Raw genomic sequence first — 144179 nt, 5'->3', positions numbered from 1 at the left:
GTGTATCAGGGTCCCTGAGGACAGGTGTCAATCCATATGTGCCAAGTGACCATATGTAGGGGGAACAGTCCCTATTCTGCTCTGTGTCAGTGTGTATCAGGGTCTCTGAAGACAGGTGTCAATCCATATCTGCCAAGTGACCCTATGTAGGGGGAACAGTCCCTATTCTGCTCTGTGTCAGTGTGTATCAGGGTCCCTGAGGCCAGGTGTCAATCCATATCTGCCTTCTGACCATATGTTGGGGGAACAGTCCCTATTCTGCTCTGTGTCAGTGTGTATTAGGGTCTCTGAGGACAGGTGTCAATCCATATCTGCCAAGTGAACATATGTAGGAGGAACAGTCCCTATTCTGCTCTGTGTCAGTGTGTATCAGGGATCCTTGGGATAGGTGTCAATCCATATCTGCCAAGTGACCCTATGTAGGAGGAACAGTCCCTATTCTGCTCTGTGTCAGTGTGTATCAGGTTTCCTGTGGACAGGTGTCAATCCATATCTGCCAAGTGACCCTATGTAGGAGGAACAGTCCCTATTCTGCGCTGTGTCAGTGTGTATCAGGGTCCCTGAGGACAGGTGTCAATCCATATCTGCCAAGTGACCATATGTAGGGGGAACAGTACCTATTCTGCTCTGTGTCAGTGTGTATCAGGGTCCCTGAGGACAGGTGTCAATCCATATCTGCCAAGTTACCATATGTAGGGGGAACAGTACCTATTCTGCTCTGTGTCAGTGTGTATCAGGGTCTCTGAGGACAGGTGTCAATCCATATCTGCCAAGTGACCATATGTAGGGGGAACAGTCCCATTTGTGCTCTGTGTCAGTGTGTATCAGGGTCCCTGAGGACAGGTGTCAATCTATATCTGCCAAGTGACCCTATGTAGGGGGAACAGTTTCTATTCTGCTCTGTGTCAGTGTGTATCAGGGTCTCTGAGGACAGGTGTCAATCCATATCTGCCAAGTGACCCTATGTAGGGGGAACAGTCTCTATTCTGCTCTGTGTCAGTGTGTATCAGGGTCCCTGAGGACAGGTGTCAATCCATATCTGCCAAGTGACCGTATGCAGGGGGAACAGAAAGGAGTAGTGGAGATAAAAAGAAATAAATATCTTAGGGATGTAAGAGACTATAAAAATAAACAAGTAAGAACCTTTTCCAGAAACCAAGGACAACCTAGAGATAGATATCGTAGGGAGATAGAGACATATCAAAATCCAAGAGAAGGAACACATCCATCTACTCAGCACGAGTCTACTCAGCAGGGTCCCTGAGGACAGGTGTCAATCCATATCTGCCAAGTGACCCTATGTAGGGGGAACAGTCTCTATTCTGCTCTGTGTCAGTGTGTATCAGGGTCCCTGAGGACAGGTGTCAATCCATACCTGCCAAGTGACCCTATGTAGGGGGAACAGTCTCTATTCTGCTCTTTGTCAGTGTGTATCAGGGGCTTTGAGGACAGGTGTCAATCCATATCTACCAAGTGACCCAATGTAGGGGGAACAGTCTCTATTCTGCTCTGTGTCAGTGTGTATCAGGGTCCCTGAGGACAGGTGTCAATCCATATGTGCCAAGTGACCACATGTAGGGGGAACAGTCCCTATTCTGCGCTGTGTCAGTGTGTATCAGGGTCTCTGAAGACAGGTGTCAATCCATATCTGCCAAGTGACCCTATGTAGGGGGAACAGTCTCTATTCTGCTCTGTGTCAGTGTGTATCAGGGTCCCTGAGGACAGGTGTCAATCCATACCTGCCAAGTGACCCTATGTAGGGGGAACAGTCTCTTTGTCAGTGTGTATCAGGGGCTTTGAGGACAGGTGTCAATCCATATCTACCAAGTGACCCAATGTAGGGGGAACAGTCTCTATTCTGCTCTGTGTCAGTGTGTATCAGGGATCCTTAGGATAGGTGTCAATCCATATCTGCAAAGTGACCCTATGTAGGGGGAACAGTCTCTATTCTGCTCTGTGTCAGTGTGTATCAGGGGCTTTGAGGACAGGTGTCAATCCATATCTGCCAAGTGACCCTATGTAGGGGCAAAAGTCTCTATTCTGCTCTGTGTCAGTGTGTATCATGGTCTCTGAGGACGGGGAACAGTCTCTATTCTGCTCTGTGTCAGTGTGTATCAGGGGCTTTGAGGACAGGTGTCAATCCATACCTGCCAAGTGACCCTATGTAGGGGGAACAGTCCCTATTCTGCTCTGTGTGAGGAGGAGGAACGGGAAATGAGTAGCTCGGCATCCAACCTTGTGCAAATGGGGTCTTTCATGCTGTCGTGTCTGTTGAGGGACCCTCGTATAAAAAGGCTGAAGGAGAACGACCTGTGCTGGGTGTCCACGCTACTAGACCCCCGGTATAAGCAGACAATGGCGGAAATGTTACTGAATTACAAGTCGGAAAGGATGCAGCATTTGCAAAATAAATTAAAAAGTATGCTTTACACAGCGTATAAGAGTGATGTCACAGCACAAGAGGAATCTAAGAGGGGAAGAGGTGAAAGTTATCCTCCTCCTCCCACGACCACGCCATATCTGCCAAGTGACCCTATGTAGGGGTAACAGTCTCTATTCTGCTCTGTGTCAGTGTGCATCATGGTCTCTGAGGATGGGGAACAGTCTCTATTCTGCTCTGTGTCAGTGTGTATCAGGGGCTTTGAGGACAGGTGTCAATCCATACCTGCCAAGTGACCCTATGTAGGGGGGACAGTCTCTATTCTGCTCTGTGTCAGTGTGCATCATGGTCTCTGAGGACGGGGAATAGTCTCTATTCTGCTCTTTGTCAGTGTGTATCAGGGGCTTTGAGGACAGGTGTCAATCCAAATCTACCAAGTGACCCTATATAGGGGGAACAGTCTCTATTCTGCTCTTTGTCCGTGTGTATCAGGGGCTTTGAGGACAGGTGTCAATTCATACCTGCAAATTGACCCTATGTAGGGGTAACAGTCTCTATTCTGCTCTTTGCCAGTGTGTATCAGAAGCTTTGAGGACAGGTGTCAATCCATACCTGCCAAGTGACCCTATGTAGGTGGATCAGTCCCTATTCTGCGCTGTGTCAGTGTGTATCAGGGATCCTTAGGATAGGTGTCAATCCATATCTGCCAAGTGACCCTATGTAGGAGGAACAGTCCCTATTCTGCTCTGTGTCAGTGTGTATCAGGGTCCCTGAGGAGAGGTGTCAATCCATATCTGCCAAGTGACCATATGTAGGGGGAACAGTCCCTATTCTGCTCTGTGTCAGTGTGTATCAGAGTCCCTGAGGACAGGTGTCAATCCATATCTGCCAAGTGACCCTATGTAGGAGGAACAGTCCCTATTCTGCTCTGTGTCAGTGTGTATCAGGGTCCCTGAGGACAGGTGTCAATCCATATGTGCCAAGTGACCACATGTAGGGGGAACAGTCCCTATTCTGCTCTGTGTCAGTGTGTATCAGGGTCTCTGAAGACAGGTGTCAATCCATATCTGCCAAGTGACCCTATGTAGGGGGAACAGTCCCTATTCTGCTCTGTGTCAGTGTGTATCAGGGTCCCTGAGGACAGGTGTCAATCCATATCTGCCAAGTGACCCTATGTAGGGGAACAGTCCCTATTCTGCTCTGTGTCGGTGTGTATCAGGGTCCCTGAGGACAGGTGTCAATCCATATCTGCCAAGTGACCCTATGTAGGGGGAACAGTCCCTATTCTGCTCTGTGTCAGTGTGTATCAGGGATCCTTAGGAAAGGTGTCAATCCATATCTGTCAAGTGACCCTATGTAGGAGGAACAGTCCCTATTCTGCTCTTTGTCAGTGTGTATCAGGTTTCCTGTGGACAGGTGTCAATCCATATGGATCCGTAGGATAGGTGTCAAACCATATCTGCCAAGTGACCCTATGTAGGAGGAACAGTCCCTATTCTGCTCTGTGTCAGTGTGTATCAGAGTCCCTGAGGACAGGTGTCAATCCATATCTGCCAAGTGACCCTATGTAGAGGGAACAGTCCCTATTCTGCTCTGTGTCAGTGTGTATCAGGGATCCTTAGGATAGGTGTCAATCCATATCTGCCAAGTGACCCTATGTAGGAGGAACAGACCCTATTCTGCTCTGTGTCAGTGTGTATCAGGGTCCCTGAGGACAGGTGTCAATCCATATGTGCCAAGTGACCATATGTAGGGGGAACAGTCCCTATTCTGCTCTGTGTCAGTGTGTATCAGGGTCTCTGAAGACAGGTGTCAATCCATATCTGCCAACTGACCATATGTAGGGGGAACAGTCCCTATTCTGCTCTGTGTCAGTGTGTATTAGGGTCTCTGAGGACAGGTGTCAATCCATATCTGCCAAGTGAACATATGTAGGAGGAACAGTCCCTATTCTGCTCTGTGTCAGTGTGTATCAGGGATCCTTGGGATAGGTGTCAATCCATATCTGCCAAGTGACCCTATGTAGGAGGAACAGTCCCTATTCTGCTCTGTGTCAGTGTGTATCAGGTTTCCTGTGGACAGGTGTCAATCCATATGGATCCGTAGGATAGGTGTCAAACCATATCTGCCAAGTGACCCTATGTAGGAGGAACAGTCCCTATTCTGCTCTGTGTCAGTGTGTATCAGAGTCCCTGAGGACAGGTGTCAATCCATATCTGCCAAGTGACCCTATGTAGAGGGAACAGTCCCTATTCTGCTCTGTGTCAGTGTGTATCAGGGATCCTTAGGATAGGTGTCAATCCATATCTGCCAAGTGACCCTATGTAGGAGGAACAGACCCTATTCTGCTCTGTGTCAGTGTGTATCAGGGTCCCTGAGGACAGGTGTCAATCCATATGTGCCAAGTGACCATATGTAGGGGGAACAGTCCCTATTCTGCTCTGTGTCAGTGTGTATCAGGGTCTCTGAAGACAGGTGTCAATCCATATCTGCCAACTGACCATATGTAGGGGGAACAGTCCCTATTCTGCTCTGTGTCAGTGTGTATTAGGGTCTCTGAGGACAGGTGTCAATCCATATCTGCCAAGTGAACATATGTAGGAGGAACAGTCCCTATTCTGCTCTGTGTCAGTGTGTATCAGGGATCCTTGGGATAGGTGTCAATCCATATCTGCCAAGTGACCCTATGTAGGAGGAACAGTCCCTATTCTGCTCTGTGTCAGTGTGTATCAGGTTTCCTGTGGACAGGTGTCAATCCATATCTGCCAAGTGACCCTATGTAGGAGGAACAGTCCCTATTCTGCGCTGTGTCAGTGTGTATCAGGGTCCCTGAGGACAGGTGTCAATCCATATCTGCCAAGTGACCATATGTAGGGGGAACAGTACCTATTCTGCTCTGTGTCAGTGTGTATCAGGGTCCCTGAGGACAGGTGTCAATCCATATCTGCCAAGTGACCATATGTAGGGGGAACAGTACCTATTCTGCTCTGTGTCAGTGTGTATCAGGGTCTCTGAGGACAGGTGTCAATCCATATCTGCCAAGTGACCATATGTAGGGGGAACAGTCCCATTTGTGCTCTGTGTCAGTGTGTATCAGGGTCCCTGAGGACAGGTGTCAATCCATATCTGCCAAGTGACCCTATGTAGGGGGAACAGTCCCTATTCTGCTCTGTGTCAGTGTGTATCAGGGATCCTTGGGATAGGTGTCAATCCATATCTGCCAAGTGACCCTATGTAGGAGGAACAGTCCCTATTCTGCTCTGTGTCAGTGTGTATCAGGTTTCCTGTGGACAGGTGTCAATCCATATCTGCCAAGTGACCCTATGTAGGAGGAACAGTCCCTATTCTGCGCTGTGTCAGTGTGTATCAGGGTCCCTGAGGACAGGTGTCAATCCATATCTGCCAAGTGACCATATGTAGGGGGAACAGTACCTATTCTGCTCTGTGTCAGTGTGTATCAGGGTCCCTGAGGACAGGTGTCAATCCATATCTGCCAAGTGACCATATGTAGGGGGAACAGTACCTATTCTGCTCTGTGTCAGTGTGTATCAGGGTCTCTGAGGACAGGTGTCAATCCATATCTGCCAAGTGACCGTATGTAGGGGGAACAGTCCCATTTGTGCTCTGTGTCAGTGTGTATCAGGGTCCCTGAGGACAGGTGTCAATCCATATCTGCCAAGTGACCCTATGTAGGGGGAACAGTCCCTATTCTGCTCTGTGTCAGTGTGTATCAGGGTCTCTGAGGACAGGTGTCAATCCATATCTGCCAAGTGACCCTATGTAGGGGGAACAGTCTCTATTCTGCTCTGTGTCAGTGTGTATCAGGGTCCCTGAGGACAGGTGTCAATCCATATCTGCCAAGTGACCGTATGTAGGGGGAACAGTCCCTATTCTGCTCTGTGTCAGAGTGTATCAGGGTCCATGAGGACAGGTTTCAATCCACATCTGCCAAGTGACCCTATGTAGGGGGAACAGTCCCTATTCTGCTCTGTGTCAGTGTGTATCAGGATCCTTAGGATAGGTGTCAATCCATATCTGCCAAGTGACCCTATGTAGGGGGAACAGTCCCTATTCTGCTCTGTGTCAGTGTGTATCAGGGATCCTTAGGATAGGTGTCAATCCATATCTGCCAAGTGACCCTATGTAGGAGGAACAGTCCCTATTCTGCTCTGTGTCAGTGTGTTTCAGGGTCCCTGAGGACAGGTGTCAATCCATATCTGCCAAGTGACCATATGTAGGGGGAACAGTCTCTATTCTGCTTTGTGTCAGTGTGTATCAGGGGCTTTGAGGACAGGTGTCAATCCATACCTGCCAAGTGACCCTATGTAGGGGGAACAGTCTCTATTCTGCTCTTTGTCAGTGTGTATCAGGGGTTTTGATGACAGGTGTCAATCCATATCTGCCAAGTGACCCAATGTAGGGGGAACAGTCCCTATTCTGCTCTGTGTCAGTGTGTATCAGGGATCCTTGGGATAGGTGTCAATCCACTTCTGCCAAGTGACCTAATGTAGGTGGAACAGTCCCTATTCTGCTCTGTGTCAGTGTGTTTCAGATTTCCTGTGGACAGGGGTCAATCCATATCTGCCAAGTGACCCTATGTAGGAGGAACAGTCCCTATTCTGCTCTGTGTCAGTGTGTATCAGGGTCCCTGAGGACAGGTGTCAATCCATATCTGCCAAGTGACCCTATGTAGGGGGATCAGTCCCTATTCTGCGCTGTGTCAGTGTGTATCAGGGATCCTTAGGATAGGTGTCAATCCATATCTGCCAAGTGACCCTATGTAGGAGGAACAGTCCCTATTCTGCTCTGTGTCAGTGTGTATCAGGGTCCCTGAGGAGAGGTGTCAATCCATATCTGCCAAGTGACCATATGTAGGGGGAACAGTCCCTATTCTGCTCTGTGTCAGTGTGTATCAGAGTCCCTGAGGACAGGTGTCAATCCATATCTGCCAAGTGACCCTATGTAGGGGGAACAGTCCCTATTCTGCTCTGTGTCAGTGTGTATCAGGGATCCTTAGGATAGGTGTCTATCCATATGTGCCAAGTGACCATATGTAGGGGGAACAGTCCCTATTCTGCTCTGTGTCAGTGTGTATCAGAGTCCCTGAGGACAGGTGTCAATCCATATCTGCCAAGTGACCCTATGTAGGGGGATCAGTCCCTATTCTGTGCTGTGTCAGTGTGTATCAGGGTCCCTGAGGACAGGTGTCAATCCATATGTGCCAAGTGACCATATGTAGGGGGAACAGTCCCTATTCTGCTCTGTGTCAGTGTGTATCAGGGTCTCTGAAGACAGGTGTCAATCCATATCTGCCAAGTGACCCTATGTAGGGGGAACAGTCCCTATTCTGCTCTGTGTCAGTGTGTATCAGGGTCCCTGAGGACAGGTGTCAATCCATATCTGCCAAGTGACCCTATGTAGGGGAACAGTCCCTATTCTGCTCTGTGTCAGTGTGTATCAGGGTCCCTGAGGACAGGTGTCAATCCATATGTGCCAAGTGACCATATGTAGGGGGAACAGTCCCTATTCTGCTCTGTGTCAGTGTGTATCAGGGTCTCTGAAGACAGGTGTCAATCCATATCTGCCAAGTGACCCTATGTAGGGGGAACAGTCCCTATTCTGCTCTGTGTCAGTGTGTATCAGGGTCCCTGAGGACAGGTGTCAATCCATATCTGCCAAGTGACCCTATGTAGGGGGAACAGTCCCTATTCTGCTCTGTGTCAGTGTGTATCAGGGATCCATAGGAAAGGTGTCAATCCATATCTGTCAAGTGACCCTATGTAGGAGGAACAGTCCCTATTCTGCTCTTTGTCAGTGTGTATCAGGTTTCCTGTGGACAGGTGTCAATCCATATGGATCCTTAGGATATGTGTCAAACCATATCTGCCAAGTGACCCTATGTAGGAGGAACAGTCCCTATTCTGCTCTGTGTCAGTGTGTATCAGAGTCCCTGAGGACAGGTGTCAATCCATATCTGCCAAGTAACCCTATGTAGGGGGAACAGTCCCTATTCTGCTCTGTGTCAGTGTGTATCAGGGATCCTTAGGATAGGTGTCAATCCATATCTGCCAAGTGACCCTATGTAGGAGGAACAGACCCTATTCTGCTCTGTGTCAGTGTGTATCAGGGTCCCTGAGGACAGGTGTCAATCCATATGTGCCAAGTGACCATATGTAGGGGGAACAGTCCCTATTCTGCTCTGTGTCAGTGTGTATCAGGGTCTCTGAAGACAGGTGTCAATCCATATCTGCCAAGTGACCCTATGTAGGGGGAACAGTCCCTATTCTGCTCTGTGTCAGTGTGTATCAGGGTCCCTGAGGACAGGTGTCAATCCATATCTGCCAACTGACCATATGTAGGGGGAACAGTCCCTATTCTGCTCTGTGTCAGTGTGTATTAGGGTCTCTGAGGACAGGTGTCAATCCATATCTGCCAAGTGAACATATGTAGGAGGAACAGTCCCTATTCTGCTCTGTGTCAGTGTGTATCAGGGATCCTTGGGATAGGTGTCAATCCATATCTGCCAAGTGACCCTATGTAGGAGGAACAGTCCCTATTCTGCTCTGTGTCAGTGTGTATCAGGTTTCCTGTGGACAGGTGTCAATCCATATCTGCCAAGTGACCCTATGTAGGAGGAACAGTCCCTATTCTGCGCTGTGTCAGTGTGTATCAGGGTCCCTGAGGACAGGTGTCAATCCATATCTGCCAAGTGACCATATGTAGGGGGAACAGTACCTATTCTGCTCTGTGTCAGTGTGTATCAGGGTCCCTGAGGACAGGTGTCAATCCATATCTGCCAAGTGACCATATGTAGGGGGAACAGTACCTATTCTGCTCTGTGTCAGTGTGTATCAGGGTCTCTGAGGACAGGTGTCAATCCATATCTGCCAAGTGACCATATGTAGGGGGAACAGTCCCATTTGTGCTCTGTGTCAGTGTGTATCAGGGTCCCTGAGGACAGGTGTCAATCTATATCTGCCAAGTGACCCTATGTAGGGGGAACAGTTTCTATTCTGCTCTGTGTCAGTGTGTATCAGGGTCTCTGAGGACAGGTGTCAATCCATATCTGCCAAGTGACCCTATGTAGGGGGAACAGTCTCTATTCTGCTCTGTGTCAGTGTGTATCAGGTTCCCTGAGGACAGGTGTCAATCCATATCTGCCAAGTGACCGTATGTAGGGGGAACAGAAAGGAGTAGTGGAGATAAAAATAAATAAATATCTTAGGGATGTAAGAGATTATAAAAATAAACAAGTAAGAACCTTTTCCAGAAACCAAGGACAACCTAGAGATAGATATCGTAGGGAGATAGAGACATATCAAAATCCAAGAGAAGGAACACATCCATCTACTCAGCACGAGTCTACTCAGCAGGGTCCCTGAGGACAGGTGTCAATCCATATCTGCCAAGTGACCCTATGTAGGGGGAACAGTCTCTATTCTGCTCTGTGTCAGTGTGTATCAGGGTCCCTGAGGACAGGTGTCAATCCATACCTGCCAAGTGACCCTATGTAGGGGGAACAGTCTCTATTCTGCTCTTTGTCAGTGTGTATCAGGGGCTTTGAGGACAGGTGTCAATCCATATCTACCAAGTGACCCAATGTAGGGGGAACAGTCTCTATTCTGCTCTGTGTCAGTGTGTATCAGGGATCCTTAGGATAGGTGTCAATCCATATCTGCAAAGTGACCCTATGTAGGGGGAACAGTCTCTATTCTGCTCTGTGTCAGTGTGTATCAGGGGCTTTGAGGACAGGTGTCAATCCATATCTGCCAAGTGACCCTATGTAGGGGCAAAAGTCTCTATTCTGCTCTGTGTCAGTGTGTATCATGGTCTCTGAGGACGGGGAACAGTCTCTATTCTGCTCTGTGTCAGTGTGTATCAGGGGCTTTGAGGACAGGTGTCAATCCATACCTGCCAAGTGACCCTATGTAGGGGGAACAGTCCCTATTCTGCTCTGTGTGAGGAGGAGGAACGGGAAATGAGTAGCTCGGCATCCAACCTTGTGCAAATGGGGTCTTTCATGCTGTCGTGTCTGTTGAGGGACCCTCGTATAAAAAGGCTGAAGGAGAACGACCTGTGCTGGGTGTCCACGCTACTAGACCCCCGGTATAAGCAGACAATGGCGGAAATGTTACTGAATTACAAGTCGGAAAGGATGCAGCATTTGCAAAATAAATTAAAAAGTATGCTTTACACAGCGTATAAGAGTGATGTCACAGCACAAGAGGAATCTAAGAGGGGAAGAGGTGAAAGTTATCCTCCTCCTCCCACGACCACGCCATATCTGCCAAGTGACCCTATGTAGGGGTAACAGTCTCTATTCTGCTCTGTGTCAGTGTGCATCATGGTCTCTGAGGATGGGGAACAGTCTCTATTCTGCTCTGTGTCAGTGTGTATCAGGGGCTTTGAGGACAGGTGTCAATCCATACCTGCCAAGTGACCCTATGTAGGGGGGACAGTCTCTATTCTGCTCTGTGTCAGTGTGCATCATGGTCTCTGAGGACGGGGAATAGTCTCTATTCTGCTCTGTGTCAGTGTGTATCAGGGGCTTTGAGGACAGGTGTCAATCCATATCTACCAAGTGACCCTATATAGGGGGAACAGTCTCTATTCTGCTCTTTGTCCGTGTGTATCAGGGGCTTTGAGGACAGGTGTCAATTCATACCTAAAAATTGACCCTATGTAGGGGTAACAGTCTCTATTCTGCTCTTTGCCAGTGTGTATCAGGGGCTTTGAGGACAGGTGTCAATCCATACCTGCCAAGTGACCCTATGTAGGGGGAAACGTCTCTACTCTGCTCTGTGTCAGTGTGTATCATGGTCTCTGAGGACGGGGAACAGTATCTATTCTGCTCTGTGTCAGTGTGTGTGGCGAAACCAACCTCGCCACTGGGCCCTGGAGAAGCCTGTTTGCTAGCCTCCTACCTACTGACTATGGCCCCTGGGTTATTTGGGGCATATTGTACTGTATATTGCTGCTACTGGCCCTTTTAACAGCATCTATGGACATATTGGGACTTTTGGGACTACTGTCCCTTTAAGACTGAGAAGCATATTCGAGTGTACTGCCTGTAATATTATATATGTATTTATAGATGTGTTAAGTGTATCCTGGGTGATTTATATGCAACATTCATCTGATTGTTCGGTAGAATCACTCCATTCAGTATATTGAGTGAAACTACCGAACAACCAGACCACCCAGGAATGAGTGTGCCTCCAATTACCGTTTGCAACAATGTTGCAAACAGGTAATTGGCAATCAGTGCAGTGTGGTCTTTGTCCTCTGGGTGGCCGCCATTCGGGAAACAAACACGTGGCGGCGGCCATCTTAAACTACCGAACAGCGGTGTTTTGCCATCGAGTGTCTGGAACTAAAATCGGACACTTGACTAGGCAAACACCGCTGAGACCTCCATACTTCCAGAAATTCGTATGGAAACTACCGAATGACCCGCCGTTCGGTAGAAAGAGCCCCATAAACAAGGGAATTCATTCAAACCCTCTCCAGGCTCTATAACACAGGCAATTCGCCTGTTTTCATTCCCTTGTTTGTGACCGACCGCAGGGCCAAAATGCATGGAACTGTTTTCGGATACTTTACCCATGCGGTCGGTCAAATCTTTGGAACCCCATATCTCACGAACCATTCATCCGAATTACTTGAATTTTGGATATGTTGTCCCCCTGAATAAGGACTATCCAGCGATGCTGGATTTAAAGGTGTACCCCCGGGTTTTGGGGTACATCCAGAACTTGGCTGAAAAAGTGTACCGGATAATTGGGTTTAATGTTATCTGAGGGGAGGGGATGTGTGGGCTGAACCATGTATGTGATTGGTTATTTTATGCCTCCCCCTGGGTGTGGCCTGTAGGTGGATTAGTGTAATAAAAGCCAGGCTGGATGAGCCAGTCCAGAGTTCCTGTTTTACCCTCAAAGTGATGTGTCGTCTCATTATTGGGGGGAAGGATTTATTGCATGCTGTTCCAGTTGACTGCTAGGAGTACAAGCCTATTCGTATGGTTCCTATTCAATGGTCTACAGCATTCATATGCTTGGGAGAATTTAAAAGGTTTCTCGGATTCGGTGATTGTGGTGTCTGCCAGAGTGCTTGGAGTCCTCAGGAAGCACTAGGAGCATCCTTTAACGGAGGTATCCGGTCGGGGTACCAGGTGATCCGTTACAGTGTGTATCAGGGGCTTTGAGGACAGGTGTCAATCCATCCCTGCCAAGTGACCCTACGTAAGGGGAACAGTCCCTATTCTGTTCTGTGTCAGTGTGTATCAGGGTCTCTGAGGACAGGTGTCAATCCATATCTGCCAAGTGACCCTATGTAGGGGGAACAGTCCCTATTCTGCTCTGTGTCAGTGTGTATCAGGGTCCCTGAGGACAGGTGTCAATCCATATCTGCCAAGTGACCCTATGTAGGGGAACAGTCCCTATTCTGCTCTGTGTCGGTGTGTATCAGGGTCCCTGAGGACAGGTGTCAATCCATATCTGCCAAGTGACCCTATGTAGGGGGAACAGTCCCTATTCTGCTCTGTGTCAGTGTGTATCAGGGATCCTTAGGAAAGGTGTCAATCCATATCTGTCAAGTGACCCTATGTAGGAGGAACAGTCCCTATTCTGCTCTTTGTCAGTGTGTATCAGGTTTCCTGTGGACAGGTGTCAATCCATATGGATCCGTAGGATAGGTGTCAAACCATATCTGCCAAGTGACCCTATGTAGGAGGAACAGTCCCTATTCTGCTCTGTGTCAGTGTGTATCAGAGTCCCTGAGGACAGGTGTCAATCCATATCTGCCAAGTGACCCTATGTAGAGGGAACAGTCCCTATTCTGCTCTGTGTCAGTGTGTATCAGGGATCCTTAGGATAGGTGTCAATCCATATCTGCCAAGTGACCCTATGTAGGAGGAACAGACCCTATTCTGCTCTGTGTCAGTGTGTATCAGGGTCCCTGAGGACAGGTGTCAATCCATATGTGCCAAGTGACCATATGTAGGGGGAACAGTCCCTATTCTGCTCTGTGTCAGTGTGTATCAGGGTCTCTGAAGACAGGTGTCAATCCATATCTGCCAACTGACCATATGTAGGGGGAACAGTCCCTATTCTGCTCTGTGTCAGTGTGTATTAGGGTCTCTGAGGACAGGTGTCAATCCATATCTGCCAAGTGAACATATGTAGGAGGAACAGTCCCTATTCTGCTCTGTGTCAGTGTGTATCAGGGATCCTTGGGATAGGTGTCAATCCATATCTGCCAAGTGACCCTATGTAGGAGGAACAGTCCCTATTCTGCTCTGTGTCAGTGTGTATCAGGTTTCCTGTGGACAGGTGTCAATCCATATCTGCCAAGTGACCCTATGTAGGAGGAACAGTCCCTATTCTGCACTGTGTCAGTGTGTATCAGGGTCCCTGAGGACAGGTGTCAATCCATATCTGCCAAGTGACCATATGTAGGGGGAACAGTACCTATTCTGCTCTGTGTCAGTGTGTATCAGGGTCCCTGAGGACAGGTGTCAATCCATATCTGCCAAGTGACCATATGTAGGGGGAACAGTACCTATTCTGCTCTGTGTCAGTGTGTATCAGGGTCTCTGAGGACAGGTGTCAATCCATATCTGCCAAGTGACCATATGTAGGGGGAACAGTCCCATTTGTGCTCTGTGTCAGTGTGTATCAGGGTCCCTGAGGACAGGTGTCAATCCATATCTGCCAAGTGACCCTATGTAGGGGGAACAGTCCCTATTCTGCTCTGTGTCAGTGTGTATCAGGGATCCTTGGGATAGGTGTCAATCCATATCTGCCAAGTGACCCTATGTAGGAGGAACAGTCCCTATTCTGCTCTGTGTCAGTGTGTATCAGGTTTCCTGTGGACAGGTGTCAATCCATATCTGCCAAGTGACCCTATGTAGGAGGAACAGTCCCTATTCTGCGCTGTGTCAGTGTGTATCAGGGTCCCTGAGGACAGGTGTCAATCCATATCTGCCAAGTGACCATATGTAGGGGGAACAGTACCTATTCTGCTCTGTGTCAGTGTGTATCAGGGTCCCTGAGGACAGGTGTCAATCCATATCTGCCAAGTGACCATATGTAGGGGGAACAGTACCTATTCTGCTCTGTGTCAGTGTGTATCAGGGTCTCTGAGGACAGGTGTCAATCCATATCTGCCAAGTGACCGTATGTAGGGGGAACAGTCCCATTTGTGCTCTGTGTCAGTGTGTATCAGGGTCCCTGAGGACAGGTGTCAATCCATATCTGCCAAGTGACCCTATGTAGGGGGAACAGTCCCTATTCTGCTCTGTGTCAGTGTGTATCAGGGTCTCTGAGGACAGGTGTCAATCCATATCTGCCAAGTGACCCTATGTAGGGGGAACAGTCTCTATTCTGCTCTGTGTCAGTGTGTATCAGGGTCCCTGAGGACAGGTGTCAATCCATATCTGCCAAGTGACCGTATGTAGGGGGAACAGTCCCTATTCTGCTCTGTGTCAGAGTGTATCAGGGTCCATGAGGACAGGTTTCAATCCACATCTGCCAAGTGACCCTATGTAGGGGGAACAGTCCCTATTCTGCTCTGTGTCAGTGTGTATCAGGATCCTTAGGATAGGTGTCAATCCATATCTGCCAAGTGACCCTATGTAGGGGGAACAGTCCCTATTCTGCTCTGTGTCAGTGTGTATCAGGGATCCTTAGGATAGGTGTCAATCCATATCTGCCAAGTGACCCTATGTAGGAGGAACAGTCCCTATTCTGCTCTGTGTCAGTGTGTTTCAGGGTCCCTGAGGACAGGTGTCAATCCATATCTGCCAAGTGACCATATGTAGGGGGAACAGTCTCTATTCTGCTTTGTGTCAGTGTGTATCAGGGGCTTTGAGGACAGGTGTCAATCCATACCTGCCAAGTGACCCTATGTAGGGGGAACAGTCTCTATTCTGCTCTTTGTCAGTGTGTATCAGGGGTTTTGATGACAGGTGTCAATCCATATCTGCCAAGTGACCCAATGTAGGGGGAACAGTCCCTATTCTGCTCTGTGTCAGTGTGTATCAGGGATCCTTGGGATAGGTGTCAATCCACTTCTGCCAAGTGACCTAATGTAGGTGGAACAGTCCCTATTCTGCTCTGTGTCAGTGTGTTTCAGATTTCCTGTGGACAGGGGTCAATCCATATCTGCCAAGTGACCCTATGTAGGAGGAACAGTCCCTATTCTGCTCTGTGTCAGTGTGTATCAGGGTCCCTGAGGACAGGTGTCAATCCATATCTGCCAAGTGACCCTATGTAGGGGGATCAGTCCCTATTCTGCGCTGTGTCAGTGTGTATCAGGGATCCTTAGGATAGGTGTCAATCCATATCTGCCAAGTGACCCTATGTAGGAGGAACAGTCCCTATTCTGCTCTGTGTCAGTGTGTATCAGGGTCCCTGAGGAGAGGTGTCAATCCATATCTGCCAAGTGACCATATGTAGGGGGAACAGTCCCTATTCTGCTCCGTGTCAGTGTGTATCAGAGTCCCTGAGGACAGGTGTCAATCCATATCTGCCAAGTGACCCTATGTAGGGGGAACAGTCCCTATTCTGCTCTGTGTCAGTGTGTATCAGGGATCCTTAGGATAGGTGTCTATCCATATGTGCCAAGTGACCATATGTAGGGGGAACAGTCCCTATTCTGCTCTGTGTCAGTGTGTATCAGAGTCCCTGAGGACAGGTGTCAATCCATATCTGCCAAGTGACCCTATGTAGGGGGATCAGTCCCTATTCTGTGCTGTGTCAGTGTGTATCAGGGTCCCTGAGGACAGGTGTCAATCCATATGTGCCAAGTGACCATATGTAGGGGGAACAGTCCCTATTCTGCTCTGTGTCAGTGTGTATCAGGGTCTCTGAAGACAGGTGTCAATCCATATCTGCCAAGTGACCCTATGTAGGGGGAACAGTCCCTATTCTGCTCTGTGTCAGTGTGTATCAGGGTCCCTGAGGACAGGTGTCAATCCATATCTGCCAAGTGACCCTATGTAGGGGAACAGTCCCTATTCTGCTCTGTGTCAGTGTGTATCAGGGTCCCTGAGGACAGGTGTCAATCCATATGTGCCAAGTGACCATATGTAGGGGGAACAGTCCCTATTCTGCTCTGTGTCAGTGTGTATCAGGGTCTCTGAAGACAGGTGTCAATCCATATCTGCCAAGTGACCCTATGTAGGGGGAACAGTCCCTATTCTGCTCTGTGTCAGTGTGTATCAGGGTCCCTGAGGACAGGTGTCAATCCATATCTGCCAAGTGACCCTATGTAGGGGGAACAGTCCCTATTCTGCTCTGTGTCAGTGTGTATCAGGGATCCATAGGAAAGGTGTCAATCCATATCTGTCAAGTGACCCTATGTAGGAGGAACAGTCCCTATTCTGCTCTTTGTCAGTGTGTATCAGGTTTCCTGTGGACAGGTGTCAATCCATATGGATCCTTAGGATATGTGTCAAACCATATCTGCCAAGTGACCCTATGTAGGAGGAACAGTCCCTATTCTGCTCTGTGTCAGTGTGTATCAGAGTCCCTGAGGACAGGTGTCAATCCATATCTGCCAAGTAACCCTATGTAGGGGGAACAGTCCCTATTCTGCTCTGTGTCAGTGTGTATCAGGGATCCTTAGGATAGGTGTCAATCCATATCTGCCAAGTGACCCTATGTAGGAGGAACAGACCCTATTCTGCTCTGTGTCAGTGTGTATCAGGGTCCCTGAGGACAGGTGTCAATCCATATGTGCCAAGTGACCATATGTAGGGGGAACAGTCCCTATTCTGCTCTGTGTCAGTGTGTATCAGGGTCTCTGAAGACAGGTGTCAATCCATATCTGCCAAGTGACCCTATGTAGGGGGAACAGTCCCTATTCTGCTCTGTGTCAGTGTGTATCAGGGTCCCTGAGGACAGGTGTCAATCCATATCTGCCAACTGACCATATGTAGGGGGAACAGTCCCTATTCTGCTCTGTGTCAGTGTGTATTAGGGTCTCTGAGGACAGGTGTCAATCCATATCTGCCAAGTGAACATATGTAGGAGGAACAGTCCCTATTCTGCTCTGTGTCAGTGTGTATCAGGGATCCTTGGGATAGGTGTCAATCCATATCTGCCAAGTGACCCTATGTAGGAGGAACAGTCCCTATTCTGCTCTGTGTCAGTGTGTATCAGGTTTCCTGTGGACAGGTGTCAATCCATATCTGCCAAGTGACCCTATGTAGGAGGAACAGTCCCTATTCTGCGCTGTGTCAGTGTGTATCAGGGTCCCTGAGGACAGGTGTCAATCCATATCTGCCAAGTGACCATATGTAGGGGGAACAGTACCTATTCTGCTCTGTGTCAGTGTGTATCAGGGTCCCTGAGGACAGGTGTCAATCCATATCTGCCAAGTGACCATATGTAGGGGGAACAGTACCTATTCTGCTCTGTGTCAGTGTGTATCAGGGTCTCTGAGGACAGGTGTCAATCCATATCTGCCAAGTGACCATATGTAGGGGGAACAGTCCCATTTGTGCTCTGTGTCAGTGTGTATCAGGGTCCCTGAGGACAGGTGTCAATCTATATCTGCCAAGTGACCCTATGTAGGGGGAACAGTTTCTATTCTGCTCTGTGTCAGTGTGTATCAGGGTCTCTGAGGACAGGTGTCAATCCATATCTGCCAAGTGACCCTATGTAGGGGGAACAGTCTCTATTCTGCTCTGTGTCAGTGTGTATCAGGGTCCCTGAGGACAGGTGTCAATCCATATCTGCCAAGTGACCGTATGTAGGGGGAACAGAAAGGAGTAGTGGAGATAAAAATAAATAAATATCTTAGGGATGTAAGAGATTATAAAAATAAACAAGTAAGAACCTTTTCCAGAAACCAAGGACAACCTAGAGATAGATATCGTAGGGAGATAGAGACATATCAAAATCCAAGAGAAGGAACACATCCATCTACTCAGCACGAGTCTACTCAGCAGGGTCCCTGAGGACAGGTGTCAATCCATATCTGCCAAGTGACCCTATGTAGGGGGAACAGTCTCTATTCTGCTCTGTGTCAGTGTGTATCAGGGTCCCTGAGGACAGGTGTCAATCCATACCTGCCAAGTGACCCTATGTAGGGGGAACAGTCTCTATTCTGCTCTTTGTCAGTGTGTATCAGGGGCTTTGAGGACAGGTGTCAATCCATATCTACCAAGTGACCCAATGTAGGGGGAACAGTCTCTATTCTGCTCTGTGTCAGTGTGTATCAGGGATCCTTAGGATAGGTGTCAATCCATATCTGCAAAGTGACCCTATGTAGGGGGAACAGTCTCTATTCTGCTCTGTGTCAGTGTGTATCAGGGGCTTTGAGGACAGGTGTCAATCCATATCTGCCAAGTGACCCTATGTAGGGGCAAAAGTCTCTATTCTGCTCTGTGTCAGTGTGTATCATGGTCTCTGAGGACGGGGAACAGTCTCTATTCTGCTCTGTGTCAGTGTGTATCAGGGGCTTTGAGGACAGGTGTCAATCCATACCTGCCAAGTGACCCTATGTAGGGGGAACAGTCCCTATTCTGCTCTGTGTGAGGAGGAGGAACGGGAAATGAGTAGCTCGGCATCCAACCTTGTGCAAATGGGGTCTTTCATGCTGTCGTGTCTGTTGAGGGACCCTCGTATAAAAAGGCTGAAGGAGAACGACCTGTGCTGGGTGTCCACGCTACTAGACCCCCGGTATAAGCAGACAATGGCGGAAATGTTACTGAATTACAAGTCGGAAAGGATGCAGCATTTGCAAAATAAATTAAAAAGTATGCTTTACACAGCGTATAAGAGTGATGTCACAGCACAAGAGGAATCTAAGAGGGGAAGAGGTGAAAGTTATCCTCCTCCTCCCACGACCACGCCATATCTGCCAAGTGACCCTATGTAGGGGTAACAGTCTCTATTCTGCTCTGTGTCAGTGTGCATCATGGTCTCTGAGGATGGGGAACAGTCTCTATTCTGCTCTGTGTCAGTGTGTATCAGGGGCTTTGAGGACAGGTGTCAATCCATACCTGCCAAGTGACCCTATGTAGGGGGGACAGTCTCTATTCTGCTCTGTGTCAGTGTGCATCATGGTCTCTGAGGACGGGGAATAGTCTCTATTCTGCTCTGTGTCAGTGTGTATCAGGGGCTTTGAGGACAGGTGTCAATCCATATCTACCAAGTGACCCTATATAGGGGGAACAGTCTCTATTCTGCTCTTTGTCCGTGTGTATCAGGGGCTTTGAGGACAGGTGTCAATTCATACCTAAAAATTGACCCTATGTAGGGGTAACAGTCTCTATTCTGCTCTTTGCCAGTGTGTATCAGGGGCTTTGAGGACAGGTGTCAATCCATACCTGCCAAGTGACCCTATGTAGGGGGAAACGTCTCTACTCTGCTCTGTGTCAGTGTGTATCATGGTCTCTGAGGACGGGGAACAGTATCTATTCTGCTCTGTGTCAGTGTGTGTGGCGAAACCAACCTCGCCACTGGGCCCTGGAGAAGCCTGTTTGCTAGCCTCCTACCTACTGACTATGGCCCCTGGGTTATTTGGGGCATATTGTACTGTATATTGCTGCTACTGGCCCTTTTAACAGCATCTATGGACATATTGGGACTTTTGGGACTACTGTCCCTTTAAGACTGAGAAGCATATTCGAGTGTACTGCCTGTAATATTATATATGTATTTATAGATGTGTTAAGTGTATCCTGGGTGATTTATATGCAACATTCATCTGATTGTTCGGTAGAATCACTCCATTCAGTATATTGAGTGAAACTACCGAACAACCAGACCACCCAGGAATGAGTGTGCCTCCAATTACCGTTTGCAACAATGTTGCAAACAGGTAATTGGCAATCAGTGCAGTGTGGTCTTTGTCCTCTGGGTGGCCGCCATTCGGGAAACAAACACGTGGCGGCGGCCATCTTAAACTACCGAACAGCGGTGTTTTGCCATCGAGTGTCTGGAACTAAAATCGGACACTTGACTAGGCAAACACCGCTGAGACCTCCATACTTCCAGAAATTCGTATGGAAACTACCGAATGACCCGCCGTTCGGTAGAAAGAGCCCCATAAACAAGGGAATTCATTCAAACCCTCTCCAGGCTCTATAACACAGGCAATTCGCCTGTTTTCATTCCCTTGTTTGTGACCGACCGCAGGGCCAAAATGCATGGAACTGTTTTCGGATACTTTACCCATGCGGTCGGTCAAATCTTTGGAACCCCATATCTCACGAACCATTCATCCGAATTACTTGAATTTTGGATATGTTGTCCCCCTGAATAAGGACTATCCAGCGATGCTGGATTTAAAGGTGTACCCCCGGGTTTTGGGGTACATCCAGAACTTGGCTGAAAAAGTGTACCGGATAATTGGGTTTAATGTTATCTGAGGGGAGGGGATGTGTGGGCTGAACCATGTATGTGATTGGTTATTTTATGCCTCCCCCTGGGTGTGGCCTGTAGGTGGATTAGTGTAATAAAAGCCAGGCTGGATGAGCCAGTCCAGAGTTCCTGTTTTACCCTCAAAGTGATGTGTCGTCTCATTATTGGGGGGAAGGATTTATTGCATGCTGTTCCAGTTGACTGCTAGGAGTACAAGCCTATTCGTATGGTTCCTATTCAATGGTCTACAGCATTCATATGCTTGGGAGAATTTAAAAGGTTTCTCGGATTCGGTGATTGTGGTGTCTGCCAGAGTGCTTGGAGTCCTCAGGAAGCACTAGGAGCATCCTTTAACGGAGGTATCCGGTCGGGGTACCAGGTGATCCGTTACAGTGTGTATCAGGGGCTTTGAGGACAGGTGTCAATCCATCCCTGCCAAGTGACCCTACGTAAGGGGAACAGTCCCTATTCTGTTCTGTGTCAGTGTGTATCAGGGTCTCTGAGGACAGGTGTCAATCCATATCTGCCAAGTGACCCTATGTAGGGGGAACAGTCCCTATTCTGCTCTGTGTCAGTGTGTATCAGGGTCCCTGAGGACAGGTGTCAATCCATATCTGCCAAGTGACCCTATGTAGGGGAACAGTCCCTATTCTGCTCTGTGTCGGTGTGTATCAGGGTCCCTGAGGACAGGTGTCAATCCATATCTGCCAAGTGACCCTATGTAGGGGGAACAGTCCCTATTCTGCTCTGTGTCAGTGTGTATCAGGGATCCTTAGGAAAGGTGTCAATCCATATCTGTCAAGTGACCCTATGTAGGAGGAACAGTCCCTATTCTGCTCTTTGTCAGTGTGTATCAGGTTTCCTGTGGACAGGTGTCAATCCATATGGATCCGTAGGATAGGTGTCAAACCATATCTGCCAAGTGACCCTATGTAGGAGGAACAGTCCCTATTCTGCTCTGTGTCAGTGTGTATCAGAGTCCCTGAGGACAGGTGTCAATCCATATCTGCCAAGTGACCCTATGTAGAGGGAACAGTCCCTATTCTGCTCTGTGTCAGTGTGTATCAGGGATCCTTAGGATAGGTGTCAATCCATATCTGCCAAGTGAACATATGTAGGAGGAACAGTCCCTATTCTGCTCTGTGTCAGTGTGTATCAGGGTCCCTGAGGACAGGTGTCAATCCATATGTGCCAAGTGACCATATGTAGGGGGAACAGTCCCTATTCTGCTCTGTGTCAGTGTGTATCAGGGTCTCTGAAGACAGGTGTCAATCCATATCTGCCAACTGACCATATGTAGGGGGAACAGTCCCTATTCTGCTCTGTGTCAGTGTGTATTAGGGTCTCTGAGGACAGGTGTCAATCCATATCTGCCAAGTGAACATATGTAGGAGGAACAGTCCCTATTCTGCTCTGTGTCAGTGTGTATCAGGGATCCTTGGGATAGGTGTCAATCCATATCTGCCAAGTGACCCTATGTAGGAGGAACAGTCCCTATTCTGCTCTGTGTCAGTGTGTATCAGGTTTCCTGTGGACAGGTGTCAATCCATATCTGCCAAGTGACCCTATGTAGGAGGAACAGTCCCTATTCTGCACTGTGTCAGTGTGTATCAGGGTCCCTGAGGACAGGTGTCAATCCATATCTGCCAAGTGACCATATGTAGGGGGAACAGTACCTATTCTGCTCTGTGTCAGTGTGTATCAGGGTCCCTGAGGACAGGTGTCAATCCATATCTGCCAAGTGACCATATGTAGGGGGAACAGTACCTATTCTGCTCTGTGTCAGTGTGTATCAGGGTCTCTGAGGACAGGTGTCAATCCATATCTGCCAAGTGACCATATGTAGGGGGAACAGTCCCATTTGTGCTCTGTGTCAGTGTGTATCAGGGTCCCTGAGGACAGGTGTCAATCCATATCTGCCAAGTGACCCTATGTAGGGGGAACAGTCCCTATTCTGCTCTGTGTCAGTGTGTATCAGGGATCCTTGGGATAGGTGTCAATCCATATCTGCCAAGTGACCCTATGTAGGAGGAACAGTCCCTATTCTGCTCTGTGTCAGTGTGTATCAGGTTTCCTGTGGACAGGTGTCAATCCATATCTGCCAAGTGACCCTATGTAGGAGGAACAGTCCCTATTCTGCGCTGTGTCAGTGTGTATCAGGGTCCCTGAGGACAGGTGTCAATCCATATCTGCCAAGTGACCATATGTAGGGGGAACAGTACCTATTCTGCTCTGTGTCAGTGTGTATCAGGGTCCCTGAGGACAGGTGTCAATCCATATCTGCCAAGTGACCATATGTAGGGGGAACAGTACCTATTCTGGTCTGTGTCAGTGTGTATCAGGGTCTCTGAGGACAGGTGTCAATCCATATCTGCCAAGTGACCGTATGTAGGGGGAACAGTCCCATTTGTGCTCTGTGTCAGTGTGTATCAGGGTCCCTGAGGACAGGTGTCAATCCATATCTGCCAAGTGACCCTATGTAGGGGGAACAGTCCCTATTCTGCTCTGTGTCAGTGTGTATCAGGGTCTCTGAGGACAGGTGTCAATCCATATCTGCCAAGTGACCCTATGTAGGGGGAACAGTCTCTATTCTGCTCTGTGTCAGTGTGTATCAGGGTCCCTGAGGACAGGTGTCAATCCATATCTGCCAAGTGACCGTATGTAGGGGGAACAGTCCCTATTCTGCTCTGTGTCAGAGTGTATCAGGGTCCATGAGGACAGGTTTCAATCCACATCTGCCAAGTGACCCTATGTAGGGGGAACAGTCCCTATTCTGCTCTGTGTCAGTGTGTATCAGGATCCTTAGGATAGGTGTCAATCCATATCTGCCAAGTGACCCTATGTAGGGGGAACAGTCCCTATTCTGCTCTGTGTCAGTGTGTATCAGGGATCCTTAGGATAGGTGTCAATCCATATCTGCCAAGTGACCCTATGTAGGAGGAACAGTCCCTATTCTGCTCTGTGTCAGTGTGTTTCAGGGTCCCTGAGGACAGGTGTCAATCCATATCTGCCAAGTGACCATATGTAGGGGGAACAGTCTCTATTCTGCTTTGTGTCAGTGTGTATCAGGGGCTTTGAGGACAGGTGTCAATCCATACCTGCCAAGTGACCCTATGTAGGGGGAACAGTCTCTATTCTGCTCTTTGTCAGTGTGTATCAGGGGTTTTGATGACAGGTGTCAATCCATATCTGCCAAGTGACCCAATGTAGGGGGAACAGTCCCTATTCTGCTCTGTGTCAGTGTGTATCAGGGATCCTTGGGATAGGTGTCAATCCACTTCTGCCAAGTGACCTAATGTAGGTGGAACAGTCCCTATTCTGCTCTGTGTCAGTGTGTTTCAGATTTCCTGTGGACAGGGGTCAATCCATATCTGCCAAGTGACCCTATGTAGGAGGAACAGTCCCTATTCTGCTCTGTGTCAGTGTGTATCAGGGTCCCTGAGGACAGGTGTCAATCCATATCTGCCAAGTGACCCTATGTAGGGGGATCAGTCCCTATTCTGCGCTGTGTCAGTGTGTATCAGGGATCCTTAGGATAGGTGTCAATCCATATCTGCCAAGTGACCCTATGTAGGAGGAACAGTCCCTATTCTGCTCTGTGTCAGTGTGTATCAGGGTCCCTGAGGAGAGGTGTCAATCCATATCTGCCAAGTGACCATATGTAGGGGGAACAGTCCCTATTCTGCTCCGTGTCAGTGTGTATCAGAGTCCCTGAGGACAGGTGTCAATCCATATCTGCCAAGTGACCCTATGTAGGGGGAACAGTCCCTATTCTGCTCTGTGTCAGTGTGTATCAGGGATCCTTAGGATAGGTGTCTATCCATATGTGCCAAGTGACCATATGTAGGGGGAACAGTCCCTATTCTGCTCTGTGTCAGTGTGTATCAGAGTCCCTGAGGACAGGTGTCAATCCATATCTGCCAAGTGACCCTATGTAGGGGGATCAGTCCCTATTCTGTGCTGTGTCAGTGTGTATCAGGGTCCCTGAGGACAGGTGTCAATCCATATGTGCCAAGTGACCATATGTAGGGGGAACAGTCCCTATTCTGCTCTGTGTCAGTGTGTATCAGGGTCTCTGAAGACAGGTGTCAATCCATATCTGCCAAGTGACCCTATGTAGGGGGAACAGTCCCTATTCTGCTCTGTGTCAGTGTGTATCAGGGTCCCTGAGGACAGGTGTCAATCCATATCTGCCAAGTGACCCTATGTAGGGGAACAGTCCCTATTCTGCTCTGTGTCAGTGTGTATCAGGGTCCCTGAGGACAGGTGTCAATCCATATGTGCCAAGTGACCATATGTAGGGGGAACAGTCCCTATTCTGCTCTGTGTCAGTGTGTATCAGGGTCTCTGAAGACAGGTGTCAATCCATATCTGCCAAGTGACCCTATGTAGGGGGAACAGTCCCTATTCTGCTCTGTGTCAGTGTGTATCAGGGTCCCTGAGGACAGGTGTCAATCCATATCTGCCAAGTGACCCTATGTAGGGGGAACAGTCCCTATTCTGCTCTGTGTCAGTGTGTATCAGGGATCCATAGGAAAGGTGTCAATCCATATCTGTCAAGTGACCCTATGTAGGAGGAACAGTCCCTATTCTGCTCTTTGTCAGTGTGTATCAGGTTTCCTGTGGACAGGTGTCAATCCATATGGATCCTTAGGATATGTGTCAAACCATATCTGCCAAGTGACCCTATGTAGGAGGAACAGTCCCTATTCTGCTCTGTGTCAGTGTGTATCAGAGTCCCTGAGGACAGGTGTCAATCCATATCTGCCAAGTAACCCTATGTAGGGGGAACAGTCCCTATTCTGCTCTGTGTCAGTGTGTATCAGGGATCCTTAGGATAGGTGTCAATCCATATCTGCCAAGTGACCCTATGTAGGAGGAACAGACCCTATTCTGCTCTGTGTCAGTGTGTATCAGGGTCCCTGAGGACAGGTGTCAATCCATATGTGCCAAGTGACCATATGTAGGGGGAACAGTCCCTATTCTGCTCTGTGTCAGTGTGTATCAGGGTCTCTGAAGACAGGTGTCAATCCATATCTGCCAAGTGACCCTATGTAGGGGGAACAGTCCCTATTCTGCTCTGTGTCAGTGTGTATCAGGGTCCCTGAGGACAGGTGTCAATCCATATCTGCCAACTGACCATATGTAGGGGGAACAGTCCCTATTCTGCTCTGTGTCAGTGTGTATTAGGGTCTCTGAGGACAGGTGTCAATCCATATCTGCCAAGTGAACATATGTAGGAGGAACAGTCCCTATTCTGCTCTGTGTCAGTGTGTATCAGGGATCCTTGGGATAGGTGTCAATCCATATCTGCCAAGTGACCCTATGTAGGAGGAACAGTCCCTATTCTGCTCTGTGTCAGTGTGTATCAGGTTTCCTGTGGACAGGTGTCAATCCATATCTGCCAAGTGACCCTATGTAGGAGGAACAGTCCCTATTCTGCGCTGTGTCAGTGTGTATCAGGGTCCCTGAGGACAGGTGTCAATCCATATCTGCCAAGTGACCATATGTAGGGGGAACAGTACCTATTCTGCTCTGTGTCAGTGTGTATCAGGGTCCCTGAGGACAGGTGTCAATCCATATCTGCCAAGTGACCATATGTAGGGGGAACAGTACCTATTCTGCTCTGTGTCAGTGTGTATCAGGGTCTCTGAGGACAGGTGTCAATCCATATCTGCCAAGTGACCATATGTAGGGGGAACAGTCCCATTTGTGCTCTGTGTCAGTGTGTATCAGGGTCCCTGAGGACAGGTGTCAATCTATATCTGCCAAGTGACCCTATGTAGGGGGAACAGTTTCTATTCTGCTCTGTGTCAGTGTGTATCAGGGTCTCTGAGGACAGGTGTCAATCCATATCTGCCAAGTGACCCTATGTAGGGGGAACAGTCTCTATTCTGCTCTGTGTCAGTGTGTATCAGGGTCCCTGAGGACAGGTGTCAATCCATATCTGCCAAGTGACCGTATGTAGGGGGAACAGAAAGGAGTAGTGGAGATAAAAATAAATAAATATCTTAGGGATGTAAGAGATTATAAAAATAAACAAGTAAGAACCTTTTCCAGAAACCAAGGACAACCTAGAGATAGATATCGTAGGGAGATAGAGACATATCAAAATCCAAGAGAAGGAACACATCCATCTACTCAGCACGAGTCTACTCAGCAGGGTCCCTGAGGACAGGTGTCAATCCATATCTGCCAAGTGACCCTATGTAGGGGGAACAGTCTCTATTCTGCTCTGTGTCAGTGTGTATCAGGGTCCCTGAGGACAGGTGTCAATCCATACCTGCCAAGTGACCCTATGTAGGGGGAACAGTCTCTATTCTGCTCTTTGTCAGTGTGTATCAGGGGCTTTGAGGACAGGTGTCAATCCATATCTACCAAGTGACCCAATGTAGGGGGAACAGTCTCTATTCTGCTCTGTGTCAGTGTGTATCAGGGATCCTTAGGATAGGTGTCAATCCATATCTGCAAAGTGACCCTATGTAGGGGGAACAGTCTCTATTCTGCTCTGTGTCAGTGTGTATCAGGGGCTTTGAGGACAGGTGTCAATCCATATCTGCCAAGTGACCCTATGTAGGGGCAAAAGTCTCTATTCTGCTCTGTGTCAGTGTGTATCATGGTCTCTGAGGACGGGGAACAGTCTCTATTCTGCTCTGTGTCAGTGTGTATCAGGGGCTTTGAGGACAGGTGTCAATCCATACCTGCCAAGTGACCCTATGTAGGGGGAACAGTCCCTATTCTGCTCTGTGTGAGGAGGAGGAACGGGAAATGAGTAGCTCGGCATCCAACCTTGTGCAAATGGGGTCTTTCATGCTGTCGTGTCTGTTGAGGGACCCTCGTATAAAAAGGCTGAAGGAGAACGACCTGTGCTGGGTGTCCACGCTACTAGACCCCCGGTATAAGCAGACAATGGCGGAAATGTTACTGAATTACAAGTCGGAAAGGATGCAGCATTTGCAAAATAAATTAAAAAGTATGCTTTACACAGCGTATAAGAGTGATGTCACAGCACAAGAGGAATCTAAGAGGGGAAGAGGTGAAAGTTATCCTCCTCCTCCCACGACCACGCCATATCTGCCAAGTGACCCTATGTAGGGGTAACAGTCTCTATTCTGCTCTGTGTCAGTGTGCATCATGGTCTCTGAGGATGGGGAACAGTCTCTATTCTGCTCTGTGTCAGTGTGTATCAGGGGCTTTGAGGACAGGTGTCAATCCATACCTGCCAAGTGACCCTATGTAGGGGGGACAGTCTCTATTCTGCTCTGTGTCAGTGTGCATCATGGTCTCTGAGGACGGGGAATAGTCTCTATTCTGCTCTGTGTCAGTGTGTATCAGGGGCTTTGAGGACAGGTGTCAATCCATATCTACCAAGTGACCCTATATAGGGGGAACAGTCTCTATTCTGCTCTTTGTCCGTGTGTATCAGGGGCTTTGAGGACAGGTGTCAATTCATACCTGCAAATTGACCCTATGTAGGGGTAACAGTCTCTATTCTGCTCTTTGCCAGTGTGTATCAGGGGCTTTGAGGACAGGTGTCAATCCATACCTGCCAAGTGACCCTATGTAGGGGGAAACGTCTCTACTCTGCTCTGTGTCAGTGTGTATCATGGTCTCTGAGGACGGGGAACAGTATCTATTCTGCTCTGTGTCAGTGTGTGTGGCGAAACCAACCTCGCCACTGGGCCCTGGAGAAGCCTGTTTGCTAGCCTCCTACCTACTGACTATGGCCCCTGGGTTATTTGGGGCATATTGTACTGTATATTGCTGCTACTGGCCCTTTTAACAGCATCTATGGACATATTGGGACTTTTGGGACTACTGTCCCTTTAAGACTGAGAAGCATATTCGAGTGTACTGCCTGTAATATTATATATGTATTTATAGATGTGTTAAGTGTATCCTGGGTGATTTATATGCAACATTCATCTGATTGTTCGGTAGAATCACTCCATTCAGTATATTGAGTGAAACTACCGAACAACCAGACCACCCAGGAATGAGTGTGCCTCCAATTACCGTTTGCAACAATGTTGCAAACAGGTAATTGGCAATCAGTGCAGTGTGGTCTTTGTCCTCTGGGTGGCCGCCATTCGGGAAACAAACACGTGGCGGCGGCCATCTTAAACTACCGAACAGCGGTGTTTTGCCATCGAGTGTCTGGAACTAAAATCGGACACTTGACTAGGCAAACACCGCTGAGACCTCCATACTTCCAGAAATTCGTATGGAAACTACCGAATGACCCGCCGTTCGGTAGAAAGAGCCCCATAAACAAGGGAATTCATTCAAACCCTCTCCAGGCTCTATAACACAGGCAATTCGCCTGTTTTCATTCCCTTGTTTGTGACCGACCGCAGGGCCAAAATGCATGGAACTGTTTTCGGATACTTTACCCATGCGGTCGGTCAAATCTTTGGAACCCCATATCTCACGAACCATTCATCCGAATTACTTGAATTTTGGATATGTTGTCCCCCTGAATAAGGACTATCCAGCGATGCTGGATTTAAAGGTGTACCCCCGGGTTTTGGGGTACATCCAGAACTTGGCTGAAAAAGTGTACCGGATAATTGGGTTTAATGTTATCTGAGGGGAGGGGATGTGTGGGCTGAACCATGTATGTGATTGGTTATTTTATGCCTCCCCCTGGGTGTGGCCTGTAGGTGGATTAGTGTAATAAAAGCCAGGCTGGATGAGCCAGTCCAGAGTTCCTGTTTTACCCTCAAAGTGATGTGTCGTCTCATTATTGGGGGGAAGGATTTATTGCATGCTGTTCCAGTTGACTGCTAGGAGTACAAGCCTATTCGTATGGTTCCTATTCAATGGTCTACAGCATTCATATGCTTGGGAGAATTTAAAAGGTTTCTCGGATTCGGTGATTGTGGTGTCTGCCAGAGTGCTTGGAGTCCTCAGGAAGCACTAGGAGCATCCTTTAACGGAGGTATCCGGTCGGGGTACCAGGTGATCCGTTACATTGGTGGCAGCGGTGGGATGGCGTCCTAGTGTGAGGTAAAGCAGCTCGGAGACACAGTTCGTTTGGATTTACAAATTGAGGGCAACGCTAGCAGTCGTGCAGCGCCCCTGGGAGCAGACAAGTATGGAAGGTTCTGGCTCTGGAGATGATTGGCTGGCCGAGGTGAGGCAGCGAGTGGCCGAGTATGGGGATGATATACCCATGGAGACACGCCGGGTGATCTGGAACCAGGTCATGGCTGAGCGAAACACAAGGCTGGACCGAGAATTCCGGTTGGCAAAAGAGAGGAAGTATGCTCAGCAGCAGGAGCGGTACAGCAGCCGAGTAGAGGCTGCATCCGAGGAGGTTAGCCGTCTTTCCCTGAGGCGGCGGGAGGAACCCGAAGTGGGGGTCCTCATAGACTGGTCCTGTGAGGAACCACAACAGGCAGGTAGAGATGGGACCAAGGTCTCTCCACCGGGCCCACCGGGATGCTGGGCAGCCGGCCCAGATCCCCAGCAGCAGCCAGAGTTGCCAGGTGGGGAAGCAGGTGGCCCTTACTCACAAATGTTGAGGGGCCTCACGGATTGGTCCTGGGAAGACCCACAGATGGCAGGTGGAGATGGGACTGCGGTCTCTCTACCGGCCCTACAGGGATGCTGGGCAGTCGGCCCAGATCCCCAGCGGCAGTGTGCGTTACAGGGAGCTGAAGGTGCCGTTCTTGCTCCCCAGCGGCTGAAAGTGTGTAAGGGAGAGGAGTTTGTTATCCCCTCTCCCCAGCGGCAGCTTAGCATACCAAGGGGAGACAGTAAGCCCCACACCAGCGCAGATGGGACCGTGGTCTCTGTGCCCAAGTTACAGGGAGCTGAAGGGGCCATCCTTGCTCCCCAGCGGCAGGTTACAGTTCAGAGAGAGGAGCTTGTTACACCCTCTCTCCAGCGGCAGCCTAACCCACCAAGGGGAGACCGTAAGCCCCACACCAGCGCAGATGGGACCGTGGTCTCTGCGCCCAAGTTACAGGGAGCTGAAGGGGCCGTCCTCCCTCCCCAGCGGCAGTGTGATTTGTTGGGAATTGGGAGCCCAGTCTCCATTCCCCAGCGGCAGTGTGAATTGCAGGGAATTGGGAGCCCAGTCTCCATTCCCCAGCGGCAGGCTGAGTTACAGGGGGCAGAGGTAGTTGGTCCTACCCCCCAGCAGCAGAGTGATATGCCGGGAAGGCAGTGTGAAGTGCAGGGAGAGGAGAGCAGCGTCCTCCCTCCCCAGCGGAAGGCTGAGTTACAGGGGGCAGAGGTAGTTGGTCCTACCCCCCAGCAGCAGCGTGATTTTTTGGGAATAGAGAGCCCAGTCTCTATTCCCCAGCAGCAGGACACTGAATTGGGAGGAGAGACAGTCGGTCTCCCTCCACAAAGACTGAAAGTAGGCATGGGAGAGGGGATTGTTACCACCTCTCCCCAGCGGCGGATCATCAATGGGCAGAGTGTTCTAATGGGAGAGGAGCTGGTTACCACCTCTCCCCAGCGGCAGCTTAATGTACCAGGGGGAGACTGTAAGCCCCACACCTGTGCAGATGGGACCGTGGTCTCTGCACTTCCAGCACAGGGGGTAGGGACGGTCGGTCCTGCCCCCCCACAACAGGGCTGTTTAGCCAAAGGGGAGACAGTCTGTCTCCAGCAGCAGAGCTGTGTAACTAAAGGGGAGACAGTCGGTCTCCAGCAGCAGAGCTGCGCAGCTAAAGGGGAGACAGTCGGTCTCCAGCAACCAGGCTCCAACCAGACTACTCCTGTAGTAGTGCTGGCACCAGGGCAGAGTACCGCTGGTCTCTGCCCACTCAGCAACCCACCAAAACAGCCTACCAGTCCCCCACACAGCCGGGGTGAGGCACCTGGACCTGGACAAGTTTTTCCATTACTCAGGTGTAGTAACCATTTATTGTGGGTGGGCTGTACTGCTGTTTCTGTTTTGTGGGTGGGCTGCTGGACTAACAAGGGCACTGACCGGCAAGAGGTCAGGTACCCTGTTAGTCTGTTTGGAAAAGGGGAGAAATGTGGCGAAACCAACCTCGCCACTGGGCCCTGGAGAAGCCTGTTTGCTAGCCTCCTACCTACTGACTATGGCCCCTGGGTTATTTGGGGCATATTGTACTGTATATTGCTGCTACTGGCCCTTTTAACAGCATCTATGGACATATTGGGACTTTTGGGACTACTGTCCCTTTAAGACTGAGAAGCATATTCGAGTGTACTGCCTGTAATATTATATATGTATTTATAGATGTGTTAAGTGTATCCTGGGTGATTTATATGCAACATTCATCTGATTGTTCGGTAGAATCACTCCATTCAGTATATTGAGTGAAACTACCGAACAACCAGACCACCCAGGAATGAGTGTGCCTCCAATTACCGTTTGCAACAATGTTGCAAACAGGTAATTGGCAATCAGTGCAGTGTGGTCTTTGTCCTCTGGGTGGCCGCCATTCGGGAAACAAACACGTGGCGGCGGCCATCTTAAACTACCGAACAGCGGTGTTTTGCCATCGAGTGTCTGGAACTAAAATCGGACACTTGACTAGGCAAACACCGCTGAGACCTCCATACTTCCAGAAATTCGTATGGAAACTACCGAATGACCCGCCGTTCGGTAGAAAGAGCCCCATAAACAAGGGAATTCATTCAAACCCTCTCCAGGCTCTATAACACAGGCAATTCGCCTGTTTTCATTCCCTTGTTTGTGACCGACCGCAGGGCCAAAATGCATGGAACTGTTTTCGGATACTTTACCCATGCGGTCGGTCAAATCTTTGGAACCCCATATCTCACGAACCATTCATCCGAATTACTTGAATTTTGGATATGTTGTCCCCCTGAATAAGGACTATCCAGCGATGCTGGATTTAAAGGTGTACCCCCGGGTTTTGGGGTACATCCAGAACTTGGCTGAAAAAGTGTACCGGATAATTGGGTTTAATGTTATCTGAGGGGAGGGGATGTGTGGGCTGAACCATGTATGTGATTGGTTATTTTATGCCTCCCCCTGGGTGTGGCCTGTAGGTGGATTAGTGTAATAAAAGCCAGGCTGGATGAGCCAGTCCAGAGTTCCTGTTTTACCCTCAAAGTGATGTGTCGTCTCATTATTGGGGGGAAGGATTTATTGCATGCTGTTCCAGTTGACTGCTAGGAGTACAAGCCTATTCGTATGGTTCCTATTCAATGGTCTACAGCATTCATATGCTTGGGAGAATTTAAAAGGTTTCTTGGATTCGGTGATTGTGGTGTCTGCCAGAGTGCTTGGAGTCCTCAGGAAGCACTAGGAGCATCCTTTAACGGAGGTATCCGGTCGGGGTACCAGGTGATCCGTTACAGTGTGTATCAGGGGCTTTGAGGACAGGTGTCAATCCATCCCTGCCAAGTGACCCTACGTAAGGGGAACAGTCCCTATTCTGTTCTGTGTCAGTGTGTATCAGGGTCTCTGAGGACAGGTGTCAATCCATATCTGCCAAGTGACCCTATGTAGGGGGAACAGTCTCTATTCTGCTCTGTGTCAGTGTGTATCAGGGTCCCTGAGGACAGGTGTCAATCCATATCTGCCAAGTGACCGTATGTAGGGGGAACAGTCCCTATTCTGCTCTGTGTCAGTGTGTATCAGGGTCCATGAGGACAGGTGTCAATCCACATCTGCCAAGTGACCCTATGTAGTGGGAACAGTCCCTATTCTTCTCTGTGTCAGTGTGTATCAGGGATCCTTAGGATAGGTGTCAATCCATATCTGCCAAGTGACCCTATGTAGGAAGAACAGTCCCTATTCTGCTCTGTGTAAGTGTGTTTCAGGGTCCCTGAGGACAGGTGTCAATCCATATCTGCCGAGTGACCATATGTAGGGGGAACAGTCTCTATTCTGCTCTGTGTCAGTGTGTATCAGGGGCTTTGAGGACAGGTGTCAATCCATACCTGCCAAGTGACCCTATGTAGGGGGAACAGTCTCTATTCTGCTCTTTGTCAGTGTGTATCAGGGGTTTTGAGGACAGGTGTCAATCCATATCTGCCAAGTGACCCAATGTAGGGGGAACAGTCTCTATTCTGCTCTGTGTCAGTGTGTATCAGGGATCCTTAGGATAGGTGTCAATCCATATCTGCAAAGTGACCCTATGTAGGGGGAACAGTCTCTATTCTGCTCTGTGTCAGTGTGTATCAGGGGCGTTGAGGACAGGTGTCAATCCATATCTGCCAAGTGACCCTATGTAGGGGGAACAGTCGCTATTCTGCTCTTTGTCAGTGTGTATCAGGGGCTTTGAGGACAGGTGTCAATCCATAACTGCCCAGTGACCCTATGTAGGGGCAACAGTCTCTATTCTGCTCTGTGTCAGTATGTATCATGGTCTCTGAGGACGGGGAACAGTCTCTATTCTGCTCTGTGTCAGTGTGTATCAGGGGCTTTGAGGACAGGTGTCAATCCATACCTGCCAAGTGACCCTATGTAGGGGGAACAGTCCCTATTCTGCTCTGTGTGAGGAGGAGGAACGGGAAATGAGTAGCTCGGCATTCAACCTTGTGCAAATGGGGTCTTTCATGCTGTCGTGTCTGTTGAGGGACCCTCGTATAAAAAGGCTGAAGGAGAACGACCTGTGCTGGGTGTCCACGCTACTAGACCCCCGGTATAAGCAGACAATGGCGGAAATGTTACTGAATTACAAGTCGGAAAGGATGCAGCATTTGCAAAATAAATTAAAAAGTATGCTTTACACAGCGTATAAGAGTGATGTCACAGCACAAGAGGAATCTAAGAGGGGAAGAGGTGAAAGTTATCCTCCTCCTCCCACGACCACGCCATATCTGCCAAGTGACCCTATGTAGGGGTAACAGTCTCTATTCTGCTCTGTGTCAGTGTGCATCATGGTCTCTGAGGATGGGGAACAGTCTCTATTCTGCTCTGTGTCAGTGTGTATCAGGGGCTTTGAGGACAGGTGTCAATCCATACCTGCCAAGTGACCCTATGTAGGGGGGACAGTCTCTATTCTGCTCTGTGTCAGTGTGCATCATGGTCTCTGAGGACGGGGAATAGTCTCTATTCTGCTCTGTGTCAGTGTGTATCAGGGGCTTTGAGGACAGGTGTCAATCCATATCTACCAAGTGACCCTATATAGGGGGAACAGTCTCTATTCTGCTCTTTGTCCGTGTGTATCAGGGGCTTTGAGGACAGGTGTCAATTCATACCTGCAAATTGACCCTATGTAGGGGTAACAGTCTCTATTCTGCTCTTTGCCAGTGTGTATCAGAAGCTTTGAGGACAGGTGTCAATCCATACCTGCCAAGTGACCCTATGTAGGGGGAACAGTCTCTACTCTGCTCTGTGTCAGTGTGTATCATGGTCTCTGAGGACGGGGAACAGTATCTATTCTGCTCTGTGTCAGTGTGTATCAGGGGCTTTGAGGACAGGTGTCAATCCATCCCTGCCAAGTGACCCTACGTAAGGGGAACAGTCCCTATTCTGCTCTGTGTCAGTGTGTATCAGGGTCTCTGAGGACAGGTGTCAAATCAATCCATATGTCAAGGTGTCATTCCATAAGTCAAGGTGTCAATATGTCATATGTCAGGTGTCAATCCATATCCATTGCGATTTAGGAATGTTAGGTGATTTCTGCCCTTTATGGATTAAAACCAGACTCTGCATCAACTGTGTAATTTTCCATGGGAGTTTTGCCATGGATCCCCCTCCGGCATGCCACAGTCAAGGTGTTAGTCCCCTTGAAACAACTTTTCCATCACTTTTGTGGCCAGAAACAGTCCCTGTGGGTTTTAAAATTCGCCTGCCCATTGAAGTCTACGGCGGTTCGCCCGGTTCACCGGTTCCCAAACGTTTGCGGAAGTTCGCGTTCGCCGTTCGCAAACCGAAAATTTTGTGTTCGCGACATCACTAATCCCCAATGCCTAGAGCCAATTACCCACGACCTGGAATTATTATTCCAGGCAGTTAAATGACTCCTCAGCGACCAGCCAGATGCGTGACCTGGCATGGCCCTGTCAGGAATGGACCAAACCCGTAAACGACCAAATCCACAGCAAATTCAGCAGGTACAGCAGCAACAGTTTGCTCAGAATAGGAACCATAGTGCTAAGAAAATTATATCTCAGAGGATTCTGGAACTGGTATATTAATCTCAGGCTTACATGGATTTACGGGCGTTTGAGAGAAACTTTGACCAGACGATTATGAGAAATGTATATACTTTATTTCACTTTTTTCATTCTTTCACTATTTTCTCAAATGTATATATTGTGTCTTATATGGAGTGCCTCAGTTTGTTTATTATCTTTTTTTTTTTTTACATAATGAAACTGTTTATTCAAAGTGTTGAATGTTAACAAGTCTTGACACGACAGTAAATTATAATTTTTTTATGTAAAAATGAAATATGCACACGTCAATAATGCATTATTGATTTCTAAGAGGCCATTCAAGTCATTTCAAACAGTAAATACCAATTAAATCAACATACATGTGTGCAAACAAGAGAATGTGTCACAATTCCGTAGGGGAAAAAAAACAGATTGCTATGATGACTGATTTATATTCAAGGTGCGTAGGTATCATTGTAAAGGTGCGTGGTATCATCTAGTAAACTAAAACTTAAACTTAATGGAGAATGAGCAATCAAATATTGCACAACATGCATGCTCTGGCAGATAATAAAGTCACTTTTGTTTCACTTTTCCAATTTTCTATTTTGAGGTTCACTCATTAAAATATCAATTGTAGTAAATTGAAAAACGAATTTCGATATTTCGGCTAAATTAAGGTGTGATCAGTGTTACAAATCGGCTTTTTTTTACATACATTTTGCAATTTATGGGTGATGATTTGGAGTCAAATCTGTGTATATCTACCGGGGTGGTATACCACTTGGAAATTAATTTATAATTAATCTCCTGTAGTGGTATACTAGAGTGTGCGTGAAAGATCGTTTGCAAGATATTCTTCCAATCTCCCTCTTCCAAGTCTTTGTCTAAGTGTTCCCTCCATAGTCTGGTAAAGTATGGTAATTGTGTATATGTCTGGGTTTGTTAAAGTTTATAGCAAAGGGATGTTGGCTTAGAGGGCGTTTTTTCTCCTGAGCATAGTAGTTCAAGTTTGGTCCTGTCTCTTGGGGTCCAATTTGATAAGCCCTGCGCGGTCAAGAAATGTTGCATTTGTTCATATTGAAATCTCTGCATGAGTGTTGGGTCCTTCCCTCCTGTCAGTAGTGTAATTGATGTCAGTCCCCCCTCTTTCACCACCTCGTCCAGTGTTATATTTCCCTTCTTTTGTTCACCTCCCTGTGGTGTCAGTTGTAAACCTCCTTTCCCCGCTATGAAAAGGGGGTTGTTTGTTATAGGGTATTTTGGAGACGGTGTTGGAGCTATGTCTGGGAAATTGTGTACTTTTTTCCAAATTTGTATGGTTGGTGTCACCGTCAGGTGTGGTGGTGTCGTCCAGTCATTGACTGATGTCAGAAGCCATGGTATTGTCTTCAATAATTCACCTATCTGAGCTTGTTCTATTGTGACCCACAATTTGGAAGTGTTTTGGTAGGACCATACTATAATACAGCTTACGTGTATCGCCTGGTAGTACAGCCAGATATCTCCCAGGTCTAGTGAGTATATTATATCTTATTCTTGGGCGTCTTTTGGCCCATATAAATTATGTAAATAATGACTGAAACTTCTTGAAAAAGGTTCGTGGGATGGCGATGGGGAGAGTGTTCAATAGATATAGCAGTCTGGGGAGTATATTCATTTTTAGGATGTTTACCCTCCCAAACCATCGGAAGTGTGGTTTATTCCAGGTTTCCAGGTCCGCACTGACAGCTCCTAAGATTTGTGGAAAATTAGCTCCATATAATAGCTTATTGTGGGAAGTTATGTTGACTCCTAGGTATTTGATGGACTTTGTTGCCCATTGAAATGCATATCGTGTTTGTAGTCGAGCTTTGTCCTTATCTGGTAATGTAAGGTTCAGTATTTCACATTTGTCGACATTTATTTTGAAGTTGGATAGGGCACTGTATTCGTCCAAGAGGTCTAACAGTGTGGGGAGGGACGTGAGGGGGCTAGTGAGTGTAAATAGTAAATCATCTGCGAATGCAGATACTTTGTACTGGTGTTTACCCACCGTTATCCCCTCCACACCCGGCCTGTTCCTTACCGCATTCAGCAGAGGTTCTAATCCCAGAATGAATAGCAACGGAGACAGGGGGCATCCCTGTCTCGTGCTGTTTGTTATTTGAAAGGGATCGGACAGTATTCCATTGATTTTTAGCCTTGCCGAAGGGTGAGAGTAGATTGCTTGGATCCACTGCAGCCACCTTTTTCCAAAGCCTAGCGTCTCCAGCGTTGACAGGAGGAAACTCCAGCCCACCCTGGCAAACGCTTTTTCCGCGTCAATAGCTAACATAATGGAGGGGGCTTTATTTCCTTGAGCTCCATGTATCAGATCAATGATCTTTGTAGTATTATTTTTGGCTTCCCAGGAGGGGACAAATCCCGCCTGGTCAGGGTGGATTAAGGTTGGGAGCATAGGTTTTAACCCCTTAAGGACCAAACTTCTGGAATAAAAGGGAATCATGACATGTCACACATGTCATGTGTCCTTAAGGGGTTAATCATTTTGCCAGCATTTTTGTAAATATTTTTATGTCTACGTTAATTAACGAGATTGGTCTGTAATTGCCGCACATATCACGGTCTTGTGGAGAAGGGTGATATTGGCTTCAAGGCTTGGTTTGTCTGGGCCTATATTGGCTTCAAGGCTTGGTTTGTCTGGGCCTATGGAATTAATTGCATCTAGTAGGTGTTGGCCTAGTTCCTTCAGATACGTTTTATAGTACGTAGCCGAGTAGCCATCTGGGCCTGGACTTTTGCCCGAAGGGGTGGTTTTGACCGCGCACATGAGCTCATTGAGAGTGAAAGGCTCATCTAGGGATCATCTAGGTCAGTAGATCTGTCTGTCTCTTAATTTTCGTTTTTTAAGAAAGGATCCCCATTTTATTAGTTCCCCCCTTACCACACATTTATGTGCTTCCCACTGGAGGAAGGGGGTCGTGTCTTGTGTGGTATTGTCCTGGAAGTATTGGGAAATGGTTTTGGCAATAGCCTGTTTCGCTGTTGCGTCATGTAAAATGGTGGTGTTTAGTTTCCACTGGCCTTTACCCTGAGCCAGGGAGGGAATTTTTAGTTGTATATGGACTGGGGCATGATCGGACCAGGTGATATTGCCGATTGATGCCGAAGTTACTAGTGAAAGATCTCTATGTGTGGTGACGAAAAAGTCTATTCTTGTGTAGGTCGAGGCCAGTCTGGAGTAAAATGTGTAGTCTTTCGTGGTGGAATGGAGTGCTCTCCAACAGTCTACTAATTGATGGCTATGTAGTAGTCTTTTGATTTGTGTTCTGGTTGGTTGTAGATGGTTAGGGAGTCGTGCAGTGCTGTCCTTTTGGGCATCTATAGATACGTTAAAGTCGCCCCCTATAATTAAGGTCCCTGGGGTGAGTTGTCGGACTTTGTTTAATATTCTACGGAAGGTGTGACATTGTTGTGTGTTAGGAAGATAAATATTGACCAGGGTGACAGGAAAATTGCTAATCAATCCCTGTAAAATAACGTATCGGCCTGATTCATCCGCATAGTGTTGGCGGTATACAAATGGTATCTTGGCCCCTATCAAAATTGCAATCTCGCGAGATTTGCTATGTGTAAAATTGTTGTAATATGCGTGGGGGTACTGCCTGTTGGATAGTTTAGGCGCCGCAGATCCCTTAAAGTGCGTTTCTTGCATGAATACTACATCTGCTTGTAGTCTATGGAAATCCCTAAGTGCCATGTTTCTCTTTTCGGGAGAGTTAAGTCCCCGGACATTGCATGAGAGTATTTTTATCGCATCTATGGCAGGTGAATGTTTCATGGAAGAAGCCATGGAGGCATCTCTTGTGTCCATGGTTAGTGTCAAGTTACAGTGAGGCGTAGGTGCCTGGCGGTGTGTGCGATGTAAAGTAAATAAGCAACAAAATAACTAAACTGAAAAGTAGTATCACTTTTTTAACAATGAACTTATAAAAATGTGACTTCTAGGTCTCGAAATCACTTATTATAGTTAGTATCTTTACTAACTATACAGGAGTCGGTGCTTAGTTTCTTTCGCCGTCAGCCTTAGTAGCTGAGTCGGGAATATGTATCTGATAGTGTAAAAGATGTTAGTGCACCGCTCGTAACCTTATTCAGTTACTTGGGGTGTTAAATATGTTGTTTCGTGAGATCAAAGAATGAATTGTGGCTTCAAAACGTGTTTTCCTGTTGGTATGTTAGTTTGTGTTACGGTTCTCTGCAACCGTTCGTAATTACACTTGTGTTCTGGCGCCGTCAATCGCCGTAAGTAATGCATTTGTGTCTAATGGTGATTTTACTCTAACGGAGTAAAACTGCTCTTCCACGTACGTGGTTTTTTTTTGTTTGTTTTTTTAACATTAATGAGCAATTCGCATAATATGTACATCAAAGAAGCATTATTTCTCTTATGCTATTGTATGAAGAAATATAAATGCTATCGCCCCTTTACCCTTACCGAGCTTATCAATCTCCCACAGTGTGTAGGCGATGACCCGGTAGGGTCCTCACAGATTTTAACTTAACTTTTATTCTAAATTATTTTGATTAATAATATATTTTTTTCTTTTTGTTTAAGTAACAGAAATAGAAGAAATTTGTCCCCCCCCTTACCCCTCTGTTCCCTCCCTATTGGACCTGTTCCCCCACCTTTCCTATTGAATTCAGTACTATATTGGACACCCTACATTGATGTGTGGGGAACTATATGTGCCTGTTTCCCATAGTATAACATCTGGTGAAGGATATAATACTTGCGCCTTCAGGTGTAAGCACCATCCGATGCCGTTCCACTCGAGGTTGTATTAAGTCCCTATCTTAGCCTTGGGACATCCATCTAGGGAAATGAAAAAGTCTCTGGGGTGAAATAGGTCCCTCTTTTGGTGGGTGTCTTTGTGGCTGAGTAGCGAATAGTTCATAAGTTCAGGGTATAGAGTGTCCAATTCAGGTGTCTCGTCCCGCCGCCCGTGGTCTGGAAGCTGGTGTGAAAGGAAGCCTTTTCCCGGGTATCCTCCTCCTCTCCGCTATTCCTCTCCATCGGGATCGCTGTGGTAGGGCTTGTATAGCTCCTTGTGACCAGGGGTCATACCAGTCCTGGACCTCCATTTGTGGAAGATCAAACGATTTTATGAAATCTGGCACATCTTGTATCGTTGAGATGCTGTTCTGCAATCCTTGGTGCGAGGCGGTTAGGGGAAAAGGGTAGCCCCAGCGGTAGCAAATTTTGACCTTGTCCACTGGGTCTCACAAACATTTGGCTTTCTCTACTGAAAATGTAGTATTTTGGACCAGTTAGGTACTAGGGACATCTACTTTGGGTAATGTGCCTCACTCCTTTTTCTTCATGTATATCAGAATTTTAAAATGTTTTGATAGAAATGCTCTCTTTTCCGGTTCTTCTATTCTTTTTTCTTTAGATCCATGAACCTAGGACTATCTTGTACCTCAATAATGTTAAACAGCTATTCAGTAAATTTGTGGATTTCTTCTTCTGGAAAACCTTGGTCTTCCACATCTGACTCTTGTGAACTTGAAGGAGTATTGATCATGAAGAAGAGCCCTCTCCAGAGGTCAATTCAGATTGTGATCTACATATTTTACAGGTTTTCCTCATCACAACAGTATGTACTGTTGTATGCATAGCAAATGATTTGGACATCTGGGTGTACTCACTTTTGTGAGATACAGTATAATTAAATTAGATAAACTACAATGTGTCCATAAAAGCTGCAGATTAATGTATATAATGGTTTATTGAAATATGTTTCCATGTAAATGCTGGATGCAATATTAATTAACTACAAGAGTAACAAACTTAGTCATTTTGACACCGTGAAATACGTAAAACGATATTTGTTGTGTTGAATTTAATGTTCTAACTATTTTATTTAAACATACAAAAAAATTATGATCTCTCTTTAACAGCAATAATGTTCCAGATGTCAGTCTTCTGGTTCATACCTAGAATAGAAAAAAACAGAGGTTTTACATGCTGTACATTACTAACTCCATTAACATAATGGTAATATATGTGTTCTAAATATTTTATACAGTACAGCAAGCATGTCAAACTTGCGGCCTGCGGGGCACATGCGGCACACAATGAATATCTTTGCGGCCCTCCTGCCCAGGGGCTGCTCTGTGCTGTGGCTGCGACCAGCCGCAAGACAGTAAAGATCTTTCCTGTCTGATTCACGACGGATTGCGTGCTCCTGCAGCCGTAAGAGTGCTATGTGTCTGTATGTCTGCAGAGCTGGCCAGCTATTTCCATTTCCCTCCTCCTCACATTGCCAGAGGAGCGTCTGGCCTGCTTAAACAGAGAAGAGCAGGGCTAGAACTGGAGGATGGGTGGCTCATCTTAAGAGGGACTTGGGGACCTTCCTGTGTAGTGTGTTAAATTGGGGAGGAGGGGGGTAAGTGTATTAATTTGAGGGAGGGAGGGGACCAGAGTAATCATTTGGGGGGGGGGGGCAGTGTATTTATTTGGGGTAGGGAGGAGGCCAGTTTATTAAATTGGGAGCAGTGTATAAGTGTGATGAAAGGGGAGGGGGGGGGGGAGCAGAGTATTAAATTGGGCAGGGAGGGGATCTGTGTATTAAATTGTGGGGAGGGAGGGCAGTGTATTAAATTAAAGTAGTGGGGGCAATATGTTGAGTTAGAGTGGAGGGAGGGGGGACAGTGTATTATATTGGGTGGAGAGGCAGTGTATAAGAGTGGAGGAAGGGGGCAGGGTTTTGGATTTGGGGGCAGTGTATTAGAATGGGGGGAGATGGCAGTGTATTAGATTGTGTCTGCATGGAGGCGTTGAACTGCATGGAGATGCTGTTTGGCTGTGCAGCTTTTTGCTACCCATGCACAATAGCATCCCAATGGGAAAGCATTGGGTTGGCTGAGATCATCAAGTTTGATAATCTCATCCAAAGTGAGATTTGAACACACTTGTATAACTTCAAATTCAACAAGCTAACGTAATTTGTTTTTGTTACAGCTGTACAACAGCATACATCACCATTTCAGTCACATTACCAAATGTTTCTTAATATGTCAAGTTAGTTGGACTGAAACATTGGTTATATACAAATGCATGTCTCCTTAAAATAAATTTGCTCTTTTGTTTACATTGAAGCCCTATGAGCGTGAGGACGTCCAGTGATAGTAAGGCAACTTTTATACTGTACTTTTCGAAATAAACCTGTTTCTATGAAAACTGAAGTTTTGGTTTTTTTGCGGCCCACAAACTTAAATCCTTGTTTTTTTTGGCTTGTGCTGGCCTTTGCGTTTGACATGCATGCAGTACACGCGCATTATGTATATATATATATATATATATATATATATATATATATATATATTTAAAAAATATATATAATCTTTATTAGTTTTCAATTATACATACATTTAATGACATACGACCAGGAATAATTTAGCTGTTGACGTCATATTCGAGATATAAAAACATAAAATAAATTTGTTAAATATAGACTGAGCCAGATTCAGCCAACTATCTGCACAGGACACGGGGATCATGTGGAATAAATAGGTTCATTTTGGTAGAATGTAAGATTTTATAATATTTATTCTCCCCCACCATGAAACTTCCCTAGATTTCCATTCTTTAAATGTTTCACTAGTATATTGTTATGTTTAAGTTTCAATACATGTTGCAGGGTTATCTGTAATTAACCATCTGCTGACTCTAATCTACTGTCTCCCATACTGATAGGAGACTAGCAAGCTGTATCCAGTACAGTGAATAACTATAGTAAAAACTAGTCCTCCTAGATCACCATAAAGCAAAGCTTGGGGAGAATTCCATTGCCCCCCATGAGGAACCATATTTAGCAGACAAAATGTATATCTAGCGTCAGGGATTATCACCTTTGCTGCCCAACATTGTGCATTTATCTACCTGGTTCAGATAAGAAGGTGTGACAAACTGCCATTTGCCACTGGGCATTGGAGAGGACTGATCGCTAGCCTCCTGCCCTGCGACTATGGCCCTGGGATGTATTGCCCTTTAAGAACTGCATTTGGGCATAATGGATTTTCGTATGCTGTTCCTGGCCCTTTAAATACATTGGAGCAGTGTTACAACTTTTAAACTGGCACTTCGAATGCAGTCAAAGTGCCGAAGTTGTCGAAGTGGCCTCCATTCGACAAACAAACACATGGCGGCGGCCATTTTAACTTATTCGAACGCGGTCGGCGGTGTGTGCAGCCAAATCTATGGAACTGTTTCCGGCTACCCAATTGCACGAACACCGCTGACCCATACCTACTTCGACACCGCGGCTGGAGACTAAGTCCCGTTCGAAGATTCAAACACTTGTTCGAATGGGACTGTGTCATTTTCTCGGTGTAAAATAGACCGACTGCGTAGCCTGTTCCTGCTTCACTCTCTTAGAGGAGAGGTTCACCAACTGGAACCTGGAGCCTTGTCGTAGGTCCAGGGTGGGTAGGAGACGGTGAGACCCCCAACCAAGCTGCGGCAGTTCGTGGGGTCTACGGTGGTTGTGGTGTCTGGCGGAGCGCTTGGAGCCCTCTGTAAGCGCTAGGAGCATCCTTCAACGGAGGTACCCAGTCGGGGTGCCAGGTGATCCGTTACAGAAGGGACTTGGCTGCTAATTAAAAAAACTAACCTGGGGTGGGGCTTGACCTCCAACATGGCCAGACGTGTTTGCCTGTGGCCATTACTGCTCAAAACAGTGCATATCCCAGCAGAAAGAGATTTTAAACTATAAGCTGACGCAGGGCTGCCATCAGAAATTTTGGGGCCCCTGACAAAGCACAAGGTCTGGGCCCCCCCCCCCCGACCCCTCCCTCCCGGGCCCGCCCACGCCCTACCTAGTCCGCTGACAATGATGCGGGACTGAATGTGGTGTGTATAGTGTAAGTGAATTAGAATGTGTGTAATGGATGTAGTGTTTGTGTGTATTAGATACTGTTTGTGCAGTGAATGCAGAGTGTGTTAGTGTAGCAGATGCAGTGTGTATAGTGAACGCAGAGTGTGTTTGAGTAGTGGATGTAGTGTGTGTACAGTGATGTAGTGTGTGTTTGTGTAGTGGATGTAGTGTTTGTATGTACTAGATGAAATGTGTTTAGTGGATGCAGTGTCTGTAGTGGATGTAGTGTGTATTAGACACAGTGTCTGTGTATAGTGAATGCAGAATGTTTCAATTTGTGGTGGATGTAGTGTGTGTACTGTGAATACAGGATGTTTGTGTAGTGGATGCTGTGTGTACAGGTGATGCAGAGTGTATGTTAGTGTAGTGAATGCAGAGTGTGTGTCAGTATAGTGAATCCAGAGTGTGTGTTAGTGTGTAATAAATGCAGAGTGTGTGTTAGGGTGTAGTGAATGCAGAGTGTGTCAGTGTAATGAATGTAGTGTGTGTGTAAATTTGTAGTGAATGCAGAGTGTGTGTTAATGTGTAGTGAATGCAGAGAGTGTCTTAGTGTAGTGAATGCAGAGAGTGTGTTAGTGTAGTGAATGCAGAGAGTGTGTTAGTGTAGTGAATGCAGAGAGTGTGTTAGTGTAGTGAATGCAGAGAGTGTGTTAATGTGTAGTGAATGCAGAGTGTGTGTTGTGTCAGTGTATGCAGTGTGTGTGTGTTGTGTTAGTGTATGCGGTGTGTGTGTTGTGTTAGTGTATGCGGTGTGTGTTTTGTGTCAGTGTATGCGGTGTGTGTTGTGTTAGTGTATGTGGTGTGTGTGTTGTGTCAGTGTATGCAGAGTGTGTGTTGTGTTAGTGTATGCGGTGAGTGTGTTGTGTCAATGTATGCAAAGTGTGGGTTGTGTAAGTGTATGCAGTGTGTGTTGTGTCAGTGCATGCAGAGTGTGTTGTGTCAGTGTATGCAGAGTGTGTTGTGTTAGTGTATGTAGTGTGTGTGTGTGTTGTGTCAGTGTATGTAGTGTGTGTGTTGTGTCAGTGTATGCAGTGTGTGTGTTTTGTCAGTGTATGTAGTGTGTGTGTGTGTGAGTTGTGTCAGTGTATGCAGTGTGTGTTTTGTCAGTGTATGTAGTGTGTGTGTTATGTCAGTGTATGTAGTGTGTGTGTTATGTCAGTGTATGTAGTGTGTGTGTGTGTGTGTTGTGTCAGTGTATGTAGTGTGTGTGTGTAAATTTGTAATGAGGAGGGGGAGGGGGGGTCATTTTAACATTATTTAAAAAAAAAAATAAAAAATTGATTAATTAAATTGTTTCTCCCCCTCCCTGCTTACCTGTGTCTAGGGAGGGGGGAGATTCCATCCCCGGTGGTCCGGTGGCATGGTGGGGCCCCCCGGCTCCCTGTTACCGCAGAGGGTGCCCAGGCCTCCAGCTTCTCCTCTTCTCTCCTCCAATAACTCTCGCGAGACCCGCGGAGCGTTGCCATGGCAACCGGGTCTCGCGAGAGTTATTAGCAGGGAGGAGAAGAGGCTGGAGGCCTGGGCCCCCTCTGCGGCAACAGGGAGCCGGGGGCCCGCGGCTGCACACATAGATCGCGATATTCGCGATCTATGTATGCAGAGAGGGAAAGTGGGGCCCAGGACTGCCAGAGCAGTCCGGGCCCCCCAGGGCCGCCGGGCCCGTGACAACTGTCACGGTTGTCACCCCCTGATGGCGGCCCTGAGCTGACGCTCCAAACGCCGAGCATACCTTGCTGAGTCTGAGTCGTAGAAGCTGGTTGGGCATCGCCCATGTCAAAATCTGAGGCCTACTGCATCTGCCGCGCTGATGGTGTGGAGACTCCTACCAGTGGGCGCACAACTCACTACTGAATGCTCAGAGCCCCGTTCCTCCCCCCCCCCCTTTGGACCAGTGGGGGATATTCCAGTCCCTACTGGGTTAGCTAATCCTGTTCCTGGGAGACAAGCAGAGGAATCTTTAAAAGCCATGCGGCTCATCCAAGATGGCCGCCGCATTGACACCTCAACACAATCAAACGATCCAAGATGGCCGCCGCATTGACACCTCAACACAATCAAACGAGCCTGTCAGGACAGAACTGGAGAGAAAGCTTCAACGCCAGATTTGAAGCAATATGCCTGGACTTCTGGGATCATCTCGCTAAGCGGCAACCCACAATCACCCGTCAAGTGTTGCAGACAGCCTGTGAATCAGAATCGGTTACCTGTGCCGCTTCTGGGGGGCTGGGGGCTCAACTGGAGTTCCCTCCATGCCGCGGTCCATAGGCCCAAGGAGAAGACCGCATTGTGGGAGACCCGCGGGCCCACGATCCCGCCGTTCGGAACAGGCGGATCCATGGACTAAGGGCACTGGCTCCTTTTAACGGCCCGGAGCCGAGGCTACAGGGATCTGCTGCACTACAGGCTACTGACAACCCGCCTGTCACACACACAGCACCACCCGACAGACCCTGTGCTGGGGAGGGGAAACAACATACCTAACATGGAGATGAACTCTGTTATGGCCTGCACGAGGGATTGGTTGATTACAGCCGATTGATTACAGCCTGTATTTCTTTATACAACTCTTGTTGCCTGAAATTTTAATTAATGATGTGCTCAGCGCTGATAGTTGATATTTCCCCTACCCTTCCGCTACCTACTAACACCCAGTGGCTACACTGCTACTTCATCACCCAGTCGGCTTAGTCAGGTCTGACATGAATAATAGTGAAGCAGCACTTTTATTATCTATGGTCTTTACCTTATCTAGCTTGCAACCTTACAATCTCTATTATATGCACATAAGCCCGAAAATCCTCTAGTTAGCAAGGGTTGAGCTGTGGCATGTAGCTTGGTTCCAATGCCACATTACTGTTTCAACCAAACTTGTTCTTGCTCTTGTGACCTGACATCTAAGCATGTTTTATATTTTGTATACTGACATGACTACCTCCTTTATTCTCGTATTCTAAAATTGTGCAAGTCTTATCTATTACCCAACTGTTATACATGATGCTCAGCCAGAGGAATGCCGTTGGGGTACCTCAGGCATGTTTGTAATTCCTTTATGCACAACGAAAAAAATACCCTGGCAATTACCTTTATCTCCAGACCTGATGGGTTGGAACTTTGTGGTCTGATATATGGTGTCCTGCTAGTGCAGAATGTGGACCTTGCATTTGATCCCTCAACTCTCCTTACACTCTTGTCAACTAACTTTCTGTACTGAACTGAGACACTTAAAAATCTATGACAAAGGGTAGGTGGAAGTGATGGCCCTTTTCCACCTGCTTAAAGGGCTGACTATGTCATTCTATACCTATGGATTCAGATATAATGTTGTTGTACTATAGAGCTTTACCACAATGGTATACTTACCTGTTACGGGAAGAAAATTCACAGATAGTACAATATATCTGAATAAAATATATCAATTAGAGGTATCACATGTAATACCTCTATCTGGTAGACAAGAGTCTCTTTTGGGGCGATACTGCTCTTTGGAAGTACCAGAAGAGCTCCTTTGTAAAGTGATATTTACTAAATATATTAAAAAAGCCAGCTTTGAGAAAAAAAAAAAAAATTATTGGGTCAACAAGAAACAAATTAGGCAAGTTAAAAGGGCTTCTCTTTATCCAAAAACTCTTGTGACTTTCAATTGACTTCCTCAGTCAATTTTCTTTTTCATTTACATACATGCATGTATTCATTGGTGGTATATCTTAAAAGAGCTTGCACAGGCTGCAGTTCTTATGAACTGCAGCCTTAGCACGGCCTCCCCTTTTTTACCCGGAACAGACTTGCAGACTGTTCAGAGATATGTGTGCGCTCGCCAGCTCGTGCGTGTGCAAACACGTCTGGTCTGAGGGCTGGAGCTGAAGGGCTGGTGAGTGGGGAGCAGGCTCAAATATAGTATGCCTGCCACTTCCCTTGAGCTAACGGAAGGAGTCTGCAAACCTCTGTGGCTGGTTGACATCCAGATTGGTGTTCATAGAAATCAGCGCATTTAAAAAAAATGGGGTTAAACTAGGCTTCACCCATAAAGCTCTTCATCTTTGGGCTATGGAGTGGTCCTTCAAGGTGTTTTATGCCATCCCACACTAAGTGGGCTTAAAAGCTGCTATGGTGGCATAGACTGCAGCAACATTCTGCAGCCCTGACTGCCTCAAATACTCACCTACCATGATCCGGGGAACTGCCTGACAACAAAAGCAGTCCCTGTTTCACATGGCCCTTCCGTGCCATGTGACTGCGTGATATATATTTATATTTGTCTTCAGGGCATAGAAGCCGTAATGACCATATTAAAATTATACAATATGAACCAGACAAAATATGAACAGTCGGTTGTGGTGTGCCGAAACCGACGATGCAGTAGGCCTGTGATAAAAGAGGGCCCACCCTGAGTATTAGTTAGTAAAGGGAGTGGTGGGAGGGGCAAATCACCAGACCAATAATGGTAATGAGGAGAGGTCTGGCGATCCTTAAATAGGGAATTCAAGCTCCTCCCACAACTACAGGCCCAGCCTTCCATTTGTGTTCAGGGCATAGAAGCCGTCATGACAGTATAAAAATAATACAATATGAACCAGATAGAAAATATGAACAGTCGGTTGTGGTGTGCCAAAACCGACGATGCGGTAGGCCAGTAATAAAATGTGTATACCATACAAGATTTATTTCAGCCTACAATTGACAATCATATAGAATACATCACATGTTCATGTTACAAAAGGCTTCGTGTATTGCCTGTATTGGTTGGGGTATATATCTGGTATATGCGGATGATTTCCACCGTCCTAATGTTTTGATAATATGTACAGGTATGTTCCTACTAGAAGCAGTGGTGGCAGCTCCAATGCAGAAGGAGTGCCCTGAGTAGTGGGCTAGATTAAGGCCTAATCTTGCCAGTAATTTCTCTGATATAGAGCATGAATTTGCTCGTTGTGAGAGCATTGCCATGTAAGGTTAATAAAGGTTAGTCAGGGGAACCGGGAACAATGGTTAGGAATGTATCTAATATCTGTGTTTGTGACAAACTGCCTTTTGTCACTGGGTTTTTATGTGACCAACTGCCCTTTGCCCTGGCTTTTGGAGGAGCCTGATTGCCAGCCCCCTGCCTCCTGACTATGGCCCTGGGAAGTATGGCCCTTTAAAAACTATATGTGGGCATATTGGGACTTTCTGCCCCTTTGATTCCATGGGAGAATGTGCATCTACCCCTCCCCTTTAATACCTATTCCATTGTTCTCCAGCAGGATGTTGTCCCAGGGACACTGTCATACCAGTTTAAACTGGCTGCTTTGCCCCTCCTCAATCTCTCATTAGCCCTTGCAAAACTTTAACCCCATGGCAAATTTACTCTGTTCATGGTATCTGAGCGCTGTTCACCTATATTGGGCGCTCAGATCCAAACTATCTGGGGATAGGTTAAATGTGGGGGTTCTGTGTGATATAATAAGAATTATGTATTTTTATGTATTTTACTGTTAGTGTAAAATGGAGATATTTTCTGTACCTGGAGATAATTGAGTTTACTGCAGTTCCTTAAGCCAATTAAAATTAAATACCTCCATACTTGTGTATATACAGATCAAATTCCTCTCTGCGCTCAGGATACACTGAGCACACCATGTCCCTATATATACACCGAAGGTCAGAACAAATTCAGGAATTGACAACTTCCTATTCAACCTGCCTTCAGTACAGCCTTCAGTACAACCGAGACATCGCCATAGGAATATATGTCTTGTTCTCCAGAATATCTTGGGAGGCAATCAGCAGCGAAAATAGATTAACATCCTTACCCTCCAAATGGTCCAGCCTATCAGTAATCCATCTGTTAAGACCTGCAGTGGTTATGGTACTGCAGTCTTCTATTCCTTTCCCAACAGCTGAGCCTAAGTGATTATAGCTACAGCAGGGAGTAGAGGAATAGTAGAGATGGATACAGCTTCCAAGACGATTCTTCCCAGCAAATAGAATATTCCCCAAACAGGAGCCTAGACTTCATGAAGGGTGTAACAGAACTAATCTTTATTGAAAACAGGCTGGCTTTTATGAGAAATCCTCCTGCAAGAGGACCTCCCACAGCAAACAAATACATTAACCAATCATTACACAGTATTTCACTAATACACGCCTTCCCTCTGCCTGGGAGATAAGTTAAGGAATAAATCAATTATCTCCAGGCAAAGGGCACACATTTTCCCCAAAAGTTAGAACACCCCTTTCCCCACAAGGTATCCCCACAAAATACATATCCCCTGATAGCCCCGATCTGGGGGACAAACATATCCCAATTTCCCCCAGATCGGTTCAAGGGTTCTTGAAAAGTGTGGAAGTCATGTTTTACCGACCACACACGAGGCTCCTGCCCAAAACAGTTCCACGAATTCAGCGTGTGCGGTCGGTCAATTAGGAAAAAGGTGAAAAGCGAGTAAAATACCAAATAGATCCTCCTGGCTCATAGCAGCGATTGTTCCCCTTCTCTGCACGAACATAACTACCGAATGCTGCTCTTCTGGCTGTTCGGTAAGTGGGAGAAGCTCGTGTGCGGTAGTTTCAGCGGTGGTTCGTGAGGTCGAGTGTCCGATTTTAGTTCCAGACACTCGACGACCAAGTCCCGCTGACTCCCCTCGTGAGAACAAGATGGCCGCCGTTTTCTTTTCCACGTGGCGTTCGGCTGTACGAACAGCGGCCACCCAGGGAACACTTAATCGACTGTGCTTTTGAACTTAACAAGCCAGTAGGGTGGTCGGTGTTCGGTAGTTTCAAACTGCCGAACTAATAACCAATATTTAAACAGCAAATAGAGAAAACACACGAATACAGAAGAAAATGTTGAAATAAAGTCCATTTTCTTCACACCGTCCCAATGAGGATAGGACGTCTGGATGACTGGACACCACTGGGGCCCTCGCCAGCCCCGGTGTTATCTGTGTTGGTGTTGAGCAGTCTTTAAAGTTCAATCTTCCTGGCAGTGGCAGGGTTGGTTATGTTCCTACGCCTTAATTTGGCCATGATCCTAGGTATGGTCCAAGAGGGAATGAGGGTCTGGCGTTGTCCCCTCCAGGAGATGGAGTGATAGACCTTGCAGGAGTGATAGACTGGGGATTGACAAATCCTCAATGGCTTCTAGCAGTGCTAGAATAGGACAAAACCACTACCACTGGTAGTGCTTGGGAAGCAAAAGAATCCTTTGCGGTTGTAACATCACTGCAGATTTGGGATTTCTGTGGAAAAAGCAAGTCTTTTGGCTTGACTGGTGTGCAGACTTTTGTTTAACATTGTATTAATTATCCACAGACTTCAGGTGGAAGGGGTTTTCAATCACAATTTTTCCCCACCATAACCTATTTGGATTTTGCTTCCCAAGCACTACCAAGCCTCAATAAGCAAACCAGTAACCAACCTCATGCTGATGAGTTGCATTAACAACGAAACAGCTGTCCATGAGTGGTTCACTGGTTTTGCATCTTTTCCTAAATTGTGTTCCAAGCAGTTGTATACTGCAAACACAGAGTAAAAGGAATCCATGTTTAAAATGGAATGAGGCAAAAATGTGATTCTTTGTTAAACTAATTTGCATATGCCCTCTCATAATCCTTTGCGGTTGTAACATCACTGCAGATTTGGGATTTCTGTGGGAAAAGCAAGTCTTATGGCTTGACTGGTGTGCAGATTTTTGTTTAGCATTGTATTAACTATCCACAGACTTTAGGTAGAAGGGGTTTTCAATCACAATTTTTCCCCATCATAACCTATTCGGAATTTCTAATATGTAATGGAATGTAAAAGGAGAAGCAAAGTTAGTTGAGGTGTGCCGAAACCAACGTATGAGTAGGCCTGTAAAAAGAGGGCCCACAAAGGTGAAATGTATACATAGAAGGGTGTAGGTTGGTGGGGACAAACAGCTTGAACGGCACAGGTAAGTAGGGGGGTAGGGGTTTAAATAGGGTCATAACTCCTCCCACAAATTCAGGCCAAATGGCCTTCCAACTTGTGCTCGGAATTTCTAATACGTAATGGAATGTAGAAGGAGAAGCAAAGTTGGTTGAGGTGTGCCGAAACCAACGTACGAGTAGGCCTGTAAAAAGAGGGCAAAACGGATTCTTAGTAAACACACTTTATTGCAAGTTTAAACAGAGAGATTTCTGAAGGCTTGTCTGAGCTCCCTCTCTGGTCGAGGAATACAAGTACCAGTCTCTTAATGATGTGTACTGGGGTGTTCGTGCTTGAAGCCGATGATGCTGCACCTATACGAAATGAGTGACCAGAGAAGGAAGCTGGGTTGTAGCCCAACCTTGATAGTAGGGTTCTGATGTGTGAAATGAATTTAGCTGTGGTGATTGGGTACCTTTGGAGTAGTAGTAGTGGAGTGTCTGGTGAGTGCGTGTGGTGAGACAACAGGAGCAAATCCTGAATATTTAATGGGCACCAAAGATTCTCGGTAGGGAACAGGGGAATGATAGTAGGATAGGCAGTGTGATTAGTTTTAGTAGAAAGTAAGGAGAGTATGTAGTGGTCATCTACTTTCTTTAAGTGAGAAAGTTTAAGACATAGAGCGGTATGACAGTGAACTCCCTAGGTCTGAGGAAACCGTAGAAAGCCAGAAAGATGGCGGCTTTAAAGACCAGATTTGTATTACGGTCAAACGGGGATTTCGCCAGTAGATCGCTAAGAAGCCTAAATATTAGACCAACTATCGGCAATCTTGTAGTGCAGGGAGGAACGGTGACCTTATAAATACCTTTAAAGATTTTCTTGATAGGGTAGGAAGTTAGAAAAGGTGCATGGTTAGGGAAGGTAGTGAGGATGTGGTGTTGTACCCCAGTAAGGTAGAGTTTGATAGTATTGTGTGAAAGTTTAAGGTGTAGATGACAGAAGGAGGCAAAAGCCACCATAGTTTTAATGGAAAAGTCTCTTTGTAAGTAAAACTCAGCGGTGAATTTCTTAAAAATAGTCAGTGATCGTGGTGTTGGGTGACAGTGCGTGGTGCGTGGAATAATAGTCTGCTTAATCCAGGATTAGCCGGTGGAACGGTGGTATCCAGGATGGTTGGAGGTGGGCCAGAGGGAGTGCCTGGCCGAAGACCTGAAATTGAGTGTGTGAAAGAGCGTCAGCAGCTGAGTTGTGGACACCACAAAGACTGGAAAGGCATCCGACTCAGTGGGCCGGTGGACCCTAACCAGTAGTTGCGAAAATGGTTTTGAACACTGTGCATCCTGCTGTGTCTGTGTAACTTGTGGTGAGAGCTCTGAACTTGGTGGAATGTACCAGATAAACCCTGTACCTTTAGGCCAGGCATCTACTATACGTGAGTAGACCGGCCAAGGCAGGATCGCCTTAATTGTTGGGCATCCCATGGAGCGAATGATGTCGCTTAGAAACGAACAGCCTCACCCCGTGGGATAATGCGTATAGCGAAGCCAAGGGGTCCCAGTGAGGACCGGAGCCCCTTACATACCACCCTGGAGGAACTGGACTATTACGTCCCCAATATGAGTCAGTCTCGCTGAGGTGGCTGGCTTGCAAAGTTAGTTCGTAAGACTATGGCCAAGAAACGAGCTTGGCATAGGAAAGAGCGTTTGCTTGGTGAAGGAGGGACCAAGTGTGAATGGAGAGTTTAAGGTGTATGATATACCTGTCTTCCTTAACCAGGTCTTCCTACCCGCTGAAATAGTAGATTGCGTGGCATCGTCAATTTAGCATATTACAATGAGAACTACTCAGCGGTTATGAGTATATAGCAATAATAAAAGTTTTTTTAACTTGGAGTGTAAGTAAATAGCTACCCCCGATGGGGTAGATACGCTTAGGATGAGCAAGAGCTGAACATGACGCCAGCATTGATTGTGGACTGAAGGTGGTCCACCGTACGTAATGCAGTAAATGCGGATAAAAAAGGGGGTTAGGTCATATGATTGTACCTGAGGGGTAGGCCGTAAGTCCCGTGCGAGAACCATGAGAGAGAACCCGTCACCAGATAAATCCCAGTTGCCTAGCTGGGTGTGAGTGCAGGTCGAAAAAAACAACTCATTTGATAGGCGACAGTCGGGCCGGGCACATAATCTTGGTCTTGGGCTCTGAAGCAAATGGAGCAGATGTGCAACAACCTGCATGCCCCCATATTAAAGTTATTGCACACCTGGGCCTTGCCCAGGAATGTGATGGGTCTGCCCAGCTTGACTCTTTGTCCGCCTTCCTGTCTTGTAAGTGGGGTAAAGGAGTGGAAGTGGAAGGGTCTGCGTCGCAAGGGCACAAGTCGGTGGAGTGAGAAGAAGTGGAACTACATGAGGCACAGGACGGGGGCCTCAAACCGGCAAAATAGTTCGGTGTCCATGTGGCACTAGTCGATTCTAATGTAGAACTGTGCCAGATAAGTAGCTGCCTTGGCCGAAACTGATTTGTGATAGTCGTAAAATGAGGACCCTCCGTACCTGATGCCAAAATCAACCACCTTGTGCATGTATAAGTCAAGCTCTTCTCTCCTATGTTGGTACACCGTGCAGATAACGTCATGATAAATTCCAAATGCGATGACAAACTGGGGAATAGGCAGGAGCTGCTGCGACAGACTGCTTTGCTGTAGACTGGATACTGGCGGGAACAACGGACCAGAAGTGCTGGTTGTTATGGAGAAGACAAACAGCTTGAAGGTAAGTAAGGGGGTAGGGTTTTAAATAGGGTCATAACTACTCCCACAAATTCAGGCCAAATGGCCTTCCAACATATACACATACACGGTTATGCTCTAAGTTTGCATGCTCTGGCAGAAATTGTGAAATTTGGGTTTTGATTTTGAAAATATGACCATATGGTTATGCCCAAAAAATTTATTTTATTGAAGGACAGTGATAATATGAAGCCATGTATTATCACACAGTCGTTTGGCTCCTTTTTAAATCATGATAACAGAAATCACCCAAATGGCCCTGATCAAAAGTGTACATACCCTTGAATGTTTGGCCTTGTTACAGACACACAGGTTGAAACACACAGGTTAAAATGGCAATTAAAGGTTAATTTCACACACCTGTGGCTTTTTAGTGTCTGTGTATAAATAAATAGTCAAGAGTTTGTTAGTGCTCATGTGGATGCACTGAGCAGGCTAGATACTGAGCTATGGGGAGCAGAAAAGAACTCTCAAAAGACCTGCGTAACAAGGTAATGGAACTTTATAAAGATGGGAAAGGATATAAAAATATACCCAGAGCCTTGAAAATGCCAGTCAGTACTGTTAAATCACTTATTAAGAAGTGGAAAATGCGTTGATCTCTTGATACCAAGCCAAGGTCAGGTAGACTAAGAAATATTTCAGAAAAATTGTTCAAGATACAAAGAAAAACCCACAGGTAGCTTCAGAAAAAAGACAGTGTGGTTGTTTAAAATATGATGATACTTAAACAAAAATGAGCTGCATGGCCCAGTTGCCTTTACTGCACAAATGCCACAAAAAAAAGCCGTTACAATATGCTTGACAACACCTTTACACACCTCACAGCTTCTGGCACACTGTAATTTGACGAGACCAAAAGAGAGCTTTATGGTCCCAACCACAAGTGCCATGTTTGGAGAGGGACCATCAAGGCCTATAGTGGAAAGAATACCATCCCCACTGTGAAGCATGGTGGTGGTTCACTGATGTTTTGGGGGCGTGTGAACTCGGTCATGGTGAAAATCGATTGTAAGATGAATGCAGAATGTTATCAGAAAATACTGGCAGACAATTTGCATTCTTCTGCATGAAGGCTGCGCATGGGACGCTCTTGGACTTTCAAGCATGGCAATGGCCCTAAACACAAGGCCAAGTTGACCCTCCAGTGGTTACAGGAGCAAAAGGTGAAGGTTCTGGAGTGGCCATCATTCTCCTGACCTTTACCCCTTAGTGACCAGACCGTTTTGCAACTTTTTTACCGTTAATGGCATTTCTGCTGTGCTTGTGTTTAGCTGAAATCTTTCTCTTACTCATTTACTGTACCCACACATATTATATACAGTATTTCTTGCAAATAAATGGTCTTTCTAAAGATACAATTATTTTCATCATATCATTTAATTTACTATAAAAAAATTATAAAATATAAAACAAAACAAAAAAAAAAACATACTTTTTCCAACTTTGACTCCCAAAATCTATTACGCATCTACAACCGCCAAAAGACACCCATGCTAAATAGTTTCTAAATTTTGTCCTGAGTTTAGAAATACCCAATGTTAACATCGTATTAGCTTTTTTTTTTTGCATGTTATAGGGCAAAAGGTACAAGTAGCAATTTGCTATTTCCAAACCATTTTTTCCCCCAAAAATTAACACAAGTTACATTGTAACACTGATATCTGTCAGGAATCCCCGAATAACCCTTCACATGTATATATTTTTTTTTAAAGAAAACAACCTAAGGTATTAAACTTGGGGTATTTTGACTATTTCCATGCAACCATTTTACCACCAATCTATGTCAAATTAAAAAAATTTAAAATAATAATTGGCGGGTTTTTTTTTGACACACATAGCAAGATACATGTACTGAGAACTTTAAGGGTTACTGCCAAGGAACACCCGAATATGTGTTCAGCAAAATCTCCTGAGTACAGTGATACCACCCATGTATAGGTGTGTCGGGTTCTCTGGGGGATAAAAGACCTTATTTGGAGGGTGCGCATTACAGTTTTCCAACTTGGAATTTTCACAGCTCGTCATCTTGCACACATGTTTTATTTGGGACATTTTTGAAGCCGGCCAATGTAGTTTACTCCCATCAAACACCAGACACCCTAGGGTATTTCAAATGGTGATATTTTAACACTTTCCATGTACTTAGTCTACCACCAGTCTTTGGTAACTACTTTTGGGTAGTAATTCTTTGTGTTATTTTTCTCTCACATTGTACTTTAGGCATGAATTCTCAGTTCCTGTTATGTGTTACTGACAAAGAACACCCCAATATGTGTTCAGCAACATCTCCCGAGTACAGTTATACTACCTATGCATAGGTTTGTTGGGTTGTTTGGAGGGTGCAATGCCAAACTTCTGACATGTGTTTTTCAAATTTGAAATTTCTTCTTTGCCCATCTTCTTTTTGGGGGCCTTTTTACATATACCAATTTATTTTCTTGCCATGGGAGGGCACAGACTGTTGTCGCTGAAGTGCATGAAATGTAGAATCATTTCATACCTCTTCCTCGACATACACTGTCTGGGAGTAAATGGGGGTAGAGCAGATGGGGCTACAGCTCCAGTAGGAGTGGATGGGGGGCTTCTTTATGATGCCCATCAGTATAATCAATGCACAGAATTGATATAAAATAAGAGCCCTTTTTCTCCTGGAAGAAAAATAGATAATAAGTGTAAGTGCACCTATTATGAAATAGGTGAATTATGGTTGAACATATAGCGCTAATTCCAGGTTTTGTTTACCTTTTGTTTTGATCAGAACGTATACAAGTGCCTCCGTACTAGGGGTTAAAAATTGATTACGGAATTCCACATTGATTAAAAACACTTTATTAGTATATTTGCACGAATGAGCCTTTTTGCTGGAAAGGTTTACTAAGATAAGTCCCACTAAGCGCTCCACCAACCCAAAACATGCATAACATTTTGAAGGTGGAAAACATATCTATCCCAGTTGCCGTCAAAGCACTAAGCCATATACTTGTGCAAAAATCCATCTCAGCTGCATTGAATAAATCAAATGCCTGTCTAGGCTTGCTAGGTAAATCACAAACTAATTGATTTATTCGTGTATTGACATATATCTGGTTCATTCAATATAGCTGAAGGGGATCTGTGCACATGTCTACTAAATACCTTAATGCAGCCAATGGCCTTCAAAAGACAAATAATTATATCAATGGAGTCCACCTGTGTGCAATCAAACTATATACTTTATCATCATACTATCGGACATCAACAGCAGTATTTACCCTAGTATAAAATAAAAATTAAAAAAAATAGAGCAGCCAAAGGATCTTTTTCATGAGAATATTGCTGTTTTTATTGAAGCAAACTCTAAGCTAAAGCAAAAAGATTGACATTACAGTCATATGCTGGACTTTTATGAAGACAATATAGGCATGTGTATGACGTCCTTTTATAGGACAATAATTGCAAACATTGTGTGAGGGAGATTCAGGGGGTGAGAAAGAGCCCAGAATCAGGGTGACCCAAAAAAAAGCGTGCAATACTCCAGTTGTGCACAATGTGCATTGGTTGCATAGCAATCATGATAGTTTGTAATACATTTATTGCAATGATTATGCCAGAATAGAGACCTCAAAACAGACATCCAAGTGATCCTTGTAGGAGACAGATAAGGCAATACTAAGAGAACACTGCAGCTGAGTGATTAAGCTCAGCCACAGTAAATCTCTCACTGGATCTGTTGATTGGGAGACCCATAGGGACTAAACATACTGTGGAGGGTCTCCTGCCATGACCCAATGGCATTTTGATCAATGCTGGGCTTTATCAGTTTCCCAGCACCGATCACAATGCATTGGGAATACTATATTCAATGTAAAAGATATCAAGCTGTCATACTTTAAATAGCCAGACCAATCGCTGGCCCAGAGCTGAGTAGGCAAAACGGTGCAACTGGACCGTGCAAAGCCCCTGTGACGTTTAAGCGGTCGTGGAAGTCACAGTTTCGGGTGCTGGATTTTAAAGTGAATAAACTTTTTTTTGCAGGTTTTACTGCAATTTTTTTTTGGGGGGGGACCTTTTCCCAGTGCCCAGTAGGGTATATTATACAGAAAAGCCTTTCCCCTCCCCTCAAAAGGGTTGGAGTAACCCTTTAAGAAAATAATTTTCTTAATTTAAGATGTTTAGTAGCTAGTTCCCTAATTCGATACTCTAATGTGGGATTGCCATATTTAAGGATAATAAATAAGGAAGATATCTACTAAATTCAAAATTTTCCTAATTTCGTACCGTTTATTATGGTAATCCCACCTAAAGGTTCTAATTTTATGAAGTTATCCAGAATAAACAAATTAACAAAGTGCGCATGGAAGAATGTCTTATCCGTGTGATTCATTCATTATCTCAATATTCTTTTGAGCAGTTCAGCAGTTTGTTATTTGGACAAATGCCCTAATGAGAGTCTACCCTCCAGACATTGGCCCTTTTTGGCAAATCCCCCAATATTAATCAACCCCCTTTGATTTATAAAAAAAAAATGAATATCAATTTTAAATAAAAAATATAGACATATAAATCTTCTTTTCTAGACACCAAAAATGCCATGGCAATATTTCAACCCTCTCTGATCTTTGACAAGCTTGAATACAATTCTTCTCTATCTCGCACCCTCTTTATGGAATGCCCTCCCCATGGCACATTAGACTTTCTGCAGTCCCTCAGGTACATATTGATCATGTCATGTGTCCTTAAGGGGTTAAAGTTAAATTTAGAGATTGAGATACAATTATTTAAGGTAAATTACATCTGTTTGAAAGTGAAACCAGTTTTTTTTTTCATGCAGGCTCTGTCAATCATAGCCAGGGGAGGTGTGGCTAGGGCTGCATAAACAGAAACAAAGTGATTTAACTCCTAAATGACAGTGAATTGAGCAGTGAAATTGCAGGGGAATGATCTATACACGAAAACTGCTTTATTTAGCTAAAGTAATTTAGGTGACTATAGTGTTCCTTTAAGTATTATTTCTTGATAATATTTTTAAACCTTTGCGCCCCCCCCCCAACAATGTAGACATTTTATTACAGAACAAGTAGACACCCGTAATTCAGGACTCTCTGCTTGATCTAGGCCTGATGGTGCATAGCTCATAGGCGGATAGCTAACTGTTGCTGCCTGTAAGAAGTCAAACCATTAGCGAATGGTGTGTTGTATTAGTTACGGTGCTTGGATTTTTTTTGAGTCTTTCTTTAACCCCTTAAGGACACATGACATGTGTGACATGTCATGATTCCCTTTTATTCCAGAAGTTTGGTCCTTAAGAGGTTAAGAAAGTTGATAAAAGAAAAGAAAAAAAAATATGACAGTGCTGCTTTAAGTCATGTTTGATATATAAACATACTAAACATTTATTCAAATTACTAGGCCAATTTTAATATTTATTTGAGAGTTCTATATTTGGATTATGGTTCTTATTCAGGAATTGTCAAGCTCAGTTTCATATATTTGTGTAAACATGACGACAGATTAATAATCTTTAAAGTTACAGTTGGTACACTTTAGTTTATTTGCTAGGAGGAGGTAACTTATTCTTATGCTGCTAGATCACCAAATAATATGGAGTAGGATAACAACTACTTGTTCTAATGCTGGTGACATGCACTCTGACTTTGTCCCTCACAGAGCCACTATGTAGAAAGTGAGCAAGTTTTTTTTATATTTTTACTTAGCTAAAATATCAGGTAGTTTGCATCCAGCATCATCGTTGCACCATTCCAGCATCATCTTTGCACCATTAGCCTGCTTTGCTCTGGTTGCTTCTCATTTTGAGGGAACCGTCGTTATTAGATGCATGGCTTGCCTTAAACTTTTAGACGTTTTGCTAGTTTATGGTCCTTGTGCTGTTCACTTGGCTCTGAATTTGGAGTATCCTTTGTTCCTGATGATGACTCAGCTTGTTTTTTTTTTAACTTCCCTGCTTGCTGTGTGCCTTGACCTTGCTTTGTTGGACTACCTGCTTACTGTAATCCGGACCTTGCTTGTTTTCTGGTTTTGCCTAGTTAGCTTATACTGTGTCTTTCTTTGAAGCCAGGCTCAGCCACTGTCTGATATTTCCTTCTATCCTTTACCTACATCTGCAGTTACGGATCCGATACTTGGCTGTATTTACAGACTCTATTGGGAATAGAGACATTAAGTGAGCACCTTGTCTTGTTAATATCCATGTATAGTGTGTGTGTGTGTGTGTGTGTGTGTGTGTGTGTGTATAGGAGTGGAGTGATTGTATAGGGGATTTATTAAATTAATTTTTCCTCCTTTCCTGTTGTTACCTAGTTTGGAGAGGGGCATGCTGATCTGAATTTGGTCTGCCCCTCCACTGGGTACAGACCATGCGTAACGGTCTCGCAAGCTCAGGGACTTGCAGTGTCCTGTGGTGATCTGCGGCAGCGCTCTGATTATCCCGAGCTAGGAAGACAGCTACTTATGGTCTGCAGCCAACAAAAGTGCAGTCCAGAAGTGCCAGACTGTCTCCCCTACATTACAGAGGAGCAGACTAAGTATATCACATAATACTGTGAGTGGTTTTGCTTTGGAGCTCTGGATTATACTTATTTACCTTGACCTCTTTGGAAATAAAATTTTGTAGTAATGCACTACTCCTCCATTTATCACAGAGCTCCACAACAATAAAACTCCCAGTAATGTGGAGCTCTGTGACAAGATCATACACTATACCACAATACAACTCTAAGTAATACAGATAACTAAGTAATACAATAACTATAAAACACAGAGTAATGTGCATTTTATATACCAGAGCTCCACTGTAATACATCTCACTATAATATGATTTAATGTTTGTGTTGTCTGTGTATGTGATAGGTATGATGACTGTGTGTGATATGTATGCTATGTGTTGGTGGTGTGTGATATTTGTAATGGGTGTATTAACTGTGTGTGGTATACGTGTATTGGTTGTATGTGATATTTGTGTTGGGTTTATTGGCCATGTGTGATGGTTATTTAATTCAGATAAAAATGTGTGAATGCAGGTGTATGTTTTTGCAGAGTTATGTGCACACAGTCAGATGCACAGTTAGACATATACACTGTAAAATACACCACATGCACACAGTCGCAGGCAGATAGTCGCAGAAATGCACAGTTAATGGTAGATAAACACACTCACACAATTACAGGAAGACAGCCACACACACACACACACACATACAAACACACACACAGACAACCACACACAGGCAGACAGTCACACACAAACATACAGGCAGACAGCCACACACACACAGAGGCAGACAGCCACACACACACAGAGGCAGACAGCCACACACACAGAGGCAGACAGCCACACACAGGCAGGCATAGAAGTGTCTGGGTGTCAGGCCTTCAGAGTGTACTCTGCCAACTTCTGCCAGTTCACTTTGCCACTCATATCTGGTGTCACAATAGCGTGCCTTTAAAAAGAAAAAAAGTTTTTCACTGTAAGCTAATAGCAGTCAGTGTCCTTCAAGCGGGTGTCAGGCCTTCAGCGTGTACTCTGCCAACCTCTGCAAGTGCACATTGCCACTCATATCTGGTCTCACAGTAGCTTGCACACATAGTACCACTAATCCCAAAAAAATGACAGGCAGAGGCAGGCCACCCCGCAGGGGCCGTCGTGGTCGGTGTGCTGTGATTCCCTTTTGCCCTAGAATAATGCCCAATTTTCAGAGGCCACGTACCCTGAACTGAAAAAGTTCTGAGGACATAGTTGACTGGCTAAAACAGGACACCCAATCTTCTACAGCTTCCGCTCGGAACCTTGACGCACCATCCTCCATCAGCTTAGCTTCTGGCACCTCTCAAGATACCACTCACCCGCCTGCCGCCACCACCAACACTAGCACCACAGCCGCTTCACTTGATCTGTCAGAGGAGTTATTTACACATCCGTTTGAAGAAATGAGTGATGCGCAACCATTATTGCCAGAGGATGTAGATAACAGGGATATGTCTCAGTCAGGCAGCATTACACACATGGACGTACGGTGTGATGATGATGATGTTGTACCCGCTGCTGCTTCCTTTGCTGAGTTGTCAGATACAAGTGAAGCGGTTGATGATGACGTTGCGTCCATGGATGTCACGTGGGTGCCCGCTCGGCAAGAAGAAGAACAGGGCGAAAGTTCAGATGGGGAGACAGAGAGGAGGAGGAGACTAGTTGGAAGCAGGGGGAGATCGTCGCAAGGAGCTAGTGGCACAGTCAGACAGCATGCATCGGCACCCGGGGTCAGCCCGACAGCACGCCAATCAACGCATGCTGTGTCCACCACCAGAATGCCGTCATTGCAGAGCTCAGCAGTTTGGCATTTTTTTTTGTGTGTCTGCCTCTGACAACAGCGATGCCATTTGCAACCTGTGCCAAAAGAAACTGAGTCGCGAGAAGTCCAACACCCACCTAGGTACAACTGCTTTGCGTAGGCACATGATCGCACATCACAAACGCCTATGGGATCAACACATGAGTACAAGCAGCACACAAACTCAAAGTCGCCATCCTCCTCCTGGTCCAGCATCTTCAGCCATGTCAACCACTGCTGTCCTCCTTGCCACCTCTCAACCATCCGCCACTCCGTCTCTCGCCTTGAGCAGTTCCCGCTCATCTGCCCACAGTCAGGTGTCTGTCAAGGACATGTTTGAGCCTAAGAAGCCAATGTCAGAAAGTCACCCTCTTGCCCAGCATGAACTATTAGCCCGCCAGCTTTTACCATACAAGCTGGTGGAGTCTGAGGCGTTAAAAAAATTTGTAGCTATTGGGACACCGCAGTGGAAGGTACCCGGACAAAATTTATTTTCACAAAAGGCAATCCCTAACCTTTACTCGAATGTGCAAAAGGAAGTAATGGCATGTCTGGCACACAGTGTTGGGGCAAGGGTCCATCTGACCACTGATACCTGGTCTGCAAAGCATGGTCAGGGCAGGTATATCACCTACACTGCGCATTGGGTAAACCTGCTGACGGCTGCCAAGCATGGAATGCGTGGCTCTGCAGAGGAGTTGGAGACACCGCCACGACTTGCAGGCAGGCCTGCTGCCACCTCCTCTACTCCTCCTACTCCATCCTCTTCCATAACCTCCTCGGCTGAGTCCTCTTCTGCTGCTGTGTCTTGCTCCACATCAACGGCACCCCCCCAGCTCCCCAGGTACTATTCCACATCCCGGATACGGCAGTGTCACGCCGTCTTGGGTTTGGCTTGCTTGAAAGCAGAGAGTCACACCGGACAAGCACTCCTGTCCGCCCTGAACGCACAGGTGGAAAAGTGGCCGACTCCGCAGCAACTGGATATCGGCAAAGTGGTTTGTGACAACGGAAAAAATTGTTGGCGGCATTGAAGTTGGACAAGTTGACACATGTGCCGTGCATGGCACATGTGTGTAATCTGATCGTACAACGCTTTGTGCATAAGTACACAGGCTTACAGGACGTCCTGAAGCAGGCCAGGAAGGTGTGTGGCCATTTCAGGCGTTTCTCCATGGCCATGGCGCACTTTGCAGATATCCATCGGCGAAACAACATGCCAGTGAGGCGCTTGATTTGCGACAGCCCGACACGTTGGAATTCAACACTCCTAATGTTCGACCGCCTGCTCCAACAAGAAAAAGCTGTTAATGAATATTTGTATGACCGGGGTGCTAGGACAGCCTCTGGGGAGCTGGGAATTTTTTTGCCACATTACTGGACGCTCATGCGCAATGCCTGTAGGCTCATGCGTCCTTTTGAGGAGGTGACAAACCTAGTCAGTTGCACCAAAGGCACCATCAGCGACATCATACCATTTGTTTTCTTCCTGGAGCGTGCCCTGCGAAGAGTGCTGGATCAGGCCGTAGATGAGCGTGAAGAGGAAGAGTTGTGGTCACCATCACCATCAGAAACAGCCTTATCAGCATCGCTTGCTGGACCTGCGGCAACGCTGGAAGAGGATTGTGAGGAAGAGGAGTCAGAAGAGGAATGTGGCTTTGAGGAGGAGGAGGAAGACCAACCACAACAGGCATCCCAGGGTGCTGGTTCTCACCTATCTGGTACCCGTGGTGTTGTATGTGGCTGGGGGGGAAGAACATACCTTCATTGAGTTCACTGAGGAGGAGTAACGGGAAAGGAGTAGCTCGGCATCCAACCTTGTGCAAATGGGGTCTTTCATGCTGTCGTGCCTGTTGAGGGACCCTCGTATAAAAAGGCTGAAGGAGAACGACCTGTACTGGGTGTCCACGCTACTAGACCCCCGGTATAAGCAGAAAGTGGCTGAAATGTTACCAAATTACAACAAGTCGGAAAGGATGCAGCATTTGCTAAATAAATTAAAAAGTATGCTTTACACAGCGTATAAGGGTGATGTCACAGCACAACGGGAATCTAACAGGGGAAGAGGTGAAAGTCATCCTCCTCCTCCCACGACCACGCCGGCAAGGACAGGACGCTTTAAAGACGTGTTGTTGATGGAGGACATGCAGAGCTTTTTAAGTCCTACGCATCGCCACAGCCCTTCGGGATCCACCCTCAGAGAACGACTCAACCGACAGGTAGCAGACTACCTCGCCTTAACTGCAGATATCGACACTCTGAGGAGCGATGAACCCCTTGACTACTGGGTGTGCAGGCTTGACCTGTGGCCTGAGCTATCCCAATTTGCGATAGAACTTCTGGCCTACCCAGCTTCAAGTGACCTGTCAGAAAGGACCTTCAGTGCAGCAGGAGGTATTGTCACTGAGAAGAGAAGTCGCCTAGGTCAAAAAAGTCTGGATTACCTCACCTTTATTAAGATGAATGAGGGATGGATCCCGAAGGGACTGACAGTGGGCGATACATCCGACTAAAAAAGGCCTGATGAGATGAGCTGCCTTGGGCTAAAAATTGTCCACACGCTGCTGTATTTTAGCTCTGAATGCCGGTTGACTTGCGTGACTCTTCGGCCACCAACTAGGGTTCAAGCCGCAATGTTTTAGGGCACTTTCTGCCTGGGAAACAAACATCAATTTTTCTGGCCGCTGCTACAGCAGCGGCTGCAACAATACCTAATTTTTCAGGCATGTGTACATGCCTAATTTTCCGGGCCTCTGGTGCTGCACTGTGGCTTCAAAAACCAAACCAAAAACAAGGCACATAACAGGGATTAAAATGATAGGGATAGTACTACTTAACACACCACTCCTATCTGGTGGCACATTAGATTGCACGCGCAGCAGTGCCCCAAATTTGAAGTAGGAGGACCGACCAAGCATCTTTTTCCATCTCCCGGTTCCTAAAATCGATGCCATATACACGTCCCCTGATAGGGCGCCAGCTTGTTATTCTCTTGGGCGCCAGCTCGTTATTCTCTTTTTCACTTCACTAGGGACACTTTACTGCACTATGGGCACTTAGACCCACTCTTTGTCTTGCACAGTGTTATTCCTAGCCAGCATCTGTGATGTGAAATCAGGCAGTCATCTAAATGTTTAGATTGAGCTTTAGTTTAGAACACCCTTGAAGGTGTTTAAGGAGATTAGGGCTAGTTTAGAGGATTTTTCTTAGACCTCTCTGAGTCTTTATAGCCCTTCTACCTATCCAGCATTTCTGGAAACTAGCTAAGAGAAAGGGTGTCTGTGTGTCTGTGATACATTTAACTTTATATCACCTTATTGACACTTTATCACTCCGGTCTCCATGCGCTCTGCCTCTACCCATCTATTTAGAGGGAATTTCCTTGCCCCTGCCAATATTATATAATAGGTAATAGTATTACCATTATTACACAATTAGCCACTATAGGGGAATGAGTATAGTATCCCTTTGTTATTTATAAACGATACAATAAAGACTTTTGTCCATTACTCAATTTACTTTAACAAAGGGTACTAACCACGGTATTAGGAAGCATTACTCTGCTTTCCCTTTCTCCCTCTATTATACACCTATGCTCACTAGGATTTGTAGGTATCACTTTATAATAGTTGTCTAACCTTTTCCTATGCCAGTCTCTTGGGAGATTTTTTCTTTTTTCAGTTTATTAGCATACTTTCAGGGACCCTTGGTATTGTACGTGGTTGGGTGGAGGAAGGGACCTTCAATGACATCAGTGAGGACAAGGAACGGACATGGCTAGCTTGGTATCCAACCTTGTGCAAATGGGGAGTTTGCGGTTGTGCAAATGGACTGTTTGCGGTTGTTTGCGGTGCGTTAAACGGGGAGTTTGGTCTGTCACTGTGAAGCGGGTGTAACCCTTACACTACCTGATCGATACAACATCATACAGTAGGTCATGAGAGGGTCATTATTTTTATGGCCCCCACCCATCACTCACGGGTGGGAGGACAGTAGGTTCCCCCCCCCATTGTGATTTATGGCCCCCACCCACCGTGCAGGGGTAGGGGCCGGGGGGGAGGACAGTAGGTCCCCCCCCCCTAATCCTTATTTACTGAATATTCCCCTGTATAACAATGTTTGGCATTTAGTGAATATTCCCTATTCTGCTCTGTGTCAGTGTGTATTAGGGTCTCTGAGGGCAGGTATCAATCCATATCTGCCAAGTGACCATATGTAGGGGGAACAGTCCCTATTCTGCTCTGTGTCAGTGTGTATCAGGGATCCTTAGGATAGGTGTCAATCCATATCTGCCAAGTGACCCTATGTAGGGGGAACAGTCCCTATTCTGCTCTGTGTCAGTGTGTATCAGGGTCTCTGAGGACAGGTGTCAATCCATATGTCAAGGTGTCAATATGTCATATGTCAGGTGTCAATCCATATCCATTGTGATTTAGGAATGTTAGGTGATTTATGCCCTTTATGGATTAAAACCAGACTCTGCATCAACTGTGTAATTTTCCATGGGAGTTTTGCCATGGATACCCCTCCGGCATGCCACAGTCCAGGTGTTAGTCCCCTTGAGACAACTTTTCCATCACTATTGTGGCCAGAAAGAGTCCCTGTGGATTTTAAAATTCGCCTGCCCGTTGAAGTCTATGGCGGTTCGCCCGGTTCGCGAACGTTTGCATAAGTTCGCGCACCGAAAATTTTGTGTTTGCGACATCACTACCCCTGACTATTCATTGGAATGTTGTATAAGCATGGTCTTAATTATAATGAACAACCCAAAAAAAAAAAAAAAAAATCTGATACTTACCGTAAAAGCTTTTTACGTAAATCCCTGATCTGCTCATTCTTCTTAGTAAGAATATCTTTCATATTGCGATAAGCACCGGTTTGTTGAAATTTCATTTCTAATTCCTAAATAGAAATAAAGAATAACAAGCCAAATAAATATCCATTAATAAATCAAAATCATGCATGAGAAAAATCCAAAAGAGCCCATTTATTTTATATTTGTTTAGAAGTCTACAATCAAAGATCATCATAACCACTAAAGCTCAAATGCATTTGTTCTGGGGCATATAGCCTGTCTCCGCAGGGTCAGCACGGCAAATGTTGCCTTTTAACAGAAAATGCAGTGTTTATACTGCTGCGTAAGTTCACTAGACGGACTTCTTAGACGAGGCCCTGCAATCTTTGCACTAGTTACGCACACCGTCTCCACACTGAGCGCTTACCATAGAAATACATTGATGAGCATTGAGGAGATGCTCAATGCTGCAGCGAGCAAATTTGTTGCACATTTGCAATAGCTGCTTAATGTTTCTTTATGGGAAAGTATTGGTTTGGCTGAGATCATCAAGGTTTATGACCTCAGCCAAGGAGGCAGGGGGAGGACCGCACGGAGACCACTGCAGTTAATGCCTGAAAGGGGAGTTAAATCTAAGGGGGGCTAACACCTAAATAGCTAGCAGAATACTTTAGTGTTAAGAATACATGTTTGTATTCCTAGCGCTTTGGTGTTCTTTTAAAGATCTGAAGTGGTCATGGTGCATTAGGTCTGTGCATGTATAGCATGCTGATGACAGATGTCTGAACTATGTTCCCTTCTGGCATTGCCTCTTCCTCGCTGGCTTAGGGGGAGCCAAGTCCAATAATGCTTCTCTATTAGAATCATTTCATTGGATGGTCATTATAATTAAGTACTATAGATATATTGAACTAGATAATACTATAATTTTAATAAACATATATTAATCTATTTATAAATTATATAATTATATGAATTGAACACACCTTCACATTTTTTTTTGCCATTAATAATAATTAATGCAAGTAAAGAAATGTAATTCAGAATAATATTTATTTTTCCTGATTTACAGAGTGCATCACAAGTCTAGTATTTGGTTTATTTCAGCAATTACAGGTCACAAAATACAGTAAAATACAATTCCAATATACATTGTATAATGACTTTAAAATGTGGAATATTTGTCTTGTAAGTTTTAATAGACATCACACAAAGCAAAATTGCAGCACAAAAGTATATATTAGGTAGACATCAAAGGGTAATTTGACACTAGTCATTAACTGAAAAGCTCTGTAAAAAAAAAAAAAAACAACACAATTTTACTACAATTTTGTAATGTGTATGTCCTAAATCTGATGTTTACTACTGTAGTACAAAACTCCAAATTGTGTTGAGCTAAATTTTTGGTGTACAACAATGCTCCCATTGTATGCCTTTGCCACTATACTGAGAAGCTACACTTCCATACAAGAGACATGACCATTTCAGTTTTTACAATTAGAATTATGATAGATTGATGAACCAATGTCTAATTTTGGGGCATTTTAGTTGTTTAAGTGTTCAAATATCACACACTGACCTACCATGCGTGAAAGTAAAACTCCATGGTATCTCAAGTTGTATATTGTGCCAGTTTGTCACTAGTTAATGTCAAAGATTGTGGTAATATTTTTCATTTGTTACATATATGCATTGTATTTTTGCTGGGCATTTTGTAAATCTGTAAAATATGTGCAGCTATGATTGTACTCAAATTATGTTCAGCTAACTCTTCTGAGTAAAACAATACCTCAATGTATAACTTTGCCACTATCTAATAAAGTTCCAGTACCATATAAGTGACCGGGCTATTCCAGTTTTTACAGTTAGAATTTGATAGATTTAATGTAACTTGTTCTTACTTTGGTGCATTTTAACTGTTTAAAAGTTCAGGCACATTTGTTTCTCTAACTCTATTCACTGAATGACCAAAGGAATGGGACTAAAGTAAACACTGACCAGAGATAAGGTTTCTTCTTACAAGGAACCTAAATGTGTTTGGAACAAGGAAGGTTGAGAGAGCCCAACCCAGAAAGATTATATATATATATATATATATATATATATATATATATATATATATATATAAATAAACATGCATAAATGGGGTGCTGCTGGGGACCAATTTATACAATACACAAGATCCAGCGCACTCACCTATCCACTAAACAGCAACTTCAATCTTGACAGATTTTATTAGTTTTTTTTTTTTTTTTTTTTTTTTATAAACACCTAATCTAGGCAAAAATAATGGGGGTTTAGCTACATTATATGATCATACACAGTGGCGTTCATACCGGGGTCGTGGCTGGTGTTTATATATATATATATATATATATATATATATATATATATATATATATATTATAGTGAAAAATAGTAAACAAAGGCTTGCTCTCACGGTCTTCTGTAAAAAGTATAATTTCTTTATTCCATTTCCATTAAAAAAACGACGTTTCAGCCCTCGTCCGTGGCTTTCATCAGGATCAACAAAACAACAATGATACATAGACTAACTAATGCTCTTATATAGCTAAACTAACTAATTAAATAATTATAAAATCACTCACCACCTGTACCGCTACTTTCTCGGCGTCCGTCCGCCGTTTCTGCGCATGTGCGAACACATCGAGTTCTGGTGCGGCTTGATGACGTCCTTAGCCGCGACCAGGAAGTAGCGTGTTTCTCTCACCGTTTGTTGCCAGGGTTACACAGCATACATACCGGTTCCCTGGCAACTAGGTGTAACAATAAAATATTGCATTCAGGAATGGGAGCAAAACGGATGAATACTTTAAAAACATTAATGCTACAAACTCCGGTCATAATTAATCTCTACCATAAAAGTACTTTTTCTTCCTTAATGGTATTTAAATATATTGCGACCTAGAATCCATGGGTTTAATATTGTCCCTTAATTCAGACATTCGTTGGCCACATTGAAATTTGTTGCAATAGACCATATACCGCTGTCTAGGAGGGGAGGAAATAGAGGAATTATGTTATTAAGAAGAGAAACATTTTGGATTCAGGAACTGGATACAGTTGCACCACGTGGATTAAATGAAATGATAACATATTCTTCATTTATATGAGTAGAAAAAAGTGCCGATAAGAATATGCTGTCCACATTAATCTCCCATTTATTGAATGACCTATGGAATCTATATTCTATAATACACAAATGTAACATGGGATAACAAATCACCCATGATTGAGGAAGTATAGTAATAGTTAGGTACTTACATTAAGTCTCAGAATTAAGACAGGGGATTAAGAAGTGATAAATATAATGAGTTGATCATTAAAAAGATGTATAGCATGTAAAATATAATTTTAGAATATTGTGTACACTGTATGTAGTTTAGCGCAAACAAAGGAGTTAATACCACTTTAGGAAAAAGAGGTATTCACAGCAAATAATCTCTATCTCATAGCTATAAAAGTATAAATAACACTTAATGTAGAAATTCACTGTAAATAGTCCTTTTTTGTACATAATTAGCACGAGTTTCACTTTAGTGTATATACAATACTGGAAGCACTTTACAAGAGCACTAGGCTCACTTTAATAATGGGGTTCACTTTAATGTACATAACCAACACAAAGCACTTTTATGTACATAGAAGCACAAGTATCACTTTAATGTATATAAAAAACACAAGGCACGTTTGTGTAAATAATAGACATTAGTATCACTTTAAAGATCGTAAGCATAAGTATCACTTTAATGTACATAAAAACGCTGGGCACTTTGCTGTATATAATGGACACAAGTATCACTTTAAGTAGATTAAATATGCAAGAGATAGAATATACATATAATAATAAAAAGAGAAAACAATTAATAACTATGTAAATTATACACAGTGGGTATATAGGCTTAATAGGTAGGATAAAAAGTCTGAATTAAGGGACAATATTAAACCCATGGATTCTAGGTCGCAATATATTTAAATACCATTAAGGAAGAAAAAGTACTTTTATGGTAGAGATTAATTATGACGAGTTTGTAGCATTAATGTTTTTAAAGTATTCATCCGTTTTGCTCCCATTCCTGAATGCAATATTTTATTGTTACACCTAGTTGCCAGGGAACCGGTATGTATGCTGTGTAACCCTGGCAACAAACGGTGAGAGAAACACGCTACTTCCTGGTCGCGGCTAAGGACGTCATCAAGCCGCACCAGAACTCGATGTGTTCGCACATGCGCAGAAACGGCGGACGGACGCCGAGAAAGTAGCGGTACAGGTGGTGAGTGATTTTATAATTATTTAATTAGTTAGTTTAGCTATATAAGAGCATTAGTTAGTCTATGTATCATTGTTGTTTTGTTGATCCTGATGAAAGCCACGGACGAGGGCTGAAACGTTGTTTTTTTAATGGAAATGGAATAAAGAAATTATACTTTTTACAGAAGACCGTGAGTGCAAGCCTTTGTTTACTATTTTTCACTGCATAATTTGGCTGTGGCTGAATGCACCAGGCACTTATTTGATAAGAAAGTGTGTGTGCAAGGAATAAAAGCGAAATTTATATATTTATATATATATATATATATATATATATATATATATATATATATATAAACATGCATAAATGGGGTGCTGCTGGGGACCAATTTATACAATACACAAGATCCAGCGCACTCACCTATCCACTAAACAGCAACTTCAATCTTGACAGATTTTATTAGTTTTTTTTTTTTTTTTTTATAAACACCTAATCTAGGCAAAAATAATGGGGGTTTAGCTACATTATATGATCATACACAGTGGCGTTCATACCGGGGTCGTGTCTGCCGAGGCTGGCCCTGGTGTCACCGGGCGGGCAGGCTTGCGGGCGCGCGAGGGAGCACTCTCCCAGAGCGCTCTCTGCCCAGCTCCCTCGCGCACCGCACTGATGCCGGAGGCAGAATATGATGTCATATTACGGCTCTGGCATAAGTACGCGACGCGCAAGGGAGCTGAACAGGGAGCACTCAGGGGAGACTGGACGACACATAGCTCTGGGAGTACAATTCTATTTTATTTATTGTGCCACACACTGCTTTTATGCATAACCCATTGCAAGGGGTCGTCTACACAACCAAACAGGGGTTTCCATCCCCGGATCCTCTGTGCCTAGGAGCCAAGATGCGGGAAAAGGGACCTAGTCAAAGGCACAGAAAGCCCGCCAAAAAAGCCAGTGCACCAAAAGTGTCCCTACCAACCTCAGGAACCCCCACAAAAGTACATTTCCACGACCGGTCTGCGTTCGTGAGGTTCCTGTGCAAACACCATGGAAGGGAAGCGTCTCCTTTAGGGATACGAATGCTCCCCCTGGTTGGTGTTCGTCTATACGAAATGGAGGCCACCCAGGGGCACCGGGGTGGTCCCTGTTAGGGAGACAAATGGGTTCTGTTCGTATGAACGCTCCCAAATGGGGAAACAGGGCACAATACACGAAATACAAGGGGAAACACACAAATAAGCAGTGGTTATACCACACTCTCTATATCCCCAATGTGGCATGTCCTCATTCTAAAGAAAGAGCGTGAGTTGGGTCCTTTCAGGTAAAGGCAAATGACCTACCTCTCATAGCCAACGCTGGCCTTAGGAGTTGGAAGCTCCCTCAATTTTCCCTATTTTGGCATATAAATATATTATTTATTAAAAATAATGCTACCAAAAATACTGTGCTTGTTTTGAATTTTCCAATATCCCTCCCATCACTTTTTTCCCCCACAATTGTTAGGAAAGCCTTTATCTCATATATGGGCAATATAGCCTATCGCAATTTAACTGGCAAAAAAAACAAAAAAAAACAGTCCTATACAAAATGTACATCAGTTATGGAGGGAACACAAAACTTAACGACAGCGCCTGTCCCCTGAAATTTTTCCAAGACAATCAGGTAGTGCATAAACTCACCTGCTTGATGGAAAGTACTCAAAAATACTGACGGGAAACACTGTCCCAATGATTATAGACTTTTTCGAGCATTTTGTTATACAAATGTTGTACTTTTCCAGTGCTTTAATCTTTATCAGATAAAGAACAATAAATATTACAAAAAGTACTTAACCTTTTCAGTCAGTGAAAGCTGCTCTTGGACTTTGAGCAAATCATGTTTTGTCGAAATTAAATTATCCTCCAAGCATTTTTGGTTAGTTGCATGGTCACCCAATGACTTTTCAAATTCAGATTTGAGACTAGCCAATGTTTGTTCCAAATGACTGACATCTTGCATACTTTGTTTCTCCTAAAATAAAAAATATGTATGTAAAACAATTCCAGTACCAGAGAATACCACTCTGACTATTAGATAAGGTTAAATGTAGTTTGGTAAGCATGATGAAACATTTAGTTTTACAAAAATACAAATTTAATAACTTTTAAACAGTGTTCTTCGATTTGGATTAAGATTAATTTTGACTAAACTGTGGCCATACATGGTTGCATGGCTGAAAAGAGACATGCATCCATCAAGTTCAGCCTTTCTCACACATATTTTTGATCCAAAAGACAGCAAAAACCCACTTGAAGCACTTCCAATTTTGCAACAAACTAAGAAAAAAATCCTTCTTGACCCCAGAATGGCAGTCAGATATACATACAGTCAGTATACTGCACCTACTAATTTCTAACTGATAGCTGGTGTTTACCATAAATGGTGTTAGTTGGATTGATGTCATCTTGAGGAAGCTTCTTTGCCTTACATATCCAGAGGGCTCTATAAACGGTTAGGCATATGGCTCTACACATACCGGGCTATTGAGGCTTGGAGTTACTTGCTAAGAAAGATTTTTGTAAGAAAAGCAAGTCTTGTAGATTGACTGGTGTGCAGACATATATGTTTAACATTGTATTGGCTATCCACTGACTTCAGGTGGAAGGGGTTTTCAATCAAAATTTTAAAACATGACAAGAGGCTTCATATTTTGCATAATATTACTTTACTCACTCCATAGCAGCAAAGAAAAAACATAAGAAACTGAGAACCAATCAAACAAGCAGTGACTACAAAAGGCGTGGCCAACAGCATCACTTCCGCTTTCTTTGCTGCTCCATCACAAGATAAGTACGGAGTGTGGTTTCCCTCTTTGTACTTTTACTAGCTTTGCTATTATTTTCTGGTATTATTACTGTGTTTTAACCTTTAACTACTTTCCTATATTTTCTATAGTTATTTTATTTGATTTGGGGCTTGAAGTATTCCCTTCCTCGTCCGACAGCCAGCCTCCTGCTCGCTGGGGTCTCGGGACGTCTCCCTTGGGCTTCCTGTTCACAGCACTTTCCCGTACTCGCACGTTCACTCAGGCACGTTTGGCTTTTTTCTATCGAATGAGCCTTTCGACCCAACAAGTGCGAACGGTCGATACTTATTTTGGCTTGTGCATGTGTACACGGACTAACCAGTGTACGTCCACACGTACAATTCCGAACACTTACCTGTGAGCCCCATTTACGGTATAGTTTTGACCATGGAAGCGGCTCAAGCCTCGGTCGATCTTCAGGCCATGATTGCCACAGGGGTGGCCGCCTCGATGGATAAAGCGCTCTCCAAGGCGTACCACTCAGGCCAGGACCCTGCTAAGATGGTCTCCAAACGGGACCATCATGGGGCAGATTTGGAGGACTCAAACTCCTCCAGGGAACGTTCCTACCCAACTAAATACCACTGGAAGGGCGACAGCTCTAATGCCAAGAAGGGCAAAGGCAAAGCACCTCTCAAGCGTGGAAGAGACATGGCGCAACTAGTCCAGGGACCTGCCCAATTTTCCTCCTCAGATGAGGAGCAGAAGCCCCCCCAAACACACTTGATTCTGGTCAAGTGGCAGGCAGAAGCTTCCGACTCTGATGAGGGTCCGTGGGGCTCTACAACCAAGTCTGACTCAGTTTACATTATGCAAACGTTTCTGGGTGAGCTCCAGAAGGATGACACGGTGACCGGCGGTGATCCTGGCTGCCAAGATGACACCGAAGTTTTCCTGGACGCTTGCAGTCAACATTTGTTCGACCCACGAAACATCCACCATCCCTGTTCCGGAGACTGGTCACCCCCTGCATACCTGTGAAAATGGGAAATGCTTATTGAAATAAATCAATAATATATACAGGACTCAGTGGAAAGGCATAAAACATATAAAAGAAAAAGATAATAAAAGTGAAAAAAAAAAAAAAAAAAAAAAATTAAATAAAAATAAAAATAAAATAAAATATAAAAATAAAAATAGAAATAAAAATAAAAAAGACAAGAAAAAATGGCAATAGAAATGGAGATATAGGTGTATAAGGTCACTAATAAAGTATAAATGTATCAGCTAATCCGGTCATTACCTCCTATAATATAAGGTAGGTAGAGTCCACAGGTTGCTGAAATGATATTCTAGTAACGGTTAATTAACCACTGCAATGCAAAAACCAATACAAAATGTAGAATCCCACAAAGGATTAAATAATCAGTGATGAATAGTAAAATTCCGTGCAACAGACAGAGTACTATTGGAAAATGTATTAGTACATAAAAACTGTCCAAGAAGGCACATAGAATATAAAATATAAAAAATAACTACAATAGTAATTGTCCCAAAAAAGAGTAGCAAATAAAAACAGCATCAATACCAGATATATCAGAATGGAGTCCAGAGATGTAAAAAAACACTTGCTGGCCGGCCGGACCGAAGTGAATAAGGACTCCGTCGTGCTGAATGTCACTTAAATCTGGCCGCGTGCGTTCCACTGCGGCTCAGGATGCGTTTCAAGGTGCTTTCTCTCAGGAACTAGTGTGTGAAAATGCCGCCTTACGCGTTTTGTGATCCCAGATCACTTCATCAGAGGCTGGCATCAGAGTCTGCGATCTGTTTTATACTTGTTCGGTCTGATCTAGTTAAAGTAGAATTAACCCTTTTTGTACTAATACAAATAAGTCCGGTTTAAAAATCATGTTTGGCAGAATTAATGCAACTCATAATCACTTAAGATTTCATAATAAAACCGACACCAATTATGGTGAAAATGAAAAAACGAAAAAAACAATCTATAAAAACGTATTCTTAAAATGAGTATGAAAACATGTGTGCATCATATAAAATATAATAATCATATCATGATGATGAATATTTGTTGATACATAGTTCTGTTTTTAATGTACACAAATGAAAAGTATTGAAAAAGTAGCTTATAAACGAAAATAGACATATTAAACATATTCTATGCAAAATGATGAAAAAATGGATACTTGTTATTGGATACTGATGAACTAAAATACAAATGACACAAGAACAAGAAAATAACATATTAATCATTCCAATCGAAATACCATAAAAATCATATAGTCTGGTTTGTCATGGGTCTGATTTTTTGATATTTGACATGCACACATGTTTTCATACTCATTTTAAGAATACGTTTTTATAGATTATGTTTTTTTCGTTTTTTTTTTCATTTTCACCATAATTGGTATTCGTTTTATTATGAAATCTTAAGTGATTATGAGTTGCATTAATTCTGCCAAACATGATTTTTAAACCAGACTTATTTGTATTAGTACAATAAGGGTTAATTCAACATTAACTAGATCAGACCGAACAAGTATAAAACAGATCGCAGACTCTAAGATGCCAGCCTCTGATGAAGTGATCTGGGATCACGAAACGCGTAAGGCGACAATTTTCACACACCAGTTCCTGAGAGCAAGCACCTTGAAACGCATCCTGAGCTGCAGTGGAACGCACGCGGCCAGAATTAAGTGACATTTAGCACTAGGGAGTCCTTATTCACTTTGGTCCGGCCGGCCAGCAAGTGGTTTTTTACATCTCTGGACTCCATTCTGATATATCTGGTATTGATGCTGTTTTTATTTGCTACTCTTTTTTGGGACAAGTACTATTGTAGTTATTTTTTATATTTTATATTCTATGTGCCTTCTTGGACAGTTTTTATGTACTAATACATTTTCCAATAGTACTCTGTCTGTTGCACGGAATTTTACTATTCATCACTGATTATTTAATCCTTTGTGGGATTCTACATTTTGTATTGGTTTTTGCATTGCAGTGGTTCATTAACCGTTACTAGAATATCATTTCAGCAACCTGTGGACTCTACCTACCTTATATTATAGGAGGTAATGACCGGATTAGCGGATACATTTATACTTTATTAGTGACCTTATACACCTATATCTCCATTTCTATTGCCATTTTTTCTTTTCTTTTTTCTTTTTACATTTTATTTTATTTTAATTACATTTTTTTTAATTTTTTCCACTTTTATGATCTTTTTCTTTTATATGTTTTATGCCTTTCTACTGAGTCCTGTATATATTATTGATATATTTCAATAAGCATTTCCCATTTTCACATTTGTTTAACCCTTGGTGGTGGTTATTTCTTACAAGTGATACAGTGGTTATGGTAGTCATATCGAATCTTGACCATTAACTTTAGAGGGAAACTCTACCATTTCTTGGTGTTTACCCATCATTCAGTTGAACATTTACCCCCTGCATACCTAGCTAATTTCATGCTTTTTTGGCTCTGACGAACCTGCCTTCGTCACATGCTCCTTGAGGAGCCTGCTAGCTAGCCTTCTGCCCCAGGACTATGGGCCTGGGAAAGACCCGGTAAATAGACTTGTTTGTGGGGTTCATTTGTACTGTTCGGGAACCGAACAGACACACGAACTGCGGACCACCTCTGTGCTCAGCACCAGGCAGTGTTACCGGGGGTAGAGGCGGTCGGTCCCACTCCTCAGCGGCAGTATGGTTTAAAGGGAGACGAGACAACTGGTCTCTCTCCCCAGCAGAAGATAGGAGCCAACAGACCCATTTGGTAGTTATCAGGAGACCAGAGCATGGAGCAGGAGGCTACCAGGTTAGCTGGGTGTTTTTGGGTGTGCATTCGACTAACTCAGGAAGACAGACAGACAGACAGACAGACAGACAGACAGGAGGTCTGGTTCTTGGTTAGTCTTCTAACCAATATGTGACGAACTTGCCTTCGTCTCGAGCTCCTGGAGGAGACTGCTAGCTAGCCTTCTGCCCCAGGGCCTGGGAAACACCCTGTAAAAAGACTTGATTCGTTGGGTTCATTTGTACTGTTCGGGAACTGAACAGACTCACGAACTGCGGACCACCTCTGTGCTTGTTAACCTCCTTGTCCAGTCACATTGGACCCCAAGGACTGTGGTCTCAAGGGGGTACAACCAACTTGTTGCAGGCCCATCGTGGGTCTGGCCACAGGTCGGTATTTATGTGGGGGGGATATGTGATGGATTGCCTAATTTGTTTGGCACGATCCACAAGCTTGCGGCGCCTTTTTGTGACTGTTGTACATTTGCAGCTGTGGGTTAACAAAAGGTGGGGGTGGGGGCGGCAGCAGCTCTGTAAAGTATAGTTAAGTAAAATGTATTGCTTGTTGGTGCCTCTCCCCCTCCCTTTTGTTGAATGTATTGCTTGTCTATGCCTCCTCCTCCCCCTTTCTTTTCCTGTCCTAGCAGGGACACTGCCAGCCCAGTTTAAACTAGATCCTTTTCCCTCCTCCCTCCAATCAGCTTCTTGGGTTTAATGTAGGGGTCTGTGTCTGTAAAACCAGAAGCCTCTGCAGACGAGCAACTGATAGACCGGGAACTACGAGACCTGCGTTCAAAGGGCGCTATTCAGCTGGCCACGGGTCCGGGCGGATTACTCAGCAACATCTTTTTGGTCAAGAAAAAATCTGGAGAATTTCGCCAGGTTATAAACCTAAGAGAACTAAACAACCACGTAGTATACCGTCACTTCGAAAGGGAGGGTATACAGCTCCTTCAGGACCTACCCTGGGACAACAATTGATTCACCTGCCTGGATCTAAAGGACCTTACGATCCCCATACACAAACTCAGTCGTGTCTTCCTACGTTTCCTCTGGCACAGGACCCCTTGGCAGTTCACATGCCTGCCTTTTGCACTCAGTTCGGCTCCCTGGTGCTCAACAAAGATGCAAAAACCCATAGTAGCGCACCTTCAGGCTCAGGGGATATGTTGCATCATATATTTAGACGATATTCTGCTCTTTGACGAGACCAGAGAGACGTTACGAGATCACACCTCCGACACCGTCTGCTTCTTGGAATGCTTGGGCTTTGTGACCAATCAGTCCAAACCGGCGCTGAACCCTTCACAGACGGTACAGTTTCTGGGCTTCGAAATAGATTCCTAGTCCTGTAATTTGCGTCTACCTGTAACAAAGATGGCTGCCATTCGCAAAGTGCTTTGGATGCCATCCATCCCTCTACAGTTACTCACATGGATAGTGGGTTTGCTGTCCTCCATCCAAGCGATTTTCCTAGGCCCTTTACGCTATCAGGCAATGCAACGCCTCAAGGCACGGTTTCTTTGCCGAAATCCCACATACGACCAACCAGTACCGTTCTCGGACGAGGTCTGCACGGAACTTTAATGGTTGTTAAACTGCATGCAGGCTTGGAACGGTCGAGCCATACTTGGCACTCGACCAGATTTAATCTTGGAATCAGATGCCAGCCTCCAAGGATGGGGGGCCACAGACGGCACGACTGCCACTGGAGGTGTGTGGACTTCTCAACTGCACAACTGCACATCAACTGACTGGAACTTCTGGCAGGCTCATTCGCAGTACGCAGACTTACGAAAGGAAAATCTGATTGCTGTATCCTGTTTCGGATGGACAATGTCTCAGCGGTACGTTACATCAACTGCCTTGGAGGCACCCGCTCACAGGCACTGGTGGATCTCCCGACAAAAAAGATCTTCGACTACTGTTGAAGATGCAACATCATTCTGTTAGCAAAACATTTGCCGGGAGAATTCAACCTCACAGCAGACTGGTTCTCTCGCCACTGGCGGGACGGAAGCGATTGGCAATTGGACCCTCGCATCTTTGCAGCCTTGGATTACCGGAGAGGCCCATTTCACCTAAACGTGTTCACATCCCGCAACAACCGCCAAACACCAGAGTTCTTCAGCTGGCTTCTGGATCCGGAGAGCGTCGCAGTGGACGCCTTCCTTAAGACTTGGCCAAACCACGAAGCCTATTCCTTACCACAATTTGCGATGATAGTGAGAGTTCTACACCAGATCAGCTGACAGAAGTGTTGCTGACTCTACTCACACCCCTATAGCAGAGTCAACCCTGATTCCCAGACCTATCTGCTTTTCCCTCCAGACCCTCAACTCTGCATTGTGTCGACTCTACGCTGCAATATGGAAGCTACCGCGACACTACCATCTACATCCAGTCAACTTTTGATAAATTGTTTTCGAACTTACGGTCCGGTTTCGGTCACTACCAAATGGGTCTGTTGGCTCCTATTTTCAGCAGGGATAGACCCGTCTTTCGGGGCGAGGAGCTGCCGCCTCACTCCCTGATATCCTACGTACGGTGTATTGGACGCGCAAATCAACGTTTTGGACCTTCCACTTTCGTCCCTCGTCGAAACCTGCTTGTTCTCTGCTATCTCAGAGTTGAAATTGCTAAATATGAAGCCTCCTGTCATGTTATAAAATTAAAGATTATGCTAGCTTTAGTGTACTAATAATCTTAATGTGGTTATCATTTTGTAGGTATGTTTACCCATAAGGGGATTTACTTCTTGGTGTTTTTTCCAGATGTTTATTTAGTTAGTTCGTTCCAGGGGAAAGGGTTTATATTATAATTTTACACTACGTATGTCTAGTACAGCTCAGTCAGGTTAATCGCTGCATACAGTTTATTTCATTTTGTTAACACTTGTTACACTCTTTTTCAGTCTAATTCGAATTTACTGTGGACTTTCGGCTGTTCCTGGTTGTCCACATTGGTATAACTGGTTCCTGTATTGGTCTCTTCCTACTAAGTTACTTATTTTGTTTAGATGACTTGTGATGTCGCAGTTTTTCAGAGGAAGTGATTCTCTTGGCCTCACCTTTTATAGTCACTGCTTATGTTTGATTGGTTCTCAGTTTCTTATGTTTTTTTCTTTTCTGCTATGGAGTGAGTAGAAAAAGATTATGCAAAATATTTGCTTCCTGTCCTTATTAAAATTAAGATTATTAGTACACTAAAGCAAGCATAATCTTCAATTTTCCACCACCATAACTTTTTTGGTTTGTGCTTCCCAAGTAATGCCAAGCCTCAATAGCAAGCCAGTAACCAACCTCATGCTGATGAGTTGCATTAACGAAACAGCTGTTCATGAGTGGTTCACTTACTTTGCATTGAGTTGTGTTTCAAAGCTGCTGTATACAGCAAACACAAACTCCAAGGAATGTTTAAAATGTTATAATGAGGCAAAAATTTATTCTTGGTTAAACCAATTTAAAAATGCTCACCCATAATCCTTTGCAGTAGTAACATCACTGCAAATTTGTGATTTCTGTGGGAAAAGCAAGTCTTGTGGCTTGACTGCTGCACAGATATAGGTTTAACATTGTATTGACCAATTTATTCCCAAGAAAGTCAATAAACCATCACAAGCCAGGTAGTCTACAACCCTCTAGTATTATGAAAATAATGATAATGTAGAGTGGCCTTCCCAATTCCTTGGTAAGATTAAGAACTACAACACCTTTAATAGAGCCAGATGCAAATTTAGCATCTACAAATTGGCATGCATATGCACCATGTTTTAGAGCCTACTTTAAAATCATATGCTCAAGTATACTGTTCCCTAAGAAATGACGAAGACTGATCATAGATGTGTTCCACACAGACATTCCCTTTATGCATCGCAGAGAGTTATAAACTACTATTTGCCTTTAATGACCTAATGAACACTGTACAATAATTGACAATGTGTCCTTTCTTGCATCATTCATTTGCAAAATGGAGAGTTAATCTAATTGTGATTCTCACACAGAAGTTAACCAATAAATATTGGTTCTATAAATACCTTGCCTGTGACTTACCGTTCCCCAAACAACCAATATGATCGTTTTGAAACCTTTGGATGAATCTTTCTTGCAGTACACACAGTAGATAATGCTTTGCTGGCAATTCTGTCCACAGAGATGGGTACATGGCTTAAAGGGACACTATAGGCACCCAGACCATTTCAGCTCATTGAAGTGGTCTGGGTGCACTGTTCCAGGTCCCTTAACCCTGAGCTAGGGTTAACTCCACCTCTAGTGGCTGTCCGGCGCTGGACCCAGGTATTTTTTTTAGCTCTTTCTGCACCACAGGGGGGGCTTGACGGGGCTTGAATTCCTGGCACTATAGTTTCCCTTTAAGCAAATCAGTAATTTCCAGTGCTTTCAACTTGCTACCTATTCACAATCCTTAAAGGATCACTATAGTGTCAGGAAAACAAACCCTCACCCTTAGGGTCCCCCTCTCGCTGAGCTGAAGGGGTTAAAACCCCTTCAGCTACTTACCTTAATCCAGCGCCGGGCACCCTCGGCGCTGGCGACCTCTCCTCCCCTGCCAATGTCAGCTCCAGAGTGGAGAGGAATGCGCATGCGCTGCAAGAGCCGCTCGCGCATTCTAACAGTCCATAGGAAAGCATTTTTTAATGCTTTCCTATGGACATTCTGCACGCTGCACGATGCGAATTTATGTGAAATAAGTTTTTCCATTCACTATCTAATAAACTATTGTCAAACTTTCTTTATGGTTAATTTCTTTATTTGAAGATCCAATAGTTCAGTACACTATCGTTATATAAACAGTTGGAGTGTACTTGGAACACATGTTTCTATAGAAATGGAATGCAAATGGCATTCAGGACTCACAAACCGGAACCTGAAACATTCCATGAAACGCAAGCCGATTGAACTCGGCGAGAACTCAGGAATTTTATGAATAACTGAAAACATCTGAGAAGGTACCACACAAAAAATCAGGTGTGAGGAAGGCTGAACTTGATGGACGCAAGTCTCTTTTCAGCTATCTAACTATGTAACTATGTAACAATGACCTATGAGGAGAGTTGGTCCCCTCAGCAATGATTCATATTGGCACAGAATCTTATTCACCTGGAGAACCCTCCAATCAACATTACTGGATCATTGTATTTCAAATGGGACTGAGGGAGGGTTGGGATTATGCATATTTTCTATTTACTGCTGTTCACTTATATCTCTGAGGAAGTCCACTGTGGTGGACGAAACACGTTGGATATTTTTGTATTTGTTTTAACTATATTTTTAATCAGGCATTTTGTGTACCCATTTGTATCTGTACCCTGACTCTGTACTTTGAAGTTCATGTGCCTGCTGACTATCCATTACTGCCCAAGGTGGAGAGCGGACCAGTGTAGTCCTGTTGTGGGCTTTGAGGCGCTTCTTGAATTTCCATCGTGTGAGTGCAATTTATTACTGCCATGTCTCACAGTTAATACTATACATCACTATGTATTGTTTGTTTTTAGGTTTTAGAATCTAGCTGTATCCCTATCTTTGTATTATTCATCTGACATAACAGAAGTGTGAGTGGGAAAGGCCACTAGGGAAGCTGTCTGTACTTTACCAAGTTAAGTACATTTATCCTACCCATCATCATTTGTTTTGTTGGGAGTTTAGAAAATTGGAAGATCTGGTGGATGAAGCTACTCTAGAGGCTCTCTGCTTTACACACAATAGAGAATTTTGTTTGGGAAAATATAAACATTGCCGTTTCTCAGCAATAGAAATTGACTATTAGAAAGAACAGGCACTTTCTATGCACTAAAGCCACTACATAAAGATGTAGTCACTTCAGTGCTGAACAAACCTTTTATTGTATCATAGTGGAGCTGCTATGGCAATTAATTGGCATATTTTTGTTGAATATGAAAAATGGTAAACATGAAGTGTAGCATGAAGATAAAACAGGTCTGGGTAGACTGTTTAAACTATTCATTATTTTGTAGTTGCTATAGCCAAGCAGAGAGAGGCTAGAAGGCTGGACTGTTAATTGTACTTGGTAACGTGTGAATTTAGTGAGAAGATTTGAGTATTAGCTTAAAGGGATACTCCACTGTCTGAATGGAAAGAAAATACAGATCACTCTTTAAAAATGCCTTTGCAAGACCTTCCCTTTTTTATAGGAAGAGTCCAACAGTCTCTTCAATGAAAAATAACCTATCATTAAGAAGACTTGTTTGTGCACATCAGTATACACACACAATGCTGGCTTGAACCAAGGTCTGAGAAAGAAGTATGCGGGGGCAGGTAGGCATGCTAAACTCTGACAGCAACTTGAGGCACTTGCTCTGAAATAACCAAGAGAATCCTATCAATAGAGACCATCTAATTATCACAATTTGATGTTTTGCTGTGCATTCTCACTAGCCTCCCAAAGGCATTGGATTGGCTGAGATGATCAAACTTGATGATCTCAGCCAAGGCGAGCTGCAGAGAGTGCAGCATGGGATACAAAAAAGAGTTATGTGATATATTTCTTTATTTTTTTTAACCATTGCAAGGGGGTGCGGACATACACTATAGATGGGGGCTCATTTTCTGGATAGAGCAATATGGATTTCTGCATTTAATTTCAGTTTGTAGACCTTTACAAACACATAGGAGTTCTTATTAAATGGAGATTCTAGATATATATAATCTCCATTTAATACGAAATATTATATATATATATATATATATATATATATATATATATATATATATATGTACATATACACATACACACACACATAAATTTACCTTCTGTACATCCTGAATTTTCTGCAAGTCTTTCATTGCACGCTCAACTTTGGTCTTTTCATCTAATGCACTAGTTGCCTTCACAAAGAAAAAAATATAAATAATGTTAAGGACAAAACAACTTAAATGGTTACTCAAAACAAAATCAGTAACTCTGGCTGCTGTGATCCTTTCTGGCAGGACCTCAACCCACATTAAAAGAAAATGAATAACCCTTCCATTCACTCACATATTACGAGCAATTAAATGTCAGATAGATACCTTAGGAATATTAAGTTAATTGTTTAGAGCTATTAAAAATTAGGGCAACACACATGGCAATGAAGTTTATTATTTTTTTAAGTTCCAAACACAGGAGTTGATCACAGTTCTATAAATGTACAGGTTGAGACTGCTAAATACCAAGTTATGTCTAGGATATAAAGTCATTTTTGGTAATCAATGCTTACAATAAACTATTGGTACACTTTTCCTAACCTTACCTGTAACCCAGTGGTTCCCAAACTGTATGCCAGGGCGCGGCAAAATATTTTCCTGATGCTATGATCATGCCTGCCGGCTCTGGAGGACCAGAGATCTCCCTCACCGGCCCGCTAGCATGTAATGATGGCAGCTGGCAAGGGAGGGAGAGGGAGAGAGAGCGAGAGAGAGGTCCCGTGGGAGCTCTAACCTGCAGCTCGGCCAGATCCTCCTCTCACGAGCTCGGAGCGTTGCCATGGTTACCATGGCAACTCCCCAAGTGAACTCCAGCCTCAGGAGCTGCAGGTTAGAGTTCACTCACCACTGGGATCACCAGGGCTTCTACACCGGACAGCCAGAGATTGGTACTGTCCCCCATCCCAGGCAAAGGTAAGAAAAAAAAAAAAAAAAAACACACACTTTAATATTAATCTCCCCTCCTAAACCACAGACCCACAATAACTCTCCTCCCCCCCCCCCATCCCTCATACAGTCACACAATGCAACACACACACACACACACACACTACTGCCCCTATCCCTACTACAGCCCTCATCATGGCAGATCCCAGGTAGGTTGTCAAACTGTTCTTAAACAGTTTGACTACTTACCCTAGGAGGGCACCATAACCACTACAGGGCATATTGTTTCTTTAAATAATCTACCAGTGCCCCTCTCAAGATTAGGTCCTGGCTCTGCACCTGAACGGAAAGCCTTTTTGCAGAACAGGGGCCCAGTATATGCTGCATCGCTGCACATATATACAACCTAGAAAATTGTTGTGACTTGGGGCGCCTTGGAAAAATATTGAAATATTAAAGGGACACTATAGTCACCTGAACAACTTTAGCTTAATGAAGCAGTTTTGGTGTATAGTCACTGCTCAATCCTCTGCTATTTAGGAGTTAAATCCCTTTGTTTATGAACCCTAGTCACACCTCCCTGCATGTGACTTGCACAGCCTTCCATAAACACTTCCTGTAAAGAGAGCCCTATTTAGGCTTTCTTTATTGCAAGTTCTGTTTAATTAAGATTTCCTTATCCCCTGCTATGTTAATAGCTTGCTAGACTCTGCAAGACCCCCTGTATGAGATTAAAGTTCAATTTAGAGAGCAAGAGATACAATTATTTAAGGTAGATTACATCTGTTTGAAAGTGAAACCAGTTTTTTTTTCTCATGCAGGCTCTGTCAATCATAGCCAGGGGAGGTGTGGCTAGGGCTGCATAAACAGAAACAAAGTGATTTAACTCCTAAATGACAGTGAATTGAGCAGTGAAATTGCAGGGGAATGATCTATACACTAAAACTGCTTTATTTAGCTAAAGTAATTTAGATGACTATAGTGTTCCTTTAAGGGCGCCTTGAACCTAAAAAGTTTGTGAACCACTGCCGTAACCTTAATCCTACAATTTTCCTAAATATAACCCAGCTTTGACCCTTGCCCTATACTAGCACTAACTCTATCCCAGAGGAATTCCCTCTTCTGAAATCCCTTTTAAAACAGTAGAGAGTGGTCTGTGATTGCAATCTACTGACTGTTTGCAGCATGAGAGGAATAGCTCCCTTTCATGCTGCAGCTCCAGCACAGTGCCTCTGCCGATCACACTATGATCACGGTCGACAGGGAGACCCTGTCAGGGTCTTATCAAATCCTTGAGTTCTAACACTGAACACTGACATCTGAGAATTACAGAGGCCTAGCGCAATAGTTCAGACACAGTGATTACAAGGGCTGTATGAAGTACTTTGAACGCCATAGGCAGCTCGTCTGTCAATCTGGGGCAACTCTATATAACCCAAGCTGATAGAGAGAAGCTCAAGGTATCGATTGATTCCTGAGTCTACCTAGTAGTAGCAGGGATTTAACTATGATCACACCAAAACGTTAGGATGTTCCATGCCACCGCAATGGAATTGAAGCCCACTTTGTGAACGTGATCATTAGCACCTATTTGGTGTAATTGTTTAATTACGCACCTGACTATATATGCCTACAAAATCCCTGACTTTGTGCAAGTGTACTTAGAAAAAGCGACGCTGTATTAAACGTAAATGGTGTAGTCAGCAAATATTAATATGACTTGGATTTCTCTACATTGTTCACTCACTTTTCATTTTAAATAAACTATTAACATTTCTATTTTTGAAAACATACTTATTTGACAGCATTTTTTTCACACCCGCCTAAAACTTTTGTACACTAGTACACATATATGTATATCTTTATTTATCACACAAATTATCAGATGCATTATGTTTTACTTGCCTGAGTCTCAATTGTTTTTAAGCGTGCCTTGAGTTTTTCATTTTCTTCATGAAGTCGCACAATTTCCTTTAGAAATAATAATGTTAAAAAAATGCCTTAGTTACAATTATTTTTCAAACTATAAATGTGCACATTTTCAAATATTGCATAATACATTTTCAAAGAAAAGAAACAAATTCAGTTGTTAGGGTTCATAAATTACTAGTCGATGCTGCAATTATGCATCTTACAGGGTTATTCACTAAAGTGAGTGCTGTCGGGAATTCAAAGTGCATTTCAAATTTTAGATTAAAATAGCTGAATTCACTTTGTATTCTAGACAATGCTCTCGTAAGTAAATATCTATGTTTAGTGAATTTTTTGCTATAAGAATTCTTTCATGATGTATATGAAAAAAAGAGCGAAAAACTCATCCCTACATTTTAGTATGTGACAGGATCCTTCAGCCATGTAAATGCACCTTTGGTCAGAAAATGTTTGAAAACTGACAGCCTCTGTGGTCTTCCTGCTTTACTCCATGCACATAGGCAGGGAAGACTATAGAGACTACGTGTTAGTCTTCAAACACTGTCAAACCAAAGATGCATATATATGGCTGAAGGATCCGGTCACATACTAAAATGTAGGGATGAGTTTTTCGCTTTTTTTTTTTTTTTTACTTTATATATACACTTCATACATTTTTTTTTTTTTATTTAAACTTTGTGGAAGTACATTATATTAAAAAAATATTTTGAGGCAACGGTTGTCCTGTCACCAAAGGAAACATACCTGCATAATGTGTGACAGCCCTAGTGATGCTGTTCAAAGGAACTATATTTAGCTTTAGTACTCTGCAGTTATCTTCTTTTGGTAGCTAGGGCAAAGTTGAGCAATGCGCAAGAAGAAACCTTTTTCCACGCACCTTTTGTCACTAGAGACAATTGTGGAAATTTACAAACGTTGACAGCAGATCAGACTGTTGTAAATTTTTGTCAATTTAGGCTTAGCCCATGAGACAAAATAGTCCTCACTTTGTCTTGATATATTTTGGTGATACTGGAATTTCATTTCAGTGTCATCTTAAGTTTGTCGAGTCTGACAGTAAAGGAGCATATTGACACAAATTTGAATAATAAAAAAAGATAGTTAGGAATCACAAATAAATGTGTTCAAAAACTTAAAGGATCACTTTAGTGTCAGGAAAACAAACCCGTTTTCCTGACACTATGTCATCCTTTGGGGACCCTTACCCTCAGGGTCCCCCTCCAGTGGCACTGAAGGGTTAAAAGTCCCTTCAGTTACTTACATTAAGCCAGCGCCGGGCTCCCTCGGTGCTGGTGACCTCTCCTCCCCCGCCGACGTCAGCTCCCGAGTGGAGCGGAATGTGCATGAGCGGCAAGAGCCGCGCGTGTATTCTAATAGTCCATAGGAAAGCATTTATCAATGCTTTCCTATGGACGTTCTGCACGCTGGAAGCGAATTTCACATCCAGCGTAGAGGAAGCGCCTCTAGCAGCTGTCAGGAAGACAGCCACTAGAGGTTGGATTAACCCTGCTATGTAAACATAGCAGTTTCTCTGAAATTGCTATGTTTACATGTGAAGGGTTTAAACCTGAGGGACCTGGCACCCAGACCACTTCATTGAACTGAAGTGGTCTGGGTGACTAGTGTCCCTTTAAGATAAAAAGAGGGAGTAAGAGAAATATGCATTATGTGTGCATTATGCATTGATAGTGCTGTTTGGTTTATAAATGTCTTTTAACACTTGATTTTGGCATGCATCATTTAATGACATGGAGGAAAAAAAATGGAAGGCATAAAAAGAACAGTTTCTGGATATAAAAAAAAGTATATTCAGCAAAGAATAAAGCTACTGACTGTAGATATAAAATTACTCAGTGTGTAGCAAGAAAACGGAAACTTTTTAAAGATGATGAATATATTAATGAAGCCTTTATAAATCGTGCTGACGTTTTAGTTGGTGATTTGCCTAATAAATATTAAATATTATCTTGGAAAAAAAATATACTAGTATCTGCAAGAGCAATAGAAAGACACCTCGAAGTTGCTTGGTAGGGGTTTATTAATTTTTGTTTTGGGTGGGGGGTTGACTAGGGGCTTGGGGACCCCTAGTCACCTTGTGGGGAAGGGGACGTTTTCATTTAGGGCCCTCACCCGCCGCTCTGGGGTGGGGGCCGGGGGAGGGGGGAGAGGACAGTAGGTCCCCCACCCTTTTTCATTTAGAGCCCCCACCTAGCGTTCAGAGGTGGGGGGGGGGGGAGGACAATAGGTCCCCCCAACCATTCTCATTTATGGCCCCCAACCCGGCGCTTTGGGGTGGGGGGCCCTAGGTCCCCCCTTCAGTTTAAGAGCCCCCACTCGCACGGCACGGGTGGGGGCTCGGGAGAGGGGGTACTAGTTTTTTGTTTTTGTTTATTTAATAGGCATGCCCCTACTCGCGGTATAGCGAGTAGGGATAGAATTTACTAACACCAAGTAATCTTTACTTAGTATTGGTAATTTCCGATACGAACAAAGTCCCGAAATGCATCCTAACACGAATGGAGAAACTGTTCTCATTCTGTTAGGATGCAATTCGGCAGTTTCGTTAGCGTTCTGTCTAAATGACAGGAAGTTCGGGAAAAGTGAAAGGAAGCATCGCGGGAACACAGAGGAAAGGTAAGAATTGTGGGAAAATTTCTCTGACCACAGGAAATTAAGCACGCTTTGCTCCTCTGCTGGTCAGAGATAGTCAGGCGTAGGAAACCTCCATGAGACAAATAGTCCCTACTATGTCTTATTTGTTAAAAAAAAAACTAGAGCAGACAGGAAGAAATGAAGAACAGATCGAGGAATCGATTAAAGAAAGGTAAGTTTCACACACATTGACACACAGATACATATATAAATAGACTGACACAACTTAAGGGTACATACCCTGACACACATACAGATGCACACCTAGAAACACAGACACCCTGACAAACAAATACACATCTTGACACACATTCAGATAAACAGACACATATATACATACGACACAAATAGATGACACACATATACATACTCTGACACACACAGACACAGATACCCACACTGACACACAGACATACTGTGGCGAAATTAACCTTTGCCACTTGTGCCTGGAGAGGACTACTTGCCAGCCTTTTGCCATGTGATTATGGTCCCTGGGAGGTTTGGCCCTTTAAATACAAGATTTGGGCATAATTGATTTGTGTTGTGCTGCTGCTGGCCCTTTAAGAACCATCTGGGGACATACTGTGACTTTTGGGAAGCTGGCCCGCTATTGAACTCACGGCTATACTAAGCTAAATGCACGAACGATGCCGTTCGTGCATTCGAATGGGACTTAGTCATTTTTCAGTGTAAAATAGACCGACCGCACAGCCCAAATCTATGGAACTGTTTTGGGCAGGAAAATGTGCTTGCGGTCGGTCATAAAGGACTCCCAGCTAACGTTTTATCTACTGGGGGGATTTGTATGATTTTTGGTTATGTTTATATTTAAAGTATGCTGTTTCTGAATAGGTATGTTTTATGTGAATATGATGCATATTTTTAAAGTTACAGTATATGTATAAAAAGTGTATTTTTCCTGCCTGTGATAAATTACATTAACCCATTGTGTTCAGTAATTATATCACAGGCAGAGGGGAGGGATTGTATGTTGGTGCTGGGTGTGTTTTACGGTTTTCATGTAAATGATTGGTTGTACTGTGTCCCACCCTGTGGGATGTCCCCTTGCATGGGGACTTGCATAAAAGCCAGTGTATGGTCATTAAAATCAGATCATCTTGTACCTTTATAAAGTTTCGGCTCATGTTTGGGGGATTGGAGAACTACACTCTGGGGATTGCTATAATCACTATACTCCCCGGGGTATGATCACTAAGCTCTGCTAAAAGCTTGTTCCTGTTCCTGCTCTCTGGGGAAAGAGAGGTTCACCCACTGGAAGCTGGACCCTAGCCTTGGGTCCAGGGTGGGTGGAGACGGCGAGACCCCGGCGCAGCTGCATCGCTGGAAGTGGGGTCTGCAGTGCTGATGGTGTCGGTTGGAGTGCTTGGAGTCCTCAGCGAGCACTAGGAGCATCGATTGGCGGAGGTACTCAGTCGGAGTGCCAGCGGTCCGTCACACATACAGATACAGACACACAGATAAAAATACTACACACAGATGCATTTAATATCTGTATCTGCATGTGTGTCAGTGTGGGTATCTGTGTCAGATTAAGTATATGTGTACCTGCATGTGTGTCAGTGTGTGTATATGTGTATCTGCATGTGTGTCAATGTTTGTATCCGTGTATATGTATGTATGTTTTTTGTGTGTCTGTATGTCAGTGTTTTATCTGTATGTTTGTATATCATTGTGTCTGTACATCTGTACCTGTATGTATGTAAGTGTGTGTATCTGCAGGTGTGTGTGCCAGGGTGTGTATCTGAATCTATATGTGTGTCAGTGTTTGTTTAGGTGTGTCTGCGGCAGAATAGTAGCTGGGGAGCCTAGGGCAGAGGAGAACAGGTAAGGCCTGAGTCAGAGGATACGCAGGGAGAGCCTGTGGCGGGGGAGAAGCAGAGAGCCTAGGGCAGAGAAAAGGGGGATATGGGACAGAGAAAAATGTATACGTTTAAAATAAATGCAACTGTATTAATTACAAACATTTTGTTAATGGGTGGGGTCAGGGGCGTACCTAGAGCATTTGGCACCCGGGGCGGGTCCTATTTTTGGCACCCCCCCCTCCACCCCCCAACTTTAAAATGTAAAAAGCAACCACAGAACAGCCGAGCTGACTGGTCGCATCTCAGTAGAGCTCCGTGATCTACAACCACAAAACGAGCAAAATTCGAATATTTTACTCCCCCAAAAAGACATTAAGGCTAACCTACTACTACAGACAACGCTATAATGGGCAGGAAAAACAAAAAGCCAAAATCAGATATGCCCCGGCCGGGTGCCAGCATAGGGGATCTCTGGCGGCGAGCACGTGGCGCTATGGAGCCAGACTTGGATACCTACATGGAAGGCTTAGTCGACTCCGACGAAGATTTCTCCGACCCTGCAGAAGCATGCCCGCCTGCAGTGCGCAGCCCGCCGCAGCCCCAACCAACACCAGACACTGCCCCGGTCACCAAGGCAGAAATGAGGGAGCTGCTGGCCGAGCTTCGCGGCAACCTTCAGTCAGACATGGCCGACATGAAAAAAAATATTCAGGGCCTAACGCACCGCATGAGCACAGCGGAACAGGACTGCCGCAACCACTCGAAGCTTGTTACCACGCTCCAACAGGAGGTAAAAACATTACAAACAAAGCATCTGCAACTGGAACAGCATATGGCGGCAATAGAAGACTCACGCCGCGCCCAAAACTTGAAAGTGAGAGGCATTGCGGAGATGGTCCCGGAGTCTGAACTTCCCCACCTCATGCGGCGCCTAATCTGCAAACTACTCCCGCCGAAACAGGCCAAAGGAGTGGTGCTGGACGGCATGCACAAACTCCAGGTAACCCTGAACGATAAAACATACCTTATTAAGGACTTGCAGGAGGCGGAGGCACACCTCGTCCCTCTGGGTCTCCCCACGGACTCCCTACAACAACCCCACATGCCATCCACGACACACGAATGGAATCCGGCAACGGCAGTGACTTTTGTACCGAAAGGAACGGCCCGCGCTTCACGGAATGCGGCCCCTACCTGAACGCCCTTGACGGGGGCACCTGCTGAACTTAACTCGGTTTTACTTTAGTTCAAAGCTTTATTGCTCTGTTGTATGCACAAGTTTTACCCACGATAATGCACTGCTCCATGGACGCGGAGACACCCGCCTCGAGGGCCTATTGGGTTCCTTCCAACCCCGCCACCATTGGACGCTTAGACACCTGACCCACCAGGCTCATCGCATGAACTCTGTTTTTTAGATGACTAAGGTTAAAGTCGACTGCTCATTTTATTTTGGTTAAATGTTTTTATGTCTTACTCTTGTTTTTCAACGGCCACCTTGACCCGACCGTCATGACTACTACCTGCGACTAGTTAGCTCCCGTTGACACTCACATCATTTACACTTCTACGCACGGACACGCCGTGTAAGTAACAGCCCCTCCCCACCCCCCCCATCCTGCCCTGGACGACCAGGAGAGGAGATACCCCTGACAGGGCACTACCTGACACGCATCAGTACAACAAGTTTGCATCCTGGGGACAACACCAACTGAGCTCCGTTCTGACGCCACCTTCTTATTCATATAAGATGCCCACATAGACAGCCTTAACCCATCGGCTCATTACTCAATGTTTCTCACGCCTAGCTGACACATAGGGAGTCTCGCTGTCCCACTACCAGACCCACTCACCCACTGTAAGAGATGATGATCCCCAAATATTGCCTCACTGGCTGAGATCATTTCACGTTTGACCTTTACTATGTTTTCATTTGTCTTTTTAAAACAAAAAAACAACAGTGCAGTATGGATAACCCTCTGCTTTACTTGAATGTATGCCTCATAATGCAAATATGTATACATGCCTTTTGAAAATTGTCTATCTCCTACTGCATTGTCAAAAATAAAGAATTTAAAAAAAAAAAAAAAAAAAAAAGCAACCACAATTTTTTTTTAATTTTATTTATGTATTTAGTACTAAGCAGTGTTTATGCTTTTAAATGTAAGCATGTTTTTGTATGGAGTATGTTTGAGTGAATGTAGGATGTGTGTCTGTATGTGGTGTTGGCGTTTGAATGCAGGCATGCATTTTTATGTAGTGTGGTTTTTGAAGGCAGTGCTGTGGTTATATATAATGGTGACGCTGAAATGCAGGGTTGTATTTGTGTGTAGTGTTGGCGAGATTCTGAGATGTATGCACATATACACATACACACACCTAAATACACACTGACACGCATGCAGATACATAGACACATAGGAACAATATATAGGGGGTAAGATACCACAATCCAAACTGGGGGGGGGCACTAAAACTTTTCACTAAGGGATGGGGTAATGTGCTGCCATTGGCAGCATGCAGTGCACGTTGGCATCAGTCAACAATTCACAAATTCACATTAGCCACCCAGATTTCTTGTTCGTGGGCTAGCTGACTTCCTTAACGTCGATCTTTGTTTATCAGATAACTCCCTTATTTGCTATCCTTATGTGGGATTGCCATATTTAGGGACACCAAATAAGGATAAGGGAGCTATCTGCTAAACAGAACCCTAATTTGGTATCTTTAAATATGGAAATCTCACATAAGGACACCAATTTAGAGAATTATCAACTAAACAGCTAAAAGATGAATTAAAAAAAAAAACCTTTTCCTAATTCAGTTGTTTAGTAGATAACGCCCTTATTTGTTATCCTTATGTGGGATTGCAATATTTAAGGACACCAAATAAGGTGCAATTTTTATTGGAGATTTTATATTCAAAGATTTTTTTATTTTAATAATAAAATTGCAGTTTGTTTCCAGCTCTTGATCTACCTCTCATTCCTGTGCACCTTGGATCCTGCTTATATCCCTTGGTGGGGATTATACCACCACAAGCACTCACCACCAGAGCAGGTTTAGTGCTCTGGAAATTGTAAGTAGGGTATTTACCCTTTGCCTTTTACTTATTTATATATACATAATACACTATTGGATTCTCTTTGTGCTTTTATTGTATATACGTCTGTGGAGCCTCGGATACCAGATACCACCACCATATCCTTAGACGGGGATCATACCGTCCAGGCGCTATTCAGCAGAGCTCTTAGCAGCTCTGGAAAGTGTGAGTTGGTCCTCCTACTGGCTTTTTGAATTATTACACTATTGTACTATTATACATTGGCATATTGCACTATTGTTTCTATTTTTATCCTTTTAAGGTTTATATCTACTACCTCAATACTGGGACCACTTGTATGTATGTACATTTTTGTTTAAATTATCTCCTATTATCGTGTAGCGCGGTTTACCACTTTGTTTTTGCACAATCAGATTTAACTTGTTTTCTTTCATGCATTAAATGGATTTTCTCTATTAATAAAATAATTTATACAAATAAAAGTCAAAGTTCTACATACCTTGTTGAGCAGTTCAGAAGACCCACCTTCACAGATTGGAGCAAGTTTCGGTTTAATTAGCTCAGCAGTTGCCTAAAAATATAATTATATGGGGGGGGGAGGGAGAAATAGATTGTGATACTGTTTTTAAAGCCTGAATTAATGACATATACACACACACAAACACACACAAAATGTGTATATCGCTGGCTGAAAGCATCATTATTATTTTTTCTTTATTTTTGTAGTGCATATAGATATAACAACGCGTATGTGGTGCCCCAACGGCAATCCAAGTACGCTTCAACGACAGTTATAACATTGGGGTACATGGTAATTGTTGCACAATTTATAATAATAAGTGAGGTCGGTTCTAGTGCGAGTAGCTAGTATGTAGTTTGACTACGTGAAACAAGCGAAAGTTAAAATAAAATAAAGTCATGCATATAGGTTGAACAAACATCAGCTCCCTGAAGCTGGTACAAAATCGCACCTGGGCGGTGTTGAGTAGTATAGGAGTAAACTGGATTAACTTCTCGTGCTTATAGTATGTACAAGGTATTGTGTGAGACTCTTGCCTGCCTGTTTTTTTGTGACTATAGATCGTGAGTGTCTCTTGCATAGGACCTGTTGGGCTACAGATAAGTATGTTATGCTGTACCTACATGGGCTGTAGGGCTCTGTAGGGCTGGAAATATTGCTGAGTCACGTTGATATTTACAGTAGCTGTAAATTATGAGGGAACATGCTAATATCGGTTGTAGCATGTGATAAGACTTATACAAGTTAAGCAGTCGTTGAGGAGTAGACGTTGAGGTCTCTGTGACGTGTGGTAGGTTAAAGTAAGGCAGAGTTAGAAAGTCGTGTTAGGCAATGTTTACCAGTCTGGGGCTGGGCTATATGGGTCAGTAGTGAGTGTCTGTCCGTCTAGTTCTGGCCAGACGGGTTTAGGTCCTCGTCTTGTTGTATGCTGCGTCTGGGGTACCTCAAGGTATGGTAGGGAGGGGTTGGGTCGGGGGAGCAATGTTACCAGGGGACTGTCTGTGTGGTCCGGGTCGGGTTCCGGTTCCATTTATTGTGGTGAGGGGTCGTGATGGCGGTAATGTAGTCTGGGTGTGAGTCGTCCGCCGTCCTATTGATCCCCACTTGGTTTTATATTTGTATAATATAAAATAAAATAAAAAAATAAAGTTGTAATTCGACTATACAATAGAAAATAGTGTCCCGGTAAGGGGCCTGTCAGGCTCAGGTCGTGGCCGCCACATAGGTCTCCGTGGCTCTCTGTCTAGGCTTGAATTCAGCTACGTGTACCGGGTCAAGGCCTCGAGAGGTTGCAGGTATCGCCCTTCCGAGGGAGTCCAAAGGGAGATCTAAGTCTCTCAGTGCTGCTGCTGCTTCTTGCATGTCGTGTATCCAGGGCCGGCCTTAGGGGTGTGCGAGCTGTGCGGCCGCACAGGGCGCCATGGTGCAGGGGGCGCCCTGCGGCCGCATAGCTCACACGGCATGTCTGTTAGCCGCAATGCTAACAAGACATTTGCCTTGGGCGGCATTTTCCAGGGGGCGGCAAAAAAAGCCGCCCCCAAATGCCCAAGGCAAATGTCTTGTTAGCCTTGCGGCTAACAGACATGCCTGGCTGCTGGGCGGTCGGGCGGCGCTGGCGGGCGGCTGGCGAGGGAGCACTTCCTCTGAGCTGTATGCTCAGCTCCCTCGCGCGCCGCACAGTGTGGCTGGGAGGTGGAGCCGGAATATGACGTCATATTCCGGCTCCCAGCCTCACTCTGCAGCGCGCGAGGGAGCTGAGCATACAGCTCAGAGGAAGTGCTCCCTCGCCAGCCGCCCGCCCGCCAGCGCCGCCCGACCGCCCAGCAGCCACTGGACCACCAGGGAGGAAGAGACCCCCCCCCAGCATTCCCAAAGGTAAGGAGGCGGGGGGGGTGGGTGGGGGGGGGGGGGTAATGTTAGTGTGTGTCTGTGTCTGTTAGTGTGTGTATGTTAGTGTGTATGTTAGTGTGTGTCTGTGTCTGTTAGTGTGTGTATGTTAGTATGTGTGTGTATGTTAATGTTAGTGTGTCTGTTAGTGTGTGTGTGTATGTTAGTGTGTGTCTGTTAGTGTGTGTCTGTGTGTATGTTAGTGTGTGTGTGTCTGTGTCTGTTAGTGTGTGTCTGTGAGTGTGTTTGTCTGTTAGTGAGTGTGTGTCTGACTGTGTGTGTGTATGTGTGTGTGTCTGTTTGCCTGTGTGTGTGTGTGTGACTGTCTACGCGTGTGTGTGACTGTCTGCGTGTGTGTGACTGTCTGCGTGTGTGTGTGTGTGGGAAGGGGTAAGGAGTGGGGGAGGGGGGGACGGGAAGGGGGGGGGGGGCGCTGTGAAGATTTTTTTGCACAGGGCGCCCAAATGCCTAAGGCCGGCCCTGCGTGTATCGCATGCATTGCTTCTCCTTTGGTGATGTGCAGTGTGTTAACTGGGCACCAGCGGTACCGGAGCTGGTGTGTGCGTAGTAGGGAAGTGAATGGTCTCAGTGCCCTCCTCCAAGCCAACGTTCCTCCCGAGAGATCTGCGTAGAAGGAGAGCTCCATATCTTCAAAGAGGTAGGTTGGTTGGCCTCTGATGGCTGCTTGTACTGCTGCTTTGTCCGTGCGGCTGAGAAATTGAATAATCAGGTCTCCAGGAGCTGAAGTTGGAGCCTTGATTGATTTTGGTATACGGAATATACCGGTTATTTGGGTCGCTTTAGCCGTTTTGCGGTTTAGAAGTGCAGTTAGTAGTCGCCTAGTGAAGTGCGGCAGTTCAGCTTCTGAGATGTCTTCTGCTACTCCCTGCACTTTCAGATTGTTTTGGCGCCGTTTATCTTCCTGGGCGTCGAGCTTTCGTTCCGTGAGGAGGTTTCGTTGTTGAAGCTCTGAGACCGCCCATTTCAGCTCCTTGATATGAGTGGCCTGGGTGTTAGAGTGGTTTTCTACCACTCCCAATCTGCTAGACAGACCGCGTAGGTCGTCTCGGATTGCGGCCACCTCTGCCTAAATTTTTCGATGGTGGTCCTCCATTAGCCTGCCGATCGCTTCCATTGTTACCGGCGTGGAGGCCGCCGTGGGCGGCGGAGGTATCTGTGGTGCCGTTGAGGGCCCCCGCGGCTCTGCTAAATACTCCTCCTCTGCTTCGTCCAATGTTCCATCTTCAAAGTCAGAGCAGCCGCCATGTAGGGATGCCATATTGGGGCCTGGGGCGCTGAGAGCCTGTTTTCATAAGTCCCCAATGTTCATGCCCTGCCGAGGCTTGTCGGGCTTTTGTTTTTTTGTTTTGCGGCCCATGTGGATTGGGGGATGTAGGGGTACCCCCTGATGTGTGAGTAGGGTGATGAATCCCACCTTTATCGACTGTTTTTGCTCTTTTCTTCCCGGAGCTCCTCTGCCATGCGTCTGATCGCTTCAGTAGCTAGACTCCGCCCCCCAGCATCAGCTTATTACACCTACCCAATGAACTAGCCTGCGTAGGAACTAATAGATCACTGGTAATAGTAGTGGAGGTGGGAAGTAGAGTACTGCAGACCCCAGGTAGCATAGAAACATAGAATGTGACGGCAGATAAGAACCATTCGGCCCATCTAGTAGGCCCAATATTTCCAAATACTTTTAATTAGTTCCTGACCTTATCTTAATTCTAGGATAGCCTTATGCCTATCCCATGCATGCTTAAACTCTCTCACTGTGTTAACCTCTACCACTTCAGCTGGAAGGCTATTCCATGCATCCACAACCCTCTCAGTGAAGTAATACTTCCTGATATTATTTTTTAAAAAGTTACATTGTTCAAAATACAATTTACAATAGGGGAAGGGTGCAAAGACACTCCTGACAATAAAACCATTACAACGAGCTGTAATGGTTATGGTGCTTGGAGTGTTACTTTAAATGTGATTCAGCAATATAATCTACAAGAATATGCTGTACAAAGGAGTATATATTTACAATGTTTAACAATGAACCTTTAAAAAAACAAAACAAAACAAAAACACCAATCTAAGCACCACCAAAACTTTAGTTTAATGAAGTGGTTTAGATCTATGGATCATGTACTTGAAGGCTCACAGCTCAATTCTTGGCTATTTAGGAGTTAAAACTGTTTGCTTAGGCAACCCAAACTCATCCAGCCCTGACTGTGACTTACACGGTACCTTTATTTTATTTTTATTTTTTTTATCCTCTCTAACTGCACAGTGTGTTTATCTTTGCTCTGTTAATAGGTTGCTAAAATCTGCAGTAGTCCCCTGCACATTATTAACCCCTTAAGGACACAGCTTCAGAAGCTTGTCTTACGCTTAATGACACAAGCAATTTTTGCATTTTCTTGCTGTATGCGTTCAACTTCAATTTGCATCTCTCTCGTTTATTGCACCGACGCATATTATATACTGTTTTTTAGAGGACAGAAAGGGCTTTAATTTGATGTAACATATATATATATATATATATATATATATATATATATATATATATAAATGCTTATTTATTATTAAAAAAAATACAGAAAAATGCAAATAAAATGAAAAATTTTGTGTTTTTTGTACAGTTTTTGCAATAATAATGTGTGCCTAATTAGTGCAGGTTAAAGAAAGTAATTAAAAATAAATTAATTTAGTTGTTCTGATTTACAGAATATATAATGTGTCTGGGATTTTCTGTTTTTTTTTTTGTTAGTTACAGGTCACAAAGCACAAGGAGTAAAATAAACTTTTAATATGGAGCGATTTTAGAATTTGGTATGTTTGTCTTGTAAGCTTAACCCCTTAACGCTGTTACGGCGTTCTATGCCGTCGCGGCTTTAAAGCCGTTGCGGCGGCATAGAACGCCGTAACGGCTTGCAGCCCCTGGAGGTCCGGCGTACTCTTCTGGGGGGCTGCCTGAGAGCCCAGGCAGCCCCCCTCCGGCAAATGAGGCCCCCGGGGGCTATGTGATCGCTCTCAAAGAGCGATCACATGGCCCCCTATAGCTGGCTATGGATCTGCCAGCAGGGGGGTGTCTAAAATATTAGACAGTCCCCCTGCTGGTAGGAAAGTATAAAAAAAAATGAAATACACATGTTAAAATAAAATAAAAGTATTTATATATATATATATATATATATATATATATACACGTATAATTACAATAATAAATAAATAAAATAAATAAAATATTGAAACAAAATTTCAAATAAATTATATATTCATGTGTAATTTCATTCTAACTGTATTTTGTTATTAATATATATATATATTGGAAACAGAATACACTTAGAATGACATTCTATTTATATCTATCTATATATAAAATACAAATAACCGCAAATATATATATATATATAAATACATATAATTACATAAAAGATAACATTTGTATACACGTAGAATTTAAATACCTATAAATGCATATATATTAAAATTCTACGTGTATATTTAAGTAATTTTTTAACATAATTATGTCATTTGATTAATTAAAATTTGATTGACATGCCTGACAACACAGGGAGAAAGTGCAGAGAATTTAATTCGCAAGCACTATATTTGACCCTGTAACTCTCCAAGACACCATAAAACCTGTATATAGGGGGTACTGTTTTACTCAGGAGACTTTGCTGAACTCAAATATTAGTGTTTCAAACTGGTAAATTGTATTACAACGATGATATTTTAAGTAAAAGTGACGTTTTTTGCATTTTTTTTACAAACAAACGGCACTTTTATGGACTATATTATTGTTGTAATATGTTTTACTGTTTTAAAACACTAATATTTGTGTTTAGTGAAATCTCCTGAGAATAACAGTACCCCCCATGTACAGGTTTTATGGTGTTTTGGAAAGTTAGAGAGTCACATATAAGGCTTGCATTTCATTTTTTTGACATTGAAATTTGCCAGATTAGTTATGTTGCCTTTGAGACCGTATGGTAGCCCAGGAATAAGAATTACCCCCATGATGGCATACCATTTGCAAAAGTAGACAACCCAAGGTATTGCAAATGGGGTATGTCCAGTCATTTTTAGTAGCCACTTAGTCACAAACACTGGCCAAATATTAGTTTTTTGCTTTTTTTCACACAAAAACAAATATGAACGCTAACTTTGGCCAGTGTTTGTGACTAAGTGGCTACTAAAAAAGACTAAACATACCCCACGTTCAATACCTTGGGTTGTCTACTTTTTCAAATGGTATGCCATTATGGGGGTAATTATCCTTCCTGGGCTACCACACCGTCTCAAAGGTAACATTACTACCGTATATACTCGAGTATAAGCCGAGTTTTTCAGCCCATTTTTTGGGCTGAAAAACCCCAACTCGGCTTATACTCGAGTCAGAGTCTGTATTATGGCAATTTGCATTGCCATAATACAGACCGGGGGAGAGGGGGGCTGGCAGAGCTGTAACTTACCTGTTCTGCAGCTCCTGTCAGCTCTCTCCTCCTCTGCGCCGTCCGTTCAGCACCTCGGTCAGCTCCCAGTGTAAGTCTCGCGAGAGCCGCGGCTCTCGCGAGACTTACACTGTGAGCTGACAGAAGGAGCTGCACGGACGGCGCAGAGGAGGAGAGAGCTGACAGGAGCTGCAGAACAGGTAAGTTACAGCTCTGCCAGCCCCCCTCCCCCCCACTGAACTGCCACTGGACCACCAGGGAAGGAGAGCCCCCCTCCCTGCCATATATCAAGCAGGGAGGGGGGACGAAAAAATAAATAAATAAATAAATAATAAAAAAAAAATTAATAATAAAAAAAAGGGGTATAAGGACCACTATGGGAGGGGGGGGGGGTATAAGGACCACTATGGGAGGGGGGGGGGGGGTATAAGGACCACTATGGGAGGGAGGGGGTGGGTTAAGGACCACTATGGGAGGGAGGGGGGGGGTATATGGACCACTATGGGAGGGATGGGGGGGGATAAGGAACACTATGGGAGGGAGAAGGGGGATAAGGACCACTATGAGAGGGAGGGGGTGGGATAAGGACCACTATGGGAGGGGAGGGGGAAGTAAGGACCACTAGGGGAGGGGTGAGTCAGGACCACTGGGGGGGGGAAGTGAAGGAACACGGGGGTGGGGAGGTAAGGACCACTGAGGGAGGAGGAGGGGAAGTCAGGACATATGGGGGGGGAGGGGGCGGCAAATTTTTTTTTGCCTACGGCGGCAAATATCCTTGCACCGGCCCTGCACACACTGCATTCACACACTGCATTCATGCACACACACACTGCATTCATGCACACACACACTGCACTCATACACACACACACTGCATTCATGCACACACACACTGCACTCATACACACACACACTGCACTCATACACACACTGCACTCATACACACACTGCACTCATACACACACGCTGCACTCATACACACACACATACGCACACACTGCATTCATTATACACACACTGTAAATAAATATTCAATTAATATATTTTTTTTTAGGATCTAATTTTATTTAGAAATTTACCAGTAGCTGCTGCATTTCCCACCCTAGTCTTATACTCGAGTCAATAAGTTTTCCCAGTTTTTTGGGATAAAATTAGGGGCCTCGGCTTATATTCGGGTCGGCTTATACTCGAGTATATACGGTAATCTGGCAAATTTCAATTTGAAAATGGAACGTTCTATATTTGACCCTGTAACTTTCCAAAACACCATAAAACCTGTTGATGGGGGGTACTGTTGTACTCATGAGACATCGCTGATTACAAATATGTGCCTTTTGTTGCAGTAAAACCTAACAGTATTATGACATTTACAGCTAAAATGTGAGGCGGAACTACAAATTAAAAAAACAATTTACATTTCTCATTTTTTTTTATTTTATTCATAATAAATTGTTTCATATATAAATATTTTATATGAAATGAAAGCCCAGTTTCTCCTGAACAAAATGATATATAATAAGTGTGGGGGCATTTAATATGAAAGAGGTGAATTATGGTTGAACAGACATATAGCGCAAATTCCAGTTTTTGTTTACGTTTTGTTTTGATCAGAACGTGTACCATTGGCTCCGTCCTGAAGGGGTTAATAGCCATAAAAGAAAACAAAATTGCCACACAAAAGTATATATTTATATAAAGTAGACATCACAGGCTATTGTCCTAAGGTTGTTTTGACACTTTCTAAGTAGACATTTCACCGCCAATCTCTGCTAAATATTGGAGTAAAATTTAGTATTTTGGGGTTTTTGGCACACAAACTTATAACAAAGAACTTCTCATGTGTATTTTGTAAAGTTGGTGTGTGCTATTCCTGTACAAGGTGTTATTATGTGTTCAGTTACTTCTGCTGAGTACAACGGTATCCCCATTGTATGTCTTTGGCACTATTTCGTGAAGCTACAGTGCCATATAGGAGACCTGTCCTTTTCAGTATTCACAGTAGAATTTTGAGAGACGGATTTAATGAGCCTAATGCTTCAATTTGGGGTATTATAGCAGTTTGACTGTTCAAAAAAAACTCACAAAGGCCTACCATTTGTAAAAGTAGACACCTCAGGGTATCTCATATGGTGCATATTGTGCTTTAACATGCCCCCATTTTTCACCAATATATGCCAAAGTATGTGGTAAAATATAATTTTGGGCATTTTTTACATATGGATTACATTTTTGCTGGGTATTTTGTACATTTCATATGTGCCACTAAGTTCAAACCCCCCAAATTATGCTCAGCTAAGCCTTCTGAGTAAAACAATATGCCCAATGTATGACCTAGACACTATTTTGTGAAGTTACACTGCTGTAAAAGAGACGTGACAAGTTCAGGTTTTTAAGTGTGAATTTTCATGGAGGGTTTTGATGCGTCCGTGTCCCACTTTGGAGCACTTGAGCAGGCTACATATTACAACTACACTATAAAGGCATACCATTTCTTAAAGAAGACATCCAAGGGCAATTCAAAAGGCATATTTTGAACCTTAGCGTGGGATAATTTTTCCGCTAGCTTATACCACGTGTAGTGGTAAAACGCATTTTTTCTGCCTTTTTGACACACAAAGTGAGTTTGCGCAGTATATTTTTCAAACCTTATGTGTACTACGACTGTATAATACTTCATATGTTGCTCAACTATGTCGGCTGAGTACAGCAATACCCCCGTATGTACCTTTGCCAGCTATATGTGGACATTGAAGGGGCACATTTGAGACACAGCCTTTCCAGTTTTTTTCAAACTTTGAATTTTTACGCTGTGTCCATGTCCCATTTTAGAGTATTTTACAAGGCTATATAATCCAATTACCCCATAAAGGCATACCATTTCTTAAAGAAGACATCCCAGGGCAATTCAAAAGGCATATTTTGAACCTTAGCGTGGGATCATTTTTCCGCTAGCTTGTACCAAGTGTAGTGGTAATGAGCATTTTTTAATGTATTTTTTTACTTTGTAAATCTTTTTTTACTTTGTAAAACCCGTTTTTAAACTTTTTTTTTTACTTATTAAATGTTTTACATTTTCTTAACTTTTTTTACACTTTTAAATTTTTTTCTAAACTTTTCTTTTACCGTTAACCCCTAACTAGCAGTAAGCAGCACTAACAGTAAATTCCCCATTTTCCCATAACTCCCACCCACCCCAGCTAGCAAAATATATAATTATAAAATATTTAAATGAATTAAATAAATTGAACCCCTGAGGGTTAAAAAAATAAATAAAAGTTAATCCTCGGGGGTTAAAAAAAAATTAGATTACAGTATAATACTGCGATCTGTATGTTGATCACTGTAGGCAGTGATCAACTGGCAGGGAAGGGGTTAATTTGTATTTAGACTGGGTAAAGGGGGGGTGGTATTTTTTTTTTTTTACTTAAACGTTACTAAAACAGTTAAAAAAAATATTTTTTTTTACCTTTTTAAAGCTTATTTTTAAAAAAAAAATAACGTTAACCCCTAGTTAGCCTAACACCAAATTCCCCAATTCCCCACTAACTTCCACCCATCCCAGCTAGCTAAATATATAATTTTTAAATACTTAAATTAATTAATACAATAAATTTAACCCCTGGGGGTAAAAAAAATAATAATTAACCCTCAGGGGTTAAAAAAAAAAAAAAATCAGATGACATTAAAATGTATACCCTGCCAATTGATCACTGTAGTCCGTGATCAATTGGCAGGGAAGGGGTTAATTTTATTAAAACAGGGGAAAGGAGGGGTGGGATTTAACTTTATTTTATTTTTTTTTCCCACCAGGGGGATCAGTGAAGATCCGTCTCCCTGCACTTCACACAGAACCCAGAAGTGCAGGGAGGCAGAAGGTAAGTACATTGAGCACATGCTGTCAGAGCGGGCACATGAGCTGGGGCAGCCCGATCGGGTGCTCCCGGTCTGCCTCTAATACAGAGGCAGACCATAGCACCGTTAACCCTGCGATCGCCGCAATTGCGGCGATCTGGGGTTAACTTTTGTAAATGACTGAAATTTTCCGTCAACGGTCCTTAACTGAAGGACAAGGTTGACGGAAAATTTCCGTCACCGGTCGGGAAGGGGTTAAAGTTCAATTAACAGAGCAGAAGCTAAGAACTGTGTTGTAAAATCTGTTTGAAAAATAGTCCCTTCACAACATCAGGATGCTTCATTACTCCCTAAGTATAAGGGAGGCTTTAATACCGTTGGAACCTACTGACATGTCCTAATTTTGTTGTGACCAGGGTTAAATCCATTTTTAGTGTTCCCAGAATGAACATTAAATCTCCATTGGATGCATTACTGTGTGAGTAGAGGCTTCCCTCAGGCAACATCAAACAGTATTTAGTGCCCACAGACTGACTAATGAGTTGTAAGCAGCACTCAAATTTAGCGCTGCATACAACGCTTTATATTAATGGAGAACTCCAAGGCTGGGTGATCATATACCGCTCTCTACAGTTTTAACTAAGAAATCCATCTTCTGATTATCAGTACTGATATTAGCATAAGGTGTTATTTAGGGTTAGGGTAAGGTAAGGGTAATCCGGTTTAAGTAAAAAACATTTTTTCAAAAATAGTGAAAAGGTGTGTTGGCGCAACACACTGGATGTGTAAAAATCATTATAAGAACAAAAAAATGCATTATTTTTTATTTTTAACCTTTTATTCACACTTTATATTGTTTTAGGTGATCCCTGTATTTAGAATGTTTTAAGACTTACCGTATATACTCGAGTATAAGCCGACCCGAATATAAGCCGAGGCCCCTAATTTTACCCTAAAAAACTGGGAAAACTTATTGACTCGAGTATAAGACTAGGGTGGGAAATGCAGCAGCTACTGGTAAATTTCTAATAAAATTAGATCCTAAAAAATTATATTAATTGAATATTTATTTACAGTGTGTGTGTATGAGTGCAGTGTGTGTGTATGAGTGCAGTGTGTGTGTATGAGTGCAGTGTGTGTGTGAGTGCAGTGTGTGTGTGAGTGCAGTGTGTGTGTGTGAGTGCAGTGTGTGTGAGAGTGCAGTGTGTGTGAGAGTGCAGTGTGTGTGTGAGTGCAGTGTGTGTGTGTGAGTGCAGTGTGTGTGTGAGTGCAGTGTGTGTGTGATGCAGAGCCTTGGTGGGGGGTGGGAATTTTTATTATTATTTTTTAATTATTATAATTGTAATATTTTTTTGTTATATTAATTTTTTATTATTAATATTTTTTTAATATTATTATTTTTAATATTTGATTTTATTATTTATTTTTTTCGTCCCCCCTCCCTGCTTGATACATGGCAGGGAGGGGGGCTCTCACTTCCTGGTGGTCCAGTGGCATTGGCAGTTCAGGGGAGGGGGGCTGGCTGGAAGCAGTTACTTCTCCTGCAGCTCCCTTCTCCTCCGCGCCGGTCCGTGCAGCTCCCTCTGCCGACTTACACTGGGAGCTGACAGAGGTGCTGACCGGACCGGCGTGGAGGAGGAGGGAGCTGACAGGAGCGGCAGGAGAGGTAAGAGCTTCCTGCCAGCCCCCACAGCCCCATTGTCTGTATTATGGCAATGTAAATTGCCATAATACAGACAGTGACTCGAGTATAAGCAGAGTTGGGGTTTTTTCAGCACAAAAAATGTGCTGAAAAACTCTGCTTATACTCGAGTATATACGGTACTTATTTCTACATATTTTTTATGCTGCTAAATAGAACACATTTTTTATTTATATATATATATATACACACACACACACACACACACACACACATATATATATATATATATATAAATATACACACACACACACACAGAAAGAAAAGTCCTGCGCTCACTCCCATCACTGGGCGGCAGCAAATGACTACAGTATACATCAGCCCCAATACATAGTAAAAACCAAAGAAAAACAAGTTACCTGCGCTCTCTCCTTAATCCCTATGTATTTTTAAACAAATGGAGGTTTTTTAGTTACCTCCGATGGCCATTAAAGGATGAGCCCACCTGCCAACGTCAAGGCAGACCCCCCCTAGGTGGGTCCTAACTCTAACCATTCACCTTGCTTCCTTGAGCCTCTGGCAAAAATCTCTAATGAGACAGAAAGGGGTATTTTTTATATACACCCCTATACATGATTAACCCTTAATAGGGAACACATGGGATGGGCGGCTGCATTGTAACAAGGCTGAGTAATACAAAAAATGGATACAAATGCAGAAAGAAAAGTCCTGTGCTCACTCCCATCACTGAGCGGCAGCAAATGACTACAGTACACATCAGCCCCAATATATAGTAAAAAATTATACACACACACACACACACACACACACATACATACATACATACATATATATAAATATATATATTCTGAATTCTAGGCACTCGTGGGAAATTTATATAGAGCCTGTATGGCTCTTCCGAACGTGAGTGAGATTTCTATTTGGTACCTTATGTATTATTACCTACAGATTACTCTATGTGGTTTTCTTCAAGACCATTTTAGATATACTCACGTTTGCTCTGAATAGTGTTGAGCAGTGGTCTTCATATAATTGGAAACTATTTACAGTATTAAAGGGACACTCCACTGCCCAAATACAAGATTTAAAAAATCACGGTTTAGTAGATATACCCCAAATAAAAGCGTGCATTCATAATTTAATTGAGGATTAATCTAAAAACACCTTGCAAAACCTGCAGATTTCTTGCCTGTTGTCTTTGCAAGCCCTCCCCTTCTGACCCCGCCCAGACTCCAATCACAGACTCCCCAATGCAGCTCAATAAGAAGTCTTTGCAAGGCAGGTACTCTGGGCAATTACTGCCTCTTGAGTTTAGCTCCACTGAGCAAACCGAACCAGAAAGTAACAGCAGAGGTTGTCTGCTTGAAAGCCAATGGGGTGTAACCAGGTTAATTTAGAAATCTGCACTTTTTGTAAAATGAAAATTAGAGGACACATTCTTCACACACAATTTTTCAGCAAGCTAAAATGCTTTAGGGGTCTGGAGTGTTCATTTAAGTACTGTCCATATGTATGCAGTGCATGAATGTTTTGTAGGATTTGTAATACAGTGAGGGGAAAAAAAAATATTTGATCCCCTGCTGATTTTGACAAAGAAATTATCAGGCTATAATTTTAATGGTAGGTGTATTTCAACAGTGAGAGACAGAATAACAAAACAAAAAAATCCAGAAAAACTCAATGTCAAAAAAGGTATAGAGGTATATATTGGTTTGCATGTCAATGTGTGAAATAAGTATTTGACCCCTTTAAACTTAGTACTTGGTGGCAAATCCTTGTTTGGCAATCACAAAGGTTTTGTCTCACTCCACTTTGCACATCCTCTTTAAGTCATTAAAGCGGCACTGTCATGCCGAACTTACTTTTCCACAATTGCTTCCTCTTCTCTTCCTCTCTCTCAGGATCTGTTCTTCATTTCTTCCTGTCTGCTCTAGTCTTCTTTAAAACATAAGACAAAGTAGGGACTACTTTGTCTTATGTAGATTTCCTACGCCTGACCAGCGGAGTAACAAAGTGTGCTCCATTTCCTGTGGTTAGAGCAATTTCCCACGTGATTCCTCCTTTCACTATTCCCGAACGTCCTGTCATTTAGACAGAACGCCGGTTTAACTACCGAATTTTGCCCTAACAGAATGAGAACAAGTTGTTCATTCTTGTAAGGATGAGGATCTGTACTTTTAGGTTGGTGTCTGCCGAGCCCCCACCCATGACGGTTATTCAACTAAACGGTGGACATGAGCAGCTGGTGAGGGACCTAAAGGACAATGGGGGGGACCTATTGTTCTCCCCCCGGCCCCCACCCATGAGTGGCGGGTTGGGGCCCTAAATGAAAATGTGGGGTGGGGTCGGGGTGAACGACACCTACTGTCTTCCCCCCCGGACACCGACCCATGAGCAGCGGGTGGGGGCCCTAAATGACAAGGGGGACACACACCTATTGTCCTCCCCCCGTGCCCTCACCGATGTGCGGCAGGTGTGGGCCCCTAAAGGACACTGGCGGACACCTATGTCCTCCCCCACCCATGAGCGGCAGGTTGGGGCCCTAAGTGAAAATGGAGGGGGACCTATTGTCCTCCCCCCGGCCGCCCTAAATGTAAAAATACCCCCCAGGTGACTAGGGGTCCCCAAAACCCTGGTCACCACGCACCCAAATAAAATTAAATAAAGTCCTACCTACCCCCCTAATCCTAAAATTAGGGGGGAGACAATAAAACTAAATACCTGTAAATAGATTTTAAAAAATAAATAAATACTTACCATTTGAGTATTTTTTTCTAAAACCTTTTTTTCAGCCCCAACAAAGGGCAAATAAAAATCCATAATACCCGTCAAACGTATAAAATAAAAAATCAGAGCGCGAAAAAAAAAAAAAGGATCACAAAATAAAAATTACACAAAATTAATCCTGATGCTATTGCCCTCATCTGACCACAACACTTTCACCCAGTTCTCCTCTGAATCATTTAGATGTTCATTGGCAAACTTGCGAGTGCTGCAGGATTTCAGTCCTTCACGGCGTAGTGTGTTATCAATTGTTTTCTTGGTGACTATGGTCCCAGCTGCCTTGAGATCATTAACAAGATTCTCCCGTGAAGTTCTTGGCTGATTCCTCACAATTCTCATGATCACTGAAACTCTACATGGAGCACCAGACCAAGGGAAACACAGTTATTTTGTGTTTCTTCCATTTGCAAATAATCGCACCAACTGTTGTCACCTTCTCACCAAGCTGCTTGGTGATGGTCTTGTAGCCCATTCCAACCTTATGTAGGTCTACAATCTTGCCCTGACATCCTTAGACAGCTCCTTAATAGTGTGTTAGGTGTACACATAGCATATTTTTAAAAAGGTCCTTTAAAAAAAAAAATACACAAAAAAAAAACATATAGAATATGAATGGGGCATTTAAAGAGAAACCCTTAAAATTAGGGTGGAAGAAACGCATAGCACAATTTCTAGGACTTTTTGTTTTGGTTCAGAACTTTGACAATTGCTTGCAGGGGAGGTGCGGCTGGCGATGTATAAACAAATTGATTTAACTCAGAAATCGCAGATAACTGAGCAGTGAGATTTCAAGGACTTGATCTATACGCCCTTTTAGCAACCACTCTGGGCATAAAAAAAGTGTTCACTATTAGAGGGTAGAATTTAATCTGCCCCGAAAAGAGATAGGGTTGTGTGCATCAAAATTATCGCTCTAATAACTGAGGGGATAACCCTCCAAATTAAATCAAATAGCATAAAAAATAACCAATCAGAGAAACTGAAAGATTCAGAGAGAAGTGAATTGGTATAATAAAAAGGTTCCTTTGTTTTAATTAATTCTTAAAATTGCACTACAGTACTACTTAGTTACAAGACCCCTTATTACCCACAAAGTAAAAAAAAAAAAAAAAATATTACCATACAGATACATTGAGGAGAGGGAAATATCTAAATTGAAAATAATATTCTGCAGGATTGTTTTACAAAAAAAAAATAAAAAATAGAATGAAATAAAGCTGTAATGGGAAGATTCTTCAGTGCACAATATAGCTAGTCTAGTTGAACAAAGTAACCACCAGGAGGTAGTAGTCTTATATTTAAACATAATTATAATTCAAGGTGTTTTAAGTTGTTTAAGAATCGAATAGTTTCAGAGAAAAAAAAAAATTAAAGTGGGATCTATAAAGAAAATATATATTTTTAAAAAGCAGGATAAATTAGCCTCTAGAAAAGAAAAACCTCAATGGCACCTACCAATGGGTGGGATAAATTACTACTTCTCAGGCTAATACCCCTTCATTAGCCCAAGCAGGACAGAGAGGATGAGGATCCTTTCTTAGTATTAAAACATTAAAACATTTTAATTCTGAGGTTAGGGGACTCCAGACACTATAACCCAGGGGTCCTCAAACTCCGGCCCCCCAGATGTTACTGAACTACAACTCCCATGATTCTTTGAATTACATAGATAGCCAGAGAATCATGGGAGTTGTAGTTCAGCAACATCTGGGGGGGGGGGGGGGCGGAGTTTGAGGACCCCTGCTATAACCAGTTCATTGATGAAGCAGATACAGTGACTACAGTGTCCCATTACATTCTGCATGTGAGTATAACATGTATCCCAGAATTGTCACATCACAGGATTCGAATAGTATGTTTACTTATCCCTAATAAACTTTTACATTTTATTTTAGATAAGTTTGTGTAAAGTGTGAAAAATAAAATTAAACATAGAAATCCACACATCTTTATCCTGAAACTGTGTGCCTTAGCTCCCTTTTTTGGCATTTAGTATAGAGAAAGTATACAGAGGAGAGGTGACATTAAATAATGCTTATATTTTTCCACTCATTTGCAATTGAAAATGGATCATTACACACAAAAAGTTATGTTCGAAATGTTTTCCAATGCTTTATTCAACTGTGTAATTTCCAGAGAATTGACATTACACATTTATAATCAATCAATGTTAGGACATTTAATCAAAGATAAATATTAAACAACAATAGTTCTAAAATATTTCTGCTTAATTCAAAATTAAAAGTAGTGATCAGACTATTATACCTTTTTGTTTGATGAAGAAAATTCAGCTTTTTCAAATTCAGCAACTTGTTCCAACAATTCTCTGGGGGGAAAAAAAATAGGCAAAGGTATTGGTGTCTTAGAGTGTTACTATAAGCACCATGATCTCTGCAGTGTGAAACGCTGCACATACAGAGAGATTTTACATCACTTGTATCTTCACATCTGACAGAATCATCAGCCAGCCAGGAAGGAGAGTTCTAGGCAGGCTAATGTCAATTACTTCATACTTCTTGCACGTAAGGTTATTTATTGGGTGAGAACAATCAGCTGATGCTCTTAGCCAATAAAAGGCAACTGGTATAGGCAACCATCTTTTGCCACTCTGAAGCCCGGTGAGAAAAAGGTAACAGGACAAACCATTGCAAAATGGTTTTGCCCATTACTGGCAAATTGCACCAGTGTACTCCTAGCACTGTGGGCTGTAGTTGGTATGTTGCTTGGAGTAACCTTTTAAGGTACTAGGCAAATAATTATATTCTGCTTTTCTTCTTGAACCCGTAAGTGGCTTCCATAATAGCATGCAGTTAAGAGCTTTAGCGATCAAGGACAGCATGGAACATCATAAATACCAGCAGAGCTAGACCCCTGATCTGCTGTCTCAAATGTGGCCCCTATATGTATTTTATTTAAACATAATGTATCCAAGTGTCATACCTATTTTCCAGTTCAGAAATATCAGTTTGTAGCTTCAAATACCACTTCTCGGCTTGGGTGAATAGCTGGCGAAGGAGCAACACATTTGTGTGGGCATGGTTAATGAGTTCTAATTCAATTTCACTATGCACCACTGCTTGCAGCCCCTGAAGCATATCTGAAACTTCATCAACTGTAAATGTCTCTTCCACTAGCCTGAGAAAAAAAAAAGGTGAAAGGCGATTTTTTTAAAGTGAAACAATATTTTTGAAAGTTATACAAAACTTATAATGCAATATTTTGGTAAATTATTTAGAATGAACCACGTTTGATTGTAAATTCCAAATGGTTTGTACATGCACAACAAATGAAATATGGTCCGCACCCCAAATGAGATATGCTACCAGTAAAATATTACAATAAAACTTAGGAGATCTAACTTCAAATCTATGAAATTTACAATAGTAGGATACATAAACATGTGAAAAGCACAATAACAGTATTATTGCTAACTGACAGAAATTCATAATAAAACTATAATTTTTCAAAATACCCTATCAGAAATCCAGGTTTAGTACAGCATGGGGAACTCAGGTTGCCTACGTTTGTAAACCGTGCTTTCAAGATGTGATTATTTACATTTATGGGCTGATATTTTGCCCCAAATTTTAACATGGGGTCACTATATATAATACAGTTCATTGTAGCTGTTATGGTGGTAGTAGGTCACTGGCACCTTGGCTCCATGTCAAACCATTTTCAATGTCAGTTTTGCCCACATTCAAACAGTATTGATTGGCTGAGCGAATGCTCTTAGGCAGGGGCTTACCATGGGGTTGGCGAAACCGGGGGCGACAGAGTCATGGATGGGAGGGGGACATGAGGGTCATCTTGGCAGATGGAGGTGGGAACGAGGTCTTTCCACCGGCCCTACAGTGAAGCTGGGAAACCTGCACAGATCCCAAACAGCAGTGTACGCTAACGGTCTCTCTCCCCAACCCCAGCTGGAGACGGTCGATTCCCCTCTAATATGATGGTCAACCGAGGACCTCCTACACTGGTCCTGGGAGGACATCCAATTGGCCGGAGCAGATGATACCAAGGTCTCTGCTCCAGCCCTACAGGGATGATGGGCAGCTTGCCCAGATCCCCAACCACATGCAGAGCTACCAGGAGTAGGGACAGTTGGTCCAACTTCCCAGCGGCAGCTTAGGAGAGAGATGGTCGGTCTCTCTCCCCAGCGGCAGTGTAGACAATCGGTCTCACTCTCCAGCAGCAGAGTGCAGTACAGGGAGCGGAGGGTGTCATCCTTCGTCTGCAGCGGCAGAGTGTATAATTGTAGAAGAGACAGTCGGCCTCTCTCTCCAGCGGCAGACAGCATTACATGGAGAGGAGACAGTAGGTCTCACTCCCCAGCGACAGAGTATGTTACAGGGAGTGAAGACAACTGGTCCTAAACCCTTTTGTTACATTTTCTTTTATGTATTCCTCTAACACTAGGTTCTCTTTAGTGGATAGATGATATATAGTACCCTTCGGAGGCATGGTACTTGGTAAAAGGTTGATAGTGCAGTTATAAGACCTATGTGGAGGTTAAGTGTTGGCTTTTCTTTTGTCGAAAACTGCCTTAGGGTCTAGATATTGAGGGGGTATCTCTGTTGACAGGGGAGACATAGTAGGTGTGTTTACCAAAAGAACTGCTTTGATTCTCAGTAAACATCCCTCAGTACACCGTTGGCTCCATGATAATATATCTCCTTTATCCAAGTCAATAATGGGGTTATGTTTCTTCAACCATGCAAACCCTAAGATGACTGAAAAAGGCTGGAGAGGAGATCAATTTGAGTAAGGCGATTTCCTCGAGTAAGATACCAATGGGTAATTTAACAGGTATTGTTTCACGAGAAATCACAGGCTCCGACAGTGGTCTACCATCTATGGCCTCAACGGCCAAGGGTGTAGCTTCCTGGAGGGAAGAGAATGGCTATGAGCAAAGGCCTGATCTATGAAACTCTCTGCTGCTCCTGAATCTATTAAATACACTGTTTTTATAGATGATCTCTCCCAGGATAAGGAGATGGGAATTAGAAGCCTGTGTTCTTTCATATTAGATATGGAGGACATGATAGAAACACCCAAAGGCCTGTCCTCCAAAGGAACTTAGGTGCAATCGTTTTCCTAGGGCAGTTCAGGCAAAGATGGCCTCGTTGTCCACAATACAAACAAAGCCCTTCTCTTATCCTGGACAGTTTCTCTGCTTCAGTTAGGCGAGTAACCCCTAATTGCATTGGCTCGGAAAGTGCTAAAGCCATAGAATCAGGGTTCTGAGAAAATGGGGCCAGACTAATAGAAGGTCTACGGGTTCTCTCTCTGGTATTTTGCCTATATCTCATGCGTTCATCTATATGTTAAATGAACAAAATCAGGTCCTCTAGATTTTCAGGTAGGTCTCTGGTGGCCACCTCATCTAAGATAGCATCAGACAAACCGTTTAGAAAAACGTCCATAAATATGTGATTGTTCCACTTAACCTCTGCAGCCATTAATCGAAATTCTAAAGTGTTTTCCACAAGCATTCTGTTACCTTGTCTAAGGCGCAAAAAAGATCTGGCTGCATTGACCTTCCTACCTGGAGGATCAAAGGTTCTAAATGCTGTAACAAAAGCGTTGTGGTTGTATACCAAAGGGTTATTATCTTTATCTCCCATAAAGGATTAGCCCATGTAAGTGTCTTCTCGATCAGTAAGGTTATAATGACGCCAACCTTAGCCCTGTCTGTTGGATAGGCACGGGGTTTTAATTCAAAGTGAATACTAATCTGGTTCAAAAAACCACGACAAGCATCCGGTGCCCCACCAGTAGCGGTGAGGTAACGTGAGAAAAGGCACCAACTGTGGCTACTTCTAAGCCTGTTGCTACAGGGGCAATAGGGGAAACCTGACTCTTATCTTGCAGAGTGGTCGAACGTGACCATAACGTCTGCAAGGCCAGAGAGATCTGGTCCATTCTATGGTCCACTGCCTCAAATTGGAGGTCATAGGAACCACCCTGAGGGTTTTCACCTGCAGGATCCATAAGAGCCCTGTCGTAATGTCAGGATCGACACAGGGATCCAATAGGCAGAATGCAAAAATAGAACGACGTCGGAAAGAATAGAGAATAGTCAGAGACACGCCAAGGCCGAGTGAGACAGAAAACAGGTAAGCGAATAAACAAGCAGAGTCAAAGGGAAGGAGAACACAGAATAGTCAAAATCAGAGCTAAGTCCAAACCAGAGTAAAAGCTATAGGAACAGACAAGCTAGAACCATGGCAGGGCAATGATTCATTGCAAATGAGTACTTTTTATAGTTTTATTTAGTCTTTAAGTGATGACCACGCCCCCAAAAGTCCTAATTAGAAAGTTTAGCGGGCCGTGACGCCATCGACATTGGCGCGCATTCGCCACATCATAAAAAGGGGCAGAGCTACCGCAGCCAGCATCTGAACGGCTGAGATGAGACGAGGGAATGTAAGGTATATCCCCATCATGTGAGAGAAGACCCACAGGATAGATTCCTGCCAGGGCAGTAACCACAGGTACCCTGACACCACACAAGTGAATACCTTCTCTAAGAACCTTCCAAAATCCCCTGAATAGCTCAACTGTAACACCATTACGTGGGTAAAATCCTTACGATCAGACAAACCACACCCAAACTTCTTTCTATAAGACAGTTAAACTGAATTTTCTAATTTGGACCCAACAAAAAAAAATTCTACATCATGTGCTTTTACACAATTTTAGAACAGATTTTGTTATTTTGTCATAAATATCCATCACACAAGACACAAAAAGAGGAAAAAAAAAACCTGTATTACTCAGAAAACCCAAAAAACTTCTAAGGGATCGACCGATATTGATTTTTTAGAGCCGATACCGATACTCTGTGAACTTTCAGGCCGATAGCCGATATAATTTGCCGATATTCTGTACATTTACCATTTTGGAAAATAAAAACTATTTCTAAAGGTAAATGCACAAAATATACATGCCATGTGTAGTGGATGCAGTGTGTTTAGACAGGGGAGCTGTGTGTGTTTGTGTAGTGTGTGTGTTGTGGATGCAGTGTGTGTGTAGTGTGTTTATATAATGCAGTGTGTTTGTGTAGTGTGTTTATATAATGCATTATATACACACACTATACAAACACACACACTCTGCATTATATAAACACACTGCATTATATACACACACTATACAAACACACTGCATTATATACACACACTATACAAACAAACACTACATTATATACACAGTGTGTTTGTGTAGTGTATGTGTATATAATGGAGTGTGTGTGTGAGGGGGCATTTTTTATTAAATTATTATATTTTTATATTTATTTATTATCATTTATTTCCCCTCCCCCCCCTCCCTGCTTGTTGCCTGGCCAGGGAGGGGGGATATAGCAGTCCCTGGTGGTCCAGTGGCATTGGCTGAGCTGTGGGGGGGCGGGCAGCAAGCGCTGACTTACCTTGCCTCCAGCTACCCAGTGTAAGTCTCGCGGCCAGCGTGCCGCGCGGAGCGTTGCCATGGTAACCCGTGGCAACGCTCTGCGGCCGCGGGTCTCGTGAGATTTACACAGGGGAGCTGCAGGAGCTGCTGGCAAGGTAAGTCAGCGCTTGCTGCCCGCCCCCCCAGGACCGCCGGGCTTGTAATGAGCCTTGCGGTCCTAGGAGATATTATCGGCAATATCGGTATCTGAATTGTCCGATACCGATATTGCCGAAAATACTGAATATCAGCCGATAATATCGGTAAAACCGATAATCGGTCGATCCCTAAAAACTTCCCTACATTTCAGTGCTCAGCTGTGGATTTTCTCATATATTTCATATCACATGTCCACATTAATTCACTTTACATTTCCTAATATTTTCTTAAAGGACCACTCTAGGCACCCAGACCACTTCAGCTTAATGAAGTGGTTTGGGTGCCATGTCCAGCTAGGTTTAACCCTTTTTTATATAAACATAGCAGTTTCAGAGAAACTGCTATGTTTATATACGGGTTAAGCCAGCCTCTAAATCCTCTAGTGGCTGTCTCACTGACAGCCGCTAGAGGCGCTTGCGTGATTCTCACTGTGAAAATCACAGTGAGAGCACGCAAGCGTCCATAGGAAAGCATTGTAAATGCTTTCCTATGCGACCGGCTGAATGCGCGCGCAGCTCTTGCCGCGCATGCGCATTCAGCCGAAGAGGCGGAGAGGAGGAGGAGAGCTCCCTGCCCGGCGCTGGAATAAAGTTAAGTTTTAACCCTTTCCTCTCCCCTGACCCGGGCGGGAGGGGGTCCCTGAGGGTAGCTTCTTGATCCAAGGATAAAATCTGACTGACATTCTGGGGTCAAGAGGGATTTTTCTTCCTAGTTTGTTGCAAAATTGGAAGTGCTTCAAACTGGGTTTTTTCTGCCTTCTTTTGAATCAACAGCAAGAACAAATGTGAGGAAGGCAGAACTTGTCTCTTTTCAGCCTATGTAACTATGTTAGTTAAAGAGGAAAATTGTTTTCTTTGAACCTAGTTAAGAAGCAGTAGAAATATAATGTTTTTAAATATGCGTGTTTAAGTGGTAGAGTGTGTGTGTGGGGTGCAGCTTGTGCGTGAGGGGTACAGTGTGGGGGGGCAGTGTGTGTGTGTGGGAGCAGGTTGTATGAAGGGTACAGTGTGTTTGTGAGGGCGGTAGGTTGTGTGAGGGGTACAATCTGTGTAGGGGTACAGTTTGTGTGTGTGTATATGGGGCAATTGTGCATATTAGGGGGCAGAGTATTTGTATGGGGGAGCATGTGTGTGTATGTAGGGGCAATTGTGTGTATGGGGGGAGAGTTATTGTATGTTGGGAGGTCAAATTCATAAATATATAATTTCAAAAAAAAAATGTAATAAAAAATAATACTTTTCATATCCCCCCTACCTGCTTACCTTTCCCTGGCAGGGGGGACATTTCCTGCAATCCCTGGTGGTCCGGTGGAAAAGCCCTGGTGGTCCCAGTGGTGAGAGTGAACTCTAGCTGCCTCAGGAGCTGCTAGAATTCACTCTCGCGAGATACGGAGAGTTGCCGTGGTAACACTCAGAGCTCACGAGAGGTGAACCCGGCGGAGCTGCAAGTTAGAACTCTCTCCTCCCTCCCCTGCCGGCTCCAGCAGTGCACTGAGAGTGGGCCGGAGAGGAAGAGCTCTAATCTCCCCTCCGGTCCTGCAGAGCCGGCTTGGGAGAGGGAGGCACGGTTCCCGGTGCTATCATCAGAGCACCAGGAAAATATCTTGTGGCTCCCCTGTGTGCCAGTCTGGGGCGCCTCGGCACACAGTTTGGGAACCTCTGGTTTAGATAGTTATCGCCTCTAACGGTTTTTCGAAACAGCTTTTCAGGAAATCCGGGGTAATGTATGTTACATTAGAACTGTATGCGCTACCTTGTGAATCTTCTAAGGGAGACCGTGACAATGAAGGTACCTCATTGTCCGTTCCTAAAAAAAACAAAAACCTATATAGAGAGAAGGAACCCCCCCCCCCTCCCCCACCCTAAAAACCTTTAGGAGAGAGTGAGATTTTTGTAACAAGAATATAAAGATGAGAAATACTGACTGTTACGGATACTCCACCGACCCATATTGGATTACATTTTGTTAAGTTACCGAAGTCGGTTCTTTCGGTATTATTGTTACCTATACTCCATTTACACGAACAACTTGGATTACATATTCGTGCATACGAACTCAGACCACCCGGACCCTGGCGTGTGCCGCCACTTAACCCTTTTGACCTCGGAAACAACCGAACGGACGACCACCGGGAGGTTGCGGTTAACCACAACCTTAATTGACTGCCTCAGGGTGGCCTTGTTTGTCAACTATTTTCACCGTATTCAAACTCCCGAACGAGGACCACCTACACCACAGCGTGTGTCGACGATTAGAACGTTGAGGCTGCGGTTAACCGCAGGCTAATTGGCCCCTTCAGGGCGGTCTACGTTCGGTTCACGAAGGGTTGGGACAACCAGCCAGAGAGCGGTATTCGTACAGCATGTTACCAGTGTTTCGTTCCAGGAGTTCTGAAACCGATACCCGCTCATCTATTCACGAGTAGAAAAGATGGCCGCCATCTCGTGTTCGGGACAAAGGGACACGAAAAGACTTTTATACCAGAGACTGGCTATACCGTTCGTGAGGTCTGAGCGATATTCGTCTATATGATGCGCTCAGACCAGAGCTATCTAATGAATGGTAGAATGTAAAGGGTATTTAGTAAATGGTTATTAATATATATTTTTATGCTGTTTTTATAAGTTGGAAATACACGTGGGACTCTGGGCACTTGGAGATAATTGAATTGCCATAACCGTTGGAATCATTATCTCCAAGCAGGGCAGGGACTATTTCAAACGATGCAGTGTATTGTCATTGGTCAACAGTATGTATTGTCCCTGTATCCCATCAGGTCCAGAGGGGGCTGTCCCTGGACCTGGGATTTTGCATAAATAACGCTGTCCCTGTGCCATTAAACCCAGTTCGTGTTTGACCTTCAAATCGCAGCCTCGACTCGTTTTGTGGGAACCAGGATATCCTAGCTAGACTAGAGCTAGGGGGATTGCTTTACATTCACAGGACTCTGATGGTTGCTGAACGGAACAGCGCTTCTCTCTCTCCACATTCGGGAACTAGGACATCCAAGCGGTCCAGCCTTCAGCTAGCCCGGAGGTAACGTAACACTGACGAATCCCCAGGCTGGCAGGTTCAAAAATGAATGCCAAATAATCAACAAAGAAAAGTAACCAGATACAATTACCATATCCCTATTAGAAATAGATTTAAACTATTGGGAAGGACCCACAACAACTCCTCAATTTCTCTTTTTTGTGGAAAAATCAAAAAGAGCTCAGAACTATTTCTCAACTTCTTTTTTTAGAGAAATGAAGAAGGAATTGGGATACAACATCTACCCCCTTTCATGCAAAAGGATTAAAGGGAAAAGAGGAAGATGAATTAGAGGAGGTATGAGAACTAAAAGAGGCATTATAAAACATGTTGAACCTGTAGGAATTTTTTACTTGTCTAAGATAAAGTTAGAAAATGAGCATATAAGTCTACTTAATAAGGGACTGAAATTCACTCCTTCCAATAATTTAGATACATTTCAGTTCTTTAAAGACTTAAAATAAGTTTACTAGAATTTTTTGTTTAAAAAACAATTTTATTAAGGATACCCACATATCTTTTAATATCAGTGGGCAGAAAGTAAATTATGGTTAGGCAATACAACATACCTCTTTGAAGGAAAGTGTCAGGATTACTGTATGATCCAGCACGTAGAATTGTGTAACACAGAGCACTGACAGGTAACATATACTGGACCTTAGAATGGCCAAAGAATAGTCAGGAATAGCCGAGGTCAAGGGATACAGAAAGAGACAACGATAAGGAAAAGCCAGGGGTCAGGGATGCCAGGAAACAGGGAAGTCAAAAACAATGCCAAAGTCAAATAACCAGAATCACTCGGACAACCACAAGGGAAACCACGACAGGGCACTGAGCAAGAGGAGAACTGGGCCTAAATACCCCGGATGTGGATCTGATTGCTTGTAACCGGCCTTTGACCCCAAAGGCAGTTAGCAGGTTCCTATTTGCATGATTGCTGCTCAGCACAAACCCTCCTGTGGATTGACTGCTGCTCGGCACAACTTTTCCTGTCAATACAGTAAATGCCATTAATCACATTTTTATGTGCAGATTAATACGTGACAGAAAGATCCTCATTCCACCCTAAGATGATGATGTCCGAAGAAATTACGACCTGGCCTAAGGTAAGACTCAGGGAGGGAGCCACTTTAGTTTTTTTTATCCCCCTTCCTCAGCCCTTGTCCCCCCACTACCAGATCCTGTCCCCACCTCTCAGCTCCTGTATCCCCCCTCAGAGCTCCTCCCCCCAGCTCCTGCCCCCTCTCTCAGTTTCTGTCCCCCCCTCATCTCAGCTCCTGTCCCCCCACCTCACAGATCCTGTCCCACCACCTCACAGATCCTGTCCCACCACCGCATAGATCCTGCCCCCCCTCCACTCCCGCCCCTCCCCTCAGCCCCATGCCCCCCAACCACAGCCCCCATAACATCCCCACTACAACTCCTCTCCCCCACTTGCAACCCATATCACCCACACGACAGCCCCTTTCCCAAATTGTAGCAATCAACCTACTTCAGCCCTTATCCCCCCACTACATTTCCTAGCCCCCCAATTACAGCTCATAACCCCACTACAGCCCTGTCCCCTTACTCAGCCCCAGTCGAGGGCTTTAATAGTGTTAAGCTTGTGTGTCTGTGTGTACCAGTATTCTGTGTGTGTGTGCGCCAGTATTATTATTGATATAGCGCCATCAGATTCCATAGCGCTGAACAATGTCTGTCTGTGGGTGTGTGTGTGCGTCAGTATGTCTGTCTGTGTGAGTCGGTATGCCTGTAACAGTGTGTCTGTGTGTGTGCGCGCATGTCCCTGTCAGTGAGTGTGTGTCAAATCAGCAAGTGTGTGTGTGTCTGTCGGTGACTTTGTCTGTTTAGGTGACTCCCCCCCCCCCCCTTTCAATCACATGGAAAAGGTGTTTTTACTCTCCTCTTGGTGCAATGGGTCACTTGACTGCATTTGCCCCCCTGATCCACATGAATGCCAGGAGCCAATGAACATTGTCCAGAGCATACCACTGCCGCCGTCAGCCTGCTTTCTTCCCATAGTGCATCCTGCTGCCATCTCTTTCCAAAGTTAACGGTGCACCCGTCTATCCACCTGATCTAAAAGTAAGCGTGATTAGGCAACCTTGGTCCAGTTCTGACACTCAAGTTCCCATTGAAGTCACTTTTGGCGGTTGACAGGAGCCATCATGGGCACTCTGCGGCTACACAGCCCCATACGCAGTAAGCTGTGATGCTCTGTGTATTCTGACACCTTTCTATCATTGCCAGCATTAAGTTTTTCAGCAATTTGAGATACAGTAGCTCTCGTGTGTGACCAGAGCAGAAGGACTAGCTTTAATTCCCCATGTGCATCAATGAGGTTTGGGCGCCCATGACCCGGATACTGGTTCAACCGTTATCATTTTGACCACCCCACAAGACTGTTTTGGCAGTTTTGGAGATGCACCGACCCGGTTGTCTAGCCATCAATATTTGGTCCTTCTCATAGTCACTCAGATCTTTTTGCGTGCCCATTTTTCCGACTTTCAAAAACCATGAACTTCAAGAACTGACTATTTACTTGCTACTATTGTAACAATATGTTCTTCACTTCACCTGTTTTCATTTCATTTCATTTTGTGGCTGATCAGTGCATTCCTTGTACTACTTACAGCTACAGGACAACTTCTTCAGCTAATGATGCTCTGTGCACTCACTCATAACCCAGCATCCACAGTGCAATGCCAAACAAGCTGCATGGCATTCTCCGGCTGTGCTAGGACAGTGAAACATATAATGTAAATCAAAACTATTAAGAATTCAATTTCTTAGACTCCAGTCAAATCAAAGATGTGGTGGTTCTGTTTTAATAAATTAAATAAATAAATTTAATAAATTATCTGAAATGACTACCCATAAAACCTTGTGCTGAATATTGCACTATAATTAAATAAGCGCTAGAGCGACCCATATTCTGCTTCCAGCAGACAGCCAATAATGCACGTTTGTGAGCTTATGTCTCTATATCAAAATGTGCAGTAGTTTGACTTGTCATGCTTAGATGTTCGGAAGGGTTATTAACTAAAGTGAGAATTATTTGGAATTCAAAGTGATATTCAAAGTTTAAAATAGCCAAAGTGAAAACAGACTTAGATAATTTTCAACTGCTATTTTGGCCTACAAAATTAATTTAGAATTTCTCACAATTGACAACTTAGCACTGTGAACTGAAGACCTGAACTGCAAAAAAAAAAATAAAAAATAAAAAAAAAGGTACTTAAGCACTTAATTTGCTCGTCTGGTCATGAAAAATATGTGCATAATACCCAAGAGCATTCCCATTTTTGCTTGAATCAGCTTACAGCTGATGTGTATTTTGAATTCCTCAGAATGAATGACCATTCAAGTTGTGTCATGTTTAATACAGGTATGTTGGATAGAGGCAAGAGAGACAAATTATACTTATCTGCAAGAAAATTATTAGAATTTTCAAAATACAAGTGGTCTATACATTCCAAAATATATTTTTTTTGTCATCCAATTAATTTAAAGGGATATTCCAAGTACTATGAAACATTATGCTTATCACATATGTCAAGGCTCTAAGTCCTATGCTATTAGCCAGGCCTAAAAATTACTCAACACTGCAAAGTTTCACTAATTCATGATCTTTGGGAATAGAGAGGACAGCAACACATGTAACAGCCCCACTGTAGCATGACTTCTAACTTAAAGAAATACTTCAAGCACCATAACCACTACAGCTCAATGTCGTAGTTATTGTGCCAGGAAAGCATTGGCACCATCCCATGGTAAACTGTCAAACTAGTTTAGCATGACGATTTACCTGGGTCCTGCAGGTGCTCATTCTAATTACTAATCTCCAGCAGGAGAAGCCAGATATCACTATGGAGTAAAGCATGGAAGATCCAGGACCGTGTTCAGAACTATAGAGCTAAATGGATTCTCCCACAGAAAAAGAACAGAAGCAGGGGATACAGTTGTGGATGCCCGGAAGGACACGGGTAAGTTGTCACTACTTACTGTGTGATCACACCAGGATGTGTTATGTGGACAGCTATGTGAAAAGCCACAGAAATTATATCACTAGAGGAGTTCATGGCATCCATCTGAAATCGGTAATAACAAGCTGGATATATTGCACTTGTGGCAGAATATACCGCTCATTTCGTGGGTTTTCCTTTTTATCTGTTCGGGAGTTATGGTATCTGAACACCCTGCATTCGACTCCCGAACAAATACCACCCTGGTACCCCATTAGAACGTTCTCACCTCATAACCCAAGTGCGACACCGCAAGGGAAGTAATGAATGCTCCCCTGGGTGGTCGCCTTTTCGTATAACTAAATGCACATGGTCGGGGATAAGACTGGGGGCCATTTTGTCTCCCGAACGTGGGAAGCAGCACTCAATCGGCGAGTGCCTGGAACTCTTTTCGTATAGGCACTCGCACGAACCCCGTAAAGGTTATACCGCTGCCTGTTCTATTTCACAACAAATTATGCAAACAACGTTCAAGAGATGGGAACTACCGACTGGGGGGAGCATTTGTGCACCAAAATCAAGAAAATCCCTTGCCTGGTTTTCACACAGGAACCCCCGAGCAGAGACCGGCCGGGACACCTATTTCCCTGGAACTGCTTTGGGCTATCTCTTCGTGTCTGGCCGGTCAAAACTTAACCCCAGAGGCAATCCAATTCCACTGAACTGTTCGGAATGATATTTGGACATGTTATACACTCAGACCAGGGCTATCTGGGGATATAACCTTTGTGGGGTTCCTAGTTATGATGGGGGTACTCCTATTCCCCTGTTTATCTGATGTGTTCGTGACTGCTTGCTAGTTATATATAATGTAAAATTAGTTCAGGATGATTATTTATATTGCTATTTGCAGTGTTGTTTTTGACCACCTATGTATATGCTACAATCAAACTATAAATAAAATAATTCATAACAAAAAAAGTCTAAACTTTACATAAGTAAGAATAGTACATTAACAAGTTCAAAATACACAAAGATGTGGAATAGGTGGCGCTTTTTTGTATTCGTGTACAATTTAAAGAAAATAGCCGCTAAAACACTCCGTGGGTACTCCTATAAAACCCACCACATATAAAAGATCACCAAAAATCAACAATGAAAACCTGCGTTTTCTTGAGTGTAGCGCTAAATGTGATAGAATAATACAATAGTGAATAGTGCTCTTAATTGCAATTTAAGGAAAAATCCACTTTCTTCCCAAATAATTTTGTATCCAAAGAGATGATTTCGTTTGAGAATGCGGTCATGCAAGAAATAAATCAAATCAAACCCAAAAATAAGAGACAAATGAATTTAAACAAAGAGGAGTGGTTAGCACTAAAAGCACTTCAGAAGAACAAAGAAAAAGTAATCAAACCAGCCGATAAGGGAGGTGGGATTGTAGTTATGAGAACGGAGGATTATCTACAAGAAGGCCTTAGACTAGTTGGAGATGGGGACACATATGAAAAGTTACCAGGAAACCCGACATTTACCATTAAGACAAAATTTGAAAATTTATTACAGAGGGGAAAAGAAATAGAGATATTAAATGAAAAAGAATATAAATACCTCAACATCATGAAACCAAAAATCCCTGTTTTTTATCATTTACCAAAAATCCACAAAAATGCCACCAATCCTCCAGGTAGACCGATAGTCTCAGGCATAGGCTCGATATCAAGTAGACTATCGGAATACCTGGATAAGTGCCTACAACCAATCGTACAAAAAACTAGAAACTACCTCAAAGACACACTCAATATTATTCAAATTTTACAAGAAATACAGTGGGAACCAGACTACATTCTAGTCACCGCAGATGTGAGCTCACTATACACAATCATCTCACACACTAGAGGAATAGAAGCCACACAATTTTTTCTGAAGAATGATGATTTTTATCCAGATGAACAAATTAATTTTATAACAGAGGGAATAGAACTCATTTTAAATAATAACTATTTTTGGTTTAACAACGAATTCTTTTTACAAAAAGTCGGTACTGCTATGGGGACCAGGTTCGCTCCTAGCTATGCAAATCTCTTCATGGCATTTTGGGAGGAGAGATTCATAAATAACAACAAGGACTGGGAGACGAACCTGGTCTCCTACAAGCGGTACATAGATGATATATTTTTTATTTGGAAGGGCTCAGAGGATCTTTTAAAGTCATTTTTAACTTTTTTAAACACCAATGACTGGGGAATTAAATTAACTACGGAATACAGTAAAGAAAGCGTAAATTTTTTAGATCTCACAATTTTTATAGAAGAAAACCAAATTAAGACAAAAACCTTTTTTAAATCAGTAGATGTAAACAATTACATTTTTCTAAACAGCTGCCATTTTTCACCCTGGTTAAAAAATATCCCAAAAGCACAGATAATGAGGATCCGCAGAAATTGCACAGACATAAGCACGTTTGGAACCCAAGCCATAAGAATAAAAGAACAGTTTATAGAGAAGGGTTATGAAGAAAAATCCCTTGTGGACACTATTAAACAAATAGAAACAATGGACAGATCCTCTCTATTGAAGTATAAACAGAAAACCACTAAAGAACATAACATCCTACCCTTCATTAGTAACTTTAATCAAGAAAGTAACAGAATAAAACGAATAATTAGTAAACACTGGCCGATGCTTAGGAACGACCCAATGCTGTACTCGATTCTACCAGAGAAGCCTAGATTTATATACAGGGGAGCACCCAATCTGAAACAAAAACTAGTACACAACCATATAAAAGACAAAAAACCCACCCCTTTCTTTCAAAAGAAAGGTTTTTTCGGCTGTGGCCTATGCTCAGCCTGTAAAAACACAAAGAGTGTAAAAAGACACGTTATAGAATTTTCGGATTCAAAAAAAGAAAACAAATACAAAATACGAGAAATGACTACATGTTTTTCAAAGAGAGTGATATATCTACTACAATGTTCCTGCAATCTCCTATATGTGGGCAGAACCAAGCGTCCTTTATACGTGAGAATAAATGAACACATACGAAACATAAAGAGAGGATATGATAAACATAGCGTTTCCAACCATTTCAAAGAGGTACACAACAACGATCCCCAATTTCTAAGTTTTTCAGCTATACAGAAAATCACCTTAAATTGGAGAGGGGAGGATGAAATAAAGAAGCTAGGAAAAATCGAGACAAAGTGGATTTTTAATTTGAACACCCTAGCCCCCCATGGTTTGAATGCGGATTTCGAACTTTGCCATTTCCTTTAACCTCTTAACCTTTTAGACTTTTGAATAATTTTTTAAAAAAGGTGAGGTCCAGTTCATATTTATAAAAAAGATCTTTTTAAAATTTTAAATTTCAAAATCTTAATTTTTAAAACCAAACCCTTCTAAGAATTTTACGCCTACAGCAATTGCACCTTAACCAAATTAAGAATTTCTTGAAAATAAACTCAAAGACTAATTCAAAGTCAAATATTCCTCCAACAGACTGTATTCTCCAAAAAACTTTATTACTAATATATCACATTACTAATATCGTTTCCCACCCCAGACTAAATAACAATTAAGGACATTCATATGATCACAACCCATATTGGAAAAGACTCAGAGACTTTTTTATGTCAGAACAAATTCCACACTCTTTAGAATAGAAATAACTTGTAACCCTGAGAATCTTCAAAATGTATGCTGCTAGAAATATTAAGGGATCCAATTACTTCTATTGCCCCTTTATCGTATTCCATTTTCACTGTTTAAAGGATAAAAACAACCCCCAGCCAAACCTGCAGAGGTGGACATATGACACTAAACAAAGGAATTAAATATAGACAAATCTATAATAGATTATTCTCTGTTTTTATAATTTTATTTCTATTTATTGTCATCTCAATAATTGCACTTTTCTGTCAAATTGTTCCTGAATACTAACGTTACAATTATCTCGTTCTACTTCTACCCGGAACATATGATTTATATGCTTAAAATACAATCACGGACTAAAAACGAACTATACAACGATGTCACTTTGGACTCAATTTCCCATAACACCGCTGACACACACCGGAAGTGACGCCGAGATCCGCACAGCACCATGGGAGATGTAGTACGGAGGACCGGAAGTGACGCGACGACATCAACCCGAGCCACTGGAAACACACCGGACTAAAAATCAGGAGATTTTGGCGGTCGATTTAAAGACATATAAGCGATTTTATTCAGAAGAAGATCAGAAGCCGACTGAGGAAGCCGTGTGACGGCGAAACGCGTTTTGGCAACAAATATTTGTATTTTACATATGATATTTCAGATTTTATTATTTTCTAGTAAAACTGTATACATAATTTTAGAATATTCATTTTATAATAAATATATTTTTATACTCAACCTTCTTTGCTGTATCCTGTCGAAGTGATTCCAGAAAGGGGTAGTGTCACCCCACAAATTGACACTAGGCTAATACACTTAGAGCCGGTTAACAAAGGCTCTAAAAAAGGTGAGCAATACTATATCTTATTCTTTCATTGATATTTATAGTATTTGGGAATACTACGCTCAGATCAGATTACCTGTGTCTCTTTTTTTCTATCTAAACTTGGAGGAAAACACGTATACGTATATCGTGAGAGGGGGGTCGTGTGGTCTACCCTAAAAGACACAGATGCCAGGAAGTTTAGAGCCCTATATCTATAAAAGGCTCTAACAAATGTGAGTGAACTTGATTCTATCTTCAGAATTCACAAAAAATTTTCTAATCCAGCTTAAACATACTGCACAATTATTTGTCTATTTTTTCCCTTTTTTTCATGTATACAAGTGTATAAAAGAGGGTAAGTGCAATTAAGAGCACTATTCACTATTGTATTATTCTATCACATTTAGCGCTACACTCAAGAAAACGCAGGTTTTCATTGTTGATTTTTGAAGAATAGTACATTACCTGCTATCCTTGAGGTCCTGGAAGCAAGAATCAATTGTTTTAAGTCGCAGTACTCTCTTAGATCTTGCAAAACGTATATAATTAATAACTTCATTCTGATGATGATCATTCAAACCAAGTTCTGCCTAGAAAATAATATCAGAATAAGTTGCTTGTGGTTTACAAGCTAGTGTATATTCCATCAAACAGTATATAAGAAATATCAGATAGATATATAGATAGATAGATAGATAGATAGATAGATAGATAGATATATGTTTATTTATGATACAAACAGACAGCAATTTAGTGCAACATACATGACATTTTTAGGCACATGAACATATAGTACAGCATAGTACCACAGTACCCCTCTCATTGGAGACCTGTGTGATCCTTTTCGCTTTGCCGCTAGGACTGAAAGTCTTAATTTTTAAATGAAATGTAACAGAAGTATAACTGATTAATGAAACAACAACAATAAATAACTAGGAGTGAATTATTGTGGAAGCCAAAAAAAATATTTCTAATTCGTCTGTCACCTTTCAGGTTTATATCTTGTGTATGTTATCATGGGGCAACAGCAGGGCTGGACTGGGAAAAAAAATTTTGGCCCGGGCATTTTTAAATCACAGGGGCCCCCTGAGAAGGAGGTGGGACCAGAGTGGGTGTATTTGTCATCACTAATGACAAGCACACCCCCTCTCAAAGTGAGCATGTTAGTTCAATGCGCAGAGCCACGCTGAAGAGCTCTAGCATGAGAAAAAGGCTCTTTATTTGTTCTGCGCAACGCAAGCAAATGTAATAACATACTTTCACTGTGTTCGCTTTTAACTGGTCTCTGGTGTCCCAATAAGTGGAATACCAGAGGACAAAAGGATCAGGAAAGCATATGGTGCATGTGTTTGGAGCCTGCTTGTGGGATTGCGTGATAGAGTGAGCTGATTGTGGTGTGGTATTGTGTAAATAGGTCGATTTCATTCGGGTTTGTGGTGTAATATGTGTGGCTAGGGACTGTACAGTGTGTGTATAGGGGGCATAGTGTGTATAGGTGATGTAGCAAGTGTGTGCATACGGTCTGTAGTGTGTGTGTATATAGGTGACGTAGTGTGTGTAGGGGTTGTAGAGAATGTTGTATGTGTTTGCTTACACGGAATATAGTATGTGCATAGGGGATCCGGAGTTTGTATGTCAGGAATGCATTATGTGTGTAGGTGGTGCAGTGTGTGTATGGGATCTAGTGTGTAAAGGGCCCAGAGTGTGTATAAGAGACTCTGTGTGTGTATAGAGGATTCAGAGTGTATATAGGGTAAGGGATATAGCGTGTATCTGGAGCGTAATGTGTGTAGTGGTACAGTGTGAGGGGTGCTGTAGTATATGCATATATATGTTTGGACGATGTGTGAGGGGTGCTGTGTGTATGTGTGAAGGGTGCAGCATGTGTGTGAGGGGTGCAGTGTGTGTGTGAGGGTGTTCTTATGTGCCGCCATATTCAATGTTTCTAATTTTCTTTGTCTTAACTCACTGAGGGTTATTATATATAAGGGTGCTGTGTGTGTCTGAGGGTGATGTGTGAGTATGTCTATTTAAATATGTATTTTTTCTTTTTTTAATTATATCCCCCCTCACTTCAGCTTAGGTGGGTGGGGAGCCGTGCTGCCATCCCTGGTGGTCTTAGTGGTGAGTTAACTCTACCCTGGTAACCGCGGCAAAGGTCCGACTTCGCAAGAGTAACCCGGCAGAGCTGCTGGCTAGAGCTCCCCGGGTTCTCTCCTGCCTCCCTCCCTCCCCAGCCGGCAGCCGCACATCAATGCCTGTGGGCCGGTGAGGGAGATCTTTGATCTTCCCACTGGCCCATGAAGGCACACAGCAGGGCCGGAGCTCGGATAGCGCCGGCTCTGCATATGCCCGGTATGCCCGATGGCCTGTCCGGACCTGGGCAACAGACTCGCAAACAACATGGAAGTGCAGTAGAAGCAAGGGTGTTTTAACTTATCAGCTATGCTTTTTCACCAAAGTAAATACTGCAATAGCATTAACTGAAAGATGGAACATGGAAGTCCAAATTTTTAAGTTTAGTGCTCATGAACAAGTGATTAAGGAACACTATAGGGTTGGCTTGCCCGCCCTTAGCCCCCTTAGAAAAGGTGAAAACTCACCTTATTTCCAGAGCAGTGCGGGTCTGCCAATGCTGGCCTTGCCCCAATCTGCCACCCTGGTGACATCATCATAATTGCCGCCTTTTAGCCAATCCAATGCTTTCCCGTAGCAAAAGCATTGAATTGGCTGAAATCAGCAAAGAGGCGGGATGGGATGGGTTGGGGACAAACACTGTTTTAGCCAATCAGCACCTCCTCATAGAGAGGCATGGAATCAATGTATCTATATGAGGAAAACTCAGCAGAAACACAGCCTTTTTAGCCTCTCTGAAAAGGCTGTGTTTGCATGAATTTGCCTGAAGGCAATGATTATACTCACCAGAACAACTACATTAAGCTGAAGTTGTTCTGGTGACTGTAGTGTACCTTTAAGTGAAAACACCCTTGTGTTTGTTTTGATCATTTACACCTATGCCAAACTAAAGCTTAAGTGTAACGAAAATATACCCCAACACGCAGGATTCAGCTAAACAGAAGACAACACAGAGGGACGATACGTCTACCGGACCTTTGAGTGGCCGGACTCGACGTATATATGAGAAGTACAGAGTCAGGAATGATCAGAGGTCAAGGGCACAAAGAGACAACGAAAACTAGGACTTGCCGGGGTCTGGTACACAGTAAACAGCAAGCCGGCAAACAAAACAGATAAGGATAAAGAGATAACTTAGTCAGAAAACAAAGCCAAGGTCAAGTACGAAGTAACACAACAAGCGCTAAAGGGAACTGAAACAGAAACCACGATAGGGCAAGGAACCAAGGGAAAAAGGTGAGTTTCAATAGCTAAACAACTATTTTGATTGTTCCCTGTCATCTCCACGCCCCCAAAAGATAAGTGTATGGGGAGTGTGGCATGACAGGGACCAATGGGAGACCTTTTCCAATTTAGGCTCCCACTGTCCCTTTAAGAGCGCGCCCGAGACCCGCGGCACGCTCTTAGAGTCAGGCGCTTCTCGCGGTCACTGCCCGCCTTCCTGTTCCTGCCTTCGGATGAGCCGCGCGCGGCTCGTGCAGCAGCAGGACCGCGCGCGGTTCGAACAGAGGACCCCGGAAAGGGTAGGTACCGCTACATTAAGCCCTTAACAACTTGAGGGTGTTCTATGTCGTCCTACAAAATGACGCCTATAGGGCAGCATAGCAAGCCCTAAAGATCATGCCCACCCATTTAACCCTCTGCTGCAATTGTGGGGCTGCCTGACAACTGGCGCAGTCCCCCTGTAAAAAATCCTGCCCATCCTAGTCATGTGATCGTGATGACACTTGGCCAGATATGGATTATATAGTTGTATGCAGGTGACTGCCTGTGTTGTCAGGCAGATCCTCCAACAGGAAATGAATAATTAAAAAAAAAAAAAAATACTGTATAAATATAAACTGACAGTTCAGACACCATAACAACTTCATATAAATTAAGTTGTTATAGTACCAGGAGGCTCCTGGGCACATTCTTATCTTCAGGGGTTAAACCTTTATTGTCAGTTTGGAAAAGGCACTTCCTGAACTTTAACTTTTGTGGCTGAGAAAGTATTTGAAGGGTTTTCGGTGCAGTATATAGCACCTTCGTCAGAGGCACTGTCTGATCCTCTAGACAGTAACTTTTCTCCCTTTAGCATTTTTACCGGTGCTCAGGAATTAAGGGGAGATCTACTAACACCCTACGCATTAAAAGGCAAGGACTAATTAAGCCTATATGTATATTGCCGACTTAGGTGTTTAGCACTTCATCTCCCCACTTACTTAGGCATGGGAGTTTGTTATGATTTATGATCTACATCTTTTCTTCTATGCCTATCTAGTAACTCTCACAAGGAGAGAGGCTTTCTTTATTTTATTTTACTTTATCCATTTGTCTACTTTTGATTATTAGGGCTACCAATTTTTTTTAGACAGTGACCTTTCTCCCTTTGGCACTTTTTCTGCTGCTTTGGTACTAAAGGGAGATTTGCCAACACCCTTTGCATTAAAGGGCCAGGACTAATAAAGCCTATATGAATATTGCAGACTTAGGTGTTTAGTAACTTTATCTCCTCACTTACTTAGGCATGGGAGTAGCCTTATTTATTATTATTTGGAGTCACAGTTTATTTCTGTGTTGATACTTTCTGTTACTTCAGATATTTAGTGGTCTCCCTCTGGTTACATTGTTTCATACCACTGGATGCTTTGGTGCCTACATCTTTATCTCCAGTCAGCATTATATTCAGTCTGTGGATTTTTTCTTCTTTGTTTCTGTTGCTAGTATGTAGGGTTAAGCCCTTGGTCAGTCCTGGTGCATGGGATCAGTGTGGACTTGGTGTTTAATCCCTTTTACACCCATTTTTACACTGATCTCATTTCTTTCTATTTTTCTGGGTAGTTAGCAAATTGAAATATCTTCAGTTTAGAGAAATCGCACCTCAGAGGGGATATAACAGCATTATATGAATATATTTGGGCCCAATACAAATCATCATCTGGGAATCTATTCATAAAAAGGACTCCACATAGGATACAAGGTCACACATTTAAACTGGAAGAGAGGAGATTTAGTCTAAGGCAAAGAAAATGTTTTGTTTTAATTAATAGAAAGTTCTGTGGAAGAAAAAGGTGCACAAGCAGCAGGGATGACCGCAGCCTGGAAAGAATTCTTAGGAAAAGGCCATTCAAAAGTGTTGGGGACTTTCACATGGAGTGGTCTGAGGCTGGAGTCAGTGCATCAAGAGCAACCACACACAGACGGATCCTGGACATGGGCTTCAGATGTCGTATTCCTCTTGTCAAGCCGCTCCTGAACAACAAAATGTCCGAAGCGTCTTACCTGGGCTAAAGAAAAAGTCTGTTGCTCAGTGGTCCAAAGTCCTCTTTTCTGATGAGAGCAACTTTTACATCTCATTTGGAGACCAATGATCCGGAGTCTGGAGGAAGAATGGAGAGGCACACTCTGCAAGATGCTTGAAGTCCAGTGTGAAGTTTCCACAGTCTGTGTTGATTTGGGGAGCCATGTCATCTGCTGGTGTTGGTCCACTGTGCTTTATTAAGTCCAGGGTCAATGCAGCCGTCTATCAGGAGATTTTGGAGCACTTCATGCTTCCTTCCGCAGACGAGTTTTATTGGGATGCTGACTTAATTTTCCAGCAGGACTTGGCATCTGCCCACACTGCCAAAAGCACCAAAGCCTGGTTCAATGACCGTGGGATTACTGTGCTTGATTGGTCAGCAAACTCACCTGACCTGAACCCCATAGAAAGATGAGACGTGAGACAGAACAATGCAGAAGAGCTGAAGGCCGCTATTGAAGCATCCTGGTCTTCCATAACACCTTTAGCAGTGCCACAGGCTGATAGCTTCCATGCCACGCCGCATTGAGGCAGTAATTTCTGCAAAAGGGGCCCAAACCAAGTACTGAGTTCATATGCATGCTTATACTTTTCAGAGGTCAGATATTGTTCTATGTACACTCCTTGTTTTATTGATTGCATGTAATATTCTAACTTACTGAGATTGTGGATTTGGGGTTTTCATGAGCTGTAAGCCATAATCATCGCACTTATGACAAATCACGGCTTGTACTATCCTCTCTGCATGTAATGCGTCTATATCATATATTAGTTTCCCCTTTTACGTTGCATTACTGAAATAAATGAAATTTTGCATGATATTCTAATTTTTCGAGTATCACTTGTATTCAGGGATATCCAGAATTGTACTTTGGTTTTGTGCTGCCCTAGGCATGACAAAACTCGTACACCCGCCCCCTTCCAAATTTCCCTACCCGTGAAAATCCCCTAACCTCGTCACTTCCGGTGAGGTGAATCAGCTGGATCCTCTGCTGCACATGCTTGCTAGCACTCCTGCTACTCCTCCACAGCAAGGTCCTGGAAGGTAAGTAAAACTAGTTTCCTGGCTAATCATGGCAGCATCACTTATGGGTAGCTCTGCCCCAATCAGGAACAGGACAGGACAAAATCAATTAATCCAGACCAGACTGGGTATAAAAGGTCCCTCCTCATTCTATCCCACAGTCTTTTTTCCTGTCCTTTCAGGACACACAGGATATTTTATTTTGGGCCACCTTCCCATGTGTACCATGGGCCTCCAGATGAAGTTCAGCCTCTCTTCATCTGAAGAACTCAGTAAACAGCCTGCACGGGCAGGACTAACTGAGTTTAGTACAGATTAGTATCTGTACTATTACGGGCGAAATTATTCTATTTATATCATGATGTGGGGTCGGCTGTTGCCTTAAAAATTTCCCTTTATGGCATCCAACCCCCCTGATCTGAGGTCAGTGTTTTGGAGAAGCTAGGGTAAGTTTTTTTCTTATTGGTGATATTTCTGTATTCAATTTTGTTAGTTGTTCTGGTGTTTCTGCTCAATCTAAAGATTTTCTCTTTTAGCTTGCTTCTGTTCCTCTTACCTGCTTCATTCTTCTGCTTCTGTGTCAGCCTGGCTGGCAGGGGCAGTGTTTTCCTCCGATCCTGTCTCTTCTGTGTTCTGATCCCCGGCGCATGCGCAGAACGGCCGCCGGACGCCGCCGATACTGCGCATGCGTGGGATAGTTGCGCGCTTAAATGGATTTTTTTTCGAAAATTCTAAAATCACTCAGCATTGATTCTTGCTTCTTCCCTGATCATCTGGTGACAAGGAAAGCTGCCTTTTTTTCTCCAGAATCTGGTTTTTAAGGTAAAAATTATATTTTATTTTTATTATTCCTTTTTTTATTTTTACATTAAAATTTGTTCTGCAATAAGCGTATTATTTTCTAGATGGCTTCTCCCTCTGCCTCAAGATCTCGCTCTAGAAGACATAAGTGAGCCGCATATGTTCTTTTTAATTTAAGGGGGGTAAGTAAAACTAGTTTTACACTTTCATTATAGTCAGTGCATTCACTAAGCTTAGGACATGGGACATTTAGAGTTAATGTTAGGGTTAGGATTAGGGACTTGTTCATATTTAGTGATATTTCACAGTAGGGCAATATCTATAAATAGTGACTTTTCACACTTTATTTTAACCCTGACCCCAAAGGTTAGGTTAAGAATATAGTGCGAGAGAGGTTAAAATAACTTACCTTACCCTAAAATGAACCCTCACTTAACCCTAAATGTCCCTTGTGCCTAAGCTTAGTGAATGCAGTAACTATAATGAAAGTGTAAAACTAGTTTTACTTACCTTCCAGGAGCTTGCTGTGGAGGAGTAGCAGTAGTACTATGTGCAGCACAGGATCCATCTGATTTCCCTCACCTGAAGTGACAAGGGTAGGGGAATTTCACAGGTAGGGAAATTTGATAGAACACTGGACAGACACACGCCCTCACTGATGCAAGCACTGACATACACTCATTTACAGATACAGTCATTGTCACACACACTCTTTCACTGAAACATTCACAGACATACACACAAACTCACACACTCTCACTAACAGACAACTTCGGGGTTAAACCATTCAAGATCGGTTTAACCCTTTGAGGGAAGATTTCTCCTTCATTCATAGCACCATAGCAAATTCATTTTAGATTACGTTTTTATGCTGCCTAAACTCTCCCTTTAAGGGGTTAATTCAACAACAAGCTAACAATTGGATAACCTCATATTTTAAACATAAAAGCTGAAGACATTCAGGAATCTATTTACTAAACTCTTAATCGTAGCAAAATAAAACTCGGTATGACAATATGCAAGTAAAAACAGCTGATATGGAAGAAACTCTTGAACTATTCGTTTATTTACTTATACAGTGTACAGTTAATTGATGAAATTTGAATTTCTAGGTCAGAATAATTAAGTTTTTTTTGTTTTTACACAAAAATTCCGAATTCTCTTTGGACACTGACAGTTTTTATGATACATCATCTAGCTGTGAAAGATAACAAGTGGAAAAATTATCTTCATGTACGATATTCTTTAAAAAAAAAAAAAAAAAAAAAAATATTTTTCAATGTATTAACATAACCTCGATTAAAAAACGAATTCAAAGCACAGCTTTTCCTACAGTATATAATCTACGTACTTAATACATGTATACAGTATATGTACAAGGCATTTGCAATGTGCAAGGCAGGTTTGAATTATATTTCATATTGCACGCCATTATTGTTCTTCATTGTGAAATAAAACATTACTTACCATTGTTTATAAAGTAAATGATGCTAAACACGACACGAATAACCTGGAACACGTAGGCCGATCATTTGGTTGCCATGGCAATATGGATTTTGACAACGTACGCAAGATGAGTTGCTATTGGATCTTACTCTAACCACGTGCGTAGAGCAACTCAACAAGACGCCATTCCGTCGGCGAGCGTACAGTGTATGGGCAGTAGTCTGAGTGAAACGTCACAAGAAAGGGGCAAACACGAACGATACAAACTGCTTAGGTATTCATGCAGGAAACTAACTGCACAAGCAAAAATGCATTTTGCATTCTAACAGAAATGCAGCACTGCCTCACCTGTTGTAGAAAGCTCCTGCAAGAAATCACTGGTTTGTGCCCCCCCCCCCCTCTTTTTTTTTCTAGCAAGCAGCTTTTATTAGTTCCCCAGAGCTAAGCCCTGACATGTAGCCTTGTTTTATTGGCCAGGCCTTTCCACTCTATCGATTTCAGTAGGACAGTCCTTATTTTAAGCATCCTGTTCCACTGTCCCAATTTTCTTACTTGGTGTTCTGCATCTGGGAACACCAAGAAACTGTCCCTGAGCTGCACAGCACAAGTGCATCATTTGATGTGTTCTCAATATATATCCGGCACCAGGACCATGCAGCGATTGCTTCATGGTCTTCTGTGTTGCGGGCTTGCATGCCTTGTGCATTCAGTGGGTGGAACTGCCCCCTTTCTAGACAAGCCCTCCCATTATATGCATCGCCAGTGATGCATGTTGCAGGACACACCATCCTGATCCCATATCAATGTTGAGAGGTATGCCATTGGCTGAAAGCTTCAGCAAAATATTCTCAGCCAATGAGCTAAAACCTGCAGTGCTGGGCTTAGCTCAATGCAGGAGCTTTAAGGTGGCACAGGAGAAAGCACCTGTTGAACCCTAAGTAAGTCAATCTACTGTAGTAGAGTTTTCTTTGGCTTTTTTGCAGCGCTCAAAGTCTGATATAGTTAAAGCATCACTATAGGGTCAGGAACACAAACATGTGCTTGCCCCCCCTCTATAAAAGTAGAAAACTCACCTTATTTCCAGTGCTGCGCTGGTCCGCCTTTACTGGCTTCGCCCCCTTTGTGACATAATCGGAATGGCCAATTTTTAGACAATCCAATGTTTTTTTGGATTGGCTAATATCGACACGGGGTGGGTCCATATGCTGTTTTGGCCAATCAGGACCTCCTCATAGACATGCATTGGATTACACTGTGCAGCCCTGAGCCAGGAAGCCCCTCCAGTGGCCATGTAAACAGGTGTCCCTAGGGGCAATGTAAACAGGCAGTGTTTGCATGAAAATGCCTGAAGGGAGCTATTATACTCACCAGAACAACCACATTAAGCTGTAGTTGTTCTGGTGACTGTACTGTCCCCTTAAATCAGGGCTTCTCAACCTTGTCCTCAAGGACCCCTTACCAGTCCAGGGTTTAGGGATTACCTGGGTGTGTCTAAGGTGTTTAGAAAAAAAAAAAAACACCTTAGAGCCTAAGGTGTTTTTTCCCCCTTTTTCTAAACACCTTAGACACACCCAGGTAATCCCCAAATCCTGGACTGGTAGGGGGTCCTGAGGACTGGGTTGAGAACCCCTGCCTCAAATGGACATATAGTCATCAAAACAACTTTCTTAATGAAGCTGTTTAGCATATAGATTGTGCCCCTGCAGCCTCACTGCTAATATCTCTGACATTTAGGAGTTATATGACTTTGTTTATAGAGCCCTAGGCACTACAAAAGATTGGATATAACCCATTATAATACACCGGGTTGCCTATTTTTGCAAATGGTATGGCATCATGGGGGTAATTTTTAATTTCTGGGTTGCCATACAGTTCTCAAAGGCAACATAACCAATCTGGCAAATTTCAATGTGTTAAAAACTAAAATGGGCAAGCCCTATATTTGACCCTGTAACTTTCCAATACCCCATGACTTTTGTACATGAATGAGTACTGTTGTACTTGTGCCACATTGCTGAATACAAATATATGTGTTTTATTGCAATGAAAGTTAACACTATGTTGTGGACAGAATATTAACTATTTACTCTGTGCATCTGTGTTCATTATTAACTGCTCAAAACTAGCTGCTAGGAGCAACCCCTCCCTCCTCTGTTCATTAACTTCTCAAACTGGCTGTTAGAACCTGCTCAAACCAGATTCTAGGAGTTACCCCTCCCATCGACTAACCACCCAATTTACAAGATGGTGCAGGAATGTAGGAACCCTGTAAGCTGTACATTAGATGAACCACTTAACACCTAACCAATTGTTGATGTATTTTCTCTGTTATCTATAATTATGCATATTATGTATTTCTGCTTTATAAGGGGCATACCAGCCCCTTGGATTAAAGATTCCTGAGGCATTTCATCAACCTGAAACTTGTGTCTGGTGTGAAATTACTTTGAGAGCGTGCACGCAATTATCTTATAACTTGGACAGGGGCAGATATACAAAATGATCAAACAATTGGTCTGGTCCTCAACAATTATCGTGACATTATTAGTTAAAATGCAATGCAGAACTAATTTCCCAAGCTGTTTAGATTTTTTCATATTAAATTATGTTTCATATATAAATATTTGATGTGAAATTAAAGCCCTATTTCTCCTGAATAAAATTATATATAATTGGTGTAGGTACACTTAATATGAAAGGTAAATTATGGTTCAATGTGTACAGTTCCCTCCATTCTTATGGGATTACAGAAGGGGCGTAGGGACCGTTGATGCAATATTCTACAGCCCCTGTGCAAGAATTAAAGTAGGGCCACCTTATAACTCCTCCTTGTGCATATTCCCGCTCCTCATCACTCCCCACTAAGCAATAAACATGGTTGAAATGTATGTGGTTTCTTTGTGTGACTGTACTGTGGCTGACCGAGTGTTGCAAATATGTGTGTAGTTGGATGAGTGTGATTGTGTGAGGGCTGGCTGAATGTGAATCTCTCTGTGGCCGTTTGAGAGGAAGACAAAGAAACAGAGAGGGGGATAAAGAGTGCTTGGAGAGAAAGAGAGGGAGAGAGAGAGGCACACAGAGAGAAGGAGAACCAGAGACAGCTAGAATGCTAGAGAGAGACAGAGACTGACACAAGGAAAGGAGAGCCTGAGACAGCTGGAAAGCTAGAGAGATACAGAGTGACAAAAGGAAAGGAGAGCATGAGACAGCTAGAATGCTAGAGAGAGACAGAGAGTGACACAGGGAAAGGAGAGCCTTAGACAGCTAGAAAGCTAGAGAGAAACGGAGAATGACATAAGGAAAGGAGAGCCATAGACAGCTAGAAAGATAAAGAGGCAGTGACACAAGGAAAGGAGAGCCTGACACAGGTAGAAAACTACAGAGAGAGACAGAGAGTGACACAAGGAAAGGATACAGCTGTAAAACTATAGAGAGACAGAAAGCAAGTGAGACATACAGAAAGAAGTAGAGCCAGGAAAAGGCCACCTCATAGGTGTGCAGGGACAGGTGTATTTCACTCCCCTTGATCCTCTGTGCCACTGCTGCAGGCAGGAACCGGGCTTTTTGGGCGCCTTAGGAGGGGCACAAATGGCAGGGTAGTGGGGAGCTCTTGCAGAACTCCGCCCAGGAAGAGGTGAGGGGAAGGCATTAAGTTCCAGCATGTGTGCTAGATGTGCCTCCGCGGCACACACAAACAATGAAGACAGCAGGATAAGCCATCTGCACCCCACTCTGCCCCTTACTGAGGTTACTCAGTGGCCGATCAGTAAGGTACAATAATTGCTTTTTAGTATATTGCTGAATTGGCAATATACTAAAGATCAGTTTTGCAAGGGGAGCCAGTCCGGTGTGATGGGCCTGGTCGCAGTTGTGACCCCTGCGACCGTGGTAGTTCCGCCACTCGATTAAAGGGACAATATAGTCATCAGCACTACTTCAGCTTAATGTAGTTGTTCTGGTGCGTATATAGTATGCCCCTGCTGGTATTTTCATAAAAACACTGCCGTAGAAAAGACAGGGATTACATTGCTGCCTAGGGACACCTTCAATGGCAGTCACTTAGACAACCACACTTTGCATAGAGGCATTGAACTTTCCCCATAGAAATGCATTGATTCATTGCATTTTGCAGTATGTGTACCAATCAGCATCTCCTCATATAGATGCATTTAATCAATACCCCTCCATGCAAGCGTCTCCACATATGGTCAATTCTGATTATCTCAGCCAAGCGGGCAGATGGGGACGAGCCGGCGAACCTGCTCGGCACTGTAATAAAGGTATGTTTTTTTTACCTATATAACGGGGGGAGGGAAGTGGGGTGTTGGGGATTAAATCAGCCCGGACCCTTTGTAGATGATGGATATTTGCCAACTCATTCAGAGCTCTGGAAATTGGAAATGAATAGCAGAGACTTGTTCAATAACCAATTCAAATTTTAATTATACGTCAGTAGCATTTATACCCCATTTTCATGTCGGTGGGGGTCATGAGCATTAATTACGTAATTTGTTTTTCACAAGTTATAAACAGCTGTTTCTAGTTATAATCTTTCGTAATATAACGCATTACACATTTGATTAAAACCAGATATTTACAAATACCGATATCGTGGACAATTAACAAGAACATTTCGAAATTTCCGAGAAAAGGAGATAAAATGCCAAATTTATTCTTGGTTCAAATTAACCCTTATATGAACAGCTAGGATAGATAGCAAAATAGATATTCGTACCTACAATTACCCTCTTAGATA

The 144179-nt window shown here is 43.7% G+C and overlaps 1 protein-coding gene across 3 annotated transcripts; it reads right to left on the bottom strand.

The window, feature by feature from the left end:
* Positions 1–41602: 41602 nt before the first annotated feature.
* Positions 41603–139599, bottom strand: LZTFL1 (leucine zipper transcription factor like 1). 3 transcript variants are annotated; one of them, XM_063450613.1, is made up of 10 exons: positions 139445–139599; positions 131199–131323; positions 114579–114773; positions 113904–113964; positions 96978–97049; positions 88913–88978; positions 86186–86263; positions 74631–74807; positions 68527–68630; positions 41604–41802 (listed from the first exon to the last, which is right to left on the bottom strand). In XM_063450613.1, exons 1-10 carry the CDS (start codon positions 139445–139447, stop codon positions 41784–41786), a joined length of 900 nt encoding a protein of 299 aa, XP_063306683.1. In that variant the 5' UTR covers positions 139448–139599; the 3' UTR covers positions 41604–41783. The 3 variants fall into 3 exon arrangements, with proteins under 3 accessions (XP_063306684.1, XP_063306685.1, XP_063306683.1); XM_063450614.1 differs by lacking the exon at positions 131199–131323 and having other exon boundaries at positions 41603–41802; XM_063450615.1 differs by lacking the exons at positions 131199–131323; positions 139445–139599 and adding an exon at positions 122852–123060 and having other exon boundaries at positions 41603–41802.
* Between the last annotated feature and the right edge of the window lie 4580 nt (positions 139600–144179).

The sequence above is a fragment of the Pelobates fuscus genome, chromosome 4 (genome assembly GCF_036172605.1).
Source record: "Pelobates fuscus isolate aPelFus1 chromosome 4, aPelFus1.pri, whole genome shotgun sequence".
In the NCBI taxonomy this organism is placed as follows: Eukaryota; Metazoa; Chordata; class Amphibia; order Anura; family Pelobatidae; genus Pelobates; species Pelobates fuscus.
The sequence above is the reverse complement of the archived record's forward strand: the minus strand, read 5'-3'. Positions and strand labels throughout refer to the sequence as shown.

Excerpts from the sequence above, each read along its gene's own strand:
- LZTFL1 (XM_063450613.1), bottom strand. Across the intron at positions 113,965-114,578 it reads ATTTCTGAACTGGAAAATAG|AGAATTGTTGGAACAAGTTG; the intron begins GTATGACACTTG and ends TTTTCCCCCCAG. Across the intron at positions 88,979-96,977 it reads CTTCTGAACTGCTCAACAAG|GAAATTGTGCGACTTCATGA; the intron begins GTATGTAGAACT and ends TTATTTCTAAAG.